The sequence below is a fragment of the Amphiura filiformis genome, chromosome 1 (assembly GCF_039555335.1).
Source record: "Amphiura filiformis chromosome 1, Afil_fr2py, whole genome shotgun sequence".
Classification (NCBI taxonomy): Eukaryota; Metazoa; Echinodermata; class Ophiuroidea; order Amphilepidida; family Amphiuridae; genus Amphiura; species Amphiura filiformis.
Genome location: NC_092628.1, coordinates 20,880,171 through 20,989,825, shown reverse-complemented (window position 1 = coordinate 20,989,825; position 109,655 = coordinate 20,880,171). Strand labels below are relative to the sequence as shown.

Here is a 109,655-nt window from a genome sequence, read left to right as displayed (position 1 = left end):
GTGGTATCCCATCCAAGCAGCAGGTCCTTAACACACACGTTTCATACTTTTTAACAAATTCTTTATAGAAACATGGGAAATATTTTCAATTCTGAAGTGAAAATTGGTCAACCATGGGCGGTCACACACATAACATCATAGGATATTTCAAGTGGATGTCTAACTACTTGAGAATAAAGGACTATGAATAGATACGACAGGATTACCTACGGGATTATCTCAAGGATATAATTCCGTTGACCCTCCTCTTTATTACATCTTCTCTGCCCCAACCAAACAAAAAGTGAAAATTTACCATTTTCGCGGCAATTTCATGCTAGTATTTGACCCTCCCTGAAATTCACTTTGCCGAGTTTGCACCCCCATGCCGCGAAAAGTTGGAATGATGAATCCGAAAGCAAATAAACATTATCAGATTATAGTATCCTACCCAAAAATCGATAATGGGAGCTAATGGGGTGTTCCCCGGAATTCCCATATAAAAAGTGTGCGCGGCATGATGCAGTCATGGTCCATGGCAAAGGCGATTCGACCTTTGTGGCATTAAACCCATTTAACAGGAAATTAATCCAGTAAATCGATTCAGTAAAGCAAATAAGCTCATGCATTCGATCACTAACGGCAACAAGCTTCGGTCGATTACCCCAGCTGCAGCGTGTGTAAACTCTAATTTGCATAGAGGCTGTACGTGAAATTATTGATTGGCTCCAAACAAAGGATTTGAACCGGTGCACGTAATCATGGCGCAGTGCAGTCCATTCAATCAAATGTTGTCATCAACCTATTTGATCGCAGGGCATTGTTATGTGTGTGAGACGAACTGTCGCGGTTGATTGCAATCAAACAAACGATGTCTTATGTATTACTTTGTTCCGTGATGAAAATCGTGATGTTTTATTCAATCACTCTTGAAAAATATATTTCTTTTGTAGGCCTATTACTTTGTTTTGTGATGAAAATCGTGATGTTTTATTTCATCACGCTTTAAAACAAACGATTTCTCATGTATTACTTTGTTTCGTGATGACAATGTTGATGTTTTATTTCGAAAAATTGATTTCTTATGTATTACTTTGTTTCGGGATGAAAATCGTGATGTTTTATTTCATCATCACGCTCTAAAACAAACGATTTCTTATGCATTATATTTGTTTTGTGATGAAAATCGTGATGTTTTATTTCATCACGCTCTAAACAATAATTATAGTTACATGCATTTCAAGAAAAAATCTTATTAAAACGGTAGGCCCTATGTTGTTTAGAAAAAATGTAGAAAGTGATGATGATGATGATGTCAATGATGATGATGATGATGATGATGATGATGATGATGATGATGATGATGATGATGATGTCTCCAAAAGTGTCCCGGTTTGTTTTTCTTGCCCTAAATCGTGCGTATCTATTAATAAGGCACTTCAATAATCAATAATCAGTCCCGTGACGGCCTCCACTAACTAGCTACTAACTTGGGTTTATGGGCGCTGATATTTCATGTTCACTGTCACTTATTTATCAGAAAAGTGCGACCCTTTGTCAATCACCTACAGTACCCAATTTCGGCATACTATATAAAGAAACTCATCATGATGATTGCCAGAGAATACCTAAAATGTAGCTTGTACCGTTTTTTTTGTCATCCTTCATAAGTGAGCGGTCACATTCCAATATTTTCGGTCCCATTTTCATTCAATTAACACGGGGTGTTGGATAGCTATGCCTTGCCCTCACTCATATTTGACAAAAGTGCGACTATTTCTGAACATCTAACCTAGCTGTAATTTTAGGTCATGTTAGAAAAATATATTTGCTAGAAGTTTGGAGAATACCTTAGATATTGACTGGTTATTTTTCACACAGTGATGTTAACCAGGCAAGTGCCCATTCTTACAACGTACATCATTTGTAGGGGTCACGCGTCAATGGTGAGAGCACTGTGTATTGTGTATAGGAAAACGGACAGTAACTGCAGTATGGTGCGGTCCCCCACACCATCATTGCTTCGATCGTACCCACAGCCCACCCAAGTCGATCTGGTAGATTTTCTTGTGCGGCCGCAACTCGAGAATGCAGGATGCACACAGCAGCAGCAGGACCCACATGCGTTGACCGTGTCAAGATGGCTTATTATATTCAGCGACACGAAACGAAACGAAACGAAACGAAACGAAACGAAACAAAACGAAAGGATGTTCTCACGGCTATTGTACATTATGCAGATTATCACAGCTCATCTTGTGATACCAGTTGTTCCTCACTAGGTGAATGACAACATTGTTGATTCAAAACATTTCTCACGGCTATTTCTGAATGAATTATGAATTGATTTTGATTGCAAATTATGCAAATAGTCACAGCGGATGTTTTGATATCCATTTCAAAGTTGTCATTCATTCCTAGCAGGTGCAGTGGCCCGTTTCGTTGATTATCACTTTTGGCAAAAGTGTAATCAGCCGTGAGAACTTCATTTCGTTTCGTTTCGTTTCTGTTTCGTTTCGTTTCGTTTCGTTTCGTTTCGTTTCGCTGAATATAATAAGCCGTCAAGATGGAATGAATAATGCATTCATCGTCATCATCCATCGTAAAGTGAGATGTACGCCACCTTTTAGGGTGATGGCCAGATAGTAACGGATGCTCCTCCGAGTCCTCATCTCTTCATCTACGGCAGCCAGACCCGGCATATGACTCGCATCTTTACCTGATCTTTGCCATGTTTACGCCGCGTCATCATCCGCATAAATTAGATGGTGATTGATAGTAACGGATATTGATGGTGATGATGCTGGTATATGTATATGATCAATGGATAATGATGAGTTGTTATGTGGTTGCTGTTGTTAAGTTGTTGTTGTTGTTGTTCAGTGTTAACGATTGTTGTTCGATGATCATGATCAACGCATCAGTTCCCCAGGGGTCAATATTGGGCCCACTTTTGTTCTCTGTCTTGATTGATGACCTGGGTGATGAGAACCAACTCTATTTCTACGCAGATTATTCTGTGAGATTCCGGCATCTAGAGATGACCCAGACGGCCGTGCTAGGCTGAACAGACTGCCTGGAGAAAATGAGGATCTGGGTAGACGGATGGACGGTGACCTTCGAGCAATCGAAAAGTAAGGCAGCGGGCAATGACAATCATCAAGAGAGAGGAATCCAACCAAGCTAGATCTTCTGTAGTGGTGCCCGGCTGAGAAGGAGCTGGAGATCCTGGGAGTCGGAGTCGACAGCAAGCTGACCTGGACCATAGATCCTAGACAAAGCCTAACGTCTCATCCATCCAGAACAGGACAGAAGCTAGTGACCCTCTGAGGAAAGTTCCAAATAAACTTGATGGAGGCAGAACACCCGTTTTTTACAAGGCTCAAGTTCGCAATGTGATGGTGGAATACGCATCACTGTCGGAGTGCCAGCGCCACCACTCTAGGATTACTAGACGCTATCCAGCCCTTCGAAACATAGGCAAAGCAAAGCGGAAGCGCTTCATTGAGACAGTTTGGCTGCAGCAAAGTCCTCTACAAAGTGCACACCAGTTTGTGCCTTCAGCTTCAGCTGTGGGATGCTGGTCGCCCTGATTATGTTTTAGCCATTGTCTATTTTAGCTTATTTTTATCCCATTTTGACCATTTTCGACTAAGTTTGCCCCCCCCCCCCTTAAAAGTTGTCTCCCCCATCTGAAAAAGTGATGGCTACGCCACTGACGTATACTGGGAGATAGCACCACTCCAAACCAACCTTTTAATTTTAGGTTCCTTAGACATGTTTAATCCGGGGTGGGCACTCAACTTCAGAAGTGCACGTACAAAACGTTATTTTAAAAAAGGGGGTCATTGGGTACAAGCAAAATGTAAAAGGGGGTCATTGGGTATAAGATTAAAAAAAAGGGTCATTGGGTATAGTTCGAGTTCGAGGACACCACTCATCTTAAGCAAGTAAGCAAGGGTATAAGATTTCAAAAAAGGGGTCATCGGGTAGAAAATTTGGAAAAAATGGAGCAAAATTCTTGTTATTCCAAATTTCCATTACAAATTTTGTTGAAATAACGGCATTATTTTGTGGCATTTTGATGATGCTATTCTAGAAAAAAAAAGGGGGTCATCGGATATAGTCGACTTCAAAAGCCAGGATTATTTTGGGGGGGTGCTGATTTACGGTGGACTTTTTTCCAAGGGAGGGGCAATTTTGTGAAAAGTGGACTTTCTTCCCCAAATTTGGACCCTTTTTGACCTAAAAAGCATAAAAATCTGATTTTTTGGCTCGCTATGCTCGAAAATTCTTTAATTTTGGGCCTTTTTGTATACTTTTGCAAATGCGTCACACACCACACCCCCTGGCTATACGGCTCTGGGCACAGGGGTCAAACTTCAAACGTCACTGCTCAAATCTTGTTCAAAAAACCATACCAAAGTATTTCTCAAGAATTCAGCAAGTTCAGAAAAAGTATTGTTTGACTTATCTGTAATTCGCAACAGTTCTGGAGGCAAAAAGGGTCAAAGCCGAGGGTTGTCAGTTTTTATGTATAGGCCTAAATATTATATATATTAATATTAAAGTTATAATAACTATTATTGTATTATTATAAATAATAATATTATACTACTATTATTAGTGTTATTATTATTTATTTATTATTTAATATATTAATTAATTAATAATAATAATAATTATAATAATAATAATAATAACACTACTACTACTACTAATAATAATAATAACACTAATAATAATAATAATAATAATAATAATAATTTATTATTATTAGTGGATTATTTATGTATTTATTTAATATTATTTATAATGAGTAGGCCTACATAAATTGTTATCATTATAATTACTATATATCTGAGCGGAAAATATTAAAGAGAGCAAATTTGAAACCATCAGTTTTGCTAGCTCCTTGCAGCCTTGAAAAACTTGCGATTTTCCCAAAATCAGGGCCAAAATATTTATTCATTTTATACCAAAAGCCGGAGCTCCAGTCCTTGCCTTGACTCCTTTTAATATTTCCACTACACCAATGCAAGCAATCTCTTCTTGTGTGGTCTCCGCTCTTTCCAACATCGCGCGTTGCCAAGAAACTACTGACAGGTTTTGTAACGGGGAACCAGTCAAAGGCCTCAGGTCCACCAATCATAAGCCTTGTTTTATTGACCTACAGCCGGCTGCACAGATGACGAAAAGAAAGAGGGCGGGGTTTCAAGCCCTCCAGAGAGAGGAGCCAGAAAGTGTTCATCTTTGTGGTAGTGCATGCTTTTGTAAATCAATACAGTACGTCAGTTAGGCATGTGATTTCAATGGCAGAGAATGACTCCACTTACAACACGGACGCTCTATATTATGGATACTTATGACAAACTAGAAGTTGTTCTAACTTTTTGGAAAATACGGAGGATTATCCATTACTTATGATTCCCAAAGCATGGAGCGTTGGGCAGGTTCTGCCACCCCAGATTCTGAGGTAGGGGTCTAAACTTGTGTAACTATGTGACTATGTCATGTTGTATATACGGCGAATCGTGCCTTGTATGAGCCATCGTATTGTTTTGGTATGCCCCGTTGAATGGAGCTACACGTGTGGCCTATCTACTACTACATCGGGAACTAGTCATGTCAAATAGTTTTCTGAACTAATGTTTCTCCTTTTTTTGTTTTAATTCACAGGACGGGCGAATGTCGCCTATTCGACCTCCGGACCAGGATTTTATATACGATGAACTATTAACTCGTCCTAGTTGGTGCAATGCTGGATTCGCATATCGTGAAATCGAACGGGTATGAATGAGGATAATTTTTCATTCAAAAAGTTTATCATGTGTACCTGTATACCGGATCCTTGCTATAGTGGATTTTATATTATTGGAGATGTTCTACGTGTGTGGGGGCCATGGACCCACCATTCATCAATACGTGTCTTTTGTAAATCGGGGATACCCTCTCATCTGAGTTTGCCTCACCAAAGGCGGATTATTATTAATATTCTAAATACCGGATTTAAACCATGGAATTACCTTATTTTTACGATCACTCCGTCTTGAGATTCTATTGTGGATATATTATAAAGAGTTCAGCAATAATGAAAACAAAATTCTTGTTGCATCGCCGAGTTCTTTGGTTTCTCTTGTACCTTCGTAAAATTTGTTATAGAGGTGTAAAAATTCTTCCTGCCTACGTGCAGTTTTTGTTTTCAGGGAGGGGTAAGAAGTAGGTTCAGAACAGAAAAGTGGTTTGTGGCATTGAGTATACAAGGAAATGGAAAAGAACCGATTTGAAATGATATTATTGAGATGACTCTGATCAGTGATGATAAGAGTTGTCAATTACCTTAGTATGGGCCTATATCTCGGGCTATATCCACCTCTGGTTATGAAGTCGACAGGATGGTATTTAAAGATAGAATTATAGGAAACATCACACCAACTACAACTGAAAGTCATGTCAGAAGTATATAGACCTGCAGTTTGAAAAAATGAAGACGACCTTCAGACTGTCTGAAAGCTCTTGGTCTTTTGGTTGACTTCGGATAACTAAGCTTTATTGGCACCAATGGTGTCTTGGATTGATCAGTTTTAAAAGCCAGGGATATTGGGATATAAATTATTTAGACCCTATACAATTCGTTAGTTAAGATATAAATGTGGCATACCATTTGAGACCTGTTGCTTCAGCAAAGTGAACAAGTGCCAAAATCATGTTGTTGGCTTTCAATCGCCATGTAGCTCTCCTTTCCTGAAAGTGTGGTGCCTTTTGAACTGAGTGAAAATGTGTTTCTCATTCCTTGGGGCATCACTGGTGGGGGTTGTGAAATGTGTCACTAGAGAAGTGGAGAGAAAAAACAGTTTTAAAGGAATGGTGTTTCTGAGTTATGTAACATGCCGATACAATTAGAGATATTAAATGTATCACTATTTTTAGAATGAATACACATATACTACAGTTATGATATGACATTAAGTTTGAAAATAGATGACTCCGTTTGTCATTCCATCTCGATATCTCATGGTGTCATGAGTGGGATAGTTTAAGAGTAGCGTACATTATACTGTAGTTGTTGCATGTAGGAATCTTGTTTTCAAAATGACGAATTGCTGTTTTATGAATCAAGATAACTTGGAGTTCATGATGTCAAGTTAAGCATTAAAGGGTCAACACGTATAAACGTGCTGTATTATCATACTTTTGTGTTAAACATTCAATGGGATGTGGGTAGGCCTTCTTGTTGCCATCAGATATCAGTCAAAATGGTGAAGAAACAAACAGGTCTCTTTGAGTTCAGAGAATGGTAATATTGGTATGAAACAGTGGGAATTGTGATTTAGACCTGGGCATCAATCAGGAAGAATTATTTGTATAGGTAGTAAGTTTTCATTGTTTTGGAAGCTAGAAATTTAAGATGTCATAATTTCAGGTACAAGAGAAACCAAAGGACACCAAGAATGCAACTTAGGTGTGTCTTCATCTATCACACCATCATCAAGATCTTTCTCCATCTCCACTCCACAGGGAAGAGCAGAACCTGGAGCACAAGGGAGCAAAACTGCTCTTCGTGTACGAGGGAAAATCCAGGCTGTGTTGTTTAGTTTGGGATGCTATATCCAGGGACATAGCGGAAAATTCTTATTTCTTGGTATGCTCATCATGGCGATATTATCAGTTGGATTGAAAGTTGCCAAAATTGAGACGGACGTGGAAAAGCTGTGGGTAGAAGGTAAGTTTATCAAAAAACAATTGCGTTGCAGTCCAAGTTTGCAACCCATTTCGTTAATTAGTTGATGATTTTTATTGCAGGTTACATGTTTTTGAAGTGATAGAGGCTTTAACCAGATAAGGAAATAAATGGAGTCTATATACCAGTTTGTTCAACCATCTCGATGGTTCAATCTTTTGACCAGTTCTCCCGACGTCGACATGACACTGACCATGCCGAAAAATGCAATGTGCTACATTGTACGACTACACTTTACCCATGTTCTATGAATAAAGTAGGTTCGAACTTCTGATATTAGGTCTTCAGCTATTTGGGGGCAACTTGGTGGTGTAAAATATTTGGAATCTGCAGTAATCCACCACCAGTCGCGCTATGTGCATGAGAGAAGGGTCTGTAATTTCATGGTCGATGAAAATGCATGCATGTAGGGTCATTTTTATTGTCTGATGGTGGGGGGAAATTGTTACCGTCGGGTTTGACATGAACCAGCAGGACTTCTTGGTCAGTTCTGGTGTTCATTTCACCTTGTACTCCCAGTCATGCAGTCTGATGGAAGCTCCACATGCATGATTCCCAAACAGCCGTGCATTTGTTTGCATTTATGCACTGGTATCTTCTTGTACATGCACATAAACTTTAATCAAACTTTCTCACGCGGCTCTTCTTCCCGCTACTTTTTCTTCATTCTTGCAAAACAGCCCTACACATTTATAACGAATGTATGAAGCTGTTGTACATAAAAACGCTGCATTTTAACTTAGTTTGTACAGATGGCCTTGTAAACTACCATTCATAATATTTCCATCGCTAGTAGGCCGCCATGTTTATTGTATATCGTGATAGCTGTAGCCTGCGTTGGTGCATGCCTAGCCTGACCCTGAAAATGCTAATGCCGAGTTGGAGTCGCCGTGTGTGTGGTCCTCGAGGCCTGCTAGCATGCGAGATGGCCTGGCAAAGGAACTTGGAATATTTTCAAGTTGAGTGAGTGGAGTACTCGCCTTGGTGGTATGAAATCTTTGAAAGTTGAAGATGCCACGATGTTCGGTGTAGCTGAAAATATTTCATGGTCGCGCGGGGTGATGGTTGCGGTGGAGTGAGGAAACCCCCATATTGGTCTCATTAGGGGAATGATATGACTGTGAACTTTGCTAAATATGTTGAGTTTCTTCCCAGGTTGGTTGGGATGACTGTTGAGTCGGTTGATTTTGATACTTTATGAGGTTTTTATTTTGATCATGAAGTGATTACACCAACAGCTACCAACATGATCCAAAGAAAATTCATGTAGGCCTACTAATATTTAGAAGTCCCACTGTGCCATTATTGTTAATTTTCAGTGATCAAAGAGGTATTTATTTCTTGAAGTGGAAAGTTTGGAAAGGGAAAGTGTGTTTTAGTCATCATAGTGTTATGGATTTCCAAATAAGTAGTAAAAATAGAAAGTAAAAACATTGTCAGGGGGGAGGGGGCAAACGTACGTCAGTATCGTCCCAATTTCTCATCCCTTACCCTTTTCTTTTCCCCTTCCCTTCCTCTTCTTTCCCTTCTCTTTCCCCTCTCCTTCTACCTTTCCTTTCTCTTTCTCCCTCTCCTCCCCCTTTCTATTCTCTTTCTCTCCTTCCCCTTTCTCTCAATTTCTCCCCATCTTCTCGTCCCCAATTTTTCTGCTTTTCCGTCCCCACTTTATGTGTCCGGGGGTTTGGAGGTAAGTCTGCCCCCTGCACCCGCTGGCTACGCTACTGAAATAAAAAATAATGAATTGTTGTTATTTATACTTGTTAGGCCAACTTGTATGCTACATCATTGCTCATCGGCATGCTTTGAGTTAATATGTGCTGGAATCTGGATGTACCGTATATATGTAATTATTTACATTCAAAAATGCTCTTCGATTAATTTATGTGTTAAATGTTTGTTTTGTCTTGAATTCTTAAGTTATGGTAGCTATAGGTGCGTAGGGCCTTATACTGAAAGAAAACTTCATGAAGCACAAACAAGTTTTGTATTGTTTCATTAAAACTTTTTGTTTAGTTAAGGAAAAGGTTATATGACTTCCAATTGCCCATTTTCATCAAGCATGGTCGGCATCCATTTGCAAACCCAGCACCGTTTCTTGCAGAATGCGGTAACACCCACTCAGCAAAAGGTCATTTCCAAGGAATTTGGCTCAAAATTCCTTCACAGTAGAACCTCTGCTGTGAATCTCAATCAGAAGTTGGTAATAATATAGTCCCCATGCCTTCATGGCTTCCTAATGCATAAATTGTTTGAACGTGTGGATATGATACAGGTTCACATTCAACAAGTTTGAAAGTATAGTTTTTGTGGTGTTGAATAAAGTTTGTTGAGATTCTTGTGAAAATGCATAATGTTGAAAAGTTTCAAAGGTTCTGAATAATTTTAATTTTGTACTTTTGGAATGTACCTGGGCCTCATGGAAGAACAGAGGATACCTTAAAACATCCACTGAATGAGTAACCCAGGCAAAAGAAGAAATAAAACAAACAAACAAACAAATCATAAGCGCTACATTTTAGTACATACGAATGGAATTCAAAAATTTATCATGCACCAAAAAAGAACACAAAATGAATTCACTGTGATTTCAATTGATTTGAAATGGATTGATCTGATTTGAGCCACACCAAAATAATTTAAATTTTGTACTTTTGGAAATAATAAGCGCTACATTTTTGTACATACGAATGGAATTAAAAATTTTACCATGCACCAAAAAAGAACACAAAATGAATTCACTGTGATTTGAAATGGATTGATCTGATTTGAGCCACACCAAAATGAACCTGTTGCACTCCACTCAAACAACAGTATTCCATGACAGGTTCCCCTCCCATTGTTTATACAGATGTCCAAGCAAGGCAAGGAGATATCAATGTGTACTATTTAGATAGGTGTGAAACCTCCAATTATTTTGCACCTATTCTGTGTCCCCATTGTAAACCAAAACAGCATTTTCTTGGCAAATACTGGAGAGTAAATTTGATGCTATTCAAAAGTTGCCAGTATTTGCTCTTTGCCAAACAGTTATACAAGTATGTCACACACAAAACCTGTGTTTCTTATGTACTGTAGGCCTTAATTGTTCATCATTCCCACCCAATTGGTACTGTACATGCGTTTCCTTTTGCATACACTCCCGCTAGTTGCGCTATTTTCGAGTTTGCTAACACAGTAAACAAACCCCTGAGTGGGCCCTCACTTACATGTATACATGTATCTTCGACCCCCCCCCTCATGGGCAACATGCCTACATTTTCTGTTACATAATTTAGTAAAATATTTAATTATTTTATTTTCATTTTGGTTTTTCTCTTTTAAAATAACTTTTAATCATTTCCATTTGCTACTTTTGACTTTGATCAATGATGAATAAACAAAGAACATACATGTAACTGTACCATTACTTATGTATAGAATCAAACATAGTTGTGAAATAATTAAATGCGTGTTCCTTGTCAAAACGGATTGATGTAGGTTGTGACCACTTGTTTTAAAATAAAGAAAATAAAAGATAATTAATAATTAATAATTAAAAGTCGCCTCATCCCTTGTTTTCAACCATGAAACAGGAAACTACGACTCAATTGTGAAGGGCCTTACGTTAAAATCCCTCAACTTGAAGTTTGCTGGTGTGGCATGCATCATAGTAGCACATCTCTTTGTAGAAAAAACTTTGGATGAATAAAAGATAATGTAGGCAGAAATTTTGATTTTTAATTTTTACATGGGGCTGCTGAGTGCTGAGCATTGCGGATGTACATTATTTTGTTTGCACTTAAGTCATCGTCAGCAAAGCATCTCAAGTGGGTTCAATGCCCTGTGTAATATAATGATACCTCAGTTTACTTTTAGGAAGTGCTGAGTACCACCCAAATAGTCACTTTCACTTATGTTGGTTCCAACATAATACATTTGAATAAACAAGATACATTTTGTATGTATAGGCCTACACCATAACAAGTAGGCATTCATGCAGGCATTCGTTGTACATTTTTTGTACGCTGCATCATATTAAAGTTCTTTACATCATTGTACATTGCACACTATTAAATATTGCTCTCACACACATTGGAAGTTTCCAATACTACCAGTCTGCAAATCAATCAAATGAAAATTTGCCCTTATTCTCCAAAATCACATTGCAACTTCTATTATTTAGGCCTATGTTTGGTTTTCAATTTGGTCATAAATTCCGACTTCAAAGAGATATGTGATCATTTTTGAAGAGTGTTTGCTGTGCCTTCGGTTATTAAAAAAAAAGTAAGATTAAATCTTTGAAAGGTCTCTCTCTCTGGTAATATTGATGAAGTTAAGTTTTTAACTGGGCATCATGTACGCCTTCCTGTCTCATCAAAAACGGAAGAACAATGGGCCTAAATGCAACAAAGATTTGGGCTACTTTTCATTAATGAAGATGCTTGTTTATATCACAATAACATAAATCTGTTGGCCTCTTGAAAATGTCAGGAATTGAAGGCCACCATGTCAGACAAACTGACATACTAAAGTACCTGTCCTGTCTGATGCAAGGTTTGATGATAAGGAAGCATCATTCAGAACCAGATTTGATAGGAAACAAAACTATTTTAGATCTTCGCCGCATCTGTTGTGCTATACATGTATGTATCAAGCCATTTACTGAGTGTGTGTGTGTGTGGGGGGGGTGTGTGGGGGGGGGTAATTCCCCCTGCCCCTGGATACACCACTGGATATATTAATTTCGACTCATTTTTACATGTACTCTTTGCCTCCATATTTTATCTCCAAAAAAATTGGGGGGGGGGGATTTCCCCCTACCCCCTGGATACACCACTGATTCATGAATAAGATATGAGGGGAAAATCATGTAGACTGTGCTTCTCTAATCTCCTGTTATCAATATAGTAAACCATTGCCATTTTACCTTTTCAACTTTTACATGAAATTTGTTGAAATAACAAGCTTGCTGAAAATCAATTTGCCTTGTTCCCAGTGTGTTCCGAAACCATTCTCAGTCGAAGTAATGTTCTCTTGATCAAATCAATGTATCATGCATGGTCTACAACATATACAACACTTCTAAGACTGAACTACTTAATTGTAAAGTTGTAAGAGCACTGAAAGTTCACTTTACATGATATTTTCACACACCCGTTTATCCTGTTGTTCCAGACATTTGTAATGTTATAACAACAAAACATTATGAGATCAAACATAGGCACATCATTGGGCACACCATTGGGAATGTTTATCTAACAAATGTCTAATTTCCTGATAGCTGAGAAACCCAGCCCTCCGTCCAGTATCGTCTTCATGTCCTCACTGTTTCATTCAAGTTTGCTGAAAGTGAATCGCAGATGTCTTGCTGCTCTGTTTGTTCAAATCAACACTTGTTCTCCCACTCAAAAGTAAATGTTAATATCATGGAAGATATTTTGAATCTGTAGGCCCTCATTTTTTTTATTAGTGCCTAAAATTAAAGCAAAATGGAGCTTGTATGATATATTTTAATTTGTGCTTAAAATTAAAGCATAATTTGAAACTTAAAACATATTGCTAAATGAAATATTTATATGTACTTTTAAATATGATTACTGCATAAGTGCATGTATACAGTAGTAACATTGGCTTGTATCACATCTGTGCTTGTATACTATTACTCCTTGATGAAACAAGTTTGGAAGAAAACCAGTGCACAATAACTGCACATGGATGCATCCCATTATAACCCACAGAATAGCTGGCCAGGCCAGCAAACCGCCATGGCTACTGGTCAGTGATCTTCTGCTAGACATGTAAGTGGTCCGAAGTTCAAACTAAGTCCCAGGGGTACCAAGTGACTTCTCCGTCGTTCATCACTCTCCTTTTTTTTTCTTCTTTCCCTTCAGATAGCGAAAAACAACAACATAGGTTCTGTACGGGTTAAAGTATACAATGTAGATCGACGGGCCCCTACATCTTACATACATGTAAGGCCAAATAAAAAAATAAACATGTTTCACGTCCCCTCCCGCTTCCTTTTTGAGGTTTTCTCAAATAAATTTTTATTTTTTTTTTTTCATTTTTTTCTTTTAAAAAAATATGTCTAGGAAGTTGGGATGCTTTCTATATATCCTTGTTAAGATACAAGAAACATTTTAGGAAGGTTTTGTGATCATTAGAGGGGTGTAACTCTCAGAACAACAAATAAAAAGGGCCTCCTCCTTTTTCCAGGCATTATTGTATGTACGGATTGTACGCTAAAACAGCTCTAAGTATGGGTATTTACACCAATTTTGTGATAAAAATAGAAAATAAAAAGCCCCTCTTCCTCCTTTTTTTGAAAACCGGATGTGAAACATGTTTTATTTTTTACTTCGCCTAATGTACATTTGCTTTTGAACAGACTCCCATGTTGCATGCTTTTGGGGACTCTAATAAGAAGGTTGATATATCGGTGACATTGTCTATTTATTTGTGGTGGAAGGTCTACAAATCATAAACTCTAACATCATTTTGGTAGTACATGTAGCTAGCCACAGAACATCATAATTACATTCAAAACTCCTGATCAAATTGTAAATTGATTGCTAAAGAAGTTACTGATGCTTACTATGTAAATTTGCCTTGCCACTCTACACCATGTATGTACAAATCCAATATACTAGGCAATCTAATTCACACATCGTGGCTACATTGGCAATCCAATTCACACATCATAGCTAAGGTTTGCCCATGCCATGTAACCCCTCATGACAATTTGACTAGGCCATTCAAGTAGGCCCTATGTAAACCCATGAATAGCAATTACTTGTGTGTACAATGCATGGACCCCTTATTTGCACAAGGGTCCCATGTTTGGTTTGGGTAGAGAATTGTTAGTTTGGGAGTTGTTACAAGTTGCAATGGAGTTTGTTGGGGGTTGATGACTGTCAGGGAGGTAGAATAACTGATGAAATTGACAAACAAAGTTATCATTTAGGGTGTTGTCTAGAGGTGTCAAGATTCACAGTTTATGTGATAGGGGTAGGGCAGAAGGACTGTTGATAGACAGACAGAAGAGACTCCACGGCACATGTATACAATGTAGAAAACAAGGCATCGGTGTGTTCTAGCTCTATCACTCTCACTCAATGTTTATAATGACAAAGTTCAATAACCCCCATTTAAATATCATAGCTCAAGCTGTGACCTCAAGTTGCAGGGTATGAGTTTTTGTACCCAACAGGGCAACAGGTAACACATTCAAATGGTGTTCTGTAATTATACAAATACATGTATGCAAGGCTTAAAGAACTGTCATTAGAATGTAGGTCTATGTTTCCTGGAATAAAAAGCAAGAAAATTCATGCTTACAATAATTACACACAGTACTTCAGAAGCTAAAACAATCCAAAGAACACCCCCACATTTTCTGACTAAAAAAGTTCCCAATATATGACATTTAATTTTCAGATTTAGCGAAAGCATTTGATACAGTCGACAACACCAACACATGGTACTTTAGAAGCTAAAACAATCCAAAGAACTCTTCATGTGCATCTGCATGGCCACATTTTCTGACTTGAAAAAGTCCTCTTGTATGACATTCTTTGATTTAGCAAAAGCATTTGATACAGTCGATCACACCATCACATAAAGTTAGATAATTGAAAGTACAGCACCACCATTTCACTCAAGATGTGGTTTTCAAACCTCTAATGAAAACCCAAACCAAATCAACATTCTCAGACCACTTCCAGACAGATACTGAAACCATGCCTTCCTGAAAATATCCACCTTGGCTTACGAAAAAACTTGACAAGTGTTTCCTGTTATTGTTTACTAACCATATGTTGTGCTAGACAATGGATTATTTGGAGCAAGAAAAGTTTATTTTTTTCTTCATATTTTCAATGAATTTCAGTGATATTGTCATGGCATTTAGAATTTTGATTAAAATTATTCAATCTTGTAACTTACGAACAGTTTTAAACTGCTTATTCAAGATATAAAAAGGATTAAAATTTTATAAACAGCAGCATGGTAACCAAGGATTATTTCGTATAAAACGCCCAAAGCAACCTTCCTGTTGCAACCTTCCTGTTGCGGTTGATGATATTTTGATCCTGACTTTAAACAAGAGATGAAAGACAATGTGTACCTCTATAATTCCATAAAACATCTTGCTCATTTGAGGTCAGATTTACAAGAAATTAGGACAAGTTTTAGACAAAATCCCAATAAATTGGAGCAAAAAAAGGTACTTTGCTGTGGGTCACCATACCCCAACCCACTTTTGTGCCCCTACTGCAAGAAATAGGTTAAATAGGACAGGTAAATCAATGTTTTTATGTTGATCTACAACTTAGCTGTCAATATTCAGTGGCATGTCAACTTAGATGTTATTGTACACAATTTCACTGTCAAGTTGCCAAACACTGTTTACAAACTTGAATGGGTGGTATGATGGTATGTTTCTATACAATGTGTATGTATGGTTTGCCTGTCAAAAACATGCCAATCTGATATTAATCCTGCTTGGGTTGTGCATAGTAGGCCTAACCATAGACCCTGGAAGATTAGGGTCTACTATGGCCTTACTACTGAACTGACTGCCCTGGAAGATTAGGGTCTATGGCCTTACTACTGAACTGACTGTAGACTGGACTTGACTTCACACATCATGATAGACCCTGGAAGACAGGGTCACGGCCTTACTACTGAACTGACTGTAGACTGGACTTGACTTCACACATCATGATAGACCCTGGAAGATTAGGGTCTATGGCCTTACTACTGAACTGACTGTAGACTGGACTTGACTTCACACATCATGATAGACCCTGGAAGATTAGGGTCTATGGCCTTACTACTGAACTGACTGTAGACTGGACTTGACTTCACACATCATGATAGACCCTGGAAGACAGGGTCTACGGCCTTACTACTGAACTGACTGTAGACTGGACTTGACTTCACACATCATGATAGACCCTGGAAGATTAGGGTCTATGGCCTTACTACTGAACTGACTGTAGACTGGACTTGACTTCACACATCATGATAGACCCTGGAAGATTAGGGTCTATGGCCTTACTACTGAACTGACTGTAGACTGGACTTGACTTCACACATCATGATAGACCCTGGAAGACAGGGGCCTTTGGCCTTACTACTGAACTGACTGTAGACTGGACTTGACTTCACACATCATGATAGACCCTGGAAGATTAGGGTCTATGGCCTTTACTACTGAACTGACTGTAGACTGGACTTGACTTCACACATCATGATAGACCCTGGAAGATTAGGGTCTATGGCCTTACTACTGAACTGACTGTAGACTGGACTTGACTTCACACATCATGATAGACCCTGGAAGGTTAGGGTCTATGGCCTTTACTACTGAACTGACTGTAGACTGGACTTGACTTCACACATCATGATTGACCCTGGAAGGTTAGGGTCTATGGCCTTTACTACTGAACTGACTGTAGACTGGACTTGACTTCACACATCATGATAGACCCTGGAAGGTTAGGGTCTATGGCCTTACTACTGAACTGACTGTAGACTGGACTTGACTTCACACATCATGATAGACCCTGGAAGGTTAGGGTCTATGGCCTTTAATACTGAACTGACTGTAGACTGGACTTGACTTCACACATCATGATAGACCCTGGAAGATTAGGGTCTATGGCCTTTACTACTGAACTGACTGTAGACTGGACTTGACTTCACACATCATGATAGACCCTGGAAGGTTAGGGTCTATGGCCTTTACTACTGAACTGACTGTAGACTGGACTTGACTTCACACATCATGATAGACCCTGGAAGGTTAGGGTCTATGGCCTTTACTACTGAACTGACTGTAGACTGGACTTGACTTCACACATCATGATAGACCCTGGAAGATTAGGGTCTATGGCCTTTACTACTGAACTGACTGTAGACTGGACTGGACTTCACACATCATGTCAAGCTAGATAGATATTAACCTTACTTACCTACTACAGAAGATGACTTGAATTTTAATCGGTACTACATGTATATGGTACACTTTGTGACAACATTACATGGAGCCACAGTGCCCCTATTGACGTCGGACGGGCCAGGCCGGCAGAAATTTTCACAGCTTTTGGCCCAAGGGCCTGTTTATTTCGAACACTGTTCTTCAGGCATTTTCAATAAAATCTAAATCGGTTTTGTGCATTACATTTTGTACATTGAATCAATCTCAAGGCCTACACATATTGTATATTTACTATCCTCATGTAACAAAATAGTTTGACTTTGAATTGTCCTTGTGCTGGTCTGTCTTTGTTGTTCATCACTAAATATTCTAGGATCAGGATTAATTCCATGGGTTATAATGATTAAACTAGCAGACTTTTGCCCCAAGGAGTGGAACAGAGTTGCAATGTATGCACACACACTTTTGTTTCATGCACCGGCCCTTAGTGTTTGGTTTATGTTAAATGGGTGTGGGATACATGCATGATATGAACATGATGAAAGTAGCCTATACTTTTAGTATAGAGGGACTACAATGTACAACATGTGCATACAGATAGGCCAATGTTTTTATCAAAATAGAACAAAACATTTTATTGGTAATTTCTGTACAGTGATGTTCAGTGAGCAAATAGGACCCATTTACATGTACCAGGGGGTTAACTGTACTTGGTCATGGGCCACAAAGGACAAATTACAGAGATATCAGATATGTGTTTGAGGGCCTGAATTAGGCCTACACCTTGTTTTGCAATATGTATATCCATTTATCCAAAGCTGTCTCAAATTTAGAACTTAGAAATTATGACTGAAGTTCCAAAGTCTCATTTTCTGGTACCAATAGATGCAGGTGTACTATACATGTAAAAGGGCAATGAGGTTCTGAGATGTATGTGTTCATGTGTGTGCACTTTAAGTGTTCAAAGATTGTATGAGGCCTTATTTAAATATATTATGTACATGTCTACTATAATGATAGAATAAGAAAACTTAGGCATAATACTTATAGTGCAAATTGATTCTACTTGAAGAAAACCTACATCAGTCATCAGTGGTGGATGTCCACCATGTTGGTCTATGGTTGGTCCCAGAATTTGCACCTATAATTAAAACATGTGTAGTTTCTGTTAAAATTCCAGGACCCTACTCCCTAGATTGCATAATCCAATAATAAATAACCCAATCAAGGTTAGTAGTCTGTAGTACAAAATGGCAATACATTCTGGTCAGATTGACCTCTGACCTTCTGGTCGTGCTCTAGGGAGAAAACTGACACTACTTCAGTGGGGAGCAAGGTCTTCTTCTAAGGGACGCTCTTGGAAGTTATCACTCTTGACCTGGTATGTGTTCACACTGATCATGCACACTGTGGTGTTAATTATGGATGCATGCATGTTCTTTATCATGTTCAAAAGCCCAGCAGTATTCTAATTAATTTACTGGGGTTATTCAGTTTTTGAAGGGGCTACCAGACCTTAGGGTTATATGCATTAGTTTCATTTTCAGGACCAGTGTTGGCTCTAATTTGAAAAGTTTGTAAAGATTGAGAAACTTTTGGTAGATTGTTTTGTTACAATAACATGTACTTCAAGCTTTATACAGTATTGAAGAGTTTGGATGGGTCAATTTGAATGACAAATTTCAAAGTGCAGTGCATAGTATTTTCAAACATGTTGAATGAAGGCTGAGCAAAAGTGAACTATTTTCTGGTATTAAACATGCTCTCTACTCTTGAATAATTATTCTGACCAGGAATATGTTTTGACCTGGTCAAGCAAAAAGTGGTCACATTGTGTGCCTGGGTACTTGTTGACCAGCTGTTGGGTTAATTGACCACCCAGCAATTGGTAATTAGTTAGCCATTTCCTAGACCCATGAAGCAAGTGAGCATTATCAAATGATAGCGAATTCTAAACAAAATTATGCAAAAAGCTGGAATTGATTCCATTCCAATATTTGGAACATGAATTATCAATTAGGCTAAATTCAAACCAGAATTTGAACACAGTGGATGATAACCAGTAACATGCATGTTTAAGATTAAAGAACATTTCGTTCTGATCATTATTATCTTGCCCTATTCAAAATGCAGAATACTTCACAGCTTCTAACTTAGAGAAGGTTAGCTTACTATTCTTAATATCGAAAAGTAATTATGTAGACTTTTTTAGTCAGAATTGTCGGCTTTACAGTACATTTTGTCATAAGAAAAGACTTGCGGCTAAATCAAATTACTACAATTTTAATTCCATTCAATCAAGTCATTGTTAGCTCGTCAAAAGTTTAGAAAATCGCACTTGATCGGATATTCTGATCAAATCGGGCAATTACACTTGGAAAACAAACAATTACAAGCTTTAGGAGTCAAGGTTAAGGAACAATAGGGCTATGGAATGTTAAGTTTCCTTCTCAACAAAGCTCTGACTTCTTGTAAGGTGCCTTGCTTTGTGTAAAGGAATGCTTTGTGAAATGCCTTTTTGTAAGTGTAGCTGGAGAAAGTTTGGTTCATTCATTCATGATTTTGAACGTAGATTGGTCTATATTGCCCATAGGCCTCACACTGAACTTTCAATCAGAGAATTACATTTTTGTAGCATGTATTAAATTAGAGGTAGAAATGGTTAGTGATTTCTTGATATTATACTATGATATACATTGTAGGTTTATATCATAATTCGACCTAGGCCTATATACAATGTAGGCTATTTTTATTCAGAAATTATAGAATTACAAAATTAGAAGAAACTTTAAAAATTCCTAAATTATTAAACTTGCATTATTGCATCTTGTTTTGTTTTGAAATTTTAGAAATGTTTGGGGCCTATAACTAAACTAAATATGGGTGCAAGTACTTCTAGAAATTAATAAAATTAGAAACTTGAAGTTGGAAGCAACAATTACATAAAAATTGCAGCATTTTAAAACTTGGCAAATGTTTATTAAATACCAATACTGTAAAATTGTCGATTTGATTGCAATTTACAAAGCCAACCTTCCAACCCACCATTACACCACTCCTGGATAGGTTGAGGCTAGCTATACTATCATCAACTACCATTATGGAACTTCTAATAACAAGTTCAACTTCAAGTATGTTGTCTAATCTGGGTGGTCTTGTTCCAATCAGCCTGCACTTGACAGTTTCTAGTTTATTCAGGCATCATTGCTATGCATATCCTTGACATGCATCCATAGGGTACCAAGCTGTGCATGAGTTGCCTGCCATATCTATAGTTAGGGATTCTTTTGTGTAAATTTTTTGGAAAATTGTCATAATATTTGAGTTAGAAAGTTTTGCTTACAAATCTGGATCAAAAATATCTGCTCACAAAGCCTGATATGCATGAGCAAAGAGACTTGAGAACTTTGCAGTTGAGGTTCAAATTTTACTGTGAATTTTCTGGGGGTTTTACTGAAAGGGTCTGTGCTATAAAAGCAATCTACCTAAATTCAGTGCATTAACTCAACAAGGCATTTGTCAAGTTAAGAAATTGGTAGCATCATCATCAAGTTGATGGATTTGTGAGGAATGCAAGAAATCTTATTCTAAATTAAGTCTTTTTATTGTGTTAATTATCATTTCCCGCTAACTTTATCAATGTGTTAGCCAATTTCAAGAATCTATGTTCGGGCCCAGAACTGTGGTCCTCAAGCGGTATAGCACACCAATCAATATAATACCATTCCGCTACTGCTACAACAACAGAGGTGCCTACATTCATACCAATCAGACTACATGTATGCATCTCAACCGCGATATAGCGATTGCGAAATTTTCATCGGCGAACAGAATTGAATCTCTTTATCGATATCGCGGCTGTGCACAATTGTAATTGGCTGCTGAACTCAAAATCTGTAAGAATGAAAACATTCTGTGTTGTACCTCCGATTCCGTGATTTTCTTCTGTTTTCCGTAAAACGGAAAACTTCGGACTCTAGTGTAACCTGTTGACTCCTGTTTGTTGGTAGGAAGATAGGAACATGGTAGAAACCCATTTGTTATCAAATCTCACTAGCATCAGCTACAGCCAAAAGAACATTAACCTTTTAGCACCATTCAGTATAAAAAGATAGTGTGTAGGTGAAGTATCCAGAGGGAATTGCAGAATTTGAGGTTTAATTGAAACGTGGACCCTGAAAAAGAATTGAAACATGGACTGAACTTTTTTAATCACAAAATCAGGACCAAGCAAGTCATCATGTTGAAAGTTTGTACTTTGTGTAGGGGCCTACATAGTACATATGTATCAGACTTTCACCTTAGCATGGAAGTACTGTACATATGTAGTACCATTCGAAGGTCTATGCTTAACATCCTTTAGGAGTGTCACGGTGCCTGTGTATTGTAGCAGCGGAGACACAAACATGAAATTTATAAAAAAAGTTATGGGGAGAACTTATCTTTTGATTGCATTAAAATTAAATAGTCATATGTGGCTAAATATAATAGAAAATGTGCCAGTGTTACCTAGATAGAGCTAGACCAAAATTAATTTCTTTTTGGCCATGATCTGAAGGATGGGAATGTGAATGATCTTATTATTAGATCAGAAAAGATGGACAGAGTTTCCCAATTTACATCTTCTCTGATTAGATCTGAGAGGAGTATTTATCTTTTTATTCCATGATATATAAAAACTTTTCAAGTCAAGTGATCTTACAATTCTATTATTGTGTAGACAACTGAATGTGGGTGGCATAAAATGAAATGAAGAGCTGCATTGATTTCTTTTAGGATCAACACTTGACCAAGCCATTGACACAAGCACACCCTGGTCAAGAGTAGTCTGCAAAACATTTTTCATTTTACTCACATTGAAATTTTACTAATTTTCATAATTGGTTGAGTAAATTTAAGAAACTAAAAACTTCAGAATTTGATACAGATAGAGATGGACTTGTGTTTGTGTCACGTGAGCTGAAATTTTGATGATTTTTACTGCAAAATTAACTTTTTTGAATTTTGCAAAATAAATTTGCTGTGAAAATATTGAAGGCCTACACTTCAATAATAGCTATCAATACCACATCAATCAGGAATGGTAAAGACATTATGTATACAAGCCCTTGAGAGTTTGTGAGACTTGTTCCATCCTCCTTTTGTCCCCTTCTTTTCTCCCTGACCCATAATCTTATAGGATGATTATTATGACTATTGAGTTTTGTGGAAATGGGTGAAATTCAATAGAGGGTTTAGTGGTATTTTTAAAATTCCTTATTCAATTTTGCATGTGACGTAGGCAATATGCATGTAATGTGTGTTTGGTGTGTGTGGGTGTGTTGTAGAATCCATTGCTCTTTTCATATCAGGCATGTTCAGACAGGGTAGAAATCTTGAGAATCGGTATACTCGAAAATGACTATTCCCTGTCAATCGCGACTGTGGATCCACACATTCCCCATTGAAGACTGCTAGATTGGAATCCTTAAGTTTTGCGACATGGCGCTCCAAATCGAACCATAATTAACCAAGGTCATCTGGGTGAAGCTCAGTACTCAAGAATCGCAAAATGGCTTGTAGCTGCAGTTTGTGGCCCTCACAGACTTAGCGAAGCGATCAACAGAGCACGCCCGAAAGTAGTGCTAAATGGCTTGTTCACATGTCAGTAGCACTCAAAAGGACAATGGGGACAAATTTGGGGACAAACTTATGGATTGAAACCGGCAAAACTTTTCACACGGCAGATTTCCTGAAGTTTTTGTTTGAAAATCGTTTTGCTTGAGCAAAATGCTGTCAGTGTGAATGTGTCTAGTGAAGAATTTTTTTCCTTTTGTTATGGAAACTTATCAACACATCCTAAATACTATAAAAGTATGTTTGTCAGTTGGTTCTTTTGATCAATTCTTTTGGTAGAAGCAGCCCCGGAAGTTTGTTTGTTTTAATGCTCTGCATGCTAGCCATTTTCTCCACACATCAAGAGATATCTAAATAAGAACCACTGAACCAATATAAGAATTGTTTGTACTCATTTTAATGCATTTTTCATGCCGATTCCAAATGTGGTCAAAAATCTCTCTAAATTCTGAAATTTTAAAAGAAAATTTTTAACCTGTCGCCTGCAGCCCACCTGCATAGGGAGGGTTAATTTGGTCTTCCCAACTCAAGTCAACTGAATGTGGAATAATAATGCCTATTGCCTAATTGAAGAAATGACAGTTGATGCTCAAAATTCCAAGCTAAATTTGTGAAATTGTGATCAAAAGTCATCATTTTTCGAGGCTTCTTTAAATAGGTCTACTTTAGGCCTATATTTGACTAAGCAAAGTCCCAATTTACATAAAAACGTATTGTTTGGTAAGCAACTGAACTCGTTCAAATTAAGGGATGCACCATTAGACTTCAATGGGGGTAGGTAGTTTAAAAAAACTTCCCCCACTACATGAGCAAAAAAGAAACTTCCCCACCAACACTAAAAAAAAAAAACTTTCCCCACCTAACTGTATATATTATAAATGCATGAAAATTAAAAAAATAAATAATTGCTGGCTTTTGGCGGCGAAAAAAACCCACACAACAACTTTGCAGCCTTTGGCAGCAATTTTTTTTACCCGGTCCCCAACTTCCTAACCCCCCCTTGAAGTCTAATGGTGCATCCCTAAGTCTCCTTTTGGGCTTTATATTCAATAGTAACATCATGACCTTTCGTGACCTCTGTGCATGAAGATGATCAAGGCAAGACTGATTCACATTCCCAAAACCCATCCACCATGAAATCAGTAATGTCTACAGTGATAATTCCAGACCTTTCAAGACATTTTAATGTATTGTTGTAAATGGCTAAGAGATATTATGGTGTCAGGGGTGCCTAGACAAAGCTGTCATGGTGGCCCATCTTGATGTAATGATGTGTGATGTCATAACATGGAAAATGTATTTTTTGGAGCTTCAGATGAACATACATCAGATTGATATAAAATGCCCTTAAAAGGGAGAGTGAAGTGACAGAACAATGTATATCAAGAGGGTTTTTTTTAACATAAATGTACACATATGTAAGGGAAGTCTGAAATATTGCGTATTTTGTCTCATGTTAAGAAATTGGAGAAAATGTCGCTATCAGTGATTGTGTGTTTCTTAGCAAGTGGTTGGTAGGGGATGCAAGGTAATAACAGACCTCAGTAAATGGTCTACATGTAGGATATATGGTCAAGTAGAAACAGACCAGGTTATGTTCGCAGTAGAAACAGTTGTACAATTTATTAGCTACTGGAAGTCAATAAACGGGTAAACTGCAATACATTGTGTGTCATCTGAATCTGACCCAAAGCAGCTTGCTGGTTGCAAAAAATTGTCTGTAATTCTGTCCTCCCCATGAAAAAATGCACAGAGGTGAACAGTTGCCCTGCATTTGCAGAACAGTAGAAATGATTCTGTTGACATCTTGCTGGTGACACCCATGAAAAGTAAGGGGGATAAGAATGTGGTAATATAATGGCAGTTGTTCAGTAAACACATTGAAAAGACAATCAGAACCAGTATACAGTTTTCTGTGAATTTCACATCAATTGTCAATCCACAGTCCTGTGTATTCACAATTGTCTAAATGGGAAGTTATAGTTCAGTCAATGATAGATTCTTTTTTTCATTGACCAATGAGTAGAAAAAGAGCTCACTGTTTACATTGATTTTGCTATAAAATCCTTTTAATAAGTATTGAGTTTATCAATTTGCCAGTTTCTTGCATGTCAATGTGTGTCATTTACTTATTCAATGTAACCGATTTGTAAGTTGAAATGAACAATTGGGTCCGATATCAGATGGAGCTAGGCTATGTGGTAAACCATCAGAAGAACATACATGTACCAGACCCGGTCTAAACTAGTGTTTTTTACCATTGTTTATGATTGTGTCACAATTATCGTAGTGTTACAAAAGTAGTATTGTGGGTCTGTACATGTACATGTAGATAGCTACAGTAGAGCAGTATGAAATCATTATGCAGGAATTTGAATCGGCAATTATCCCATAACTGATTTGGGAGTAGTGACAATAACAACAAACATCTTCCCAATAGACACAAGTGTGGATGAAATGGCTCGATTCAGACACTTGTTGAGGAGAAGTAAAAGGACTTTCCTTGTAAATTGTCAACAAAGTTGCAAAGGAAAGGGGCCTGGGGGTTGAGTGTGGTGATTAGTGACTTGGGATCTACTGTACTTTCATGGCAGGATATTTTTGCAAGGTGTTTATTTTTGAAGTTACTTTAAGGGAACTGTTTTGAGCGTTTCGACAGTATTTTTTGTGGGACATGAGAGCACATCAGACATATCGAATTGCATTCTGAATACGAAGAATGTCTTTCTGATATCAAATAATTTTCATTTTATGAAATTTACGATATAATACAAATTTTATGACAAATTAATAAAATTTGATATTTTTCACATTTTTGAGATATAACAGTCCTTGAAGTAAATTTCATAAATTTAATGATATATTCTTAAAGTGTATGTAGCTGGGAGGAAAAGCTGACGATCAATTGAAAATTTTGACCTTTCATATTTAAGATATGGATTTTTTTCCCCAAAAGACTCATTTTTTGTTGGTGTTTTGGGAAAAAAAATCCATATCTTCAATACGAAATGTCAAAATTTTCAATTGATTTTCGGCTTTTCATCCCACCTACATACACTTTAAATATAAATCATCAGATTTATAAAGTTTACTTGAGTACTGTTAAATATCAAAATATCAATTTTTAATGATTTGCCATAAAATGTGTATTACATTGCGAATTTCAAAAAATCAAAATTATTTGATATCAGAAGGACATTCTTTGTATTCAGAATGCGATTCGATATGTCTGATGTGCTCTAATGTCCCACAATAAATACTGCTCAAACGTTCATATACCCCTTCCCTTAACAACTGCAAATTTTAATTGAAAGCCCACAAAAATGATTTTTTTTATCCATATCTTTTATGTGTAACTGTTTGTAAGATAGTGAATGTAAGACACTGTAAATACCGTAATTGTTCCGAACAGCATCATGAAAAATGGATACCATAAAAATGTCAGCTTTAGTATTTACAGAATGTATGGTGCTGATGAAAATATTATATGGTATACAATTTTAATGTACATAGACTTTCATGCAAAAATCATAAGTACTTCATTGCATATCTTCTAATGTTAGAGATTGTATGTACTTTGCAAATGTTATTTTAAAATTTTGAACAGAAATTAAACTATGCATCATTAATTTTCAAGGAATATCTGGGCAAACAAAATAATTATGCACAATAGTGATACTAACCAAGACACTAAAACTTTCATAATATGTATGCCATAATGTCTAGGCCATATAAAAGTCTTAAAAATGTTTTGAAAACTGACTTATCCCAGAATGAGGTGTGGGAGGGGATGATAACCAAAAACATTACAAGGCCTTGAGATGAAAATGTCAAAATCCAAAATTAATTTAGTAGGATATTGTTTGGTGAAAGTTGCAACTATTGTATCATGATGACATTCTATGAAAATGGAACCAGCTGAACAAACTGTAACCAAACTTGCGTGTGAAATTGGTTTAAAATAAGATAGACAAATGAAAACTACACTGATGCTTTTATCATGCTATTTAGTATTCAATATGCATGCACACAAGTGCTAGTTTATTTAGCCTTTAAAATCAAAAGAAAGGGAGAAAATTTTTTATTTTGCAAATACCAGGAAAGAAATAAAACTTGATAGTGTTTGAATTCTGATATCCAACAAAACTACACCTTATTGTTTACAATTCCTGAAGACATGGTTCGCCATTTTGTGCAGGCAAATAATGTTTTCTACTAAACTGGGGGTTTATGTGTATCAAAACTCATACCTAAAGCCATGGGGTCAAATTTCATCACTATAGAATGAAAATACAATCACCTAAACTCTACCATTGGGGTTGATGCTATTCAGTATCGGCACACCACCCCAAGGTAACACATCTCCCCTCCATTGATGGTGACGCACCTGGGTTCTCACTTTCTCAAGAGAACATAAAAGAACCATGGTAACACAAACGCGTCATCTCGGTTTTCCACAAGTATTTCAAAACTTTCTCGACTTCTTGCAACATTCTTTGAATAATACTTTATAAGAGCAATAATGGCTGATTAATGGTGGCAAATAATGAGTGCCACCCACGGGATGATCAATTATTTGAAGATGAGCACTTGAAAAGTGCAATTTACTCAATTTTTGATGCTGTTTCAAACAAAACATAACAAAGTGTTTGTTTGGTGGTCTTCATATTACCTATCAACAGATATTGTGTAATATTTATGATTGGAAAATAAATTTTGAATATGGGGAAATGCCAACAAGCCTGCTTAAAGTGCTCGTATGCGACAAAATATAGGAGCCATGACTTAATTTCATGCATGTGATGTTTGTTTATGCGGGGGTGGGGGTGGTCAGCTGTTTGTACATCCATGGATTTTTTAGTGGGGTGCAGACTTCACCCAGGATTAAAATTTCAACAGTCATCAAAATGATTTTATTTCAAGAAAACTGCAACATATTAAATATTTTGACTACTAAAGAAATTTTTTTTTAAAATTTAGATGTCAGTCTTGTACATTGTATGCAAATTCATGCAACCCCCACACACCCCCTCCACACACTCCCTCCCTCCATACACACACCAACCAACATTCTTTGATTTGATGAGGGCACAGCTCCTGCATAAAAAGTGGTGGTTGTAAGTTTGACGGACTAGTCCGATGAGTATGACACAATTTTTTCGTAGTCGCAGACCATCTACTCAATCTCTGATCGTGGTTCTCAGACTTTCCTCTTTCTTGCACAATCAGAGAGTTTATGGTCTGTGAGTGAGAAAAAAAAACAGGTCCTACTCGTCGGACTAAGTTAAGCTTCTGATAAAGTCCAAACTGTAGCTCCCACTCACTGGTACCAGAAAGTAAAAGTTGCATGTGTAATAAATGTTATCCGACAATACACGAAGGTATCAATAATCAATGCCTAATCAATACCTTGCATTGGAACAAAAACCTCGGGTGGGCTACCATACATTAAGGCGCCTAATTGGAGAATCTATTATCTATCGTACTATAGGAAGGGCCGCAGGTATTGTGTCTTTTTTATAGTACACATTGTATGTTTTAGAGGTGTTTAGCTAGCTTTGTTAAGTGAATTCTGAGTAAGTTTGACGATGCAGCAAAGTTGGTGGGCTATTTTACATTTGAAATAGGCTCTTCATTGTAAATGCGCTGTTCATTGATACCAAATTACATTCTTTATGAATAATTCCGGCATCATATAGCCATACAGCATACACGATCTACTAGTCTACATACAAATGTAAATAACCAGCCTCTTGTGCCAACACTTCAGTACTCATCATTCACTATACACACTACATTTAAAGGGAAAATTCAAAATCCAGTTTGTCCATGGCACGCACTCAACAGATATAGACTTGATTCAATTGCGACTTCAGTGACTTTCAAAGTGGCTATCGATATTCTGGATACCAAGAGTGACTTAGGGGGATGGCATTTTCTTTGGAAGGGGGGTCCCAAATTTACAAAAAGTTGCCATCAACAAAATTGCGATTCCCCCCTATTTTGGCAACAAAAGTTTTATGACCCCCACCACCGATACAGCTTACCCCTTGAACAGGCTAAAATTGTATTGAAATCAGTTTTTTCTTTTCAAAAATTTATGAACCCCCCAGTATATTGGGACTCACCCTTCCAAAGAAAATGCCAGCTCCTTTTAAATATTTAATTTTTGCATTTGGAGGTTCAAGCAATTGTAAGTTTATAAGTTTGTGCCGCAAGCTGAACCAGCTTGCAAGGGTCCATCATCAGTATTTGAGGTATCAATGATGTTTGGTATTTGGTCATACTCATTTATTCTTGCTGATTCCAGTCAAATTGTCTTCTGTTGCATCCTGGGGGATATTTCATGTTGTAAGGTTGATGCAATATTTTCAGCCCAAATCATGGAAAAGTTGCCCAATTTGTCTAGTTATCATAAATTTCTATGGGAGAGAAAATGGTCAAAAGTTGCATGAAGATTACTAAAAATCACCCAATTGGGCTTAAAAGTTGATGTGGTAACCTTCGAATGTCAGTTAGGTTTAGCAATGGAACACCTGTGTTGCAAAAGGTGTGAAGCTAGAAGGATGAGGTGTCAGAAATATCAGGACCAGGTCTGCAATGCAGTGCTGCTCTTTTGTGTGTCAAGACATTCCTAGATCCCCTGGTCCTTATTTGTGTGATATGAATTTGATTGAGCTGGTATTTATCATATTTATCATGTTTTGTTGAAAGGAGAGGTGTAGGCATGGACAGACCAAGACTTCATAAATTCGATTTGATATTATAATTATTTTAATGAATAGGCTGCCTCTTGTTAACATAATTGGACTTACGTGTATGGTTTGTAGGCCTAGCCCTATAGGCCTGACACAATCTTGGTTTTTTTAGAAAATTGCTTTTTGGGTTTTTTTTGGGTTTTTTTTGGAAAATCTTGGTTTGTTTTTGGACTTCCAAGATCATGTTTGCTCCTTTGCTTACCCTAAAACTAGTATGTCTTCCCTACCAATTTTTTTGTATACAGGACCTAAACCATTTTGCAGTGATGTGATATTGCCTACCAAGGAAACTGGTTAATCATGCCAAATATATCCATCAATTCCAGCTCAAGTTCGCTCTGATAGCACCGATTCTCATAGTCATCACATTTTAGGCCATCAGTGATGTTGTTTTCTCAGCCACTTGGTAGGAGAGTTACTGTGTTATTGTTGTGTTATAGCGGTGTCTTATGACACTACCGGCACACATGGTACAAAATTCATATTTGAAAACATTGCGATTCCCATAATATTTTCATTTTACCGATTTTCAAAATGGATGATCTAGTTCAAGGTACACTTACAGAAAAAGGACACCTGAACTAAGTAGTTTAGAGTATAAACCCCTTTACCAAATTTAATTTACTAATTTTCTTGTGCAAGTTGTGTTTAATGTTTCAAGCAAATCTTTTCTCATCAAATTGGGAAACAACCAACTGCCATTAATTCCATATGGTCAGCTATACCAATGGTTGCTTCAATCATTTAATTGAACTTTTGACCTCCGAATGTCCAGGCTTTTCATCTCAGAGAAGAGCACTAGAGCAGTGTTGCCAAACAGACATGATGGCACATGAAACCACAGATATACTGGGTATCTGTGATGAGACAAATTCAGGAAATAGGAGAACATGATTTAGTTAAATTGGATTATTGGATCTATATGCCCAGGATCTATGGTCCAAACTGAGTGAAGAACCTTTGGCACTGACAATGATGTCAAAGGTCATATTTCAATATACTCCATGACCCCGTAGTAAATGGATATGTCCCAACAATGTGTTCTCATAACATGATATAATGAAATGAAATGAGAGACAGTGTCATCTGGTTACATACATGCTTGAACTAGTGATCTGGCTAAACAACTTTCTGTACTGTCATCTTTGTCAAAGGTCACAGTACTCAATTGACCTTATGACCCTATAGCAAATGGATACACCCCATGGAGAGCATGTTGTCAGAATCTTTCTAGGGTTTGTGATGGGGGTTGTCATGATATGGTTTATACTGAATGTGTGAATAGTGGTCTGGCCATAAAATGTTCTGCAATGTTTCTAGAACGTTGTTTAATATTGCAGGACAAAGATCTACGGCTCGGCAATATCGGGATGATGAGGTTGATATTGAATCATCAGGACCCTTTTTGAGGTGCTTCTAGCAATTCCAAAGACCTCCAGTTGGGGTGCATGCACCAGTTCATAAGCTCCAATTGAGTACAATTCCCAAAATTGTAGAAACTGAATTTTCATAGCTTGATCTACAACCTGTAATAATTATATGGCCTTATTTCAGTTCACTAGAACCCTAAAAATATCTGAATTTCAGTTCAGAAGGCATTTTTTGCCCGGAAATCAGTTTTCAGTTCTCAAGGTTTGGCGCAGCACACCCCTATCAAACTGCTTCATTTAGTTGAGTGCATAATAGACTCTAATTTTAGACCTTGCATCTTTACATCAAACAATTCTCTACTGCAATACAATGAGGGTGTTCCTATATTTTGTAGCATACATCTTTCTACTAATAACAGAAAGAACGAGGCTGGCAATTGTAATCGGAGGATTCGCCTTTAAATATTCACTCAATGCACTCACACTTATCTACAGCCCTGAAGCACTGCAATTGAGTCACCATGTCTGAGCCTAAGAACCAGGGTGGGCTCTATACTCACTGGGAGGCCTAAGATTTGCCTGCATATCTCTCATACCATATCTACCCTCTCCAGTTAACTTCTGCCTTGATTTCTTGATTACTCTCCTTGGCCTTGACCCTGACCTTTGACCTCCCTGATGCTTGCCTTGGTTGCCAAAGTAAGAGGTTGTGAACTTCAGAGAAACATTGGGAAGTTGGATGTTTGTTGTCAAGTTGATTGTGTCATTGTTGCAATTGACATGGTTAGTATTATTTTACAAAAAAATCGGTCTAATCTTGAGAAGCTGCTAGAATGGTCACATTTTCCAGTGAGAGATAACGTTTTCAGAACTAATGCTGATGAATATATATATTTTACTACACCTAAGTAATAGCCTGTGTGTTAAATTTAGGGCTAACCACAATTGGTGGTTGGGGCGCTGGATCCCTTCATGGGTTGCCTCTTGAGGAGAGAACCACTCCACTAGACCACTAAGGATGAAGTCAAAAATGAAGGCACAATATATCACCTGGATACACCCCTGTTCTTATTGACCTACTTTTATACCATGATACTTATGAAATAATTACAGTGTTCAGGATGTGCAATTCTTAAAAAAATGTTTATTTTCCTTGAAGTAAAAAAAACAAAAACTTGTTTTGGGGCTATTTAGCCTGCATTCACATGCTTTTTCCGGTTTTTCTCACCGTTTCAGGTTTTTGAGTGAAACTGAGTGGCATCACAGATCCTGAAATGATCTGTGGTAGCATCTCTACCGCCCAACCTTAACCTTGACCCAATTCAAAATCTCTCAGGGCAGCAATATTCATGCTAAAGTCTGCCCCCTATTTTCTCCAACCCTGTGCATGTGGCCCATACCATTAGTAGTACAAACATGCCTATTTGAAAATTATGTACCAGCCCTATCTGGCCACGATGAAACAACATTAAAGCATGATAAGATGACACTGGGTATACACTGAACAAGCTAGGCTAGTATGTGTAGACATCTGAGGTGGTCCATACCATCGCAAAGGTCATACAACGATCTCCAATGAAATTACTGCTGTAGTGCTAGTATCACCGCTACAATACAACATTTTAAAGGGACTCAATGTGATGGGAAGTTACGAGAGAATGTGAAATCTTGTCGAGGTGCTTAGGAAGCACTGTGCCTTAGACATATATGCCACCTTAATAAAACCAGAGTCTCCAAGCTTGTGAGAAATTGAAAACCTGAAGAGTTTTTTTTTTTATTACCGGTATTTTTTTTTTTTATACATAGGCCTATCAGTGTACATTGTACAGGCCTTTGGACAAGCATTTTGTGCAATAAGTTTCCAATGCATGTTGGAAGACATGCTGCAAGAAAATGATTCTTGTGTTGAAAACTTGAAATCAAATATGACTTTTGAGTTTTATTTTCGCCTTTTTTTTTAAAGATTTGAAAAATGAATTCCTTGATTTTCAAAGAGGATAACAAAAACGAGCATGGTGAAGCCTGTTTCCATTGGTGCCTCATATTTCTTGTTAAATAATGCTACCTCTTCTTCTCTGCAATTAGTGATTTTGTTAAATGTAGAATTTTTGGAATAAAAACACTCTTTTAAGCTATTTTTAGGGCTATGATTTTCAGGATATCCTTATTATAGTAATTCCAACATGGATCATGGGTATCTCAACCAGATGTAAGTTTGACCGAACTTTTGTTGCCCAATACAATATGCATTGTATAATAAAGGAGATACACCTCCAAGTTATATGCATATTGCATAACAAAGGAGATGATCAACCTCAGAGCTGTATCTTATAATGCTATGCACCTATTACCTTGTGGGAAGGAATTTTGGTCAAATTGACTTCCGTAGAGAAAGCCAGGATCCACATATTACGTAGAGGGAGCATCTTCAGAGCAAAGGCATAAAGATGCTTATAAGTCTTGAATTAAGATCATATTCAGTTCTAAACAATGTAGGTCTTTGCCCAACTTGAATCCCTTTTGATTGTCAAGACAAGTTTATGATTAGAGAATCATATGAGTTGACTCAAATTTTGTAATGATCCACAGCCCCTAAAATAAAACATTACAATCATTCTTTGTGGATCTGTTCCTGGTCATCTTTTATGCCAGTCACACCAGCAGAGTTTTTTCTTCCTTTAAAAATGTTAAAGAGAGATTGCTCATAAGATGAGCCTCGTCATCCATTCATAGCTATGGGTACCTGTGACTTGCAGGCATCCATAGGCAGTCTCTACTCCAGCCCCTTTAAACCATGGCGACCATCCCTGTCGGGTAAAATATCATCGTAGCAGGGTGTTATTTGCGTACTGTTGTGCTTATAGATTAAGGAAAATATTGTTGAAGCTGTTGCTATGGTAGATGTGTTGCAGTGATGGGTACGATGATGATGTGAGAGGATGGTAAGCAGGAAGTGTGTGGTCATCTCTTTCATCCTCCTTGGTAATGTTTTCTTTTCTGGTTTAACATCTTCTCTTGATAATGAGATTAAATCATTAGATCAGGGGCCTAAAAAGACTTGCTTCGGCAAGTTTCACATACATGTACCTCAAAGTTTGAAATGTATGAGCCAGCTGGTCATTGTCCAATGGTCATCATAAATGAACCTGTATGATTCAGACTTGTGTAATGTGTAGTTGGGTCCTGGTTCGCAACTCAATACAAATGAATGGGACTCATGTCTACTAAAGTTCTCAATTTCTACTATAAATTTCTTAATTTTCCCATGTAAATTGTACAGTGTCACTGACTGGACTCTACCTGACAAAAATAGCTTGTCCAATGACTTTGACTTGATCTGTGATTTTATTTTCATGATATATATTGTATATATGTTCATGATATGACTATATTTTTTGGTGAAAATATTGTTACTGGTCTGCCCACTAAGTACAGACACAAACAAGACTACTAATAAAAATTCCTTTAATAATGGAATGTGATGTGCTGAGATAAATTTTCTTATAAAACAATGTTAAATGAAGGTGACGAACAAGTAAAATAGAGCAATTGTTATAAATGTTGATCATGTCTTCGTTATGAATATTATTTTGCATATAAAATTATTGCTGTTTGTTTCAGAACTTGCCGTCAGATATATTTGTAACTAATTGTACAATTCTTTTTTCTTCTTACAGTTGGTGGAAGATTACAAAGAGAACTTAGATATACCAAACAAACTCTCGGGGAAGGGGAAGGGATTACACATCAAATTATTATACAGACGCCGCAGAATCAGGGAACCGATATCCTCACGCATAAAGCTTTATTACAACACGTGAGGTCTGCGTTATTAGCAACTCAAATAGAAGTAGATATGTATGGGCTGTAAGTACCTTTCTTCTTTTTAACCCCATGAGACCTACCTGCCGATCTAACATTGCCTCTGATTGGTCAATTACTTGATATCTTCACTTTAATCACCAATCAGAATGGAGCTTTGCAAATAATTCACCCAAATTTTTTTGCGTGGTGAAATTATTCAATGTTGCCGATTGGTCTAATTGATAATGAAAACTTCTTTTTGGCCAATCGGCAGGTAGTTCTCATGGGGGTTACTTATTTTTGTATTTTTGTTTGTTAAAAAATTGACAGAGACAGTTGGCCATTTGCATTTCCAAAAAAAAGTGCAGACTATATCGAGGAAAACTAGTATGCTCTGTACATTAATCACGGGGTACAAACCATAAGTTTGATGATGTAAGTCCTTTCGTTCGGGAGAGGGTCAATAAGTCGGAATAAATGTGCAAAAAGAGAACTTATGTTAAAATTGACTTTTCGAGTTAGAATTGTCAACATTTCACACTTACCTTTCAGGGAGGGAGGGAGGGAGGGGGATCACTCAGATCCTTACCAAACAGACTTTCATTCATAGGAGGTCATCAAACTTTGGTTTGCTCTTCATGTGCATATTTTTGGAATCACAGAAAATGCTTGTGTGTAAAGGCACTCTATGCCATGACATACCTACCTACAGACATGCTGTTTACATCACTACCAATCACAAGATGAGATGCCATCCAAAATATTTATGTATTTTTTAAAAGTTTCTGTTGTACATGTACCATTCTTGAATCTTTTCCAAGCAGGCCATACCAACTACATCAGCAATGATAATATACTTCACTTCAGGAAAATTATCTTAGCAAATCCCTAGATATTTATCCCTCACTCAGGCCCATCCCACAGGGGTCACAAGATACTATGCCATACTGGTATCCAGTATCACCATACTCCAAGCCTCAGTTAACTGACCTCCATACACTAATGAACTTGACACTAGACTTCTGCATGATTAAGGTATCCAAACTCATCCTCAGTGTACTGAAAGGTCAATGGGTCAAGTGTTGAGGTTAATACAGGTTTTGAATTGTGTATTAGGTTGTGATGGCATTTACAAGGGATGGCAAGGTTGCGGCAAAATTTGCTTTGATCTTCTTGGTGGCCCCTAGTTGTTGTGGGCTAATCAAATTAGGACTTCAAAATGGGTTCTTAGCTGGAAAGAGTCAGAGTAGTACCAGGTCACTGTAAGGTTGCTGTGTTGATGTTGCTCTATGAGATAGAACTCAACTTTATGCAACTAATGTATGATGTTGTACATGTATTCAGACGTCAAATTAAGCTGTATGGAATCGCAATTTGCACTCCAAACTTTGCGATAGATTTTCTAAGTGAGGTGCTAAATAATATTAAATGATACACTTTATGATAAGGATTCTATATAGCACCTCATCCCCCCCCAATTGCACCTCCTCTACTTCAAGTAGTGCAATTTGGCCACAAAACATGGAAGTTAGAAAAGCTATTTTGAGGCTTGAAGTTGCAACATGGATTTATAACTTGAGAACAAATTTATATTTATCACCCTCATGTATATACACATCAGCTGAACTTTTGCTCAACAAAAAAAATAGTGAAAAGAAAGGAACAACAGCATCAACAAAGAAAGCAAAAACTAAAATGTATTTATCATGTTCACTGGAGCAAGAATTTACATAGGATGAATGGGTAAATTGTTATTTGGGATTTATTTGCCTGTGTTCTACAAACTTACAGCTATCTGCATGATCAGGTTTTGCATGCTGCTTCCTATCTAGTATGAAATATATACGGTACACCATTTTTGCCATGATAAAAGTTCAAAAAACAAAATATTTTATCACCTGCTGTAATTGTAATGTGTTTCTCTTTATTATTTTTTCTACAGGACTTGGGATTTCAGGGATGTATGTTATATAACTCCATATCCTTCTTTTGAGGATAATTTATTAGATGGTGTAAGTACACATTTATTTCTCTCAAAAATCGGTATAGATAAGACTAACAAACAGGCAAAATGGAAAGTTCCTATTCACTTTTAATCGTATTCCTATTCACTTTGCCTTTGTATTCTTCTTCCCCTCATCATTTCAGTCACTTCTTTTGCAGCCTTCATTTTACTTACATCTGCATCCTTTGCTCATGCTAAGAACCTTGTTTCATTAAGAAATTATAATTTTGTTTATCCTCATCAAGTGTTGAAGAAGGCAATGGGTGTTGCTGAAACATACACATATGAAATTCAAATTCTTTTGGATCAGAAAAATAAATGACTATAATCAGAGAAGATATAGAACAAGAATAGAGAAATCCACAAGGAACGTAAGCAAGAACCTTTGCCCGGATCTGAACCAGGAACCTCCTGCATACCATACAAACATCATCAGATATCTTACATATCAGATATCTTACACTTACAACAATCCATTTCTTCCCTGTAGTGATTTGTTATTCAGTGCAACATGGGACAATAGTGACAAGAAATACCTTAATTGCAAGATCTGGATGAGCTCTGTTAATTACGGGTTTTTTTGCTCTGTTTGGCTCTGATTCCTAATGATCCTTATGAATCTAGTCCACTATGTACCGTTTGATTGATTTTCTGTACTTCTATTTTTTGTTTCTTTCAGATAATTAATGAATTAATGCCTTGTACTATAATTACCCGTTGGATTGCTTCTGGGAGGGTCCCGTTTATTGGGCCCGAAGAATAATACATATTCCGTAAGTATTTGTATTTTTGTTACGTTAAAATCTGTTGTCCCAATCCTTTTTGCTCTTGCTGATGGTTAACTTGTACCATGAAAAGCAAGCTGAAAATGTAATAGTAATAGAAATTTGCTAGTCAGACCATAGACTGTAACAGTCTTTGGTCGGACAATGAGATCAGCCTATATGCTTAATTAGCTTCCAGCAGCAAAAGATGAAAGAATTGTAAAGGCTTGCATGATAATCTTGAACTTGATGGGGAAAGGGGAGGCCTTATATCCTTGTATCCTCTCAAAGGCTGATCACTGTATAGTATTATTAGGCTATAGATCATGCAGAGAAGCAAAATAATGGCTAGGTCTACATTTTCCTCTCAATTGACAGTCAAATTGATGTTAAAAATGGTTAGAAAAGATCTTTTGCTCGATTAAAAATTGAATTTGAGAAAGGAATCTGAGTGATACGGACATGAGCGAGATGTGCACATCCTGCTTCTAAACATACATGTAAGTTGGCCTCTATGTGTCATAAAAGCATCACTAATAATTGTATAAATGTGCTCATTCTTGAAAGAAGTGCGAAAAAATTCCAAATACAGACCTAGTAGTATCTGACAACAAAGTTTCCCCTTTTAAACTTTGCCTGCACTTTTTATCTTTCCGCCCCCTCTTATGCCCTTCTTAGTTAGAAAATTTGCACTCGGATTGTATTATACTCCTGTGCAAACAACATGAAATTTATTCCTCTTCTGTGCTGTCTGCTTCAGGCTCAAAATTGTGAATAACATAATGTAAGGAAGTTAAGAATGATTGAATGTTGATGACCAAATTTGAAATAAAAAGTGGAACATGCATAATTTATAATGAATACAACCAACCCTAGTTTTGGGTCATAGGTTCTGGGGTAGATTCATTTGTGGAACAACTCTTTGAAATTATGTGATGGTATCCAACAACATACAAAATATGATTATGATTTATGACATTCAAATTCTAACAGTTTTGATAAAATACAAAGATATAAAATGAGTAGTAGACACTTACTAAAGGACCCTAAAGACTTCATTCATGACTTATCAGACAAATATACATCATGTAGTGTGTGTATTAATTTTGTAAACATGCAGGTGTAAGGTCTAGTTTCGCACAGATAAATTATGCTTCGCAACATGGTCGTACTGCGCAAACAGTCAAATAGTTGTTTTTTTGTTGAATTGTTTTGAGCACTTGCAGAAATAGCTTGGAAAATAGCCTTCCTTAACATTATGAGGACTTTTGTGAAGAATGTGTTTATATGTCTTTCTGAGAAGTCCACCATTACCTATCACAAAATTGTGTAACTACTGGCCTAACCAACCCAGATTTTGCATTTGGGGGATTTGTTTTAGCTGTATGGAGTTAAAATGAATTAATTTTGACACAGTTTTAGAAAAAAATCAGGACATTTTCAGAGTTTTCAAGCTTCCTGTGATATATTAGGGTCATTTTACCACTTCCAGAAAATCTTGACTGACCAAGTCCATCCAAGTACAGTCCCAGTTCCCGCCATTTTCATGATTTGTGTACATTGTAGCCTTTTGCTATTTAGCCCAATTATTTTACTACTTGACAGTTTAGCAAAATGCAGAAAATTTAAGGCTTCTTGAAATTATGTTGTTTACAATTATCTGACAGTCACCACATTGTAAGAGTATGGACATCATCTAAACATAGCAAGGGTGGTCCTGGATTTTCTAAACAGATAAGAGCCTACTTTTTGTGCTGCTCTTTGAGTGGAGTCCTCTTTGCTTGTCAAAGGAGATATTATTTTGATTTTCAAATGAGCATAAAGACTGAAAAGAAGTTTACCATAAGTTGAAGAGTATGTTTACTTTAGAAGTGAATTGTGTTTATTCTGTGGTATGTGAGTTGACATTATCTCCTGTGAGTCTGTTTCTGGGTCATTTTAGTTTCATTAAAAAATTGGAAAGTTTCAAAACTGTCAGATGGGGCGTGTATTTGGAATCTGCAGAACCATGATAACAAATTTGGCTATTCCTGTTGAAATACATCACCCCCAGATGGCATAACCTTGACATAGACATTGGTTTGTGTGTGATTGTGAAACTCCAAACTACTTCAGAATTACTTTGTGTTGACAAAAAGTGAAAACCCAGTGTAAAGGGAAGTATAGTGTGAAAATATCATTATTTAATATAGTCTATATATTGAAAGATAGATACAGCTTTGTGGTTTAAGAGTGTTGATGCCGTTTTACCCTTGACCCTGATATTTGAGTCCTCCTTTAGTTTGACATGTAGGTCAAGAGCAATCTGAAGGTTGCCACAAAAATGTAACTTCATACCAAAATTTAAACTTCAATATCAAATTTTGTGGTATTACCCTCACCTAAAACCTGTTGAGCTTATAAAAATTCAATCAATCTCTCGCAAAGGTTCAATTCATCAAAGTGCCTTGATTCTCAATACTTGCAAAGTATCTCCAGTAGCTGTCAGAATGACAACATTACTCCACTTTTCAAAATTGAACAAGTGAAAAATATTTGATGTGCCGATTTGTAGGTTATCAAGTAGCAGGGAGGGAACCACACATGTAATATGTTAGCCGCCGATTACCCTTGTGCCCCCCCTAATTTACCTCACAATAACAAGTCGGAGATACCCTCTTGGCCCCCATGTGTACTTTACCAAATGTGAAAATGTATCTAGTAAAAAGGGGGAAACATGTTTCATTGACATCAAATTTCATGATTTTATTATAGTTGCCTACGCATTGCATACAATGTATAATGTATCTACATGTAAAGTAGGCAGGTTGTCATGGTTTTCAGTGAGTGGAAAATGGATATTCTACATGTAGATGTTGTTAAGGCCTTTGATTTGAATGAGCATGAGACTTGATTCATAGGAGTGGGGGATTTCACTGCAGGCTAATAGCAATTTGTTTAAATTTTCAGGAGTTCCAATGAATACATGTAGTCAAATTTAAGGTAGATTGTTTCAGATTATTGGAGGATATATGCCAGATTGTGAATAAGTTGAAAGAGGGAAATTTGCTCTTGGGCTGGGGAAAATATATGTTTTGGGTAAATATGCTCAATTTCCCATCAAACTTACAGGAAGAAACTATTCCCCATATCATTTTTTGATGTAATTCTTTATTTTTGGAAATCAAATGTTTCTAAAAGGAGCTCATGGATTCCCACTACTTTTTCAGCCCTGGATCATTCATGTTCTGTGATTAGGCTTTAGAAGGAGGAAATGGAGTACCCCATGGAAGTGGGAGAACATAATTCCCTTTCTCCAGAGAACCTGTTATCTTTCTGAGCACTAAAAATTACCCCAAAATATATAGGCCTTAAAGATCTCTTGCTACCCCTGGACCTGTGCTACCCAGAAATAAATCGGTAGTCCTGGCACTTGTGCAGATCCAAAACAAAGGACACCCCTTAACAAGTTGATGTACTTTCCCATTTAATAAGGGTGCACACAATTTAGCTGATGACAACAGAGCTTTAGGCACAACTTTTCCGGAAACGGTTTTAAGAAGTTGGAATTTGTGCTTGAGCTTGATTTGATGCATGAGGTAGACCACTATGAACCATAAATGAGCTCATTCCCAGTGACATCGGTAATGACCCTCATTGATCAAGCAGAGCTCAGATTATGACCTGAAGATGTGGAGCATGAGTTTTTGTACCCAGCATGTCAATAGGTCATTCTTAGAGTGTAGTAGTATATTGGGGTTAAAGGAACTTATTCCTTGTTGGTGCACATGTTCTAGGAGATCCTAGCGCAAGGTGTAACAGTAATCCTGTCGGACTAAAACAAAGGGTTAGGTTTTCATGGCAGCACCTCAAGTTGGAGCACCAAATTGCAATGTATGTTAGTAACATGAGATAGCAACCTTTGATTGACCCCTGTAGCATCAAAGTTGGCATTAGGTAGAGCGTGTAAAAGGGTAAGGTCTTTTGGTAGAGGAAAATCTTTGTTGCCTCCCTACTGTAATAACTGCCAATTGTTGGCAAATGCCTTGTTGCAGAGCTGCCAACTCTCCCTCTTTTCGCAGGAGACTCCCTACTTTTAAACCTTCAGAACCCTTAATTTTTGGTCATCTCCCTGAAAAGGAAATGGTTTCATCCATTAAGATGTACACATTTTGACAAATCTCCCTGATTGCAACAGGAAATCTCCCTTTTTTCAAGATTCAAATGTTGGCAGCTCTGCTTGTTGACCCACTAAATAGTATTGTGATATTGCAAGTTTACAACTTTGCAGAGTACAATTTTAGCACCAATGCAGGAATATTGCAAGAACAAGACACAAATTATAGTTGTTTGTTTGTTCATTATCTGAAGCATTCTATATTCAAGCAATTAATGAAGCTGCAGATATGTTGATGTTATACATATGAATATACCCTTAATTCCTTTTCCCCAGCCAAATTTAACTAGTTTAGTTTAAGGGCTTCTTCGCTAAAGTTCAAGTGTACTTTTAGATGAGGTGATTTTGTTGAAGGAGTACTGCATGTGTGTTGTGGTCCCTGTGGGTCTACCTGGTAAAACTGGGGTCTTGCTTGCTAATTTAATGTGACTTTGGTATGTTGAATACATTGTATATATGGCAAATGCATCGAGAATCTGTGATAATTTTTTTTCATAACTTTTGTGTCCCTTCTACTACATGTAGTACCAGATATTTATAGCACCACCAGGAATGTAAATATTGTTTAAATTGGGACTTATAAATATATAAATATGGAAATTATGAAAGCTCTGCATGTTGTAGGCCTAGTTGGTTTGTTTAAATGGACCCCTGGAATTGAAGTGGACTCTTTGTCAAGTACAGGAAATTATGGGACAAGCTTTGGTCCCTAACCATACAGGGGTAAAGTGTTCAAAATGGTGTAGACATTCATGAAATCTAGAAGGTTCGTCATTTCATGGCATGTTTGCCAGTTCAGTTCAGTATTCTGAAAGTATGGTAACTTGTCTCATTTAAATTTTAGGACCCATGCAGATCTGATATTGAGCTTAAATTTCTATGTATTGGAAATTTTTATTTTTGTACACCTTTTTGACATTAAAGCCCTTTGTGGTGGACTGTCGCATATTTCAATTTCAACACATGATGCTGAGAAAGGGGAAAATATAATCACGCCATAGTTCACAGTTCCAGCTACCATGCCATGCAAATCAAAGTAGAGCAACTTTAATATCAGGACTACAAAATATACATGGCCTACCTGAAATAAATAATCTCCAGAGATACATGCATGTGCCAAAGCAATCTCACGTTAAAAACAGTAGCAAGCCAAGAGGTTCCCCCCTCTTGATAATTATAATTGTTATACCCATGTACCGAAACATATGCTTATTCCATCGCTTCCCTTTCCATGTGTGCTAGAAGCAGGGCACAGGTTGAGAACACAGGACAGGTGGAGAAATTACACCTACAATGAAAACTGGTTGTCTTGTATTTTGAATGGGAAATTGTTACGCTCGACCTTTCCATACCATGTAATTCCTGAAGCCTTTGCATGTTTGTATTATAAAGGTATTATCAGTAGAGGTCCAATCCTGATATATTAAACAATATGAACACCTTTTTCGCAATGTGTGAAGGAAGTTCAGATCTCAGTGAAAGATTGACTTAATCAGGCATTTAGTATCTATGATCAAGGCCTAGACCTATATCATTTTAGCTCCTGGATGTACAAACTTGACCTATTTGTCCTTTGTGGGAAGACCCCATTGCATTGTTTGCCAGGAACTGTGTTCTAACAAAGTTGATGTACTGAAGAATTGTCAACTTCATTCTTGGCCTGCCAAGGAACATGGTCTAAACAGACCTGAAGGTATATGAACAGACCAAGGCAGATATGACCTTTGCTCCTAGAAGGTCAAAGGTTGCAGGCAATTGGTGAACTTAAAGTAGGCCAGTGTTGAGAACCTCAAACTTTTATGTTTCACAGATCCCATGGAAGCGTGATGCCAGTTAGTATACATGTAGATGTCAAATTAAATTTTGTACTCTATATATCCCAGCATATTTTGAACTTAATCCCAATGTATACTGTGTAATATGAAGAAACATTTTGTTCTGTATTTTCAATTGCAAAGATTCACTTGAATAATAGACATCTTAGTAATTACAGCATTTTGAAGTAAACCTTGTCATCTTTTATCTAATTTTTGTCAATCTTTTTTACTTTATTTTGCAGAGATTATGAGGAACCAGTAAGGTGGACAAATTTAGATCCGCAAGCATTGTTAACAGTTTTTGAAAAATACCGTGATTATGTAGCACCAGAAGCATTAGAAGATATATTTAATAGAGTAAGTAGTAATTGAAATTGTGAAGCATTTTATAAATAAATATAAATATAATACTTTGCCAGAAATGTCAATCATAAATGTTTGGGTTTCACTATATTTGAGAAATTATAGATCAATTGGGTATTGCATTCCCGAAGAACCTGCATACAAATTTAAAACTGCAATCCTTGAACAACAATATTGATCACAAATAAGTTTGGTGACACTTCAAGCACAATTAATTGGTATTTCAATCTTTCAAGTGGAGTAACAAGTTAGTGAATGTTAATAATTAAAAGCAGGAAAGTTTTCATAAACTGTAATATGTTGTAGTAATTAGTGTCAAATATAATCCTTATGATTTTTACTTAACTTTTTCTTATTTTCTTTATCATTTCAGACGGGCATAGGACATGCATATCAAAATAAGCCTTGTTTAAATCCATTTGATCCCGAGTGTCCCGACTCGGCCCCAAATAAAGAAAGTGGAAAGGTAAGTTGAAGATAATTTTTAAGAATATATAAGATTGAATCAAATGAAAAAATTAAATAAAAAGATTAAATAGAATGACAATTTGTTAAGAAAGTTGTGTCAAAAAATAACTTTTACTGACTGATTTGATTGACTAAGTGATTGATTGACTTATTGATTGATTGATTGATTGATTGATTTCAGATTCCTGATATAGCTGCAGCAATGAATGGAGGATGTGCTGGATACGCATCTACATACATGAAGTGGCCGGAGGAATTGATCCTAGGAGGGGTCAAAAGAAACAGAACAGGTCACTTACAGAGGTAAGCCAGATTTGGTTTGATTCCTTATTTGCTCATTAATTCAATTTTAGTTTGTCTATTTAATGAATTCAAATGAATAGTTAATGAAATTCAAGGCTTAGGTGGAGGTTTAATCATCAGACCTGCTTCTAGGATTCCATATGAAGTGGTGAATGTGATGGAGAGTGAAGACATTCAAGTTAAATGATTCAGTATTCAAAGATTTTCCTGTGACAGGATGCTCACCTTTTGGAAGACAACTGGAGGGCCACTTACAGTCATCAGTTGATCAAATTTGAACACATTTTGTACAAAAAAGTACGAAATTTATTATATACAATGTTTCAATTTTTGTCTTCCAGTGCTGAAGCCCTTCAAACGTTACTTCTCCTCAATGGGCAAAAAGAAATGTATGAACTGTGGAAGAATGACTTCAAAGTCAGCGACATCCTCTGGACACCCGAGAGGGCCAAAGCCATCATCGATGAGTGGGAAAGGAAATTTACAGAGGTAAGCTGATTGAAACAAAACCTTTTTGTTGTGGATAGTTTCCTTCTTGAAGGGTCTTTGACCAGAAGACTTTTTCCCCTTCTTTTGATCAAACTACCATTCATAGCATAATTTTCATACAAAATTTCACATTTGTATTCACGATATCTTACTTCTTCATAAAAAATGTTGTATTTGAAATCCAGATTAGCCTTCATGATAACTTTGTACTTCATACAAAATGTTGTATATCAAATCCAGTTCAGCCTTCATTTTGAAACGTGACAGAGTAAATATGGTATAATTTTGCAATCATTTCATTTTACGATTATAAAGCGCCGTCTATCAACCACATTGTGTGTATGTTACTATCTTTGCAGGCAGTAAGAAACAGCTCTTACCCAAACTCAACTCAAGATGTGAATGCATTCAGTGCGGCATCATTAGAGGATCTTCTTCAGGAGTTCTCTGAGATGAGCATGGTGCATATTGCAATGGGATATTTCATTATGGTAAGTAGATTCATGCATTGGTTCCCTGCCAGTTTTGGTAGTGACGTAGGTGCTTTTTCCACTGGGTGCAGTATCGAATCGCATACGTTTTTAAAGTTAATCTTGCAGGGTGTACATGCACACATACAATGGCGGTTTGTTGATACGCTTGCAGGGAAACTGCAAAAAGGCATTGATGTCACAACCGAACTTGAGGTGATCTAATGAATAGTGTACTCGCTTTCCATCTTTGAAAGGGATGTTTTAGCAAGGCAGGTTTGCAGTTACCTACTTGAACAAACAAGTTTTCCAAGATCAGTGATCAAGCACGGTTGTTTCTTGGAGCTGGACTTCACTGGAATAATAATGTGTTGGCCTACTTGAATTCTCATTTTGTTCAAGTTCAGGGTTATTATTACGCTAAACAAAATGGGTGCATCTTATATAGAGCTTGCGAGGTACTGTCAGTGACTGATATGGCCACGAGAATCTATAATATGTTTGCAAATAGTACTGATGAAATCGTAATTATCCTAGGTCTGGGCTTTTCTATCAGATGCTATTTTTACTGATATGCTTCTTCAATTAATTTTTGCATTAATAAAGCATCATTCTTAATTTTGTCTTATTGATCTTCTTTTTCCCACAGGTGGTGTATGCATGCCTAACCATGGTGAAGTTCTACAATGGGGTCCAGTCACAGGGTGGGGTGGGGTTCTTCGGGGTCATACTAGTAGCAGGGGCAGTGACCGCCAGTTTGGGGGTCTGTGCGGCGGTAGGCATCAGTTTTAATGCCTCAACAACTCAGGTAGGTACCAAGAAACTGCTGCATTTGCACACTCGCAATAGCTAACATTTGCATAGCATTACGTTAGACGCTTGACAAAAACGGATGGTTTGAAAGTCACATTGTACAGTGCTAGGAGTTTAAATCTTTGTACACTAAGATTTATCTAAGGAAAGAAAGGCAAACCATTAAAAATGTTACATATGAAATATGTGCACTTAAAAATAAATAACTTTGTACTTTGACAATATGCCGTGTTCTTGCAGCATTTTAAACGCACTTGTAGTTGTGAATACTCTCATTGTAGATGTAATTTTATAACATTTGCATTTTTACAGATTTCATCAAATTTTTCTAAACAAACTTTATTCATTGCATCGCTAATTTTGCTTCTTGTTATGTTTCTCCCGGCAGGTGCTTCCATTTCTTGCTTTAGGGGTGGGCGTGGACGACATGTTCCTATTAGCACACTCATCTACCTCAATTCCCAAAGAAATTCCTCTAAATGTAAGTACAAACTTGTTTGCTTGTTTATTTTGTACAATTTAAGGTTGGAGTCTTTTGACTTATTCACAGTGTAGATAAATGTCTGATCTGAATTACGCTGTTTAAGTAGTGTGGAAATGTGTGTTTTTGTGTGATTAGAAGTTGCGATGTGAAAGGGAACCTCATTAGGTTTAGACATAGGCCTAGACAATCTAATGCTGTTTATATTTGTAAACATTGAAATATAGTTTTATGTGCAATGCAACTTGCAAGGCCCAATTGCTGACATAAGGGAGCACACTACTAAATAAACTTCCCAATGAAATAGGCCCATTTGTAAACTAGATGGGATTTAGCCTATTTGGAAGTTATGATCCTACCTATGAATTGTGAAAGTATTATCAACTTCTGAGAAATGAGTGACATGGCTTTTCATGGTTACACCATCAGCCTGTATGAATACTGTCTCACCATTTCCATCACGACCAAGATGCACTTGACCCGGACCGTGAATTGTGTCATCTAGTCCTTTGTTTTAATTTGTACAACAATCATCCCTCATTAGGAGGGATTTGGTGATGTACTCCCATAACCATGATAACCAGGCCTATAATTATACATGCATGAAAGAGGCCAAGGTAAAAGGAGGGCAAAAGTGTCATGCAATAGTATTCAAGGGTCAGCACCATAAGGAAACCCAGTGTGTGACTTCAGACCATGGACTGGATACTGCCTAAAGTATGTTGACTGTAACATGGAAACAATACAATTGGTAAAGCAGATGGTCTACTGCTACAACTACTAGAATTTGTAGGCCTAGTTATTGTGATTGGAGTATAGAAATGTCCCAGTGGTGGTCCCTGAACCAGTGGTGGTGGCAGGACAAGTTGAACACAATTCCATAAAATTGTAACATATTTAGATATCATTTACTTCAATAAAACAGGGTCTTTCTCTGTTGATATCAGTGTAGAATGCTTGTGTTGAAACGGTTGGAACACCAAGCAATATAAATGACAGTGAAGATCATGAAATCAGAAAAGTTCAGATCTTCTGTGGTACAGGAGCCACAGTATAGATTTCCATGCATTCTGACCATTTTCAGGCAATATTGTAATGGTAATTTTGGAATCTAGTTTATTCTTGGAAATATTTCATGGTCAAAACTTATGACCAGGAAAAGTTTTGACACAAAACTTACATGAACCAAGAAGTTGTGGGCAAGAACAGTTCTTGACTATCAATAATCATTGCTTAAAATTGACCTCAAGTTGTGGAAAAAGTTTTGTGTCCTCAACACATTCAAAGGTCATTCTGTGAATGTACAAATATATTGGGATTATTGAACTGTGTCCTTAAAAATGAGCATAGTGAATTTGAACTTGTCAGCCACACTGCTATTACATGACAAGGTTGCCTAACTTACAATGTAAGAGCCCAATTGGGTGACTTTTTGACGATTTTACCATTTCCCCTCCCATAGAAACCAATGGTTAGGAAAGAAATTGGGTGACTTTTCGACATTGCCTCCTGCAACTTTGCAGTTGTCCCATAGAAACCAATGGTTTGGAGCAAAATTTGTGATGGTTCACTGATGGGATGGTATTACTGGCAACCCTGTTGCAGGCGTGCATATCATTTTATGAACTTGGCCTAGTACATGCAAAGTAGAGAAGAAGGAATAATTAAGAGTGCTGGTAGACCACACAAGATTTGTTATGACACTGGGACCCAGTGATGCTGTGACCCTTCTAACTAAGCAAACCTAACCTGGGGTCATTCCAGAGCTTGTGTTAACCTTTTCTTGGCAAAAAGCTTGCAGAAAGGCAACTAAAACATTTTAAGTTAAAAAAAATATTGATTAAAAATTGTTTTTGATAAAAATGCTCGAAACATGTGTGAAATATGCATTCAAATAAGGGGAGGAGTAAGGTACATGATAGATTCAATGCATCTCGATGAACTCGGACACTCTGCTGCTTTATACAGAGAATATCAAAATTTTAACTAACTATTATTTTATTAATATCATTTATATGCAAAATAAAAGTTTTAAAACTTTAACATTTTAAATCTTAATTGAAATTAGCATGAACGTTCATTTAAAAAATATGATTTACATGATTTACAAGCAAGCCTTTATAGTTTTGATTCATTTTGCGGAGAAAAATTTGACAATTCGCTTGCCGAGAGTTAAGTTTAGAGATGTGAGCTTTAAGGGTCAGTCTGTGATTTGAATGATAACAAGTTTGGAATGTGTGAGCATATTACTGGTTGGATTTGTATATTGATGCACCTGCAATGTGCCAATAGAACTGTGTGGTATTTCACCATTTGTTTTCTTTCCCAATTCAGACTAAATCTACTGTAAAAGTGGATTTTTTGGCGCAACATAAAATTGTTCACTCTTTTCGTGTTCTATGAGGCCTTCGCAGAAACAAAATGCATGAATGTGTTCTTTTATGCATAGGTCTATGAAAACTCATAATTGTGAATCTAAATACAAGCAAAGTAGTTTCAAATTGGCAAAACACTTCAAATTACATCGGTCAAAAATTTGGACTTTTACTCTACTACAGTCTAGGCGGTGCATTTTTATTTTGTTGGCTTATTTTGCTAGTCTATATTAACACTTCAAGAAATGACTCGAGATCAAACTCTGAATGTCTTCAGGTACAGATCATTGTTCTTGAATAAAGACACTAAATTATCAGTTTTTATCAATCACTTACTGTGCACACGTTGCCTTACACAATACAAGAAGCATCATGACAGCTATTTTGTGGCTTTTTAAAATTGGGCTCTCCGACTTCTTTTAGCTAAAAAAGTTGATAGGAACATCAAATTGTTCATTGTCTTCCATTTGCATGCATAGCATCAAAGTTTTGTCACCTTCATGAACCTTTCTTACAGCAGTCTTTGTCGCAGACCAATCCGTCTCACTGTTACTCTTCCGTTTCCCCAACGTATCGAACATTAAGTTTTGCGACAAAGACTACAGCGAGTTAGGCAGGTACCAAACTTCCTGCTGGGCTGTAAACTTTGAAATAATAAACAGCTAATAAGCTCCCACCATACCAAGTCAGTGTCCCCTTGCCCCACACATAATGGTCATGGTGTATGTCATAATCAGGCAAATATTTATAAAAACACACACAATTAATGCATAAACAAAACCCCACTCCCAGGTTGAACATGTGATTTTGGTTTAGTCCACTTGATGGATGACACTGGTGTTGGACAGGGTTGCCAAACCCGCCATTTAGTAGCCCAAGTAGGTGACTTTTGAACTATCATCTGACGACATGAAAATGGTCACTGCAAAAATTGTATAAAATACAGAAATTCATACATTTTTAACCAATTTTGTGGCATATTTGTGTTTGAGTTGTCCTCCATTTCAAATGTCATGCTTGTGAAATAGGCAGAAATCTCTTGGAAATCTCAGTGTCAGTCATTTTGAAATTTTATATTTCATAATTAGGGTGAATGTTCCAAACTGAGGAGGAGAGAAAGTTACTGCTTTATTGTGAGGAAGAGAGAAAGATACTGCTTTTTAACAGAATATCAATATCATGAAAGAGAAAATTTAATCTAGTAAAAAAGTAGAAAGATTGGCTTTCAAAAAATTTTTTTGCTAAAAATCACTTCCTTTCTTGTGGCCCCCTCTTAACAAGCATTTATAGCATACCTACTCCCAAATAAAGTATTAGTTGCACCTTAAAGGTGCAACTTTTCTTTTCAATTTGCAAATAGCACCAATTATCAATAATTGACTGGCAAAATCAGTTTGTCCTTCATGCCTATGTCTTACTTGATGTGAATGGAGTTTGATATTTTAGTATACCCACAATGCATTGTAAATTGCATCATATTGGCAGACCTACACATGTTATCCTTAACTTAAGATTTAATGTGCATTTGCCTTACTCTTCAAAGTGCAAAAAAGCAACATAAAAATTGCGTCAAAATGAAGGTCTAGGCCTATATAAAAAAATTTACATTGCAGCCAATGGTTGAATTAAATGCATACAGTCTTGAACAACACAGTCATGAATGCTTCTAGCAGCACTTCTTCATTTGTATAAAAGTACGCATTTATGTTCCATAATTCTGGAGCTCCTGAAATATTGAAAAAGGTTTTATCTAAATGCATAACTTAAATCATGACTGGAAACAATGCTCATTCAATGAGTAGATTGTCAGATCCTCCTCAGCAGTAACCTATTTTATAAACTTAAAAACTTCTTTCCCAAATATCCACATTTCTTGGAAAGGTGCATCCTCTTCCTGGATTACTCAATTTTTCAGCCTTGCTCAGATATCTTAGTGTCCAGCATAAATTTTTTTGGGAACAAACTTGGGATGTGTTGTTTGCTCTATGACCAAAAGTTGGGATATCTAATTTGTTGTTACATTAGAAACATGATAAAGTGATGCAGTGTGGGATGTTATTGTTTCTAGAAATGTCTGAACACTAAAATGGTAAATGGAGCATGCCTAATCAGTAGATCTGCCTACCCAAAAGTCATCACTAAACTGACGCCTACTGAATAATACACAAAATACGCCTCTTACATTTTCTTACATAAAAACATTTAAAAGTGTAGACCCCAGATAAAAGGTTGTTTGATGGTGCCAGAGAATGCAAGGCTGAATTGAAGTGCTGTGTAGTCTTGATGTCTGCTTGACTAGAGTGGAAGATTACTGTCACTAGGATCCACAACATGCTCATCTATCAGGGCACAGTTCTTTAACCCCAATACATTTGTACAGTCATTGAAAGACCTTTGAAAATTTGAGTACAAAAACTCATACTCTGCAACTTGTGGTCCAATTTTGCACTCCCAGTGTTTCATTGAGGTTATTGAACTATGCCATTGGGATGAGGCCATTGTGGTCTATAGTGTGTTTAGAGGCCTGGTGATGATAAAAACCTTTTCCTGATACCAGCCAAAAGTTGTTAGAGGCCTGTTGACCATAAAATTGTTGATCATAGAAGAAAAAAACAGGTCCTCTACCTACTGATATAATTTTTATATGAAATTATATAGAAGAGATGATCCCGAGTCTGGGTTTTATCATGGTGGCCCAGACAAAGAAGGAAACAGCTCTGAGATATGGAATTTAATGGATAGTCTTCAGGGGGATTATAGTCCTGCTAGTGATGCAATTTTACTGATTACACAAATTAAAATGTATCCAGTATCATTGTCAGGTTTATTACAGGAAAAAATCTAGAATCTCATCCAGGCATATTAAATATTAAAAGGAAGGAGTGACCTCTCTGTTTTACCATGCGAAATGGTCATTTTATCTTTATCAGTTGTGTAATTTGGAGAGGAGGCATGTGCAAACCTGCTTTAGAATGTTAATTGGACAGATGCAGATCTTATTGCCAATGTGTTCACTTCTGGAACATTTTACTAGAAAAACCCAAATAATTTGGAAACCCTGAAAAGAGGAAGCGGAAGAGGGGGAAGGAACCCGGGCGAGAAACTGGTTTCTATTTTTATTTGGTCTAACATTAAAAGACAATTCCTATCTTTTATTCAGTTCTGTAAGGAAATTGCCAAAAATCAAAACGTCTTTAACATTTTGTGGCTTTTATACTACTAGCGGGAAATTTTTTGTGAGGATTTTTTTTTTGCACTTTTAGTGGATACTTTCAGAACCGCAAATATGAAAGCCTGCAAAATTAATTTTTACCATAGTCTTTAATGTGTAACTGTGTAATTGCAAATACAAGTAACCACAAGAAAAAACTGTTCTGACAATTCATATCACTTTTCAGTATATTGTCATTAGGCCTACATAGGTAAAGCTTCCCTTCTTCTAGCAGCTATACAGGCTTCCTCATTTCAAAATGCATTGTCACATATCCCTGGTCACATACAGGGGGTTAATAATTTTAATAATTCATAGAAAATAACACCCATTCTGTTGGAACAAAATAACACCCAAACAGTTCATTCATTTCATAACACCAAATTGCTCTATAAACTATTGATTCCAAAATGCATTACACCCCAACAATTTTGATTTCTTTTATTGTGGCCTTTCTAATCTTTTATATTGGTATTTCTGGGTGTTCTCTCTCAAAAGAGCACAGCCAAAACAAAACAATATCTATTGTTTGACTTTTGAATTGCCCAACAAGTTCTTCTACTAAATGCATTGAAAGGAAAGAAGATTGAATCAGGGTTGCCAAACCCGCAATTTGGTGGCCCAATTGGGTGTCTTATGAAGATTTTCTCTGCGACTCTTGTCAGTGTTCTGTCCTGACTTTTCGCAATTAGTGCCTGTGACTTCAGTAGTTTTGTGTACCATATAGAAACCAATGGTATATAAATAGGGTGACTTTTCGCTCGGAACTCTTTGGTGCTCAGAACTCTTGGTAGTAAACTGTCCCATAGAAACCAATGGTTAAGGGAAAAAGTAATTGATTTTTTGATGATTTGACCTACGATTTGGGCTGAAAAATGTTGGCAACTCTGGATTGAATGAATAAGAATGACTGTGGAGTGCCTAACTTCATCCATGGATCCTTTTAGGATCTATGTTTTATCAAAATACATTAGTTAGAGGCCCTACTTCATGTAGACCACCCACCTCAATACAACATACCAGTAAGTAGGTACTTATAATAACATACTTTTGTCTCTGAATAATATAAATGATAATAAATAATTGTAAATAAAAAATGAAGGGGAAAAAGAAAATCTTCAGGTAATAATTTAATGCTCAATAATAATTTTATTTTTTGTGGTGGAAGGCCAGTGAGTGCCATCTGTCTGGTGCTTAATTTCGGCAGGTATTAAAGTAACTATACAGCCTACTGTTTCATATATTTTGCATGTTTATGGATGCATTGAAATAAAAATCCATGGCAGGAGCCGTTTTTTCCCTTTGTTAGTGGTTTTATTAATTGAGGGGAAAAAAACCTGCAGTGTACTTCTTAAAATTACATTTATCTTTCCATAGGTCTAGCAGTTCTGGAGTTGAGCTAATAATACCATACCAAAACAAAGTTGTGGGTATTTTTTCCTCCTAAGAAAAATCATGCACATAGGATGGCAATGACACCCCTTATATCAAGCCTAGGGATCTCTTTCATAGAACCATACCATTCCTCTTGTGTGTCAGCTTTATTTGTCTCAATTTTTGAGTGCAAACACCGCTAGGACAGCTCCCTGAAACCCATTTTAATTAATTATATTTAATATTTAGTTGGTATTTGACCATTTTTGAAATCCATATAGGCCCTGTGACGTAGTCATTCAAATAAGTACATAGGCTTACTACAGCGTTCGAAATTTTGGTTGTCCGGTTGCCCGGGACAACTAAAAAAGTCGCCGGACAACCAAAAATACTGATTCGGTTGTCCGCCGGACAACCATAAATCTAGCCAAAAGTCACATTTGTAGCCCTACGGACAACCAGAAACTTAGACGGACAACCAGAAATTGTAATCTGGTTGTCCGTGGGACAACCATTTATTTTTCCTAAATTCGAACACTGGGCTTACACATTGATAAAAATGATGCACTGAAAATGATTCCACTATTCAAAGAATAAAGTTGTCATATTGTCAGTTATCTGAAACCACATTTGCAGCTTCAATTTCACACCAAAACCACAAATACTACATAACACCAAACATATCAAATCAGTGGCAGTTTGAATTTCATTTCTTTGCCACAAGTTGAAAGTGCAATAGAGAAGGCCTATAGAATTTCAAAACAAAAAGTATTTCTGCACTGAGTAAATTATTATAGTTTTCATTTAATCAAATCCAATTGAAACAATTTTCAAAACTTTTTTTACCCGAACTGGCACCTTTTAAGTAAAGAAAGATTTAGATTTAACAGTAATTCTTAAATTGAAGCTGGCAAAGTAATACAGCAATAAGCAAAACGATGGATTACAAAGAAATATGTTTTAATGTTGCAAATTCAAATGCCAGTAATTTTCAACACTTTTCCATTTATCTCAGTGGCGTAACTAGACTGTCACAATGAAGGGGATAGCCAGGGGGGACAACTCATTTATGTGTGTGTGTGTGGGTGTGGGTAGGGCACAGGTTCCAAATTGGGGGGTGGTTACGCCACTGCATTATTTACCAACACCAGTAAATATGTCCACTCTAGATAGGGATAACATCATCAGTCATTCCTTGATGCGCTAAACAACGGTGTTCTGGCTACTAGGGGACATGCCTTTGATCTTCCCATCTCACATTACATACTAATAGCTCAAATTCATCCTCAATTCAGATTTAATTCGGGTGACATCAGGTTGAACTATGCGACATGAGATATGCGTAGCTTTAAGTATAGCACATTTTGTATTTGTATTTTATTTTGCCATGGATGGAAGATACCAATGAAATCACTATTAAATCGCTATAATGACATGTATCATCACTGAATAGGGCCTAAGTTTGAATAATTCAAAATTATCTTGAATTGCATTCCGCATACATGGGCCTAGTATAACATGGCTATAGCTGTTGAACAAAATGATGCAATACTTGCTTGCAATACCCTCATATCCATGGGCAAAATAGCCATCAGCAATGGTCAAATGAAGTCCACCGTTCCAACATTGTGCTAATTCTAGTACCCACCAATGGATGCAACATGCTACCAGTACATGACTCAATAGGAAAGTATTGAACTTTGCATCAAGACATGAGCATCTTGTTAAGCGCATTCCATTGACCTCCGATGTTTTGTGGGTCATGTTGGAGTTAGGTGGTTAACTTAATTTAGGCTCTATCAACTATGTATTCCACATGCGTAAGTTTTGCCTGCCCCCTAGACAGCCAGTGAGATGATACAAGAGAACTTGACTTAGTTGAGCTATCATGTCTTCAAAGTAATGTGAAACAAAGTTTGGTTGATCGTTTTGTTTCAAACTGTAGAAATAAACCAATTTCAAAACCATTTTTCAGTTTCCCAGTATTGTGGTCAAGGAATTCAAAAGGCAGTTTTCCACAAGTTGACCAATCATCTATTGATAGGACTGGACATTCTGTCATCCGGGGTCTGTATCTTGGATCTGTTTCACCCATGGTTTCACAAAGCTATTAATGTATTCATGACAATTTAATGTCATTCTTTTCCAAAAGGGCTGGTTTCTTTAATATTAAATTTCAACAGATTCTCCTTGGCCATAGCATGTTGGCACATGTTTTCAATTAATATTATATTTTCAAGCTGATTTTAATACCACCATATCTATACCACAGACATATGTCTGCACATTTCTTTGAAAAGAAACACATTTTAATACTATAAAAGCTGATGTCACATACACAACATGAATAAATTTATAATTTATATGGCAACATAATCCCAGTATTACATAACATAAAAACATTAGACTTCCTGCTCTGCCCATCCTAAATTGTATAAACAGAACCCCTGGTCATAAAGCAGAATCATATTTCATATTTTTACCACGTTTTGTGATAATTACTACCAGATTTTTTAGGTAGGTCTTTGACACCTGGAAGGGCTATACATGCTGGGGTAGGTGTGATGCTGGGATAAATATAGACATCAAGGGTATTATATTTTCTATTTTGAGAAACAAGGTGGACCCTAGATCTGTAGATGGGAGTGGAAGCAATGATATTTGATTGACCACAATAGCCTCATCCCAATGGCATAGTCCAATAACCTCATTTACATAATCATAGTGCAAAATTTGATCTCTAAGTTGCAGAGTATGAGTTTTTGTACCCAAGGTCATTCAATGAATGTACAAATGTATTGGGGTTTAAGAACTGTGCCCCTGCTAGATGTGCATGTTGTGGATCCTAGTGAGTCCCTGGAACTATGATTGTATTAAACTTGGAAACAGGTTTCTTTTTGATTGATCATGAAAATATGCGAAAATAAAAGCACCACAAAAATTATGGCATAGGCCTATACAGTAGGCCTACCAACAGTAAAGCAACTGCTGAAGAAAGTTGGCAAGCGAATGTTGATAAAACACTCGCTTTCAGAAAAAAAAATTGCAAACGGTTGGATCTATGCATGGGACAAGTCGAGTAGATTAGCAGGTATCTCACTATCTGGTCTTTGCTTTATTATTCAGGTTCCCTTGTTTCATGATCTGGTTATCTATCCAGTCCACTCCAGGAGGTATAATAAAATCACAGTAAATTGAGCATGAATACCAGAGAGTTTGCTGCCCACCACCCATCCTTTTCTTTTTTATCAGAACCAAAAATGCCTACTATAATAAACAGAATGTGATTTACATCACAGATCTTTTGTGTCATACAGACAGTGGCTGTAGCCTGCTTGCAACTTTTTTTTAATTGGCAATTTTTGCAATTTGCAACTTTCTCTAACATTTTCAGCAAGAAAAACTTTCTAATTACTGAAATTTCCTTATGATGAATATTAAAGCATAAAAAAATAATAAATATGAATCTGCCCAAAAATACAAAAAATTAATGATTCTTTCACTTGTTTTTAGGAGAAAATACCGGTTTTTAACATTTCTCTAGTACCCTCCTCCGTAGGCCTGTTATGAATTGGCCCAAAATACCAAAAATGGAGCATTCTTTAACAGCTTGTAAGAAAAAAATGCTGATTTTCAAAATGTCTCCAGTAAAGGCTAATTTCAGTGAAATAATGACAATTAGGTATCCAATCAAAATTTGAAATCATATCATCTATGAAAGCAAAATGTGATTTTCTTTTTAGACCTACTTCAATCAAACTGTCTGATTGTTGTCACATTTTATCATGTCCTTTCGTCTAAATCATTGACAATTTTACAAGAAGACATGCAGACGAGGACAAGAACATAATTTTAATATCCCAAAGTTCTTAACATTTAAAAATTCAAAAGTCGTAGAATTGTATGTATTTATATAGATTGTATGCCTTATGATAAGGTCACACTACACATTTGTCTCAAGTGTTTGCTAAATTTGCATGTAAGTGCAAAGCATACCCTCCTTGATGAAGGACTGGTATTTATTTCTCTATTCTAAATAGACGCAGCTAGCTGGGTGGTCGAATCCAATTATTTGGCATCAAGATGAAAAAAATTAGTGACTTTTCTTTCTTTAGGCATGTTAAGACAAATGGAATATAATGAATTTAGAAGCACAGATATTTTCTTTAACCTTGTTTATTTGGAATGATTGCAAGGATGCAGAATGTTTTAATTGGGTTTTGCTGGGCAAGTACACAATGCATTAATTGCTGGGAATCCATTCATGTATTGTAAAATGCAGGATTCCTAATGTAGGCCTATTGATGGACCTGTAGATTAAAACATCAATGATCAATCAGTTTTTTTTAAGACTGAGGGATTATGTGCTTGTTATGAAGGATATTGAAGGCCAGATAGATAGTTTTTACAAAACTTGTAAATAATTTTTCACCCACATATACTTGAGGACTACAAAAACTTTGAATCCACTATGTATAAGATGACAGAACTATTCATTGAATTGCGGTAGAAAATGCAAACAACTTGACAACCAGACAAACGAGCAGAGTGACACATCTACGAATAGGAATAATTACACACAATGACTTTAATTGCATGAATGATGTCAAATAGTGGAATTAGAGTGGTAAAGAAGTAAAAGTTTGTGTAGTCCTGAATGATTTCAAAGAATGGGATATTTTGGCTTCGGAACAGGTACTAGTGTTTGAGCATTTTACTTGTAGGCTGTAAATTGAAATTGAGTGAAGGCCAAATGAAACACTGCATGTGTGTGGTAGAAATTTTTATTTGTGATGATCATGCTGATGAGCTATAATGATCTCATGCATGATTACGGAGTTCAATAACCTCCATTTACTAAGCATAGCTCAAAATGTTTGACCTCGCATTGTGGAGTTGAGTTTTAGTACCCAACAAACCCAAAGTTCATTTTATGCATGTAGAAGCATATTGAGTTCAAGCAACTGTGCCTCGATGGATGAGCGTATTTGAAGTCCCAATGATGCAGATTTCACATACACCCTCTAGCTAAACACCTTCTTTCATGTTGATCCATTTTCCACATAAAATATACAAGCCATTTTATGAGCCACCTCCATGCTACAAACAAAAAGGCCGAAACTGGGGGAGATGTTCAGGTTTGAAATCCTCTATAAATAAATGCCTCATCCCCTGAAAATAAACTGGCTTGGTTGGTGATGCTGGTGGTCTTGTTGGTCCATAGTTGTGTATTGTTCCAGCTGTTGGGATAGCAGCAACATCCACAAGGTTCCCACTGGGTGATCCTCACACATGCATCACCTCTTCTCCTTGCTCAACTCCTTCACATACCAGTTGTCAACCATGTGCAATGACCAAAATGGCAGCAGACGACACACACATCATCTGCAAATTGGTGAAATTGTACTAAAATAATTGATCAAAATTCTTGCAAAATTTTCATTAAAAACCCCAAATAACATTAAATATTTTAAAAAGAGCAATTACACTAGTGACTCGCTTTTGCTTTATCGCCAAAATGATGAAGGTTATTTGTGACTTCATTCTGGCTTGTTTTGATTTTAAACACAAAATTAACATGCTTTGCATGCTTTACATGACCAAGTAGACTATTTTAAAAGTAGTACTGTTTGTACTCAGCTCAGTGTAATACATTTTTAGATTTCTCTTATTTTAGTAACCAAACCTTGCAACTTAAGGCTTTTTTTGAAGAAAAAAAAAAAGGAAAAATATTCTTATCAATCTTAACTCTAAAATGTTTTCATGGTGTTGAATTGAGGGATGTTAAAATATTGATTTTGATCTTCATCCTCTTGTCTTCAACCATTGTTCAAATCTAGTGGCAGTTAGGAGCAACTTCTGTGCAATGGTCAAAGGTTCAGAACTGGGACTAAACAGCAAATGGGGATCACCACTGGTGTTAAGCTTGGTAACAACTGGTTTGGCACGATAGGTCATATCAGGGGGTTGACAACAGGGTCAATCTGGGCCACATTTACTCAAATGAAAACAAGCACAGATCCTGGAGCTTCTCTACAGGATCTGTGCTTGTAAACAAGGTCTTAGCCAGCCATGCGTCCACCCGTCTTTAAGACGGCCTAATCTAATTTTAGACGGGTGGATTTAATGGATTTTACAGATGTGATAGCTCTAAAACAGATGATTTTAAGGTTATATGAACTTGAGACTAATTCAGAGTGACATGTTAAGGCCAAATCAGGACATATTTGACCCTAGTGACCCTTCTATGGGTATAGACAAGTTGTTTTATATTTGAGGGTCAAATTTTAGTGTCTGCTTGGACGGGTGGTTTCTGATTTCTGGCTAAGACCCTGCTTGTAAAGGATGTGGTATTCAAACCAATGGTTGCCACCCATACTGTACCTTGTTGCTTCTTTATATCTAAGTATGGACCATATCTATGTAACATCCTGTGAGGGTGGAATTGATTTATTCAATATTCTCCCTCTTCTACTGGCTTAGGTTATTATCACATATTTAAAAAGCAAAAATATTCATAAAATTGTCATTGATATGTTGCTTGACTTTGCCTAAATCATGTTAATCAAGAAACTTAACCGCTGTATTGGTGTTAGGAAGGGGTCCATTGTCAAGCTGCGAAGTATGGTTGTTATGCCAGCACCTCGAGGTATACTTCCTGTTGTAAAATTCATTGGGGTTGGTAGGTAGTTGGTCTATTGGTTGGATGGACGGTCGGTCCTGGTGGTCAGGGAAGCCATATTGCATGTGAAGTAAAAATTTCCCCTTCCTTGGAATGAAGTGTCCAGTGTAGTGATTATCAGTTCCAGCTTGTTGTCTTGAGAGTTTGGACATGTGTTAATCATTAGACAGTATGGATGGATTGATTGGAATCAGAGGTCCATCTTGACACTTCCCAGAATGCTTTGTGCAAATGTTGCGCATTTGGTAGAAGAGGTTACTTTGGTGTTCAACAAAATTTTGACCTAAAAATTGATATCCATACTGTGAATATCGCCTTTTCCTTTCAGGGGATGAAACTTGACAAGTTACATTCAAAATATAGGGAGCCTACAAACATGTGAAGGAAGGGGGTTGGGTGAAGGAATGCTGCAATGCATTGTGGGCTTAAATTATTTCTTACTCTAGGTCAAAATGGCCTTCAGGTAGGTCGGTAGGATGGGTAGGAGGATGAACAAGAAGTTAATGATGAATGTGTGAGATATAAAGACAAAGATGCTACTCATGCTAGCCCATCTTCATTTTACTCATTTAAAATGCTACTCACTGCAAGCTAAATATGTGCATGGTTTAGATGGAAACTTTCCCAATTGATGTATTTTGACCATTGAGTGATCAGTTCATGTAGATAGCAAGGTTTATCAAGTATCGTAGGTCAGTATTTTTAGGTCAGAAGAATGCTCAAACAATTGTTGGTCTTTGCATATTTAATGGTAAATGAATGGTGCATGCTAGTTATGAGGCTATTCTCCTAGAGGGCAGCCTTTCAGTGGTAGAAAAAAAAACCCACCAGGATTTTATTTTTGTAGGTCCTGCTGAATGAACAAACTTTTATTATTATAAGAATGGTAGAGAGTGTCTGTGTAGAAAGCATTTTGTAGTTTTAGCTTATGATCTTGTTTGCTTTTCTTTGAAGTAAGATTTAGAAAGCATTTGATGAAGGCAAATGTTCTAAGCTTTGATAGTTTGGTTAGCCATCCAATAGGGAGTTGTTGCTGATGGGGGAAATGTTTCGTTTAACCACAGACCATCCTTTGCATGGTCTATGGTGACTATGGTTTAACATCAACACAAGGAAACTTATAGGCCTAATGTAGACCAATGTTCGTAATCAATAAAATACAAGTGAAGGTCTTTTACTTCAATTTTTGGGCAGTGTCAAATATTATGTTTCAGGAAGAAAAAGAGCAAAAATCTTAAATTTAGTGATAATTTTTGTGCAGGTCGCATCTAATCCTATTTATAGCAGGATAAAAAAGAAATGTTCAAGAAACAGTAAATGTAGGCCTATGTTCCTACCCAAGATGGAAACATATATCACATAGGCCTAAACATTTTAAAACAGGAGATAAAAGAGTAGATCCACCACATGCACTTGGGTGGCATTCCGAGGATTATATTTTATCATCATAAATTCTAACTATTGAATCCAAACCCATTAACTTTATCCAGAGAAGTGATAAACTGTTAAAACTCTGTGTGCTGTAATAACTAAAGGAATCCAATCTGTCCCAAAGGTCAGAGTTCAACTAAGCCTGTTACTAAGATACCAAGAGGTCAGCTCTCAATGGACAGTACAACTGGAGATAACCTCCGACCCTCAAAAGTACATCTGTAATGAGTTACCCCTCTTCTGATATTTGTGTTGCCACCTTTGGTGGTGAAACTTAAAAAGTTTGGGTGAAGGTGAAGTTGGATATTGAGAATAAACAGCAGTCTTGTGCATGGTAAAAATCATCTGCAAGTTGTTAATGTTATAGGCCTATTTTGTGCTTGTTATTTTTCAATATCTTTGTTATTTTTTGATAATATTCTCATTATAAATATCATTAATTAAATATATACCAGAAACATTCAGTAGATCGGAGATGTTACATAATACTGCTAAAACATACAAACATAAGGCCAAATAAAAAAATAAACATGTTTCACGTCCCCTCCCGCTTCCTTTTTAGAGGTTTCCTGAAATATATTTTTATTTTTTGAAATTCACTTATAACTTTTCAAAAAATATGTCTAGGAAGTTGGGATCCTTTCTGTAGCCTTGTTAAGATACAAGAAACATTTTAGGAAGGTTTTGTGATCATTAGAGGGGGTGTAACTCTCAGAACAACAAATAAAAAAGGGCCTCCTCCTTTTTCCAGACTAATTGTATGTACGCTAAAACAGCTCTAAGTATGGGTATTTACATCAATTTTGCGATAAAAATAGAAAATAAAAAGCCCCTCTTCCTCCTTTTTTTGAAAACCCGGACGTGAAACATGTTTTATTTTTTACTTGGCCTAACACATTCAGTGTTATGTATCCATCAGTATTTACCAGTTTTTGTTTTTCAAACGGACCAATAAGAAAGAACACCTTTAAATGACTGAGTGCAACTGAGGAGAAGGGAAGCTTCAACAGTGAATATAATCAATTCAACTCAACTGACTCGATCATATCGGCCTTTGTTCTAACAATATGTTCCATTTCTTGTTCTCTTTATCACAGATGCGTACGGGTGAAGTACTTAGACGGTCGGGCGTCAGCGTGTTGTTGACATCAGTCAACAATTTATGCGCTTTTTTACTGGCAGCTGTAATACCAATTCCAGCCCTACGCTCATTATCTATACAAGTAGGTGGCGCTCACTTTAATTATATAGGCCTTTGTATTTATTGGTTTTTGTATACAATGTGTGTTTGAGTCCTTTTACATTAACTAACTAAAGGGCCTTCTGCTTATATTGCTATGATGGTAACAGTATGACACAGGTCATCAAGAGTGTACAACAAATTCATGCAAAAAAGATACTATGTTTCTAGGTCTCGGAAAGGTCTTTCCGGACTGGCAATTACTGGCGGACTTGTAGGAAGTTACTGACACATGATAGACCTGTATATGAAGTTACTGACATATTCTACTATTCATTTTTGTTTCCTCCGCAGTTTGCAATAGTAATAGTATTCAACTTTCTTGCGGTAATCCTAGTCTTCCCAGCTATATTAGCATTAGATGCAGAAAGGCGAGAAGCCAGACGGGTAGATATTTTTTGCTGTTTTAAAAGGTAAGTGCTAAGATATCTTGGTTTCTTCATATTTTGCTGATAAAACTTAATAACGATAGTGAACCAAATGGGAACAACACAAATGTGCGAAAGTGACAATATATGGAGGGGAAGGGCAATACATTGAGAATGTGTTTTGACTAAGACACCCCATCAAACTATCCAATTTGGTTCATTGCTGGGACTCAGATAGGGACAATATCGTTCTATACCATTCCTGACAGGTAAGCTTAATGAAATACAACTGCTATGATAGTGTAAACCAAGATAGGCGATTTACAATGTTATTGCCAATGGCTTCTAATTATTATCCTGGCTATTTTTCCATCCACAGTTCAAGTGCAAATAGAGTTATCCGGGTTGAACCCAGACCATTAGCGGATACAGTAAACAATAACAGAAGACACAGACATTATCCATCGGATACAAATGTAACTGTTGAATCTACCGTACAATCGGTAACTCATGCTGCACAGCAGCCAGGCGGTCGATGCACGACCGTCTTACACCCCGCCGCCAAGAAAGCGGACTCATCCGGAGCTGTGCCTCCGGTTTTAGAAACGCCACCATCCACTGCAGGGTCAACCTCTGCGTCGACAAGAACGCTTATAAGACAGAACTCTTTTGAGAGAGGTCAAAGTGGAAGTTGGAGAAAAAGGTGGCAGGAAAAAGCAAAGTGTTGGAGATGGAGCTTGTCAGGGTTTGCCAGGGGGTACTATGCACCATTCCTGCAAAAGTTACATGTAAAGGTAGGTTCAGTTTCTTTCTTTTGAACAAGCTATCATTTTTTCTTTTTTGAGACTTGCATATATTTGTTAGGAACTTCCAAGTTGAAAAGCTAAAGATTTGAACTGACTGTGAGAATGGAAACCTTGAACAATAAAGATCTGAAAGACTAATAACGAAAAATATATTTGTGAAATTAAAAAAACTTACAAATCAAATCTTGCAAATGAATATGTACTTCAAATTCAAAATGAAGGAAGTAATGTTATCAGTGAATAAGAGAGAAATGCTAGGTCTAACATTATTGCTGGCACTGGTTGTAATGTTGTCTTTTTGTCCTGATAGTGATACACATAGTAATTGATGATCATCTTCCCATTTGCTTTCCTTTGCAGTTTGCTGTAATAGTTTTATTTGCTTGTCTACTTGGAGCCAGCATCTATGGAGTATTCCTCATTGAGGATGGACTAGACCTCACAGATGTCGTCCCAAGAGGGACGCGTGAGGAAGACTTTCTCCAAGTGCAAAACGAGTATTTTAGTTTTTATAGTATGTACGCGGTGACGGAAAAGGACTATGATTATCCGCACCGACAGAGGCAGCTCTATGCTTTTCATGATGAGTTTCGCAATATACCGGAAGTAATCAGGGATACCGATGGATCGTTACCCACTTTTTGGCTGCAGGATTTCAGGGATTGGTTGATAGGTAAGTGGTCATTTAGAGATTGTCTTGACAATATAATCAATTTTCAGTAAATAAATTATATGGAATTATAAACTTCAATGATTCATCTTGTAAGAAATCTGTAGTGAATCTGTGAGAACTAAACTTTGCTCTAAACGGCTCAGGTGTAATCCCCCAGTAAAATCGGCAACATCTTATGTATGGTGGCTCTACTCTCAGGTCTTATGCATGACCACTCTACTTTGTTGTACAAATACATAGCCCATTTGTAGTATATTGTAGATATATATAATGTCAAAAAAAATTTAAGTCGTGGATTGGCCAAAATAGTAGGAGCCTTTCAGGGCTTGCAGGTATTTGGATCCAGACACATGATCTACTTCAATCCATAATGAAAAGAAGCATGTGCAGTCACCAAGGTAGGTAATCATTTTGGATTTCTGAATATCAGAACAATTATTTCTGGATTATTACACTTCTTGCTTTGTATAATTACAGATATGCAAAAGGCTTTTGATGTTGATAAGGCTGGCTATTCCATCCAATATAACAAGTGGTACAGCAATGCATCAGACAAAGGAGTCCTTGCCTACAAGATGATGGTGCAGTCTGGAGAGGCAGAGATCCCATTCGATCTGCAAAGGGTAAGATTACCTGCAAAATAAAGTGCACTATTTTTTTGTGCAACCATCAGTAGTTCACAAAATATTTCAGGAACCCAAAGAAGGGGCAAGGGAAACTTCAAATCAGCATGTCTGAAAATAAAGTGAAAGTTGTGTAGTATTTGCATTAACCTACGTTAAATATTGCCTGATATTTAGTGACATTACATTTACAGGGGGAGGGGAAAACAGTGAGCTGCTGGCCATACCAATAAAAGACCCTTGTACTTTCACAGCTAGCTAATTGCAAGATCTTTTGGCTTCCGAGTTGACTTATCTGGTTGCCTATATTGAATAATGATGTTTGTATCTCATCAAAATAAACAGTCCCTCTTGTGGTTTACCCAAAACAGATAATCCTAATCTATTGTTCCACACAAACACTATAGCACATTCAAGTCAAAGTTGTACTACAACCCCAAAAGTGGATTGAACAGAGTGCATGGAAACCATAGGTTGTATATATTTGAGTATAGAGTGAACGGAGTATTTATTTGGTCTAGTTTTGGGTGGCTGGTTATCTTGCTGATGCATGGGTTAGATTTGCACCTTATAATTGCCATAGCTGCCTTGATTCAATCCACCCATCATTGCACATTTATTATGTCACCTGCTCCACATAATAAGCGGATACAGGCCATTAAACATGGCAAAATTCAATAAAGGAAATTTTGGAGACTAAATTGATTTTTGAAGACCGAATCAAGCAGCAAACCTTAACATATGCTTTTAAAGGTAATACAGTAAGGAATTCAAATCTGAAATTGCTTTGAACATTTATGCTCGTTTTGTGAGAGGAGGTTACATAATTTAGAGATTTGGTGGTGATGGTGGCAGTAGTTAAAATTCACCCAGAAAAAAAAATCCATATTATTCTGGTGGGTATTCCTCTTCATTTTGAAAATCATGCATATTCTATATGTGTATCCAGAAACCAGCTATTCCGGTGGCTGAGTGGCTCTAATGTGTCCAAACAAGGCTGGTTTTGCATGATTTTTCAGAAAACCAAGGGGAGCCCCAAATGCAACCCCAGGGGCTGAAGCCACCAAAGTCACCCCATGACATGCCACTGATGTCAACAAAATTTCTGAGAAAACATAATTCTTAAACAATTTGAGTGATGTAAAAACAATCCAACGTTTTGCATAGAGCAGCTATTTTATCTGAGCTGCTCATCTGTTGCCCTCCACCATCTGTACCTCAGATAGTTTATTTACAGAAGATGCTATGGACACATTCCTAAGGCACTATGAGTGGCCACAGTTTATTTTGCCATGCACTATTCCCATGGTACCAAGAAAACATGGGTGGTGTGGTGTCTATTATCGGGTTTGAAAGATCTATGATGGAAAATTAAGGTACAAGAATGTAATTTGTGACCAGTGTAATTTCATAGATAATTCAAGGGATTTTATTTCACAATCACAAGATGAAATTGTACACAACAGTGAATAATAATATTGTGCTTGATGGTGAAAAGCTTGAAATATAATTTTTTTTTTAATCGCAAATATCTTCTATGAAACCATTGAAATATATCTTTTGGAAGTGAAGTGAAGTGAAGTTGTTTTTCTAATTAGCAAACCTATAGGTCATATAGGCCAATTTAAGCCAATTTGTTTCATAATTGAACTAGAAGAAAGTACCACTAAAAATAAGTAGGCCTCCACATGAATAGATAATAGTTGTACAATGAAAATCAGAACTTGAATTTTATTCTCTGACAATTTTGTCCAATTGAATGAGTTACAATTATAAGCAAATAAAATGAATGAAAACAAATTCTAAACTCATCTCTTTTTTTTTTCATAACAGTTTCACCACGGTAGACTGGTTGACGACAACGGCATCATTTACGCCGGTGCCTTCTACCACTATCTAACAGTGTGGATTAACTACGACACCTTGTCATATGCTGCATCTCAAGGAAACATCCATCCTCAGCCCAGTGCCTGGCAACCTGGTGGTAAAACTGAACATGATTTGACTAGTAAGTATTGATCATATATCAATAATTGATAATCACTTGTATCAATGTTTTGAGTTTGAGAGAAGCCATAAATCCAATCCTTAGAATTCAATTCCAATATTGTTAATTCCATCATCAATATCATCATCATGATCATCTGTAGTCTTGCCTCTGATGATAGTGTAGCTATACCCGTAGGACTAGATATAACAGATGAAATGGCAAGTAACTTGCTTGAGTTAAAACATTGGGTTTGACAAAAAAGTAGTAAATTTTGAATTTTTCACAGAATACCTATAGGATTATTTAAACTGCTTTTGATACAGTACATTTGGCTTCTTCAAGAGTGTGACGTCAGTGTGCGCTCTAGTGCGCGTTGACTGAAAGAACTAGCATGTTTACACGCACAGTCAAAGGCGGTACATCTGTACATTTGTAAAGTAACTCCGACAAAGTACTGACATCACTCTCTTGAGGAAGCCAAATGGACTATATATAGTGATTACCTGTGTATCTAACTGAAACAAATAAAACATAATTCACACAACTGTATAATTCACATTGTATTTTTCAAACTTGTTAATTACTATTTAGGGCTTTAATTAATAATACTGATAATAATAGTATACATATTTAGGATGCACACATCCGTTCGAAAGCGTTCATGGTGCGTATGTTAGATAAACGTCAATGCACTAACTTATGACTTCCGTTATGTCTTCTCACAGTACCAAGAGCCAGAGCCATCAACTACACCCAGATACCTTTCTACCTGGACGGTCTCCGGGAAACCGAGGACTTTGTCCGTGTCATCAAAAGCGTGCGCAACCTGTCATCTTATTACGCGCAAGAAGGCCTGCCAAATTTCCCTAGAGGTGTGCCCTTCACATTCTGGGAGCAGTATTTGGATTTGAGGTTCTACTTGGGTCTTACTCTAGCCAGTGTTCTTGGAGCGAGTTTCTTGGTGATAACCATCATGTTGGTGAATCCGTGGGCAGCTCTGATTATGGTGAGTACCTTGTCCTGATGTTGCAGAAGTTGTTCAAAAATGTGGTAGAAATAATAATTTCTGGTTTTGGTATGTCAATAAAAAATAATAATTCCTACTGCATGATTGAGAAATTGGCACAATTTGAATTTGAAAATCTTTCATCATAACTTCTATACTTTCCAGGTCATTTTACATACTAAAGCCCAAAAAATATTTTGTATTCATCCAAGAACAAATGTTAAATTGATAACAAATTTATTTAGGTTTTGTTGATAATGACCTAATATTTATGTTTAAGAAATAATACTCTCATTATTGAGAGGTCACTGTAAATGACATAGATTCAAATCAAGTTTAGTGAACTTGTGACCTGTGAATGAGGCTAGCTATTGTCAGCCAGTGCAGGCTGTGTTATTTCATTTGTTAATCAAACAACTGAATATAGTAATTAGGCCTTGCCTCTGGTGTATGCATGTGGTGCGCTCACATAACATACATGACCTAGCTGCAAGTAAGTTCACAACGCTGAGGGTCTTACTGCTCAACACATTAATGCTCTAAGCACAAAATGTGTAGTCCTACATGCGTAGACTTGTGTTTTGGCTCGTTGCCACCTTAGGAATGTATAGGAACTGAACTATCGCAAGAGCACCTAACAAAAAAAAATGTAGTTATGCAGTATTATATCTTTAACATAATCATAAAATGCAGGTGGCAAAAAGGGGGTAGTCGGACCCCTTGGAGGCATATTTTAGTGGTATAATCTCCCCGTAAAACTCCCCGCAAAATTGAATGTTCATAAGACCTTCTTGGATTGTGTACCCCTCCCTCCCCCAACCAGGACCGAATTGATAATGAAAAGGCTCTCACCACCACCGAACGCCCAACCTGGTTTATATAAGCACCTTGTAGGCCTACAGAAACAGAAATGCAGACTATTTAATTTGTGCTATGTTGTTGGGACTAAAGATATGTAGGCCATCTGCCAAATTTCTAACCATTTCTCATAAATATTGGTTGCAATGATTGTAAACAGTAAGATGTTTGAAATATACTGCAATGGTGTAGGTAACGGATTAAAGGAGAAGTTGCATCGTCAGTTTTTACGATTTTTGATTCAAAATTCACAGACAAATTTATATCATACAGTATCGGTTGTAACCGTTCAATAGCATGGGTAGCCTATAATATCACAATGAACTTGGACTTGCTCAATGCATATACCATGTTTTGTTCACACCTTTAGTTTAACATCACATCAATCAACTCATTGTATCCCATGATGGGTTCTCAATTCCGAATGAGTGGGAGCACATGCCCTTTGTCCCCAGAGAACAGGAAGCTCATGCCCTCTGTCTCTGGAGGACAAACCAGGATTGACTACTGTGGTTTTCGAAATGCCCACCTAAATGAAATAATTGGATTTCAGCCTCATTCATTAAAATCTGAGCTAGGCTTCTCAAAAGCAAAAAGAGCCATTATTTTATTTGACTTCTAAGTTTGAAAAAAGAAGAATGAGTAATCATGGAAGCAATCTTCCCCCTTACCTTGTATAGTACTGAAATGTGGTAAAATCATTGAAATGGTCTTATTTCGGAAAAAGTAAAACTTGATTTACCCAACTAAAGAAATCTGTAAAATCAGAAAGATTATGGGGACTTGTAAATTATGCGGTATAGGCCTACCTGGTTCAACAAATTTTGGGTTGACCAGAACTTTGGTAGTTGGTCTTAATTCAAGTCTACAGCCCTAGTATCAAAAAGTTGTCAATATTTCCATCTGTTCTGGACGCAATTTGTCATCGAGTATTAGGACTCGCTAATCATATCATTATGTGTAGAGCAGCGTCCTGTCACTTGAATCTAACGGAGGAAGTATTTGGAATGAAAAGGTTCTTTTTGAAGATCGTGTATAGAAATCATTGAGAACCTGTTTTCTTCTTTCTGTATAGAGACCTCAATCACAGTTCCACTATTTTGGAGAATGTCCTGCAATAAAGTCTAATGCTGTCTAATTCTTTTGAAATTGAAATATTACACCCAGAATTAGTTCAAATATCAAATCATATTATTTTGTCAGTTGTTTAAAATTGGTATATTTCAGTGCTTTAAGGGAAAGACTCATCACTTGTCACAAATCTGTTGACATATGGAAGATTTCTAGATTTTCTGTTATATGAGATAATTACAAAAGGAATGAAAATTGAAAGATATTCTAAATAAGTTGTCCATCATCAGAAATCAGTCCAGCTAGGTGGTCCTCCAAATTCTGCACCCATGTTGGCTCATATTTGTCATTAAGCTTACTAAAAACAACATTAAAATAAATTTTCTTTTTGGTGAAAGTCTTGAGGCATTTGGCCAACAACGTGATGAGCTCTGCTTGCCTCGTCTCCCATTCTCGATTGACTCTTTCTTTCATTTTGGGCTCACCCTTCTTTACACTATTCTTTGAGTCCTACTCAATGGTTGTTGAGTGAATTTGTGAGCTGTGTGGTGAGGGGAAAATATGGAAGTGTGTTTGGGGGCAAATGTTCAATTATTTTAGCATCTGTGATTTTTTGCACATTTGAAGTTTGCAGGCGATAATTTTCATAGCAACTGTTTTTCATTAATTTTTGTAAAACCAAAAGAGTAGTTCCAAGAATTATGTTCACAAATTGAAGCTTTTTGTCATTAGACCCCAATTGGGAAGAATTAAAGTACACCAATGCCTGCCTATGAGTGACATTCTTCTAGCCAAAAATACTTTGACAAAATATCGCTGTAAGGGGCTGTTAGCGAATTTCATCATACATAACAATGGTTAGTGGAACATTACATGAACATGATGAAGGGTGTGATAAGCTTTTATAGTTTTTGGTTAAAAATATTCTCACTGAAAATGTTTAAGGTGGTATTGGATGCATTTTCTAGAAATTAGAAAATGCTTTGAGCTTGTTTTAAACAGATTAATTGAGTAGGGTAAAGTACACTGATCAATATGCCTTTTGTTTGAACAAATCGGACATCTGACTTCCAAAATACATCAATTTATATTTTCTTTGTATCCTATTGTTTTTGTCAATAATCAATATAGTTAATGAGCTAAAAGGACTGGAAAGGCTCATTAATATATAATTTTGCCAATATTTTGCTAAAATCAATGCATAAAAATTCAGGGTACTTTTATTTTGCATACTTTTGCCCTGAAACTTGGTCAAAGTGTTTCTAATACGTTATAATGTATTATATAATAAAGCCTCTAATTTGCATATTTGCATAATTAATGATATAATTTGAACATAAACACTAACCAAGTTTCAGGGCAAAATTATGCAAAATAAAAGTACACTGAACATTTATGCATGGATTTTTAGCAAAATATTGGCAAAAATTATATGTAAATGAGCTTCTCAGTCATTTTAGCTCATTAACTTGATTGATTATTGATAAAACAATAAGATACAAAGAAAATATAAATTGATATATTTTGAAAACCGTATGTCCGATTGACTCAAACAAAAGGTATATTGATTAGTGTACTTTGCTCTACTCAATTAATCTGTTTAAAACATGTTTAGAGCACTTTTATAATGCCTCCATAACCACCTTAATTCACTTAATTTCTCTCTTTAATTTTATCACCTTGTTACGGTCTGCACATGAAAATTAACGTAGCAGTAAGAATTTAACTTTAAACAGTAAGTGGGTGGCCCCAATATCATTGTGACTTGGTATGACCTACAATTGATAAACGAAGGTGTGAAAGTCATCAGCAAAATGTGTCAGAAATTCAAGTGGGGCAACTATACTGTAAAAGAGGAAATGTTCGCACGAGTCATTTTTTCATGCTTTACCAGTTGCAAACTTTGTCACTTGTTTTTAATTTCAAGTTCCTAAGCTTCAATATACATTTACCTATAGGCCTATACACAAAGGTAACATATCTGAGAAATGCAATTTTTGCAGGAGCTCTTGGATCTTGAAAAGCATGAAAATAGTGCAGTGCAAAAATTGATAGTTAAAACTTTGGCTGGGTCTGCTGCGTGAGCGCTATATATGAGGCATGACTTTGATGTTGCTTTTCATACATGGTTTAATGTGATGCTGACATGACTGCAGGTCAACCATGTTTCAAAAGGGAACCATTTATTCAGCTTCACTAAAAGCCAGCATTGTGACAAGTTTGCCAAAGATCAATTTTAAACTGGTGAGATGAGTCACTGAATATGACATTTACAACACTTTTGGTGATAGTATTTAGGTTAAAAACCACATCAGAGATTCTCAAGAGCAGTTTTAGACCATTTAGCGTGATTTATGACCCAATTTTGGCTTTGATCATGAGTTAATCATGGAACATTATGACAGTGATTTTGAAGTTGGTAATAAAATATGAAGCCTTTTATTGGAGTCTGATGCATTTTGTTCATACATATTTGAAAACCCAAAGTTATAAAAAACTTTGAATATTTCATGGGAAGGTGGTGAATAAGTGAACTTGCCTGTTGCAGCAGTGAGGCAATGTTTATGACTGAAGTAGGCCGACCACCTAGGTTGATATTTCGAAGATGAAAAAGTCGACAAGCTGTTGTGATTAAAAGGAGAAATTATTTAAAGCTAAATCGTAGCAGCAATAATTCCTAAACTTGTTTGACTCGTACCTGAGATGTTCCAAATCGATTCCATGATCTGTGAGGAAAGTGTCACTCAATTTGAACTTGCTTCATACATGTTTCGCTAAAATATGACAACATCCATCAGCCAAGGGTGCTGAATTTGGAAACTGAGCAAATGGGATAAATATCAGAGTACACTTGGATATATATCCTGCATACAGAACAAGTTAAACTTGAGTAGTGTATATTAAACTTAACACCTATAAAGCTTAAAATTTTACAAAATGAATCGGTGCCTGCATGCTACCCATGCATGATGTGATGACCCATGATGCAATCACCGTATGTCATTTTACGCACAGTTTTGTTGGCTGGGCCACCACAACATATGCAGCTACCCATGACTGATCCAGTGCTTCACACCTAAGAGGTCTGGTGTTCAAATCTTCTTCTTTGCTCATATGCTCTCTTTAAAACTTTCTTTTCCAAGCACCAAGAAGCCCTGTCAGTGTTACTGTTTTAGAGTGCAAATTTTCAGATGAAACTGCCATAATTAACCTATTCCAAGAGTACTACAACAAGATGAAAAGTTTAAAACATGAAATTTATAGTAATTAACCATTTTCTATAATGTCTTCTTTTGTGTTGCAGGTACTTGTGCTAGGCATGATTACAGTAGAACTCTTTGGTTTTATGGGTCTCATTGGCATCAAGTTGAGCGCTATTCCTGCAGTGACTCTTGTCATATCCGTTGGCATCGGTGTGGAATTCACGCTCCATATGTGCTACGTAAGTTTCTCAAAGATTAACTTTACTTTCTATCGGTTGCGATACATATTTAAAATTATGAAAGCTTATTATTTTTCTCCAATGTTTTTAAAAGTATTCAACGCCAATATCGGTACAAAAAATTTACTTATTTCTAATAATTGTTATATTACAGGCGTTTTTAACATCCATTGGTGATCGTGACAAACGTATGGCTGTAGCGGTAGAACACACATTCTCACCCATTGTAGATGGCGCTCTTTCGACGCTCCTTGGAGTGATTATGCTTGCAGGGTCAGAGTTTGACTTCATTGTTAGGTAAGTTGGAATACAATACCTTGGTACCTGTGGTTCTTTTTTGAAAAATTTCTTCATTCATGCCGTTTTGCAAAATGAATGTTTGTTCACATGTAAGTGTGTCATGTTGATGCATGGAGTGGGCAAGTTTGTGCGTGTGTCTTGCATGTCCTGGGTTTGTGTGGGTGTGTGCTTCTTTGCTTATATGTATGATTGAGTGTGTGATTGAGAGAGAGAGAAAGAGCAAATGTCATTATGATACCCCAGTTGCACTGGTTTGGAAGTTAATCCTTGTTTCTACTGTAACATAAAACAAATGGAATTCAAAATTAATCAACTGCTTGATTGCAACCCTGTAGATATGATGCAAAATTTAAAGTTAAAACCTCCGTTAATAATGAATTGGTTGGATATCAAATTATCTGTGGCATTTCATTGTACCCTATATACCTGAATGGTATAGTCCAGCATATAGAGTTTGTTATTGCAGCTGGTCAGTGGATTTATGCATGGGGGTGTCTTGTGTGACAACACATGGGCTGTTGGTGTCAGTAATAGTGTGGTGTAAACTTTTTAAAAGTTGATGGAAAATTTTCTGTTGATGTTGAACCTGGTGTTTTGAATTTTATCTTGAGTGTGAACTTATGAATCGGTCACAAAACAAAATGTAAGGCCCAAAATTCCAGGACAGTTCTGCCCTCACAAGTATAGCGCAATATCTTAATTTTCTTACGGTACCCCTGATTGGTTAATTACATGATATAATTTTTGGAATAACCAATCAAGATAGAACTTAAAGATTGACTGATTCAAAAAACACCTTTATGTAAAAAGGCAGTAACTGCTATGTCATTTACTTTCAGAGACCGTTACTTGAATCAGGAGTTGAAAAAATTGTCAAAACACATTTATACATTTTTACATGGGTTCAGAATACTAGATCTTACAAATTTATGTTTTAAAGTTATACTGTAAACATACACAAAAGAACATATTCACACATTTTTATTTTCACGGTTAGCTGTATTGAAAGCAAAAAAACCTGAAAATTTATGTTCTGCAAAAATTTCAATTTGTGTCATCTCAAAATGAACCAAAATGACATGGCAGGCTGTGGTGAACGACTGAAATTGCTACTTGCATATTTTGTTTTCAAATGTTTCAAATGTTTGGCTTTTGTTTCCTATGTAATTTTAAAACAAGTTAGTAATAAACATGTGAAAATATGAAATAGATTATTACAAAAGCAATAAGACGGTTTTTGGAAAGAAAAGTTGTTAGTTTTTGTCAGGCAAGCTAAAAGTTTGTAACATCTGACAATTCACAAGACCAGTATTCCAGGCCGGTAGTGATAAGATCCATTGATCTCCTCATGTACAACCAAAGATGAACACCAACATAGCTAGCTAGAGAGGGCAAAAGTTTATTTTTACACAGGTCTCCTGGTCTGTTGCATTGCGAGTTAGCTTGTGTTTATGCTAGGGCCTAACATGGCCTAGGGGCCTTCCTACATCCTGTATGATGGATGGCACCACAGATAATTGGTCTTGTTTGTTGAAACACTTCTCCTGTAAAATTAATATTTTCAAGCAACTTATTCAAACTTGATATCTATAAATTGGAATCACACAGTTCTTGTATTGAAAAGCAAAACTTCCTAAATACATGATCATTTAACATTTTCCATAAACATGTGAAATTCAATGTCTGTAATGGCTTAAATTTTAGCCATTTAAAGATGGTATTTGTACTTTTATTTATTTATTTTTTTCAAATTAACTGAAACAAAAGTTAGAGAAACTCATCGTTAGTAACTAGAGTTTTTGAAAGAATCTTGATTGTGAAAATTGACTGGTAATTCATGTTTCAATACCCACCCTGCAGTTATATGTAGATTACCACAAACAAGTGATTTTTCTTTTCTGGCCCGATTCCCCCAGCTGTGGTGGTGATCACAGATAAGTTGGAAAAGTGCTCCTGCCTCTCCCCGTGTGCTAACAGAGGAAGCAAAAGCTGTGAACGCTTTGCCGACTAAGATAAACAAATCGGTCACTTTTTGGGTAGATGAAGCTTTTGCTTGGATAAATAAAGTGGGGGAGAAATAGCGGCCTGAGAGATAGCGGCTGACGTGTGAGATTAAAGTTGCTGGAGTTGAACCATTTGGTATGGTGTGTGTGAGTTTGTGAGATAATATTTTTGCAATTCAGAATTTCTACTTAGATTTGCTTCAATATAGCAAATTTTTGGTTTCCCTAGAAAGACTTGGACATCAAAATAGTATTGAAAAATCATTGAAAATAAAGATGGGGAAAATTATCAATTGCGCTTGCAAAGGGTTGAGCTAAATTTTTTAGGGCTGTCGTCGGCACCGTTTTTCTACAAAAAAAAAAAATTTTGGCCAGAAAAGCAAGGTTTTTTAAATAATTTTTTTGATGTCGGGATACATGCCGATGTTGATATTATGTCGACATAAGGCATGTCGACGCCGGCCTTAAAAAAATTTATAGTTCGAAATATGTTACCACCCATACTTAAAAATGGCAAATGACAGTTTCATTTTATGAGTGGCTCGTTTTTATGATCAATGTTTGAAAACTAATATGCATAGTTTAAATTTGTTTAAATTACAACATATCTCTTATTTTACCACTTCTTTCTTGCGACCAATGTTTTATTTAATTGATTTGGTTCTCATTTTATTTGTTACAGTTATTTCTTCCATGTATTTTCTGCATTGATTGTGATTGGTTTACTGAATGGAGTGGTGCTACTTCCTGTCCTGCTCTCTCTGATTGGTCCACCTGGAGAGGTAAGTCATGATGTCATTTAAACTTTGCTGTGATTGGTCTAATAAGAAGGTTTATTTGCATAATTAGCATAAATGTAGAGAGCAAGAATAAAATCAGAAACTCAAAGAAATTTCAAAGACTTCTTGCAATGACACATACTAACTGTATGTACTTTAATCATGCTTTTTAGGTAAAACTACCCAATGATGCAGACAGACTAACAACACCAACACCGCCACCAACGCCAGTCATGACACGTGGATACGACATGCATGGAATGCCACCACGACCACCAAGAGGGCGTAATACACCTCATGCTTGGGATCGCGAGTCACAGGGATCATCTCAGTCTTCTGTACGTGATGACGCATATCATCAAGGTTTTGCCAGTGAACATATTGAAATTCATCCGCAAGTGTTTGTTGAAACGACATGTCATGCACCGTATAGTAGGGAAGAGGTGAGGAAAAGTTAATTACGTGAAACAATTGCAAAATAAACGCAATTTAGGTCAAAGATTGAGCACAAAATTTGAATATGAAAAGTTACCGGTGTCAAACCATTGGAGCAGACATTTGAATCAAGCTGCATCTTTTAAAACTATTAAGTAAGAGTTTATTATAATTTCAACAACTCTTCCTATACCTTTGTACAGGAGCCAACCGTTGTTAATCCGTGATGAATCCACAGTTCAGTAGCGTATACACGAACGCAAGGTTACACGCACGTGTTACGCATGAGCGCGTAAAATTCGTCATGCCTGTAATATATGCGTAAACATGAACTCTCTTTTGTTGGCGGTAGCAGCTAAATATTACCGCTTTATTCTTAAGTTTTATTGCTGATATCAACAGAGAAATACCGCGATCTTCTTGTAAGGTTGAGTGGCAATGACTAACGTACATTCCGAATGAAAGAATCATGTGAATTAGATATCTTTAGCTTGTTTCGTTGTTGAAAGGGATTCAATCATGTTTCACCGTTGTTCATCACCGATTAACAACTCGCGTCCGGCGCGTCTGCGTGGTAAACCAAGTGGTAAACCACTTAGACGACGCGCACGCATCGTGGTTAATCGGTGATGAACAACGGTGAAACATGATTGAATCCCTAATTGAATTTATTCCTTGTCATGCCTCATTTTATTTTTGGACTCTTAGAGCTATCATTTGCTGAAACCTTTATGTATTACAGAGCACGGAAGTGATCAGAGTACAATGAGGGATTATGAGCTTTTTTCTATTCTTTTGTTAATCATCTTACTTGAGGATACACATGATTTTACATAGAAACTAACAAAAATACCTTCCTTTTCTTTACAGCATAAATGTAACAGACCACACCGGAAGCCGACATCATACACACACAGACCGACGAGGGCGCCACACAGAACGATGCACCCACACATTCCACAGTCATATAGCTCTTCATCACCTTCATCCTCTCCACCTCATTCTCCTCATCCGTCTCCACCACCAAGGCCGCATCACTCACCAAAAATATCGCGGCATACGACAAGAACGACCGTTACGGCAACGGCGCGTGTATCAATTGTGCATGGCATGGCTTGCGGGGTAGAGTCGCCGAGTAGCAGAAGAGACAATTATAGATATTATAGTAGAAAGAATAGGAAGAATGAGAAGCAGGAAGACAAGTGCGGGTTGCCAGAGTTGGAGATCAAAGATTACAACTCGGATTCAACCGTCTAAATGCCTTATTGTAGGTAAGTGATGTGGTATACTGTATGAAGAAATCTCTAAATTTAGTATTCAAAAGTTTTCTGTATTATTATGCCAGAAATGATGAAATCAACACAGGGACAAATTAGTAGTCAACTGGCAGTATTGAAAACGTTCTGACACTTTCAGATTTGACTAATGACACACAACTTGGTCAACAGCAAGATTTCTTCACAACATACGGATTGTTTAACCCCCTGGTCATGTAACAGCATTTCTGATTGGTTGATAACTTATAATGCTCATTTCAATTGCCAATTATGACTAGGCTTTAAACTAGTTATGGTCAAACTCGCACTTGCAGATGATCTTACTAATACCCTCCTTGATTGGTTCAAAATTGGACACAGTATTCATTTTGGCCAATCGGCAGGTAGTTCTCATGGGGTTAGTGATATTATTCTGAGAATTAGCCAAATTAGTTTTTCGTAAATACAATTTGAGGTCATGTGATGTAGAAGTGGTTTATTGGTAAAATTGTGCACATTTAAATAAATAGTTTCCTCTACATCACTAAAAACAGAAAAAGTACTAAATGTGAAACTAGTAACTGTTAAGAATTTGTATTTTGTAAAAGCTGGTCAATCACATAAAACACACCAAGGAGAAATACGTAACCATGACTTATCAGTGCCGTTTGGATGATGTTGCAATGAAATTTACGTTATTCAGTTTTGAAAAGAGTTTTCAGAAGATTATACAAAACACAAGTTTCTAATGGGTGCAAAACCGTGAAAAAAAATCATTAAAGCACAACCTATTCAAATGTCTTTTTCTCTTTTTTCCATACAGATATTCAAAAACAGATAAACTGTCATTCAGCATGTTCAGCAAGTAATCACATACACTAATACAGAACTGTCAAGAATTGAAATCTTCAACAACTAAGATATGGACAGTGGAGGAAAGTAATCTCCAACCAACAAACAGAGAACTGTTGTTATGGTGCTATATAAACACTCTCATCTCGGAAACTGGTAATTGACATAATGAGATGGACAGAGGGAGGGAGAACTAATGATACAATGCCTGATATGCTGAGTGTTACGACTATATATAATTTATTTATGTATGGACATCAGAAAGGGTAAAGTTAACAAATGTATTTTTTGTAACATGTTGGGTGTCATTTGTACAGACCATGAGATATCTAGGTTCCATTCATAAATGGAATTGTGTACTGTATTTCTAATTGAAAGTCTCAGTAAATATCAGAATCTAATCGGAAGTATAAACTAAATATTGCAATGCAGAGAGGTGACTCAGTTGAGAGAAGTGAGAAAAGTCAATAAAAACAATACAAGACAGTACATTAGATAGTTTGAGGAAAAAAGTTTAAAAAGAGAATCAGAGAGAAAGACCGATTCAAGCAGATAGAGGAAGAGGCAGAGACAAACAGCTATAGTTTTCAGCAAGGTTCTTCAGCAGTCTTTCAATTTGGGGTTCTGATTGGCTAACTGAATTGCACCATCATCAAATTGGCTCATCATTCGCGCGCAAGCTGTATAACATCGCGTGACCCAGTTCTTTTTACATGATAATCACAAAGAGCTGTCAGACACTGCTGAAGGACCTTGCTGAATACTATAGGAGGAGGGAGACAGACAAGACAGTGGACCTCGAGTCATTTATTTGACTTCAAATCCACTTCTTTTCTGATAGTTTTAAGGTTTATAAGTAACTTGGTATGTACTGATACTTTCAATTGGGAAATAAAGTGGTATTATATAAAGATGGGCGTTTGTACTTGGTCATGTGTCATATGGTGGGGCACATTTGCGTTACAAGCACTGATTTTGATCATTTGTCCTCATTTTCACTTAAATTGATACATGTCTAAAACTATACATCTCACACCAACAAAACTATACATTTTTGGAAAGCTTATGTTCCAAGGAATCCAAAAATGACAAATTGATGTTGGTATACAGGGTGTGTAAGAAAATATATAGGGTGATATCATGAAAAAAATTAATTTTACTAGAAAATTGATAATTTATTGCATTTGCTACTGATATGGAATACCTCTAATTTACTCTGATTTTGTGGCAGGCAACACTATGAGCTTTAATAAAATGTATACTTTTGCTATGTTATGATTGACCAAAGTGGTGATACAGGGTGTGAAAATGTACGCAACTTTACACACCAAATGTTGATTACATTTTTCAAAATATTTTCTTTAGAGTGTATCCTACATTTATTTTAACTGCATATTTGGATTCCTGGGGTAAAGTGCTTTCCAAAAATGTATACTTTTCCTATCTTAGGGTGTATAATTCTCAAGATACAACAATTTAAAGCCAAAACGCATGCTGTGCATTTGTGTGTAGGAAATAGGGAAAAATTGTAGGTCCTGTGAATTGCGGTTCTCAGTGAGTGCTTGTAAACATGAAATAAATCAAACTAATAGTTGAATATGAATAATGAATGAACAAGCTTTGATTTGAGATACAATTTGCAGGTATAGCACAGAATTTGCCAAAAAAAAATTTAAAATTCAAAAAGATATCGTGTTTCCACAACATTTCTCATAGAGATTGCACATACTCCTCTACCGCTTATCCTCTACCGCTTATACTCCAGGTTTATCCTCGTTAACATTTTAATATCTTTTACTAATTAAACAAATGATAATTTCAAATTGTGAAACATATTTGAAAAGTAGAATAATCAAGCTGTATAATGAGCCCAAACTTTATGCAATTGGACAAAAAATAGCTCTATACCAACAAGTTGAATCTGAAAGAGGAGAGAAAAATGTAACGCCTCCCACTATTTTGGGGTCCCACCATATGACACTTGAGTACTTATTATTGGAAGCATTTTGAAAACATCCTCAAAGATTAAGAATTACACTCTTTGAGCAGGCTCCTCATGTTCTGGTTTCAATAAACTTGGATAAACCAGATTAAATGTCATGCTTGTTTGATAGACTTTGTGGTAAACCAAGTGGAATGCTGAATTTAATCCAGTTTAACCAATCATGTTATAATTTATCTGGTTTTAATATACTAAGATAAACCAGATTAAATATGCCTGGTTTGATAGACTTTGTGATAAACCAGGTGGAGTGCTGAATTTAATCCAGTTTAACCAATGTTTTACAGTTTTAACCAGGGTTAAATCATGTTACAGTGGTTTACCAAGTTAATAAAGTGAAAGTATTAATGCTATTAACCTGTATACTATGTGCCAATTTGTATGCGCACGTCATTAAACCAAAGTGTATTCATATTCGTTAACGATTGAAGTTAATATGTACTTAATTAGAATAAGTAATTAAGCATGTGAATATTTGGAAGATAATGTATACGAATATTCATATGAAAGAGAATGTACATGTATATAATTATTTTTTGAAATCTTATCATTAACAGTAAGATTTTGACTACATGTGAATAAAAGTGCCATTTTATTATTATTATTATATAATAATTTTGTTTCAGTGAAGTACTGCCATAATTGTTGTACATTTTATATATATTATTATAAAGTTGTGAGCGGTTAAGTATGAAACATATTTGAAGGTATATATATTATATATTCTTTTTTACGCTAAATAGGTATTGACTACTTCTAGTCTCACCTCGTGTGCATATATCTTGTAATATATGGTACCCTATGGAACTCTTAAATTTGTACTATGGGGATGAGACTAAAAGTAGTAATGTTTTATTATTAGGACTCGAATGCAAGCTTGCGTAGTGCATGTTAATCATTCAAGCTGCTTTCGTCAGGTAGATTTAGATGTTCTTTTGTAGATAGAATGCTTTTCTTCACAACTTTTACTGATCCTACTGTTGCTTAGTATGCTTACCCATACAATTACTTTTTGGTTCAAAATTCTGCAGACTCGCAGGAATCCTACTTCAAAAATGCAACAAAATTATTTCAAATGTGCCAAATTTGTTTTAATTTTCATGATAGTATTTGAAATTCATGAGCAAAATACTTTCAGATTAACACAAATTAGGTCTTTTTGTATGAATTTATTAAAGAATCAAGCTTTTTTAGCAAGCTCTGCCTTTTAAAGGGATTTTTATTTAACAAATCTGTGGACCAGAGATGTACTTCTAACTTATAACCTTCAAAGATACAACGCTGTATTCAAATGTATAAATTACTTTTAACCCCATGGCCACTACTACCTTTTCTAACCGTGCTCCTGATTGGTTAATTACATGACATAATTATTTGAGTAACCAATCAAAATTGGTTACTGGGATAATTGATTCAATACACAATATAGCTGTATTTGTAACCAATTAAAATGTTTCTTGGAGACAGATTATTCAGCTGGTATTGCCCATGGGGCTAAACCAATTTAGACAAACTACCTCTTATTAAAAACATGGAAATCAATTTCCCTTTGGTTATACTATTAAGTATTAATTTAACTGTGCTACGAAATGGACATTTTAAATGCATGCATCTCTTAATTAAGTATGATACATTTTACCCAAGTTGCCTTACTGAACATTAACATTTTAAATTGTGATTTTTATTTGTTTTGGCTATAATCCTGTTTTTTCTTTTAAATCTGATTCTGAATAGCTTGCTTTTTAACAAAATACTCTGAACAATAATTCAAAGAATGATGATTTTGACTCATTGAAAATAAATATCTTCCATTGTCTGTATTTTTGGTGCTTGTTGGTGTTATTAACTCTCTCCACGCAGGTGTCGACTGCAGACGACAAGTTTTAATTCAAAAATTTCAGAATTGTAAATTTTCATGCCCATATTTGGAATCAGCATGAAAATGCATTAAAATGAGTACAAACAAGCCTAGTATTGGTTCAGTGGTTCTTAAGACAGCTTGTGATATTTTGAGAAAATATCTCAAAACTTATGACTTTTTTATGTTGAAACCTATGGCTAGCATGCAGAGTATTCAGATCAAACAAAATTAATGGTTTGTCAGAGAGCTGCACACATTATAGAAATGACCCTCGTTATATATTTTGAATTCCAGATTTTATTTTTTCTGAATAAAATTGACTTTTTCTAGAAAAAACGTCCAGCATTTGCAAAAATGTCCGTGTGACAAACATTGATCTTAGTTTCCTTATCAATAGCTCGTATGAAACAAATCATATACTTCCTAAACGTTTTCGCACTTGTTTTGCACTTTGCAAATTGCATTACATTTTCAAGATCATAAGAGCTCCAAGACAAACAATTTTATTTGGCCAAATTGGCTATTTCAGTTGAAATCAATACAGCCCTATGGAAGACATGACAGAATCTCCCACATAGGGGGTGTAGATTTTAAATGGAATTGCCCACTCGGGTAACCCCATTTGAAATTCACACTCCCTGTCCCTGGGTAGAAGATAAAGGACATTATGCCTTCCATAGGGGGTGTGTGGATTTCAACAGGAAAAACCTAATCGAGAACAAAGTAAAGACCGTTTGACCTTTTTTTTTTTAATTGTCTGTATTCTAGGCATGATGGCTGTGTGGAGAGATTTCTAATTGGTTCATTTATTCTCGTAGAACATTAATACAATATTCAGATTAGAAATAAATGGAATTAACTCAAAATTGTGTGCCTTCAAAAAAGCCAAAATTCTTTGGCTTCTAGCGATGCTCTCATATTGGTCAAATTAGCTGTATTGAAAAATTGGACTTATATAAACCATTTTTTTTCAAAGACGTAGTATGCCTTTTTAGCGCTTGTATTTTCTGCCAAACTCACAAATTGTATTCAGAAATAAGAATACTGCATTTGTACAAAAAGTTTTTAAGAAGCGGTATTATTATTATTATTGTTGTTATTTAAGTAAAAGTATATTTTTTTAGACTGTACATGGTGGTTTCAGAGGCGATCTTCGATATGAAACGAAGATCAAAAGTGTTTATATTTCAACAGAATTGTAAGTAAGGAGACTTGATTGATTAATTATTCATGATTGTATTAATTATTCATGATGTATGCATATTCATGATTGTATGTACAGATTGTATTTTGTTTCCCAAATGCTGGTATTATTTCAAAACAAGTAAACAGGCTCCAAATATTATACCAAAAATGCCTGAGTATTACAAAATAGTTTTCATTTTACCACTAGCAAGTATGTTACATATCACCCCTTAGGGAATAAATGGATCAATCCAAGATTCGGAACAAAAAATAACTGAGACGAATATCGTCTCAGACTATAATCATAGATCCTGACAATTTTGGCGGCTTCTGTGCCAAATAGCTTTACTCACAAGGAGTACTTTTGTGACTTCATATTTTAATTTTAAGAAAAATATTGAAATTAAAAATTTCTTTATTGTTTGTATCTTGTTTGTTAGCATTTGGATTCATCCATTATTGCCATAGGGGGTAGTGTTGTGAAGTAGACACTTGATAATGAAAGCAAGTATTGCTACTGTGTAGTTGATATAATAAACTCAGGTAATTAGTTTGTATTCCTTGTACTCTAACCTGCATACATCCACCTGCAATGTATCTATAGTCGTATCATAATCACACATTGCATTTGTAAGTCCTTGGCATCAGTGGAAGCAAGTAAGGCCAAAAAAAAAAGTTGTTTGATTGTCCTCATCCGACCGACCCTAATCTGGAAAAGGGCGTTTTTCGTTTTGTTTTACTGTACAAAAGAATACCAACCCTAATTTTGGAAATTCCAGTAAGTTTTTGTTTCAAAATTTTTGACATCCTGAAAAGTTTTTTTAAACAGTTTCTTCACACTTCGAAACATAATGAAGTGGTATACAGTAAAGAAATATCCCAATTCACACCAATTTGGGCGATTTATTAAACAATTAACGGCATAGACTTACAGTCATGTTTTGGCAATGACCTTTTAAAAAAATTATTTTCAAAAAATCTGCCTGACTGACCATACATGGACAATCAAACACTTTTTTTTCTGGCCTAAGCATACTATTGTCAAGACTTCATTGAGGGAATAGATAACTTTATTCTGTAAGCTGTATACACTATGGACCACAATAGCCTCATCCCAATGGCATATTCCAATAAACCTCAATTACATAATCATAATGCAAAATTTGACCTCAAGTTGCAGAGTATGAGTTTTTGTACCCAAATTTTCAAGTCATTCAATGAATGTACAAATGTATTGGGGTTTAAGAACTGTGCCTTGATAGATGAGCATGTTGTGGATCCTAGTGATAATCCCTATCTTGATACTAGGGCAACTCTTGAGTAAGAAGGTAAAGCACAATTCAATGACTGCAGTGCCTTAACATCTATAAGGGGCTGAACAGACAAAATTATTATTGAAAATGTATTCTCTTTTATGCCTCCCAATTAAGCTACATGCGGTTCGCCATTATGCACTATGTGCGGGAGAGCCTCGAACTGGCAGCATACATGAATGGGAATTGAACTAGTCATAACGTTCTGTGTAAGGTTACATAATTCTTCCTTTCATGTATGCTGCCAGTTCGAGGCTCTCCTCACATAGTACATAATGGCGGAACCTGCAAGTAGCTTAATGAGTTCTGCCAATTTTGAAACCATTTTTAAAGTATGACCATGTGCTCTCTGTGTCTTAAGTGCCATATATTATTGGATTCGTAATAAAATCACTGGTCACTTGTAGTCAATGGGTAATGGTCCTTTAGGCCAAAAAATAATGTTGTTGCCTTTTTATTTATCAAAAATGCAAGTTACAGCAAAATTTGATGGTAAACGATACTTAAAAATTCAAATACGAAACAAGAGCGCCTCTAGGTTTTCAGATTGTGGGTGAATCACAAAAGGCAGTACAACATGTTTTTCCTTTATCTTAGTACACAAAACCAATGTTTTTTGAGCTTTAACATTATTGTCTTGAATGCAAAGTCTTTAAATGGTAATCTGAATTTTAAAAGAAACTTCATAGATAGAAAATAGTCCAAGATCAGTTTTAGCAAATTGTATTTTCATCTGTAGAATCATTATATATCATCCCATTTTATAAGAAGTTACATGATTCATAAGGTGACCCATTTTAAGGCAAAATGTTGGTTTTCTGCATTTAACTCTAAACAAACATAATATTTTCTGCATATTTGATATAATGATGTGAAGAAACAAACACTTTGCTCGTAAAAGGGTCACGAATATCAAATCAAAGCCATATTCTTATATAAGTCTGCAAAATACATTGTTTTCATCTGTAGACTTATCAATAAAATGATCATGATAAGTATATTGGTGAAGTTTGATTATGTTGAAGCCCGTAGCCATGATTTTATTATTTTGTGAAGGGGGAGGGGGGCTTCCAAAATGTGGTTGTTTTTGGATAAAATCACCTCGCATAAAAAAGGTGTTTGGATCTTTTTGAATATTTTCCTTTAAAAAAATTTGAATTGTTAGTGAAATTCTGTATTGGGACCTTAAGTTTTGGACATTTTAATGTGTTATACAGTCCAACGTTCAACCTCCCTTATCTGCACGGATCACTCCCTTATCTGTCCTAGTGATATTCAAAGGGAAACATGTTTCAATAGCATGACGCCTTATTTTCTGGATAAAAAGAAAATTGTGGACTTAGCATTCAACAAAAGGTGTTGGTCATTTGTGGCACACCTGGCAGGGGTAGTGCTAGATTTTCAAACAAGGGGTCAAAAATTTGAAATTTTGTGAAACTATGGATCCAAAACAATAGAAATATAAAGGGATCAAATGACCCTTTTCCCACCTCTAAATGGTAATTTTGTGCACCAAAAGCTAAAAGAATGCACCTATGACCCCATGGCACAAGTTAACGCTACCCCTGCCACCTGGCTATGGGTCTCAACATGTATCATTTTGGTGACTGACCTATACAAGGATATCGCTTCTATTGGTTATGATTAGATAACTGATATGTGGTGCCATATAGTTGATATATTATTATTATTTACTGTAAGAACTGTAATCATCATTCATTTCATTGAGTGAGTGAGTGAGTGGTAAACATTGTATGACAGGTTACATTTATTATCACAAGAATTTTCTGAAGAATAAAAGATTATAAATCTGAGAAATATGTTGTCTTGTTTACTTCCTATGGTTTGTCTTGGATTTTGCAAAGATATTAATGGTAACTTCCTCTCTTATACGGCCAACCAGCATGCAGTTGCTTGATAATGTCAAATGCTGCAAGCAAAGCCTTTCTTTCAAAAAATAACATGAATATATATACAACTGGTATGTGTGTGGCCCATTAAACTTTATAATAGGGTATTCCAGTTGATATACATTACTTCCCCTTTGGAAGACAAGACCTTGGGTATAATGGACTCAGGCTTAACCTTCCACACAGGAGTGTGAATTCCAAATGGGCTTACTTGAATGGTGACTCCATTTGAAATCTGCACTCCCTGTGTGGGAGATTAAAATCATGTCTTCCACAGAGGGTGTATGGATTTCCAACTAGAATAGCACAATGTGGCTGGTCCAAAAAGGTTGGCTACTCTTAGGCCCTGTATCCATAGGCTGTTCCCTTGTGGCGTGTGCCCTGGTTCCGTGTTCACTTGTTCCCATGTGACCTGCCACACAGACAACCTATGGATACGGCCACTAAGCAAAACAAAGGTTCGTTGTCTGTGTGGCAGGTCACATGGGAACAAGTGAACACGGGACAAGGGCACACACCACAAGGGAACAGCCTATGGATACGGGGCCTTACATATAGCCATACAGGGTGTCCCTGAAGGAACTGTATCGTAAGAAACTTAATTGATTGGGTATTTTAATGCCCAAACCAAACATTCAAACATAACTACTAAAAAATGATGTGGTTGATGTGGCTATCAGATACTTTTTGAACTTTGACAATTGACCACTCTGTTCTTGAAATATGAATTTTACAAATCCATCTCATTTTCAAGCCATTCCACAAATTCATATATCGATCAATAATCTGTATTAGGAGTGCCAATCACTGCATATTTATATTGTTATTGATTGGTATTTGACTCCGTGGATGGGTTGAAAATGGGGTGTTTTAGTACTATTTAATTATATTTCAAGAACACAGTGGTAAATTCAAAAAGTATGTGATAACTGTTTTATTCTTAACCACATCAACTAATTTAGTTTTGGATGTTTCCGATGATAGTTCTTTCAAGTGGTAAAGCACTAGCCCACTACTATAATTTGGTTCACCTCAAATTCGGTAGTGACGTATGTGCGTATTTTGATCGCCGCAGTATCAAATCGCACGCATAAAGTTAAACGCGCTTAGTGTACACACATGCGTACAGAGGCGGTTTGTTGGCACGCTTGAAGCGCAACCACAAAAAAACATTGACGTCACTACCGAACTTGAGATGAACCAAATTATAGTAATAGTGGCAACATTTTGAAGCATCCTCTGGACGAGCTGGTTAGGAAAATGGCATATCGTCACTGGGCGGGATGTACTTTTGGCCCTTGAACATGGATAACGCCTTGTAGGTGTAGACTTTATATTGAAGAGGTTGCTTCATCCATGTTCAAGGGCCAAAAGTACATGCAGGAAACACCTCATAATTAACTTTCGGCCCTTGCAAATGGATAAAGCCTTGTAGGTGCAGATTTTATATTGAATGATTTGCTTCATCCATGTTCAAGGGCAAAAAGTACATATGAGGTTTTTCCCGCCCAGTGATGATATCCAAAGATAAAGTAGCCCATCTTGGATGTGCAGACAGGCCCACGCTGGTGTATTTCTCAACAGTTACTTATACATTGCAGACAGGCTTATCTCTGCAACAAATATTTTCAAAAATCACTGCAAACAGAGAGTAAAGAAATAACAACATCAACTAACAAATGAATGAACAATAAATAAATTTTAATATTATAAACTTAAACTTTTGTACATTTTTGGTATGAGGTAGGTGTGATATATGATACTTTTTTTAATATCAACCTCAAGCTCTTTTTTAGAGTTGTTTTATATTAAGGTAGAAAAAATGTCAACAATACATACGATAATATTTTCAAAGTACTTTTCTCATCAACTTTGTTTTCAAGCAACATTAAATCAATAACACATACTGAAAATCATAAGTCCTTCACTACAGTAAGCCAAAGAATTAAGGTACCAGTTATGTTCACCCCTGTATATCCTAAACAAAGAATAATATGTCAAAATTAAAACAAGCAGCACCTACATGTAGGCCCTACTCTTTAGCTCTGATTTAAAACCTCATTTGTTGAAATTGGTTGAGAATTAAATAAACTGTGATCTAAAACTTAAGGCAGAAACGAAATCAAAAGTTGCAATTTTGTCAGTTCGAATCAATGAAAGCGCGACACTAGTTTTAACATGCTAATCAATGTAAGCACTGGTTTTTGTTCTCTTGTTCGAGAACGCTTTGTGTGCAAATCAATAGGGCTTGCAGTGGCGAAAACTGCAACTTTTAAATTGGCATCTTCCTTGGGTTTTTGGATGTTGTGCCTTTATTTCTTGAACGATTTCAACGAATGGGGCCTTATATTCGAGCTAAAAGTCGCAGCTATTGACTACTGGTTCCAATTATGACATATCTGTCTTTGTTTAGAATAAACAGGGGTGAACATAACTGGTACCTTAATTTTTTGGCTTACTGTGTATAGTGGAAATTTCAAACGAACGCACAACCTTGGATATATTACTAACCAATCACAAGTGTGTTGGCATGGTTGAATTCACTTCTGTGTTACTCCTGCACAGTCGCACACGCTAGTGTACATCATGCAGTGTACGCATAAGAATTGTCACACATGTCAGGCTGTGTTCATTGAAATGTCCACTATATTATTCTATATGATCTGCTTTTCAACTGATTTCACCATTGTCTATAGAGTACATGCAATCTTTTAAAAATAATTTTAAAATACTTTTGATTTGAGGCATACTTTACCATACATCCAGACACAAAGATAAAATAAAATAATATAAATACACATCTTGCATAGTGGTTTATGGTACACCTATAGCAAATACAGATCGATTTTCAAAATAGTTTGAAGATCTAGTTTTAAAATTGAAGCCTTTATAGTTTGTTCGGCTTATAATTGGAAAATTCATTTGTTTTTTGTTACTGCGTGTAAATTCATATAACCGCACGCTAGCAGTGGCATAGCCAGGACTTTTTCAGAGGGGGCAAGGGGGGGCAATGCACCAAATTTCTAGGGGGGGGGCAAGCTTTGACGAAAATGGGCTAAAAATTACAAAAAAGGCCTCCCACAGGGGGGCAAGACTGCCCAGGGGGGGGGGAGAAGGGACTGCCCCATCCACCCTTGGCTACGCCACTGACGCTAGGCACGTATTACGCAAATGCACATCTAGTGCTGCGTCCAACTGCGACTCTCATTTGTTTTGCCAATTATAGACCAAACAAACTATCTATTAAATATTGCAGGATAAGTTTGCCAAGTAAAACAAGATCATTCGAAAAAGACACCCTAAAAACCAAGTAGCACACAAATCTTCAACATACTTTATAATTATGTACAAAAAAATCATTCCATATGATACCTGAAAGTACTTAAATCATTCTTTTGAATTTATATTATTCCAAGTCAATCATTCATATCTGTATTCATATATGTGACCCCTCAGCACAACTGAGCCCTGAAGTCGCCAATCATCATTTTTGAGATATTCAACCAAAATATTCTGCTTGAAATTAGCTTTAAAATGATGTATATCATGTCTATAGTACTTGACATTAAAGTAGTGAAAAATCAATAAAACAGTCAATAAATCCTTTGTTTCCTATTGTTTATTGTTAAGTTCGATGGAACATATCTCAATAGTGGCACTGGCGACATCCGGGCTCAGTTGTGGAGGATGGTCACATATTGCAAATTAAGTTGCTGCTCAACTTGCACTGCTCAACAATTACAGCTCTGCGTGTTGACATGAAAATGGGTAGTTATCTTATAACCAATTTGATAAAAATAAAATAGTTAAAGTTGGGTAAAGGATTGTACTGCTAATTTTAACTCATATTGTTTAGTAAATCAAGTTAATCTGGTGGTAACCCTCTCAAAACATGCCAATGAACTCTTTTTATATAATAAAAGGTATATATACTAAGCCAAAAAAGAAACTTATAATTTTTCACAAGGTCATATCTTAAAATCCTCTCCATAAAAATGAACAAAAATTGCACATAGGATTACTTCAATACTCTACTCTAAACGCTGGTCAGTAACCAAACAGTTGTCCAACTGACACAACAGCAAAATGCACTGACATGCAACACCTTCCTGGACCACATTCACAGTGCAACAGATTTCTTTGGCTGGGTTCCAATTATTCGCCTGTACATGAACAAAAATTACACACAGGATTATTTCAATACTCTACTCTAAACACATGTCAGTAACCAAGCAGTTGTCCAACTGACACAACAGTAAAATGCACTGACACGGAACAGCTACCGGGATCACATTCACAGGCGAATAATTGGAACCCAGCCAAAGAAATCTGTTGCGCCGTGAATGTGGTCCGGGAAGGTGTTGCATGTCAGTGCATTTTTGCTGTTGTGTCAGTTGGACAACTGCATAGTTAGTGACATGTGTTTAGAGTAGAGTATTGAGGCAATCCTGTGTGTAATTTTGGTTAATTTTGATAGACAGGATTTTAAGACATGACCTTGTGAAATATTATAAGTTTCTTTTTTGGCTTAGTGTATAAAATATAAACAGTAAATTACAGTGCCATTTTCCCTCTATTCATAGAAATGCCAAACAAAAATGCCAAGGGCCCTGGGCTCACCTTTCACATATCCTATGATATGAAATGGTCTTATTAAAATCGAAAAACACATTGTGGTCAAATCCCATTAGCCTTTTCGAAGCATGGCGTACACAATAGGAGGGCAGTATTCAATATGGGTAAAACCCGCTAAATTCAAAAGCCTTTACCCATATCGTGCAGCGCCATCCTATTGTGTCCGCCATACCTCTAAAAAGCTAATTATTGTGTCATTGCAACTTGCAAGAAGTATTTTTTCATTGCAAGAGCTATTTTTACAAGTATAAATCAACTGATATAATGTAAACAACAAACTTGTTTTGTTACCTAATTGGATTTGAAAGCAATCAAACAAAAGCCAAACAAAAAACAACTTTTTTTTATTGTAGGTCATATGCATTTAAATTTTTAGCATGTTATTTTTCTGCATTTCAATTCAATTCAGAGATCTAGATTTTTTTTCCACACAGAAAATTTCTGATACGGACACTTGCCTCATATATGAAAAATCAATCAAAAATATTGAAAATCAAAAAATTTTCCTAAAAGATATTGAAAATCAATAACTTTTTTCTAAAAGTTGTAAGTTTCATATCTATTCTTGCAACTGACGAAAGGAGATAAATTACCTTGGTTTTTGGTTCACACAGGAAACAAACTTGATTTTTTCAACAAATATTTTAGATTTACATAAATTTTCATACTTGGGTTTAGCAATTGAAGGGGCTACCCTGTATAAAGAAAGTGCAAATAAATAAATAAATAAACAATTCCAGTTGAAATCCAAACATCTCCTGTGGAAAATATCTGCTTCATCTCCCACATAATATAATTGAAAAATCATTCATGAAAAAACAAACCATACTGCATTGCATTTCCAATCTCCCGTGAGATCAGAGATGAACCTTTTACTTACTAAATACTGCAAATTAAGCTCATTTGAGCTGAACTAAAACAGAGCTCAAGATACGATGCATTTCATATAGCGGCAAAATCAATGACTAGTGGCCATCAAGATCTCCTGTAACTGATTTCATGCACACACAAGAATGGCTCTAATACTTGTTGTACAACATAAACAATCACAAGCTTCTGGATTCATTACTTTAAATCTTTAAAAAAAAATCAACTGAAATCAGCCATTATATCTTGTAAAAGTGTAAAAATTTTTATGGAACATTACATCGCTGGCCAGGAAAAACCTCCTATATGTTATTGGCCCCTGAAAATATTTTAAAAAGCAAATCCTCCTATGTAACCTCATGGCAGTTTTGTGCTATACATGTTCAGGGGCCACAAGGACATAAGAGGTTTTTCCTGCCCAACAAGGAATTTAATTTTCACGCTATTCATGCTCAACACAGCTACTGCAAAACAATAAAAATGCGCAAATATGTTGATTTTATGGATAGGTCTATAAACAAAACCTCAAAATCACAAATTGAAACATAAACAAAGCAGTATAAAAACAGCAAATTGCGAAAAATTATGCGTGTGAATATGACCACTTTTACGGTATATCAAGGGCTCAGCGCAACCCACCTTATCTCCATTTTTGGCGAAAATAAGACTTTAGTATCAAAAGTTTCTGAAAATAAAGGCTTTCCAGTGCCAGCAAAGATTTTATGTCCACTAATAAACCCCAATAAAGCCATACAAAGGTGAAACATAGCCAACATACAAAGCCTATGCGGCTAAAGGCAATTTCCTCAATATGACAAAAGTGGATATGAGGCAGTATAACTGCACCAAGCCCTCGATATATGTGACCATCCATCTCAAACCGCTCGTAAAGTCGGCAAATTGTATTTCGAGTTACAGTGCAAAATGTGCATTAAGGGCTGGGGTATGAACGTTTGGACAGTATTTATTTTGGGACATTAGAGCACATCAGACATATCGAATTGCATTCTGAATACGAAGAATGTCATTCTGATATCAAATAATTTTGAATTTGTGAAATTCGCAATTTAATACACATTTTATGGCAAATCATTAAAAATTGATATTTTTGATATTTAACAGTACTTGAAGTAAACTTTATAAATCTGATGATTTATACTTAAAGTGTATGTGGGTGGGTTGAAAAGCCGACGATCAATTGAAAATTTTGACCTTTCGTATTGAAGATATGGATTTTTTTTCCCAAAACACCCAAAAAAATTAGGTCTTTTTGGGAAAAAAATCCATATCTTCAATATGAAAGGTCAAAATTTTCAATTGACCGTCGGCTTTTCCTCCTGCTACATACACTTTAAGAATATATCATTAGATTTATATAATTTACCGAGGACTGTTATATATCAAAATTGAAAAATATCAAATTTTTATAATTTGTCATAAAATTTGTATTATATTGTGATTTTCAAAAATGAAAATTATTTGATATCAGAAAGACATGCTTCAGATTCAGAATACAATTCGATAGGCCTGAGGTGCTCTTATGTGCCACAAAAAATACTATCGAAACGCAATAAACGCTCATTTTAGATCCCTTAAGGTTGTATTCATATTTACCTAATATTTGTCCTACATGTTTCTCATTTTAGTGTCAGTCAAACGCCAATCTTTAATCCTATTGTTGAAGAGGATAATAAGCTTATACTTATGTATAGAGTTAGTAAATAGCTCTAGTCTTTGTTTGCTTTGGCCAAATCCTGTTCAAGTGGTGGGTTAAACTAACAATCAACAATGAGAGGACATCATCTCCTGAACCTCGTTGACTTGGGGATGATTTGAAGTGACCGCTAATTATGACAATTTGATATGTAATACCAGCGATGTGGAAAAAGAGAAATAATGTAGCACCAATATAATGTACCCTTTTACTGAAGGAGCAAAGTTTAACAAGCCATAACTCCGCTTCTGGATATTGTTTGAAGTCAAATGATATATCATTGTAAAGCTTATGATATATATTTTCTAAACACAGAAGAAAACAAAATTGACCAGAGGCCGAATTTACAAGAATTTCGAAGTGGACAGACACATATTGTTAGCCCAGCGATGCAACACTAACAGAGTTCAGACTTAGCCATGTTTGGGCTTTTCTATTTGAAATCTATACACCCCCTATGGAAGACACAACTGTAATCTTTTACACAGGGGGTGTAGAATTCAAATGGAGCCACCCATTCAGGTAACTCAATTTGAAATACATACTCCCATTGTGAAAAAATTAAGCTTAAGACTTGTGGATTTCAAATTTAATAACCCACTGTTGGAGGAAATAGCCATTTTGCCATACAGTCAACCCCACAGTGTTTGATTAGGCCATCTTAATTAAATCATGTGTCTCAAAGCTTGTGAGAAATTGAAAACCTAATGCGGAATGCGCTTTTTTTAATTGTATTTTTTTATGTTTATTTATTTCAGTTCAGGATTTCGGACAACAATTTTGTGCAAAAATTACCCAAATGTTGCAAATGTTGGAATAGTAGACAAATAAAGTCACTGCTACAAACTATTATTCTTCTCTTTTATTGTTTTCGTGTTCAAAATTTGCAAAAAAATGTGAAACTTATGATCAAATACGAATTTTGGGTTTTATTTTTGCCTTTTAATATAAAAAGACATAAAAAAATGAATTTCTTGATTTTCAAGGAAGACTACGTGCACGATTTTACTAACGCGCGCGGCAGCTTTGAGACACAGGATTTAATTAAGATGGCCTTACTTATTGTAAGTGTTTGTTTGCAAAATACATGGCATAAGCAGCATAGCACTATATATCCAGCAAATCTTAGTAACACTCAAGCTGAATATTGCCAATTATAATTTCATTTTGGGTATTTGTTGAGAAATACCAAATGTACACTATTTTGGCCCCATCCATGACAAATAAATAATGGCAGATTTCCTATAACACTTTATGAAGGCTATACAAAACCCAGTCAAAGCCCTCTTAGTCTAACCTTAAATGAAAATGAAATGAATGAAAATGAAATGAATAACCTCTTTGTTACATCTAAATGATGAAATGTTGAGTGCCCTTTTAAACGGGTCTAATGTTTGTGATATGCAATCAATCACTGTATAAGCTTCCCCCCGGGGGGGGGGGGTACTCAGTACAAATGACCATACGGGGACGTGCCGCAAACATGGGTAGCATTTTCAGCCTTCTGGTATATCAATTACCCCTTTTTCAAAGCCTATTTTGTTATATGAATGGGTCCTCTTTTCAAAATTTTCTCACTTTTTTGGAAAACAGCCCAATTTTTCCTTTATCTAGCCAAAATTTTGGGAAATTTGGGAAAATTTGTAAAAACTAATGCAATTTTGGGTAAATTCGGCCGAAAATTTTGACTTTTGGTTTATCAATGGGTCCAAATTTCTTGAAAAATTGGTATATTTATGGGTCTACTTCCAAAATCTCAGCGGCACGTCCCTACCAAAACCAAACTTGAGTATCCCCCGGGAAGCTTCCACAGTTGACAGTAGTTCTAAAATCGCCATACTGATTTTGTGATCTGTGTGTCGTATGTCAGGCACGTCACACTATCTCTTAAGTTATCTTCACTCTTGTCTATCCCAGTTGCGTCAATGTTCACAAGCTTCCACGGTCCCAAGTCAACATTTCCATCAGCGAAGCTGCTCACCTTCAAACCAGTTTTGTGGATGTAGCCACTCGCATTGATGAAGACATCATCTCCAATGCGGAAAGCTCCTACCTTGTTTGGGGGAATGTCGCTTTGTTCGATGGCTTCTTCCATCTTGGCAACGAATCGGCCATCTTGAACATCTTGGATTAGTTCCTGAACTAGTGTGCCATTGTCAGGTACCTTACTCTTGTTATCTCCACTACCGTTCTTACCATCATCACTACTTTCAGCAGCACTATTTTCAGCAGTTTCACCATCAGCACTACTCTGCGACGCTTTGCCAAAGATGACTCTGTATAAATACCGCCCTTCATGTTCCATGATGGCTGGTTTCATGTGTGTCCCAGAGCAATTTAGCTCCTCTGTGAAACCTGCACCAAACCACTTCTTCATCTTGGTATCAAACACCTAGAAGTAATTAAAAAATGTGGTTATATTTTTGTGATAAAAATTTAATCAAGAATGTGACTTATGTAGGGCTTCAAAACCCAATTGTCGGTGGACAACCGGCACTTCAGCAGAACTGGCGATTGGGCTTGTTTTTATTATTTGGAGTAACATACAGTTACATCGCCGGTTCTGGGAGGAACGCCAGTAGTTGATCGGCAGTCAGGGTTTGAATTCCATACAGAATAATAAGAATTTAAATTTTTTTTCTTCCGATCATAATTGATCTTCCACAGCCACCCTAGGATAGCCACACTTCTAATAAATATAAGACACATAAACTCACACACCTGTTTGTAAATACCTGCAAACAAGGACCTCATTCAGCATATGATTTAATCCTATCTAACCGAGGGCACACACACCCAATTTCAATCTACACACCATGGACCACCCCGCACACACCCGACAACTTCCTATCTAGCCGTTAACCCCCTGATGAATCCCATAAACGTGGACCGGTTTTAAATGCATTTTAACGTTATTTGCGTTGTCCTGGTTATTTCCAGCAACTGAGGACATCCACAGTTGCAGGTGTGTCCACGTTTGTGATGTGTTTATCCATGTGTGTGTCCTCGAAGGTAATCACAAACACCCCCCCCCCACACCAGTGTGTGTTTGCCGGCAACCGCGGACATTGTATATTGCTATCTAACCGTGGACGTGTGTGTGGTGTTTTCATCACCTAACCGTGGACTTAAATGGCGGATTTTTTGTGTGTATGATATGAAATGGAATTTTAGCTATCAACTGCGAATTGTAGTTTTACACGTATGGTCCGCAGTTTTGAGCAATATGCATAAATTGAGGTCTTTTGCAGCAGTTTGAGACTGAGGACGGTCCTCGGTTGGAGGTAAGTTCGCAGTTTAGTGTGAAAAATCTTGTGTGTGTCCTTGTTTGCCAGCAAACACGTACACCCCCACACACATCCAACCATACAAAAATTACTATTGTTACCTGTATTGTGTAAGTCTCATTACCCAAGGGCAAAACTGGTGCCTTCTGATAGCTTCCATATACTAGCAGCATACTTTGGCATACAACAACTGACAGGTTCTGGCATTGTCGGGGCATAGGTGGCATGACTTCCCACTTGTAATCTGCAATGTCGAACCTGTAAATAAAAAAAAACAAGCTGAACTTAACAGCCTAAGCCTTACTGATCGATATTTTCAAAATTTCTGACTTAATTCCGAGTGGAAAAGATAATGTCACATGTGGTCTATCTCTACATGCTTTTGCCAGCACACTCACATGAGTTACACTCAGTCTTCCAAATTAATACTGGCAAAATTCTAAGGGCATTTCCAAAAGGAATAATCAGTTAATCCACTTCACATGCGTTGACTGCAGACGACATGTTACAAAATTTCTTTAAAAATGCAATAATTTCAGAATTGTACAATTTCATGATCAAATTTGGAATCAGCATGTAAAATGCATTAAAATGAGTACAAACAAGCCCAGTATTGGTTCAGGGGTTCTGCAGATAGCTCTTGATATTTTGAGCCTATGACCAGCATGGAACATCAAACAGAAACAAACATACCGCTCCACATTGTCAATCACTTTCTTATGGCGCATCCCTCCGATGACATAGAGGTGTGGCTTGAGATACGCCATTGCAAACTTCCGTCGAGCCACAAGCATCTTTGGTGCCCACCTCCAGCCAGCAATGCGAGGGTCCATGCTAAAAGTCCAGAAGTATGTACTGCACCTACGTCTCGTCTAAGTGATATGGAAAATAAACAATGTCATTTCAATGAAAACCTGCATCTTGTAATTGAAGGCACCCAAAAGTGTAAACAGACCTCTTGTGATTTCAATGAAAAGAAACCCATTAGAAATTATTTTTTGTGTTCAACTTGGTCATAATCCACTAGAAACACTATGACAATAGTTTGATATTTTTTTCCATAAAATTACAGATTTGGAAAGAGTAACAGACATTTTAATTCAAATATCAAAAATCCCAATAGAAGACAATGGTGAAATGTATTTTCTCTTTTTGAAAGCCAGTCACATTTTTAGTTCTGTATAAGGTCACTTTTGGTCGCCTGGCAAAATCATGACCAAGACCATCGGAATCAATCCCAGGAAAGGCACATAGTACTACAAGCCATCCCCCATCATATACAACTTTTTCACTACTTTCTATTATACACTTTTCCAGGTGGGTACTTCCACCGCATTCTGGCTTTCAAGTATTGAAAAACACAAAATCTCCCTGGGGTGTAGAGTAGTCCAGTTCATTACATTGATAGAATATGGACATTTTGGCTGGTGCTTTCATGGGAAAAAGGAATCACGAATAATGGCACTGACGAACTTTCTAGGCGTTATTATATTGACATGAGGTCATAAAGAAAAAAAAGGTTTCCGGTTACTTAAATCTAACTTTTTATACATTTTATATACCTGAAGACCTAATGACAGGACACACAGTGATATTATACTGCCAGTGTCTGTTTCAGAAATGTTAAAAAATATGTAAACACTGTACTAATCTCTTAAACACAAGTTCTTCATGGCTCTACGATAATCCACATATAGAATCAGTAGGCCCATATTAAGACAAAACGATTGCAAAGACCACAATTGCACAGGATCTATGAGGTTGATGGACTACATCATTCCCCCTGGAATAATGCATGGTGGGAAGAAGGGAAAAAGGTCTATTAATGCCCCCTACTTGATACCCTCTCATGATTCTGGCACCCCATCACACTCACCTTTCGCCATCCCTGCTTGATCTCTGTACCCCCTGCAAGATAAATCAGGCCATTGACAACTATTGCGGTGTGGTCATGATGGTTTTCACTCAAACTTCGAGAGAACTTTGCATACTCCTTCCAGCCTGGCTTGGAGTTCTTGCCATCCACAACAAAATAAGAAGCACCACCTTTTTTGTTAGCTCTGCCGCCAGTAGATATCAATACCTAATTTAAAGAATGGTTAGAAAATAAGGTAACTTAAAAAATATATGATGCATTTTCAGCTGGAGCCGGTATCTATGCACCCAGATAATGATATTCTAGTTGAAATCCATACACCCCTAAGGAAGACATGCCCTTAATCTTCCACATAGGGAGTGTGAATTTCAAATGTGGTTACCTGAAAAGGGTGACTCCATTTGAATTCCACACTCCCTGTGTGGGAGATTAAGGGCATGTCTTCCATAGGGGATGTATGGTCTTCCATAGGGGATTAATGGATTTCAGTTGAAATAGCCCAAGTGTTTCCTTCAGGTTTCTATCCGAGTTATTTCTTTTTCCACACTGCTTTTTACCAATGACACTTTTTAAATCCAAAGACTTTTCATTCAATGGCTAATCACACAAATGCAGATTGATGCCAAAAGGTAGATCAACATACTAACAATAATGCTGGTTTCATACTTTCCTGCCGCTTTGCCGCTCTGAAGATGATTTTACTTCACTGCGCAGTCGCACCAGAAATGCTAGCCAGCGTCAAGCCGATATATCCATCACTCCACTGCTTTGCTGCCACAGCAGCACCGTTTGTAGTTGAATTCAAATCAACTCAGTGCGGTGCCACTCTGACATATGAGAGCAGTGCTGGGTGGCAAGAGTGGCTTTCGGAGTCCTGCCGCTCAGCGGTGTGCCGCTCCGATTGCAGACAAGTACAAGCGTCATGCCACTCAGCAGCAAGGGGCAGAAAGTATGAAACCAGCATAAGCCCTTTCGCTATTGCAGAACATAGTGTATAGTGGATAATGTGTGATGGGGTAAGTCAAAAGGAGGCACCTCTGGGCAGGGGCCAATTTTGAGTTTTTTACATATTGTTTTAAAAAAAAGAGTTAATTTCCTTTTCAACACTGCTTTTTTTGTTGACATCAGATATTCCTTCACCAAGTTATGAAATTCCAAAGTCGGAATGTCTTAAAAAGTCGAATATGAGCCATTGTCCTTTAAGTTCAATGTTTTGTGGGGATCAAAGTTTACATCTAAAAGTGCAAAAAGATGCAAATTCTATGGTTCCATGTTTTGTTAGAAAGTTATTCAAAGTTTAGTCATCACATAAACAAAGGGATTACATAAATAATACTGACACCAGGTCTTGAATTTCAGTGAGGCCACCAGGGCCATTGCCTACCCTTTTTCAATTTTGGCCCTGGTGCCCCAGATCTTTGTCAACTGACCAAGGCATTCTTCATCACTTGTTGGCCTTGGTGCCCTTCTTTCAGTTCTTTGTCTTAACTCAGTGGCTTTGAAAATGGGTGCCCCAACAAATTGAAATTCAAGGCCTGACAAATTATTCCCCATATCTGTACCTGTCAAACATACTTACAGTGACTGTTGTCCTTGAAGCACACATGTCTGGGAATCTCTCCTGAAATGGTTGGTATAAACCAATCTGTCGGGCAAACCATGCATATTTATTACGGGATGGTGAAGCATCAAAGTCGGCCTGTCGTTTTGCTTCTTCTTGATTGGCAATATCATTAATCCTGAAAGTATCAAGAGGTAAAGTGATGTAAAGTTTAAAATTCTTTAGTTGAATTTTGCCAACTTTGTCATGGTATGGCCTATTCCAGTTGAAATCCATACACCCCCTATCACCTTAATCTTCCACACTGGGGCAAGGATTCTCGAGTACTAATATACTATAGGATAAGCCACTCGTTTGCGCAAATGAAGTCAGTCACACAGCCAATGCGTGATCATGCATGTGATGGCATTGCTGTACCCCTGTACGTGTAGGAGTGTATCACCTGTGGAAGAGATGATGCATGTTTACGTCATCGTTTCAAAAAAATTTAATTGCGAAAACCGACAAACATTTGGTAGTTTTTTTCCATTACTATCATATTTTGAAAAACCAAGCTGAGAAGTTAGCTCAATATGCTAGGAAAATATTATAACCGATGACCCCATGTTGACTTTGGCTAAATCAGCTGTATTTTAGCTGGAAAGAGTACGTAAATTAGCACTCGACGTCCGCCATCTTGGATAAATTTGGTGTACTGAAAATGCCCAGCAACTGTCAATCAAATACGAACTTGTCAATTGAATATGGGATAAGTCTGTTCCACTTTGGCATAAGCGAACATGCGTTAATTTTAGGCTAATGTGCCTGAGCGTTACCAGGACGTTACTAGGTGTACTGAAAAAGCCTAGCAACTGTCACTCAAACTGCCGATATGTCAATTAAACTGCCGTAAAGTGACTTCACTTTTTATACAGGGTTTAAATACGAGTGTCACAGCCCTGACAGGGGGTGTAGATTTCAAATGGGTAATTCCATTTGAATATTCACAATCCATGTATGGAAAATTAACTCTCCCCATGTGGGTGTCGACTGCAGATGACAAGGTTTTAAAAAAATCAAAATTGTCAGAATTATACATTTTCATGACCATATTTGGAATCAGCATGAAAACTGCAGAAAATTGGGCAAGCCTAGTATTGCCTCAGAGGCTCTTAAAATAGCTCTTGATATTTAAAAAAAAAAAATCAAAATTGAGGTGTTTTAGGGCTCATATTGAAATTCCCTTACACAGGAAGGTGTGCGCCATCCTGCAGCTTTCCTGTGCTAGCCTTCTTTTGTTAAAATCCTGGGCAGGGTGTATCACTGATGCATATAATCCATTCGTTTTATGACCAAGCTTTCCTGAGGCGCACGCTTAGCGAGGGGAATCCTGCCTTCTTTCTGTGTTAAAACGTGGTAGGGTATTTCAATATGAGCCCTTAGGTGTGTTCATCACGACTCATAACACTAAAATACTTGGTTAGGGGTAGGAAAACAACCACTTAGTACGTACTTATTTTGGGTCTATTTTACACTAATGAAAAATACTTGCTTGGGTACTTGTGGTGGGTGATATACAACTTGAAATATAACTACCCTCCCCCTTCCCAAGGGTGGACAGCAAGGTGGGGGTGTGTGCATGTGTGTGGGGTTTGTTTGTGAACACCGTTGTGTTATGCAACTCTGTAGCAATATCAAAATTTTCTCCTGGATCAAAATTTCACTGCTAACACAGTGTGACAATTTGCTTCTTTACATTGTAGAAGAAAATATTGGGACATCAAATTTGTGGCTGGACCAGTAGCTTAATTTATCAGTCAGCTATGTCCCTACCTGAGAGCTTCACTGAGCAGGCCAAAACATTCTGGTATCTCCTTGATTTGGTCGTCAATGAGTTGGTTCAAATCCTCTGTCTTCACAAGTCCAAGACGGATTTTTTTTCAGGAAGTTCACTGCGTAAACTTTGCGAGACTCCCAATTGTGTTTGAGCCAAAGTACAACAGTCTCAAGCACCTGCATACAAAATTACAAAAGCAAACAGATATGGTTCAGTTTCAGTTTATTTCACCTTTAAATAATTATTACAAAGTAAAGCAAAATCATATGGTAGGAGACCAAACAGAGCAGAGCTGGACCATTTTTGGCTACCCTTTACAATATTAAGTTAAACATTCAGGATGAAACACAATCAAAAGATGTATTAGGACATAATTATGTGCAGACAAAGACCAGACAGGTCACATGAGACAGACAATGTTGCAAGCACCAACATCTACAGAAACTTAAGGATAACAGGATTTTTTTTTGATTTTGTCCCTTACCTTTGTTTCTTCACAAGGAAATTTTCCACAATCCAACACATCTTCAAGAAAGTCCACAGTCGCACTCTTCTTGAAGACTTTCATAAATCTCAGCCAGTCCTTCTTGATCATATCATTACAGAGTTTCTTGATACCATTCAGACAATCATGCTCCCAGCCCCCTCTGATCACAAGCATAGAAATCTGATATGCCACGGACAGTGGGTACTTGCCCGCATCACTGAGAAATGAATGAAAAAATGGAAATGTGTGGTTGAGCTGCATGTAGAGAGCCATGTTAAGAGTTTCCAAGAGTGTGTTGAATCTCACTGATAATTCCCCAGTATACATCGAATTCAGCAACTTTTCAAATATCTCACTCCTACCATCAATTGTCACTTCATCCTGATCCCTTTCTCGGAACTCAGACGTAAACATGGTGCGAAAGTAACCACTGGCGGCGGCAAGGATTGCTTTGTGTGCTTCAAATGTCTTATCACCCACTTTGATTGTGATATCACAGAGTATACCGTCATCTCGAAGATTATTCAATGAAGACATGAGAGTGGTTGGATACTTTGACTTTGCGTCATTACAATCACAGTGTCCTACTTCAATACCATCATAATCATCGTCAGAATCATACTCATCTGATCCTTCCAGACGGTATTTCTCTTTCCTACGTTCGTCTTCGCTATCATATAAGCTTCCAGGGTCACTAATTTCATTGTCGGTGCTATATTCTCCATCACTAGCCATTGCAAGACCGTGTTATTAGACAGGTATCGTTCTCAAATTGAAAAGTTTGGCAGCTAGAAGTACTAGAAAAAAAAGGGAAAAAAAGACAAGTTCAGAATTTGAAAGAGCAGCAGACTCAATTTGAGAGAAATTAGAGTGTACGAGGGGGTATCCAAAAGTTTTTGACATCACCCAGAAGTGAAAGAGCTATACCAATGAAATTTTGTCAGTGTAATCACTGGTCCTTATGTACATTATGGTCCAAAAATGGTCTCATAAGTATGTTTACTTTCTTCACAGGTGGTGCTAGATGGACAGTAGGCGCATAACCTTTTCATGATAAGATCCTCCACTTTCTTGAATTTTTTCACTGTGGCCGCATCATCCGTAAGTGATGGACGCCCACTTCTTGGCTAATCTGTGAGGGACATGTGGCCAGTTTGGAAATTCCTTTTTCAAAAAGCAATAGTGCCATATGATGGGCAATCATCACCGAAGATAGCTTTCATTTCATCATAGATTTTCTGAGCATTGTAGGCCTAACCCTTCAAATGCAGGAACTTAATCACACTGCGTGCCTCAATTTTCACCATTTTGCAGGTTATGCGCCTACTGTCCATCTAGCACCACCTGTAAAGAAAGTAAACATACTTATGAGACCATTTTTGGACCATAATGTACATAAGGACCAGTGATTACTCTGACAAAATTTCATCGATATAGCTCTTTCACTTCTTGGTGATGTCAAAAACTTTTGGATACCCCCTCGTACCTTGACAATTTAGATTGTACCTTGGCATCAAATGTTAAATAGTACATGGCCTCAAAATTTTAATCAATTTTGATTTTGTCAAGATACTTTTACAAGAATCATTTCAGAGCTGTTCTGATATTTGCTTACAACTTTGACAAGAAGAATGCATAGGGTCTTGCAAGTTCTTACATATTTATTTGCTCATACATTATACACCTGGGAGTTGTATTTGAAGTTGTATATCACCCACATGCAAGGACTTTCAACGAGTACCCAAAGCAAGAATTTTTCAGTACTGTACTTTTTTCCTACCCTAAGCAAGTATTTTAGTGATATTTTTAATATTATTTTTAGTGTTATGAGTTGTGATGAACTAGCCTCGGTTCGAGGCTTCTGGGCTCTGGGATGGTGTTTTTTCCCCCTTTTTTTGCTTCTCGATTTATTTTTTATTCTTGTGTCTTCATATCCTGTCCACCCACCTCTGATCTGTACATGATAATATCAGATTACTACCTCTGTTGTCATGATTCTGAGCCTAACCTTTTCGAGTAACATCTGTGCAATTCAGGTACCCTTTTTCCCATTTTTGTTATTTCTGATACCCTAAGCCAGATACTCGCGTATCGTGCCCACCCGTGAAAAAACACACCTTTTTACCTATTTTTAAAAATGGTTCATTGGATACCTAAGCATGGGAGACGGAAACCTGGAAGACCTGCTCTGACCTACATTGACATTCTTAAAGATGACACTGGACTGGAGCATGTATGTACGTCATCCACCAGTGGAGCTCCGAGCGCAGAACATCCACAACTGGAAGTTCTGCGGAGGGGCGCAGGAGCTCCACTGGTGGATCACGTACATAACTCACTGGAGGCAACAGACTTCAAGACAGCAATGGAGGACAGGAAGTTGTGGAAAGCCATCACAGTTCGAGGACACCACTCGAATTAAGAAATTAAGCAAGCAACCTATTTTTTGCATGCAGGTGATATACAACTTGAAATACAAGTGGCGCCCCTGATATTATATACTTATGGAGTCAGCGGTGCACTCAATACATATAAAATAGTAAACAACACCGACTGTCCACCCTTCCCAATTCGCCATCAAAGCGTTATTTGTAATCCGATTACCATTATGTCCCGAACCACAATCAAAATGATCGCCACACAAAGTCTACCACATGTACCATCATTCCAATAGGTTTGTGATCCAGTAACCAAGTAGTAATAAATAACAATTTTGCTGGCGAATTGTGGAGAAAAAATGGTAATACAACTTTTTTGTTTAGGCCTAGAGCAATGATAATCATTTTCATGTAGGCCTGCATGTCAAATCTCACCAACACAATTGGCTATTCCAGTTTAAATCCATACATCTCCTATGGAACACATGACCTTAATATTACAGTGTTAATTTCAAATTCACAGGGGGGGGGCAAAATGAACAAATTTATCAGTGTCATCACCATATTTGCTCAGTCATTACAAATATTATTTCATCATTTTGGTAAAGAATAACAAAACTAAAATCAGACTGAAATCATATATAAACATCAACTGACAAATGAACAAACAAAACAATTTTAATACTGCTAACATTTGTACATCTTTGGTATAAAAGGTAGGTCCTATCTACTTTTTGAAATATCAATTGCAAGCTCTTTTTCTAGAGTTGTTTCATATTAAGGTAAATAAGTAACAAAAAAAATCTGTAAGGCAATATTTTTAAAGTACTTTAACAGATTAAATCAATAACACAACTGAACATCAAACTAAGACCCTGTCTACATGAGTGTTTTTCTTGTCAATTACGATTGAATCACAAAATTAATATTAGAGGCTGTGCAATAATTATCAGCCCTGGGGGGAGGGTAAAATTGGGGGCATGCGATTTTTGGCACACATTCATGGGCGCCTTTAAATGGCTTAGGAAAACAGTACGGAAACCCTTTAATATGCAAATTTTCCTGCTCGCTGCGCTCACAACATATATTTTGACCATTTAAGGTTTTCAAATTGGGATCCCAAAAATTTGGCATGTGCAAGGGGGGTATTTAGCTGGCCAAGCGTTTTTTTGGTGGGCCGAGAGGGAGGCAAGTGATTTTTGGCGAGCCATTCGAAATTTTACCCCCCCAACCCTCTCCCCACCCCCTCCCAGGGAAACTCGTAATTATTGCACATCCCTTATGTGTCCACTCAATGTTGTTGGCATACTACATCATGAATTTGCATCTTTGTGCTGGTTTGTAGCATGATTGTGTCATAATTACTGATGAAAGTTACCCATGTGAACACATTTTGTCACTGAATCATGTTTACTCAATGGACTTCATAATTGCTGTGGCGTGTGTATAACCTGGAGTGCTTATGACACAATGACAAGGTGCTGACCGTGTGAAAGCTCTCATCGTTCATAATCAGGAAATTAAAACATAATGACGAAAAAAATTTAGCCAGAGGGGTGTCCAGGTGTCATTTGGACGGAATGTTTTCAATTCGGACACCCTAAAATTCTAATTTTCATAATGGAGTGAATAGGAAGTGGACACCCTGATTTTGTAGAATAAGGTATTTTTGACCATTTTGGTCACCCCTCTGGCTAATGCCTTGAGTCCATGTGCATATCAGTTTGCAGATGCTTTTTCTGCATTTCGTTAAATAGTTTCAATATATCAATCACACTTTTCCAAAATCAATGCACAGTTTTCCTATAAGTTTTCATTTTTGTATCTTACCTAAAAAAAAAAAAAATAGCAACCCGACTCTTGGAGCACATACAGCCTTATACAGGAAAGAACATTTACTGAGGGGCAAGTTACATGGTAACTATGAAGCTTTAAGCCAAGGGTAGCCAGCCTTTGGCCCACAAAGCCTTTCCTCACAAAAAATATATTATGAATATATAAAGTAAAAGTTAGTAATAACACTGTTTGCAGCTCATCAAACTGTCTACAATTTGGTCCACCCCTGGTTGAAGCCCACCTTTAACTGTAAGGGCACCCCCTGTTTTTCAAAATATCACATAAGCTCATGGTAGGGGCTGTGCAATAATTATGGAGCCCTGGGGAGGGTAAAATTGGGGGAAAAGCAATTTTTGGCCAGTCAAAATTGGGGGCAAGCAATTTTTGGCACACATTTCATGGGGTGCCTTTCAAACAAAACACTCTAAAAAGGCTTAGGAAAACAGTACAAAAACATCTTAATTTGCAAATTTTCCTGCTTGTTGCGCTCGCGATATATATTTAGACAATTTTAGGTTTGCAAACTGGGATCCCATAAATTTGGCATGTGCCAATTTTTTGGAAGGCCGAGATGGGGCAAACAATTTTTGGCAGGCTGTTTGAAAATTTACCCCCCATGGGGCCTCATAATTATTGCACAGCCCCTTAGAGGCGAGATTTGTGAAGAACTGATCATGTGTTCTTGTACCCACCAATACGATGCAGCATGAAGCTTCAAAACACCAAAGGCAACACAAAACTTGTCAAATCTATTTCCAATATTTGGAGCTAAAATTAATAACAGTTGGACTATTATACTACTGAATAACCTATCTACATATTATAAGGAAACA

At 36.7% G+C, this 109,655-nt stretch overlaps 2 protein-coding genes across 2 annotated transcripts; one reads left to right on the top strand and one right to left on the bottom strand.

The window, feature by feature from the left end:
- The first annotated feature begins 5,224 nt into the window (after window positions 1–5,224).
- On the top strand, window positions 5,225–81,018 carry LOC140168023 (protein patched homolog 1-like). The gene is given in 27 exon segments (XM_072191361.1): window positions 5,225–5,455; window positions 5,659–5,769; window positions 7,498–7,702; window positions 35,064–35,253; window positions 37,133–37,202; window positions 37,875–37,905; window positions 37,908–37,968; window positions 44,175–44,289; window positions 44,669–44,761; window positions 44,945–45,066; window positions 45,408–45,555; window positions 45,915–46,046; window positions 46,675–46,833; window positions 47,227–47,319; window positions 63,490–63,615; window positions 63,927–64,045; window positions 64,380–64,794; window positions 65,167–65,479; window positions 65,957–66,102; window positions 67,936–68,110; window positions 68,818–69,098; window positions 74,332–74,469; window positions 74,624–74,766; window positions 77,455–77,554; window positions 77,725–77,994; window positions 78,857–79,257; window positions 80,066–81,018. Coding segments are annotated over 26 exon segments (4,182 nt in total). The 5' UTR covers window positions 5,225–5,416; the 3' UTR covers window positions 79,244–79,257; window positions 80,066–81,018.
- Window positions 81,019–97,406: 16,388 nt separating this feature from the next.
- On the bottom strand, window positions 97,407–102,980 carry LOC140157040 (uncharacterized). Its single transcript, XM_072180108.1, has 6 exons — window positions 102,967–102,980; window positions 102,324–102,483; window positions 100,745–100,951; window positions 99,562–99,740; window positions 98,970–99,126; window positions 97,407–97,973 (listed from the first exon to the last, which is right to left on the bottom strand). The coding sequence occupies exons 1-6, from the start codon at window positions 102,978–102,980 to the stop codon at window positions 97,407–97,409; spliced, it is 1,284 nt and encodes a 427-aa protein (XP_072036209.1).
- Window positions 102,981–109,655: the final 6,675 nt, after the last annotated feature.

Coding starts and splice junctions, on each gene's coding strand:
- LOC140157040 (XM_072180108.1), bottom strand. Junction 99,127..99,561: donor GTGATTGACAATGTGGAGCG/GTATGTTTGTTT, acceptor TTTTATTTACAG/GTTCGACATTGCAGATTACA. Junction 97,974..98,969: donor ATGAGACTTACACAATACAG/GTAACAATAGTA, acceptor AATTACTTCTAG/GTGTTTGATACCAAGATGAA.